Source organism: Aricia agestis, chromosome 6 (genome assembly GCF_905147365.1).
Source record: "Aricia agestis chromosome 6, ilAriAges1.1, whole genome shotgun sequence".
Taxonomy (NCBI): domain Eukaryota; kingdom Metazoa; phylum Arthropoda; class Insecta; order Lepidoptera; family Lycaenidae; genus Aricia; species Aricia agestis.
Window position 1 is genome coordinate 12,928,056 of NC_056411.1, and position 114,578 is coordinate 13,042,633.

The window sequence follows — 114,578 nt, forward strand, 5'->3', positions numbered from 1 at the left end:
GAGCAAAATTAGGCCAAAATTGTGTTTTTTGTATGGGCGCCCCACTTAATTTTTTATTTTATTTTAATATTACTATTAAATATTATAGTACATATTTAACTAAGTACTTTGAGAGAAATTCAAGTACCTATCTGTTGCCATTATTGATATAGAGCAAAAAAGGCCAAAAAAATCACGTTTGTTGTATGGGAGCCCCCCTTAAATATTAATTTTATTTTGTTTTTACAATATATACATAATCTGTGAAAATTTCAACTATCTAGCTATTACCGTTCTTGAGTTACAGCCTGGAGACAGACAGACAGACGGACAGACAACGAAGTCTTAGTAATAGTCCCGTTTTTACCCTTTGGGTACGGAACCCTAAAAAATAATATGAGCAAGGTTGCTGAATAATTAAAGTAACTTTTCTAAATTACCAGACAAATAAGCAACATTGCATAAGTCTGCTGTGTAAATACGTTTACGTGGTAGAGCCATGCTTCGGCACGAATGGGCCGACTCGACCGGAGAAATACCACGAGCTCACAGAAAACCGGCGTGAAACAGCGCTTGCGCTGTGTTTCGCCGAGTGAGTGAGTTTACCGAAGACCCGATTCCCTACCCTTCCCTTCCCCACCCTTCCCTATTCCCTATTCCCTACCTTACCCCTGTAATCCTATTCCCTCTTAAAAGGCCGGCAACGCACCTGCAGCTCTTCTGATGTTGCGTATGTCCATGGGCGACGGAAGTTGCTTTCCATCAGGTGGCCTGTTCGCTCGTTTACCCCCTTATTTCATTAAAAAAACAACAATAAGGGGAATAATAGCGTAGGCATGGCCGTTAGCTTTGTCTTTAAGGAGGTAACAACTCATTGAATTGTAAAGTGGTAGGCGGTGCCGATGCAACTGGAACATTCTTGATCCTTCTGAAGGAAACTACAACAAAGTTCTAAGGACGTGTCATGTGACGTTTAAGAAGGATAGCGTCTTTTATACCTTCGTTAATGCCTTTTGAACACTTAATACAAGTAGATTTACCTGTACTATTATAATTTTCGTCGCTTTGTTAAACGGTAATTAGTATCGTTTATATTACTAACATGTAAAATATGAGGCTCTGTCTTGCTATATATAAATATCAAAAATATTTTAATATAATAAGTAGTTAAAATAATGCTCTCAAGTCACTTGAAATGTTTAAAGTATAGGAAAAATATATAAAGGTGATACCACCGATTTTAAATCAACGAATGGTGTAGGTACGTAATTGACTGATGAATCCCGGAAAAAATATTTTTAATCGTAACTATTGCATTTTGCATGTATTCATGGACTTACCATAAAATCTTTCCACTGATGAGATGAAACGATTTTGCAATCAGTCTAATTAAAATTAAGTCCACGTACAAATTACTCACCGTATACTATAAAAAGCGAATTAGCCGTTTTCCTACTAGGCTCAAATGGATATGTAAAAATTAATCTAAATAAGCGAAACCTGATTGATTTAAATTGTGTAATGAAGCCGCATCGATGAAACATGTACAAATCGCTATGTATATTATGCGGGACTTAATTAATATATTCAGTGGCCACATAAGGGCTACGAAAAAAGGACACGCCCGTGAATCGCCAATAAGGGCACCTGATGGACTGCGGTAATTAGTAACACGATACTGGCCGCTAGTGTCTTCATTCTTATGTATGGGGCTAACAAGCGAGGCTATCCATCTTCTTTGCGAGATATGTGCTAACTAGGCAAAAAATTTCAAGTGTGTTGGTTGGAAAAAGTTTTATTAAGAGGCGAGCAATTATGCAAACAATGTTATTAAGCAGTACATTTGATTACTAATAAAAAAGCAATTATTTATCACACCAGCTCCTAGGGGAAGCTATTACCTCCCTGCAACTGCCTGCACATTTTTGCCACATCGGACAATGTCTGCACTCGACGGGAATACGCAATCATGTCTTCATTCATTTCACTTAATGCGAGCGTACGTATGCCTCGTATGTTCCCCCGGCGGCCCGGCCGCGAAACGGGTTAACCAATTTAGAACTTCATTTGCTACTGGTTTTTTGCCCTCCCGTTTCGAAAGAAACGATCCTGACGTCCAGATTATGAAAAGGAGAATTTTTAAATCGCGTATAATTGGTCAATTCGTCCATTGACGTTTCGCCCGTGCACTTTGCGTAATAAACGAGACAATAATTTATACGATGCGAATGTACGGGGAGCTAATTACGTGGAATTACAGGGCGAGGGTAGTCGGAGGTGCGAAAATTGAGTGTAAAACGGAACGGCTCATCAGCATCTCATTATAGAGCCGTTGTGAGCGACACGCGATGCGCCGGCACCTCGCCGGGCACCGCGCCGCTCTACATCGCCTGATTCTGACCAGCTTGTTATTGTACCGGTTGGCATTTTCGCCAGTGCCTTAAAATTCAAAGAAAAAAATCACACTTGTAGAGCTGCGTATCGCAAGTTTTAAGAGATTTGTGTCCTTCAAACTCTTTTTCAGTTTTTTTTAAATCATTTCTTTTAGTTAGGTATTAATCACAGACATAGATCAAGATAGATAGATAGAAATTTAGTATATAGGGGGTTTCGATCTAGCTAGGAACCATTTTTAGAAAATGTCATTTTATTCGTGTTTTATCGAATACCGAGCAAAGCTCGGTCAAATAGCTAGTATTATTTATTCGAGATATTGACGAAAGGCACAAATAAGTAACTACGGTGAATTTTCAAAATTCTCGACAAACATTTTAAGTCACACCGTAACAATTTTACGAAATTTTGCAACGTAAACACTAAAATTACACTCATAATCGAGCACATAATAGCCAAACGTATAATTTAAAAATAAGATTTACTTCTTTATTCAAATAATAAATTAAGCCTACCCTAGTTATTGCGTCAAGGGGCGAAATGTAAATTTTGTTGGTCTAATTAAAATTTTAGAGCTAGACTTAGCATGTAATATAAACGTATTTCATGCGACACGAAAATGCAAATAGTTCTGCTATTTTTCAGTTTACACCTGAATAATACGTAAGCACAGTTTGGCTGTCTTAAATGCGTACTATTTAGGTATAGCCTCAGCTGGTGTCTAAGCATCTGAGGCTTAAGGATCTGGGTACATAGTCAAAATGTATTCGATAATTTCAACAGTCAAGTCAGATACCAAAAGGTATAAGATTTTGACCTAAGACATCTTTAAGCAACTTCGCGACTGCGAAGCCTCAAATCTCGTCATACATATATGGTGTTTTTAGCATACAACTTTGGTAGAGACACTTTGGAATACAATAATTTGACTAGATAGTAAGTAGTAACTTAGTAAGTATCATGTCTGTTACTGCATCTGCTCAAAAATAATCAAACAGGCAGAATTCTACTGAAGTAATTTTATTTAATGATGTAAAATGTGGCTTTGGAGGTACACCAGCTCTAACCTGATTTCCATAATAAATCGGGTGCCACCCAAACGCATTAAGAATCCCCACATTTAAACCAATATTGATCGAGGTAGCGTCAAACCTTAATTAAGACCGAACCGATTTGTCACTCAATTAAATAAAACGAATATAAAGGTCACGGAACAAAAGGAGGAGAGTGAATAACATTACGCCATTGGTCGTGGGGTGGTCTCGCGCTGTGTGGCGAAGAAATGCAAATGCGCCGCGGTGTCGCTATCTTCATCTGGGGACATGCGAGCCAACACCGCCGCCGATTACACCGTCCTGTAAGGCTGTAACTAGTACTGTTCAGCCAATTAAATGCGCATTCATAGAATTATATTTTGTTGTCTATGTGTATCAGAAAGTAGAAATAATAATGAAAAGAAAAGGTTTCACGATTACTGGTATATGTTTTTGTAAAACTGTATTTTACAGTTTTTGTTCATTTAATAATTCATTGTATAGTATTTTGTTACAAAAGAAAGACCCTAAAGTACATGATTTTTTTGTAACAATATTATGCTTCCAATTGAAATCATATGAAAATCTTTACAATTTTTCATGACAATAAGCGGTACAATTTTTCAGGTTTTCAAGCGTAGTCTCACAATGAGTAATGACTTGCGAACTACGTATCAACAAAATTGTGTGCATACACACACGACCGTGTGACAGTCGGCTATCTCATAGCTGGCTTGGATTTTGCGCGACCATTACAAGTAAATGAAGATATATTTATTCGCTAATGCGTTAAAATAGCGTTTCTACCGCGGGCGCTGTTATCGAATTATTAATTAAACTTGCTTACGATGCAAGTACGATCGCAAAGCTAGATTTCAACAGTTACCGTACGCGTTTGCATTGGAAGTTGGAACTTGGAACACAAATGCAATAGAAATCATCGTTATATCATTTCGAATAGGTAGGTTATTAGACAATAATGACCATAGTAATATTATTATTAATGCATAAGTGTGTGTGTCTATCTGTCGGTTAGCTCGCTTCACGCTTAAACAGCTGAACCTATTTTGATGAAATTTGGTATGCAGATAGTCCCGGGAAAGGGCATAGGATACTTTTTTTCCCGGAAAAAATTACGATCCCCTGCACAAGAAACGACTTTCCGCGCAAACGGAGTTGCGGGCGTCATCTAGTATTTTATAAAATAAATGTAATAGCAAAAGAAATGAGTTTTCCAGTTCGGGAAATATCGTATTTTGGTTTTGAGGTGAAACTAATTAGCTACAAGCTTATTGCTTATTTGATTTTAATTGGTGCTCGATACACATATTTGTATTAGGCGAGTCACGCGAAACTCGCGCTGATACGAAACGAACATTATACACTCAACATATTTCATCAACTGCAGGTAGAAGTCATTGAAAAATCATTAAAAACCAAGGAAAAGAAGGTGAAAAGTGGTATATTAAATACTTGTTGCACTTCAGAAGTGCGTGCGAGTGAAAACGAAACAGCAGCCCCCCTAGCATACGCCAACGAGATATCTCGTGGATATCTCACTCTCGAGCGTAGTGATATTGTTGATATCGATATATATCTCTTTTTCGCTAATATGCATATTGCATACGTCGAGACTCGAGAGATAAACTCGTTCGTTTAAAGTTCGTTAGTACTTATATAAAAAAAGCAGTAAAAAAAAAACAAAATTATCTCTTATTTCACGACAGACGTACGAGAAAAAATGTATGTCATGTTAGGGTCAATAGAGATGAAGAGATAAACCAGTTAACATCGAGAAAATGTGTAGAGTGAAATATCTCGTTGGCGTATGCTAGCACGGCAGGACAGGAATATTCACCGCGCAGTATAAAAGACGCTTAGGATTTACTCCTACGCCGCACTGGTGTCTTACGAGCTTTGGATCAGGTCACGTGCTCTGACGCGAGAATAAAATTTTCTACCTATATACCAAAAAAGTATGCAACGCCGCAAAACAAGTTTTCACTCCAAAATAATAATAATTATAATGAAAAAATGACAAAAAAATTATTTTTTTGTCATTTTATTTTTCATAATTACTGAACAATCGTTAACTAATTACGAAATGTCGAAAAAGTAACCTAAGATCTAAATGAATCATTTTCTTTTCCACGAAGCTTATAAAATTACATAAAAAACGTTTAAATAATATGAGAAAATGAGATTAATATTATGGTTACGCCAGAATACCCTAGCTATACTGACTAAACATCAAAACGCAAAGATTAGCTAAGCTTACAGACCAAACACCAATCATAGGCATAAAAGTCACCCACACGGCGGCGCGGCGCGGGGCGGGCGGGACGCTCACCGCGAGACAAGTGCTGTAATTGAGAGCGACGCTGGGGGGTCCGGAGGTGTCGTCTTATGCTAATCAATTCAGTAGTTTGTTTTTTACCGGCTATCGCCACTGGAATCGGGGCCCGTTTTTATTCGGGTTCCGCAACTTCGGATTGGTCGGAATTTCTGTCGTTCGGACTTTTCGGAAACATTTTTTCCGTTTTTAATTGTTATTGCTTCTGGGTTTCATTGATCCGAGCTGTGTGTGATCAGATTATGATAACTGATATTTTGTTGTGATGACACAATTTTAAAAATTTCGAATGAAAATATCTGTTGACGATACTGATCTATGAATTGATACAGATGTAGAGGCTGAGATTTTAGCCTCTACATCTGTGGAGAGAAATACTATTAAAAAAGGGACTTTCCTAATAGTATTTTAAGAAAAATATTTTGCGATGAGCAGATAACATCACAGTTATTTGCAATTTGCAAAGTCAGTTTTCCAACCATTTGAGACGTATGTTGATAGAATAGGTATAATAAACGACTTGCCCTTCATACAAATACCAAGACTATTTTATCAAATGAAGACCGAAATATAAGTGTAGAGGATAATTTATCATCTTCTACTAACTGACCATGCTACAGAAGTTCACAGAACCCTCTCGCACGGTGTTGTTGTTTTTTAACTGGGCGTATAATTCAGCTCTGTCGCCGGACGATATCTTAATGTGGTCCTACCGATTTTATGCTCACTTTATACTTTATTTACTTTGTCTAATGATGCTTTTGTGACATGCACATTTAAATGATTTATCTTGTTTGTATTTTTTTTTGCTTTCAATTCATACTCAATAGTTAATATAAGTGTGTTAGTCTCTTTTTGTAAGCTCATCATGTTTAGACTATTCAACCGATTCAGATATAATTTTCTTATTCATAGGAAATTTGCACATCGGGAAATATTTTCGGGTAGGTAGTTTTTATTTTCGGACAAAGTATTAATTTATTTTATTATCACTTGAGTACCTACCATGAATAAGGACAGCGATTTTTTGTTTCCATAACATTTTTTTTTAAATAAAGGGCTACTGTAAAACAGAAACTTTAAAAAAGTAGTAACCTACTATCTAATTTTATAAATCTAAAGGTAAGGTAGATGTCATAGAGTGATATATGCGTCTTCCAATTAGTGCCAGCCTTGACATAAAAAGCTTAGACCCTGGCGCAAAAGCTCACAAAATAAGTTTAAGACAGTCGCGAAGAAAAGGTTGCTCATTAAATAATTAAATGCGTATTAAACTTCATAATAATAATTAAAACAGTGATATTATGTCAAAATAAAATGTTTGTGTATTTGGAATATTGCATCTTTGTTGTTATTGAAAAAAAAGATGATTATCGATTAGGATATCAATTCATTTAAGTAACTTAAATCTTGAAATTATTAGGTATATTGAAAATCTGCTATACAATAATAATTGTATTCGTTACAAAAACGTCTATTGTATATTTTTCCTCTAAACTATTCAATTATAAGTTTGAATCACTTTATAATATGATTGTACACAAAATATTTGTGTAATATATTCCTAAACAATCGGTAACACGCGAGGCAAAAACGTAACAGGGGTAACGCCGACACATTCTCAGTTAAACTTAATCACTGCTTAGTTCTTAAACAAATAATTACGGTTGTTATAATGTAACAACGCCTACCGGGGACTAATGGTTTTATTATCGAGATGTGATTTAAATAAACGTAAATATATAACCTCCTCCTTTTTGGAAGTCGGTTAAAAACATATTATTTTCAGAGCAGCTTTTATCCATCGGTTTACAGATGCGTTTAAAGGAGCTCGTAAAAGCATTGAACTTAATTTTCACTATAAAAAGTAGTCTGCGATTAACACTTTTGAATTCATACTACATATTTTGTACGATATTTCGTTCTATTACTTATTTTAGTAAACAGCACTCAAAACTTGCTTGTTATTAGTATCAATTTGATTACGGGAAACTGGCAAAATGATGCACAAAACATTGTAATACTTTCACACAAGTTTATTTAGTTTTTGTCAAATCTCACGGTTTTGACTCCTGGATATCATGCGGGCTCTACACTCGCGGTGCGAAAGCCCGCGAAGGCCGCGAACTGCGGTTGTGGAAGGTTTCGCGGCTCGCGTTCGCGATTCGTATTTCTACGCATCGTGTTCACGGTGAGTAGCATTTGTGAATCGCTGCCGCAAATCGCGCCGCTAGTGTAGAGCCCGCATCAGGAATTTCTCTACTTAGGCTCGATTTACATGTATGTATCCGACGCTGGCCCGGTTTTAGCACTGCGCCCTGGGCGGGATTACTTCGGCGCCCAGGGTGCTAGTACTGCTGAAAAAATTGGCGCTTCTTTTGTTTGCCTTCAGCGCCCCTTTTTTATCTGGCGCCCTGGGCAGTCGCCAAGTGCCCACCCTAACGTCGCTACTGGTCCGACGACGGTCCGCCCGAACGCGCGGTTTGGCGGCCACACCGGCAGATCACAGTTATGTAAATAACAAGCGACCGCGCATTCACTATTAAGATAAATCGTTACACACTAATTTTGCTTCTGACCTCGCGGTGTAGCCTGGAACACGCGCGGACGCGTGTAATTCCAGCCTTAAAAGGTATTTTATGCTTGACGAGAGGTATATCTGCACTAGCTTATTCCCATCGTCGTCGTGTTTTTGTGTATGCTCCCGCGCGGCTGTCGGGTTTCCTTATCCGACTTCCAGTTACATTTTTGTGCTTTCCGGTGCGCGGATTCCATTCCGCATCGTAACTATAGCCCAGTGATACGGCCCTCCCAAGTAGAAAAAGCTGATTTCTGGGTTATCCTTATTAATAGTATATAATATGCTAAAGGTTGTCTGTCTGTCGGTAACCTTTTCACGTTTTAATTCTAATTTTTATGGATATGAAGATACTTAAGTGTCCTGAGAATGGACGCATTGGATGGTTTTAAACCTGGAGAAAGTTCTGCGTAACGAAATTGCGGGCAATGTCTAGTAAGACCCAATGTGCTATATTTAATAGGTTTACGCTGAGTGAGTGACATTTAAATCGGTAGCATTATAGCCTATACTTAGTATGAAAAATAAATAAAAACATAACTTTGCAAGTGACAGGCATATTATAAAATGAATTAACATAAAAACCTCGAAGTCGGATAGATAAAGAAACAGGGACAGAACAATTTTGTTTTCTAATTATACACCGCGATATTTTATAATTACTAAAAGGCATGGCAAGGGGAAATACTGAAAATGTATGATAAATCAAAAGAAAGCAGGAATTAATGTGTAGCGTGGTCACGAAGTGCCGTAATATGTCGTCTTGTAATATTATATTATGCTAATAGGCCCATAACAATTTCGATACGCTCGCTAGCACCGAAACGGCTCTAGGCACGGAGGATGAGGCCCAACCCGTAATGTTAAACACCTAACTATTGGCACTTTGAGAGTTGATACAAAAATTACCATATTGGTATAATATTTACAGGCAAAAATCTAAGGAGGACTGCCAATCGCCAACGATGGGGTAGTTTTCACTACGTTCTGAGTGCTGAGTTTGAGTGGAGTTACTTGTTACCGCGAAGAAGTCGCACTCAACAAGTTTTACATTAGACAAAAAATACACGATGTTTCATCGGTAATAAGAGTCGTTTCTCAATTTAAGGTTACGGTTTTAAAAAACCTATAAACCTTTGTTAGTTTTGATTTTGTTGCAGAAAAAACACTTAATAAATAAAAAATATTAATTTGGTAGGTTACATCTGTATACTCCGTCAAAAGCTGCATATTGCGCGAAACACTAATACATCGCACTCGGTTATTAAAATATCTATAATTATGTATGTGTATTACAAAAGTATATATTAATATTATGTATCGTAAAAACTAATAATATTTTCTGGTAAATGGGATTTTTAAAACATTTACACTAAGTGATTAATAAACCCTAGAAGCAACGTGCTGTAGGTAGAGATAGTAAAGTAGTTTCTGTCGTGAATAAAAAATCTGTACTTAATTCTTATATTTGGAATTAAAAATAACCAGTTAAGTATTAGCTGGCAGTGTTTATCGACAAAAAGATCAAAAAATGTCCACCACTAGGTCGGGTAGATATGCAAAGCAGATGGATATCAGATCGAAACAAGCAAGCGCGGTCACACTCAACCTTTACTGACGAATCGTTGCTTTTAAGCCTTCAAATGTTTTATTGACCGACATGTTTCATTTTAATAAATAGCTGAGTTTTAGTAATAAGTATTTATTACGTATTTATTACGCACAAGAACATTAGAGTAGCAGCAGCAGTATAAGTGGCAGCAATGTAAATGGCCAGCTGGCTGTGCATTTAAAAAAAATATTTTTTTTTAATTCATATTCATCATTAAAGCAATTACAATACGACTGTCCGTTTTTTAAGAAAATAATACACTTTTTTTAAATTCGATTTTGTGGTAATTTTCCGAGCAGTGACTGTAACTGAAATGTGAGATATACCATGGATATACCGAACAAACGGAAAAACATGTTAGAAATTTAAGATGGATTATCTAGTAGCTTGGTTTATTAGTTCCATCAAATATCGACTACTCGTACTCAGAAGATCAACAGAAATCTGAACCCCTTTTCATTAATTTAATTATGTTTTGAAATTTTAAGAGTTTCAATTCAAATTATCTAAATATACAAAATGAAATCTGGCGTAGAGGCGCTACATTCTCTAATAAAATTCTGGATTGTTTCATTAAATCACGATTTCTGAATACACATGTTGTAATGAAATAGATATTCAAGATAGAAACAAAATCTTGTTTAATTAACGAGTAGGGTATCCTATAGATATTATGCTAAAATTAATACTACATAACTGAAATCACCTATGTATGCCAAATCCCAATAAAACACCTTCGCATTTTGATTGGCCATCACAGAAGAAATTTTAATATTTTAATCATTTAGTAAATGATTCATTACTACACAAGATTTGCAACCTAATAATAATGATTTTATGGACTTAATTATTTCTTTCAACTTTATTTCGTACATTATAATATTTAATCGATGTTACAACATATTTTTATTAATTTTACATAATGTCGCGAAACATTCTTAATTATTTTTTGTAATATTATTAATAATTGTATGGTAAAGCTGTTTTTATATCACAAGTGTTTGCAGAAATATCAGGACTTCGCCGTAATAACTAACTATAGGATTTTTTTAATATTTAATTTAATATTTTTTATCTTTAATTATTATTATTTTGTTTACTGCTAGGTGATAGTAATATATAGTCTCCAATTATTAGTTTACTTCATAAATACTTAAAATATTGACGTGCCTACTTAGGTACTCTACCTGACATTGAAATATAGGCATTGGTGAAATATACATTAGCTGCTTAAACAAAGTGGAAATTCGTGTCGTACAAGAATATTTTACAAACAAATATTAGGTCACCCTTCCCTTTGATATGCAAATTAAAAATTAAATATGAAGAAAGAAGAAGTTAATCTAAATTATTTTTAGTAAATATTTTATTCAGTCATTAATTTACGACGAAATTATGTTTTATGCTCGCAATATAATAACGCCAAACGCGTGAAAACTTGAAAACTGGAAACTACCATTACGCTTTCTTTTTTTCGTAGCTTTACTTCAATAAGCGCATAATATAGAGTCTATCTGATGATCATAGTTGACCTACAATATCTTTCTTACCTTTTTTTTTTATGAAATAAGGGGGCAAACGAGCAAACGGGTCACCTGATGGAAAGCAACTTCCGTCGCCCATGGACACTCGCAGCATCAGAAGAGCTGCAAGTGCGTTGCCGGCCTTTTAAGAGGAAATAGGATAATAGGGGAAGGGAAGGGAAGGGAATAGGATAGGGGATTGGGCCTCCGGTAAACTCACTCACTCGGCGAAACACAGCGCAAGCGCTGTTTCACGCCGGTTTTCTGTAAGAACGTGGTATTTCTCCGGTCGAGCCGGCCCATTCGTGCCGAAGCTTGGCTCTCCCACGTATATACAGTTACCTGCACAAATTTTTACAGAAAATGCGATTTCTAGAAAACTACGAGCAGCTCGAACGCTAAGTATATTTTATGAAATAGGACATTATGATAAACAATAATTTTACTGCAAAAATCTCTAGTGATCCTTGATTATTTTAGCGCTATTGTTTTTATTCATATTTCGATGTTCACGGTGATCGGCGCGGCGATACCATTGATTTTTCGTCGCACGCACCGGCTCACTTAATTCCTGATTTAGTACCGCATCATATTTTGATAAGTATTTTTAATTTGAATAAATTATGTTTTAAGCGTGCCCCAGGTGCGTAATGGGCGGTTTTAATCGTGGCCACGGTAGTTTTCCGCCGCGCTCGGAGCGGTAACGTTTCGTGCTGGAAACAGCGATAAAGATGTCACGAGCCTTCAAATTTCGGCCGTCGCGTCGCGCCGATCCTGTGTTGTGATAGCGCTTTAAACATTTGACCTGTTATAATTGAGTTATGGATCTTTCTGGGCACAAGGCCGTTTCTTTGTTTGTTAATTAGGGGCTAGTTTCGAGAAGATCGATCGTAGAAAGGGCAATCGAAACAGAAATCGCTAAAGGTTTAATGAAAATATTATAAAGTTTTCCTTTCGAGATGCACGAAACAATTTAGTTCTTATTTTATATCTTTTAAAAGGTAGCTGTTCTGTCGCAATATAATTAATGAAGTGTTTTTCTTTTCAGAAGCCGCCCGGACAGAATGCCACATACAGGTAAAAAATTCGAGCGTTTAGCATAAATCGGAGCCCACGTAAACGGCGAATCGGACCCACCCACTCCCAAAATAATCACGTCAAGACTTAATTAAGTTAAACGAGGCACATTAAGAACCGCCGAGGCTACCTCACGCATTGAAATCATAAGCGTTTCAAAGAACCCTTATCTCGCGGGACCATTACGAGTAATTAAGAATCGAGACGAATCTCGTATCGAGATAAAATCGGATCCGTATCGGGCCCACCCGGGCAAAACCGACTCGTTCTCTAATTCATTATACATGCTCTGTCTCACATTAGCGGCTAAGGCAGCGCACACTCGGGAACCTCCTGTCTCTCGCTACTCGTCGCCTCTTTCCTCACCTAGCCCTTTAGCCAAGAAGTTCTCCTTATCGCTTCTTTATAGAATCGCCGATCAAAATGAAATTCACATATTAGCGTTCCATAAAATAAATGTTGACATTCGACTCATGTTTCAATTCCTTACACTTTGATCGGCGATTTTATAAACAAGCGATAAAGAAAACGTCGTGGCTCTCGTCGCCTCTTGCCTCTCGTCTCTCGTCGGAGCCTCTCGCCTCACATATCGATTACGAATCCCATAATAGATTAAACTCGTTACTATTGCGGTAATTAATGACGCTTTTTAATATTTATTTCCAGCAGTAACTCCTAATCTGGTTTTATATGGCTTAATTTATTAACATTATCTGCGCGATTATTTTACAGACTGTTAACGGCAAATTCAGAGGGAGTGAAAGATAGTGTGGGCAGTATTTATTATATTTACATCATTTTTTAGGGTTTCGTACCCAAAGGGTAAAAACGGGGACCCCATTACTGAGACTTCAATGTCTGTCCGTCTGTCTGTCTGTCTGTCTCCAGGCTGTTACTCAAGATCCGCTATAGCTAGACTTCTAAAATTTTCACAGAGTGTGTATTTTCTGTTGCCGTTAAAAACAAAATAAAATAAATATTTAAAGATAAGGAATAATAAACATCCCATACAACAAACGTGATTTTTAGGGTTCCGTACCCAAAGGGTAAAAACGGGACCCTATTACTGAGATTTCCATGTCTGTCTGTCTGTCTGTCTGTCTGTCTCCAGGCTGTAACTCAAGAACCGCTATAGCTAGACTTCTGAAATTTTCACAGATTGTGTATTTCTATTGCCGTTATAACAACAAATACTAAAAATAAAATAAATATTTGAGGGGGGCTCCCATACAACAAACGTAATAATGGCAACTGCTTGGCACTTGAGATTTTCACAGGAACCTTAAATTTTATATTTGTACTTTAATAATTAATAATAATATTAAAATAAAATAAATCTGACTCGCACGTTATAAACAATAAATGAATTGTAAATGTTATATCTACACAGCCTTAAAAAAAATTAAGTATCTTTTTGAATGGAACCTTACATTTGGACAAAAGAACAAAATAGTCTAAATAGGTTTTTTTTATCTAGAAAAGATAGAAATTTGTGTGCGTCGTTCCTACAATATGCTAATTGTTTGTGTAGTGATGTTTCCGTATACACTGACCGTATAGATTTATATTCTTATTTTAATGGCGACTAATAAAATATAAAATTTATAATAGTATCATTACACACAGCTGATAAAACAACGACACACTATCACTGATCTCGATTTGAGCTACACATAAATTAACGACAAAAATATAAGAGCATATCTTTATGGTTACGACTTTTACGGAAACTGATATTTATAATATCTTAGTTTTTTACTTTGTTAGTTAGGGTCACGTAATGGAAAGCAACTTCCGTCGCCCATGGACACTCGCAGCATCAGAAGACCTGCAGGTGCGTTGCCGGCCTGTTAAGAGGGAATAGGGTACTAGGGGAGGGTAGGGATGGGAAGGGAAGGGAATAGGGGAGGGTAGGGAAGGGAATAGGGGAGGGTAGGGAAGGGAATAGGGTAGGGTATTGGACACTCGGCGAAACACAGCGCAAGCGCTGTTTCACGCCGGTTTTCTGTGAGAACGTGGTATTTCTCCGGTCGAGCCATCCCATTCGTGCCGACCCATGGCTATCCCACGTCTAATAGTATTCCAACTTCAGTAATATTCGAGTTTCAACTTAGAAATGATGGTAAGTTTTCTAATTTTGCAAAACTATAAAGTTAGATAAGTAGGTACGTAGGAACACATAATATTAAGGTGTACAAACTAAATTCGAAAATGTGTCTGATATCTCTTAACTCTTAAAGCAATTAACCGATTTTGAAAAAAATACGTAGATAGATTTCATACGTGGGAGAGCCATGCTTCGGCACGAATGGGCCGGCTCGACCGGAGAAATACCACATTCTCACCGAAAACCGGCGTGAAACAGCGCTTGCGCTGTGTTTCGCCGAATGAGTGAGTTTACCGGTGGCCCAATCCCCTACCCTATTCCCTTCCCTACCCTCCCCTATTCCCTTCCCTTCCCATCCCTACCCTCCCCTAGTACCCTATTCCCTCTTAACAGGCCGGCAACGCACCTGCAGCTCTTTTGATGCTGCGAGTGTCCATGGGCGACGGAAGTTGCTTTCCATCAGGTGACCCGTTTGCTCGTTTGCCCCCTAATTATCATTAAAAAAAAAGATAGAGTCCCGGGAATAGGGAAATACTTATTACTTGGTTTTCATTATGGAAAATGTACGTCCTCCGCGATTTCTGCACACGGTTGTAAGTAATATCTAGTAATCGAAACAAAAATTTTAAACAATTTAAAAAATCAATTCAGGAGCTGCTAGTATATAATCCGAATATTTACCTGTAATAGTATTCATTAAGATAAGAATAAGTAATTCATGCATAAGTTAATAAGCTTATTTCAATCTTTTTAAGAGACTTTATTGTAAACGCTTAATTTTGCCTATTATAATAATAGTATGTAGTAACAACAAAATGCTCAAAGTTCAACGCTCTATAGTTACATGTTTTTTCATATACATTACTATAAAAATGAGGAAACAAAAATTATATTAAGATCGTTAATCTTTATGTACCTATAGACTCTTGTAGAACTTACAGTACCGACAACAAGATCGACTGTGTATCCTGTAACAAAACTAAGTGATAATATTTCAGGCTGTGTAGTGTGTAAGTATGGGTGGCGTATATAGTATATAGAGTTTGCTGTGAAAGTAGCAGCGCTAATAGAGCACATTTTTTTTCACCTTTGTATAAAAAATTCGCGGGGTGCTTGCATACATACAAATCACATAAAAACTTTGCTCTTTCAACGCAACTTTACTTTCACAGCGAACTCTAAATAAGGGACACGTACGCAACTTAAAATATTATCATTTAATTTTGTTTCACCTTATATAAGACGATCAACATATTATTTTCCCACTGTCTGATTAGACCGACAAGAACAAAACAACACAGTTTGGTGTCTGCATGCCATCTTCCTTACAAAAGACTTCAATGGGGTAAAGGGTAGTCAGTTATAACGACTGTCACATTATTTTCAATCATTTTATTTAAAAAATTAATAATTCAAATAAAATAAACGTATTTAGCACAAATATTGCTGTAAATTTATTTTCGTCCAATAGAAGTTCTGTAAGGGCACCACATTTGTTTTATATTATCGTGTTCTAGGTGTTTAATTGGCTGTTTAATCATATAGGCCTTCGGCTTTGAGAAATTTAAATCTTCCCAACTTGTAGTAGATCGTACCCATGTTACTGTGAAACCAGACTCTAAAATAAAATTAATATCATTATACCCATATAACTATAGGTCTACCAGAATCTGACGGCAAAAAGTGAGAAAATAAATTGACTCTAGCAGTGCCGGGGTAATAGGAAAAAAACATTTTGATAATTTTTTTTTCCTTTAGCGGCTTATTCTGTGTGTGAAACATGCAAATATAAAAAAAATATCCGATGATCAAGGATATTTTTTGAAAATCTGCCGTCAAACTTTGCCATCAGATTCTGGTAGACCTATATAATATAATATTATCATCATCACCATTCACCACTGAACAAATAATGACACTTATACTAGAGGCACTGCAGTTGCACTACTCTTGAGTTGTTTGAGAGTTATTTGGCCTTAAAATGTAGCGATAAAATCTTAAAATCGATCTAAAAACTTACTATCAAATTGTTCCAATAATGTGAATTTCAAGGTTCCCGGTGTGAAAACCTCAAGTTTTTTCACAGCTTCAGAGTACTCCTCACAACGGCATCTATCCATTGTCCCATGTATTATTTTCCTCTATGCATTGTCCCGTGATTGTCCCAGACTAGAATTTTTGCCAAACAAACTAATAAAATACCTACATGACACATTTAAGATATGTCAAACATATGTCAACTTTATAGCTTGATCATAAAGTTAATATACCTAGCGGAATAGAGCAACAATAAAATAATAACAATAAAAAACAAACAAAGCTGTCAAACGAAACCGAAATTCGTTTCATCTGTGTGTAAAAATATGTGTACGTATACACTTACACAAGCATGATTGAACATGATTTCTATGAGATTAAATTGTCAACGTGCGGCACGTGCCGACTGGACGTCAAAAAAAGAGTGCTGCTGTCATGTATCACACGTCTCTTTTTACCACGCAGTGTTACTGATAGTGACATCTCTCTTGCTCAGGCCTTTGTTTCTCTATTCCGTTAGGTATATTAACTTTATGGTTTGATATAGGTATTTAACCTCAAACAAGTTTCAGTAATCAATTATGAACTTTTTTCCTAATTTAATATACAAAAAAATTGTAAAGGATTAACATTATCACAGCGTGAGTCTAGAATCCAGATCAAGATGCTACGCGGAAATTTAAAGCTGAAATGCGGTATGATATTTCTTCACTATAATAATAATTATTATTTATTACAAGTTAAATTACAATATTTTTAGCTACGCCACACAGCTCGTATTGTAATAGGTCACCCTCTTAGAGAAATATAATGGTCACCTGTTATCACTTATGCCCGGTTCCAATATACACAAAACGAATCGTTTTGCTTACGGATGGTAGATTCGAGGACGAGGCGTAACCCGAAAGTGTTTCTATAAAAAACGTTTCGTAAGCAAAGTTACCGTATGCTTGGTACCTGCGGATGGTAGGCGGTAGGGAGGGCTTTTATAACGGACCGTTAGGTTATTGTATGGGCATGGAAGCATGTGGCGTTTCTATAAATTATTTTGTTACGTCCAAGTTTACTAGACGTTAGTTGTTTACATACCGCGCGAAATCAGGCGGTTGAACGTTGTTGTGTTCTTTAATATTGTGAGAAATACTCATTATGTCTCATTCAGACAGTGATCAGACTGATCTTAGTGATCTAGAAATTTAATCAGACTGGAATGGATCTGATTCCGACGAAAATAGTGGTAACAATCATAGGATCATTCAGATTTTTAGCTTAGATTTCGACTGGATAAACCGTGCGTTGAAAGCTTACTTGTTGAAAATATAATATACCCTTACTTAAAAGTGAAGGGAACCTGCAGGTATGTATGTAGTGACTGTTTTAATTTGTTGCTTAAAAATAGAATGATCAAAATTATTTTACTTTTGGTGCCTGGAAAGGAACCTACTTACGATGCACAGTGTGATAAAAACCTCAATTTTGTTCCACCTTGTTTTTCTTTCAAAATATTATAGTTGATAGCTATATAAACATTAGAGTAAAACTCCGAGATCGATATTCTTTGTAATTTTTTTTTAAAGAGAGTCAAAGTTGGCCTTTATCCGGGTCATTTTGCAAAAAAATTTAATTTACAAAAAACTAATCAAGTAACATTATTTTTGTTTATACCAATTGAATAAACACTTAATACTATACTTTTTTCCAAATTTGGTTAACCTACTGTGATCAAGTAGGGATATGTTAATTTATTTATTAATTTTAGATTTCATTATTTTAAGCATTTTAAATTTTAATTTTAAATATTATTTTAAATGTCAAATCAATGATCACAGTATATAATAGGTATTTTGCGTTTTGTTCTCTTCGGCAATAATTGGTAAAACTCAAAGAGAATATAATCACTACGTTTTAGTAAAACTTACCAAGTTTTACCAATTATTGCCGAACTACATTTTCTACTAAAATGTTTTTTTTCTTCATCGTAACAAACCAAATTAAATAAAACGCGGATTATTTAAGTGATTATTAAAGTGATCAAGCCGTTAATAAACATTGGTTACCATAAATTTGCAATGAGTAGGTTTTTAATATCAAAACGAAGTATTACCGTCGGGAGGGCTTCGGTTAGCGCGTTACTAACGACTGTTCGTAGCAGGTAGAAGCTAAAATAACTTTGTGAAACGCCTTTAACGGTTCGTTACCCGTAAGTGTAAAACGTTTGGTAGCTGATGTACAGTGACGATTCGTTAGATATAGGAACCGGGCATTAGTCAAAAAGTTGTATTTTGGATCACCATCTTTAAAGGACCACAGTCCACGCCGCATTTCTTTGTGAGCTGACCCTTTACAACCGCACCCATTTTTAGGGTTCCGCACCCAAAGGGTAAAAACCCTATTACTGAGACTACGATGTCTGTCCGTCTGTCTGTCTGTCTCCAAGCTGTAACTCAAGAACCGCTATACTTAGCTAGACTTCTGAAATTTTCACAGATTATGTATTTCTGGTGCCGCTATAACAACAAATACTAAAAACAAAATAAAATTAATATTTAAGGGGGGCTCCCATACAACAAACGTTATTTTTTATTTTTTGGCTCGTAATCCACAATGGCAACATAATAAAGACACTTAACATTTTCACAAAATCAATTATATGTGTGCTTTAATATTAAATAATAAAATTAAAATAAAATAAATAATTCTGGGGTGCTCCCATCCCATACAAAAACACTATTTTTTTCCCTATTTGCGCTTTATGACGGTACGGAACCTTTGGTGCGCGAGTCCGACTCGCACTTGACCGATTATTTTTAATCGCGAATGGTAACAAAATCCAATACGGCTCCCGTTGGACCGTTGCAATTGACGAAGTTATAAAATCAGTGAGGAGCCATAAAGCGCGCAATAACATGTCCGATATACGACCGATATTGAAAAAAAAATTAAGAAAAAAAATTTACGACCGGCCGATTGTAAAACTGGGAGCATATTAGCGATGCGTCAATCTGCACGCTCGCAATCTGTGTTTAAGCCTTTTCTCGAAAGTTATATCATAAACAGGCGTATACTGATTTAAGTTACAGCTTACCTCCTATTATGATGTTATTTATTTGATACGTTGTATAACCACCGCGATGTAGAAAGCGGACAATAATATGTCTACGGATAAATAGACAAAACGTTTAAGCGTGTATCAAATTATTATCTTATATATTTAAACGAGCAATTCTATTATATATATAATTGGAATCTCGGAATCGGCCCCAACGATTTTCATGAAATTTAGTATATAGGGGGTTTCGGGGGCGATGAATCGATCTAGCTAGGAATCATTTTTAGAAAATGTCATTTTATTCCTGTTTTATCGAATATCGAGCAAAGCTCGGTCAAATAGCTAGTTTTATTTATTTGCCCTATGGTATTTAAGCCGCTGTCAAGAAGTAAAAGGCTAGTTCGTAGAAAGCGCTACGGTTCTAAGAGGTATCAACGCTTCTATTGTTAAAATGTTAATAAAATATTATGTTGTATGATAAAAACATTAAACGTGTCGCAGGCGTCAGCTGGAGTCGGGAAAAAAAATAATGGTAAAATTGTCTGCAATTTTTTTGCAATTTTCAAATCGATACCCGACGCGCTACGTCGTAGCTTTTGTGAACAACATGCGCTTTGAAAATGCGCGCGCATGAAAATCGGTGCACAACGAACAACTTACGATTATGGTAATTAGCTAATAAATTAGCAGGTAGCGAGCCGACGATGATGAAACCAGATAATTATACGCACGCGGGATAATTTATTAATCTCGAGGGATTGGTTTCTCGTCACTCCGCTGAGGTAGAAACGTCAGTAATGGAAACGGAGAAACGCTAAATTCAAAATGAACCCTAAAAGGAAACCCTAGGACTCGAATTGGCGTGTCCGGTCACACGTCATTATGGGCCCAGTAAAAGGCGTCGTAAAGAAGGAAAGTAATTTGCGTACGTTCGAATCGTCGGCGGTTTCATATGACAATAGCCGTGAAATGGCGCAGTGGCTGCGCTTTAAAGAAAGCACCATAAACTTGAATTGCTCCGAACAAATTAAAACGTTAATTTTATGGCATTAAGGTCGTAAATCGCGGTGTTCCGAGATTGTTTTATCGCTTTACAATGAACGCTGTTAACGGTAGCCGTAAACTTGGCCTAATACAGCCTTTTAATTCCTCAATGGCATCTTAAATGTTAATTTACGGAAATTGATTTTGTTCAAAAAGTTTTATTCGGGATTAATTATACTGACTCCAGTTATAAAATACTTTGTATCTGATGTATAATAATTGTATATGCATACCTACTATGTAAACGTAAATGTAGAGACTGAACATTAATACATTTCTCTTAAAAAATCAAGAAATTGACATAGGAAATTGCAAATACTCGGCCAAGTGCGAGTCGGACTCGCGCACGAAGGGTTCCGTACCGTCATAGAGCAAAAATAGGCCAAAAATGTGTTTTTTATGGGAGCCCCCCTTAAATTTTTATTTCATTTAAATATAATTATTTATTAAAGTACACAATACACATACAATTAAGGCTTTTGTAAAAATTTCAAGTTCCTACCTATTGTCATCATTGATACCGAGCAAAAAATGTTTGAAAAATCACGTTTGTTGTATGGGAGCCCCCCTTAAATATTTAATTTATTTTGTTTTTAGTAAGTATCTGTTGTTATAGCGGCAACAGAAAGACATAATCTGTAAAAATTTCAACTCGCTAGCTATTACCATTCTTGAGTTACAGCCTGGAGACAGACGGACAGACATCGAAGTCACAGTAATAGGATCCCGTTTTTACCCTTTGGGTACGGAGCCCTAAAAAGGTAAAGCTTACGAACGTACAGTGTGGCGTGTGCATAATAGCTAGAATTACATTTTTGGAATTAACATTCATATTTTTATTTTTAAAATTTAATAATTACTTTTATGAAGGATTCAAAAATACATCTTCTTGACAAGAAAGCAATAGATCCTCCTTCCCCATACTTTAAGCTATAAAATATAAATTATTACGTTACAAAAGTTTAGAAACACCACCGGAATAAACAAACAAATGTTTACAAAGAGTTAATTGTTAATTTCATCGCTATCTATAATCGGCAATACAAACGTCAGAATTGGGCTCGCAATCAAATAAATATTAGTCGTAAATGAGACAGGTGGATGCAGTCGTTAGTGCGAAATAACTCAATGTCTCCCTTTGTTCCCATTGACATCATAATCTACAAATGAACGTAAATTATGTTTTTTTTTATTTCTTTAATTTCGGCTTCGAATACAACGGAAGAAATCCGAAGAGTACTAATCGACTTTAACCCCACTTCCTGGATATTTGCTTTACGTTCATTCCCCCTCGTATCATATCTGTATCTCATGAAAACTAAGATCACTAGCCTTTACAGAATCGCCGATCAAAACGTATGGATTTGACATGACATTGATCGAATATCGACTTTATTCGTATTTTCGAACTATTCCATGCAATTTTTTAAGGCAATTCTAAAAAGAAGCAATAAATAAAACGTATTGGCTAAAACCACTGTATCCTAACGCGAGTTTTACATTATTTTACTCATTTAAAAAGTGCTCTATGCCACTAACAAAGTTTTAAGATTATAATTTACTAGCTTTTGCCCACGGCTTCGCCCACGTGAAATCCTGATCCATAATTTCAGAAAAAAAACATAACTTTTTATACATAAAATAATGTAGATTATGTCCAAATTATGTCACTCAGATACACAGTGGTTTTCTGTCAGTGTTAAAAATTTTGCAATCGGACCAGTAGTTTCAGAGATTACCTATTTGTTTGTAGGAGACAAAAAAACAAACTTTACCTCTTTATTATATTCGTGTAGATTCAAATTCGTAAGAAATTAAATTCATTCGCAGGCCAGGCGGGCGTGAACCAGCTGGGCGGCGTGTTCGTGAACGGTCGGCCGCTGCCGGACGTGGTGCGCAAGCGCATAGTCGAGCTGGCCATCCTCGGCGTGCGGCCCTGCGACATCTCCCGCCAGCTGCTCGTCTCCCACGGCTGCGTCTCTAAGATCCTCACGCGCTTCTACGAGACCGGCTCCATTAGGCCCGGCTCCATCGGCGGGAGTAAGACCAAGGTGTGTATTTTTTTAATATGAAATAAGGGGGCAAACGAGCAAACGGGTCACCTGATGAAAAGCAACTACCGTCGCCCATGGACACTTGCAATATTATAAGAGGTGCAGGTGCGTTGCCGGCCTTTATATTTCAATGGCAAGATTTCTTATACGGTAGCTGCAGATTAACTAGTCACAATCCTGTTTTAATATTCTGTTTTAATACATATTCTAAGTATAGCTTTAGTTTTTGAGGCCGGAGCCTAATTCAATGAAAACAGACAAACAAACTTTTTCCAGTAGTTTACTTTAAATAAGCTTTTCAAAATTCAAAATGTCGTCACAGAATTTACAAAAAATACTAAATAAACAATAAATAACAGCTAATACCTACGACTATAAAATTATATTGCAGTGTTCTTGATTGAAACAGTTTTAATAAAACCTAGACAGCCAGAAATAATTACTGGCCAGAATTAAAAGTAAACCACCGAATTCCAAATTTAAAATATAAATACGGAATAAAAATTACAGCCTCAAAGAGCCGCGCAATAAAACGAGAGGCGAATCAAATGGGTCGCGACTCGGCAATCAGTGGCAATTATAACCTATAAAGTGACCCAGCCCGGCTTCTTCATATGCCCCGCGATTATTCAAGCCTCATGGTTCCGTACCGTACTGTTTTGATCGTTAAACCGACCTCCATTAACCGATTTTACTCTTAATTTTCACGGTAGAGTTCGGTAAAATGTTGGCAAAGTTGTAGTTGGAATTACCGACTACCATGAATAATTTTAAAATGAAAAGGACTAATGGCGGATTATAATATTACTAATATGCAAAACCACAAAAATTACAAGCTCATACTTAATTACTACATAATAAGCAATAATCATAAATTAGGTATTAAAATTAGGACATAATAATTAACCTGTCGTTACGTATGATAATTCATAATACTTAATACGTAGGTATTATGCACTTCAAGTATGTAAGTACCTACTTATAAAAATAAGGGTACTAATGTTTTTCAGTTTTAAAATGAATGTAATATGAATTAGAGTATTTGCTAAATTTCAAAGAAAGCTCATACCGTCTTCGAAATCATACTTAATACTTACATCATACTCTGACTGTTGGCGGAGCATTTAAGTTAAGTCAAACATTTTTGGTGTTTATATCATGAAGATTGCGGGTGATCCTTAATAATATATCCTGGTAGTGGAAAAAATAAGTTTTTTTAAAATAAAGATTTGTAACGGTTGCCTATTTTCAATAGTCACTGTACATAATGGCTGCGTTCCAGATGACGTTAATTTTGACCAAAACGCTCAAAACGTCCCCTTCTGCCGTTCCCTTTGGCGACCGGGGTCGTTTTGATAGCGGCTATGACGTCACTCATGACGTCATCATTTTCGCTCAAAACGACCCTTGACGAAGATGGGTCAAAGTGGGCGTTCTAGTTTTTTTTTAATTTTAACGTAACTATATCGCGAAAGCCATGTTTGGAAAGTTTTCAGGAGAGAGTAGAGACAAAAAAAACTTTATATTATTTCATTACAAATAATATTTTAATTAAATAAATTAAATAACATCTCATCTCTCCTATACCTGTTGACTTACTCGTACTTGACTAAGCATTAAGCGGTATTGTTACCTAACGTTTATATGTATATTGTGACAATAGTCAATATTCAAAATATGTGGTTTTGTTATTAAAATATGATTCAATGTGAAAACTCAAATATAATAAAAGTTTAACTACATTAAAATATGATTACTTACAAATATAATATTATGTACCTACATATTTTATTAAAATAAATGTAACTATAAACAATAAAATTACTTTTATTTACGACTTGAAGAAAAGGATCGTAATATCCAAGTTCGGTTCAATGTACCTATGTATAAAAAAAATATAGTTCTTTTTTTAAACTTTTCTCAAAACGCACAAAACGATCCTTAATCCGTTCCACTTGGGTTTGTATCACTGACGCTCACAAGCTAGTGGAACGGGAAAAACTACGGTCTTGAGCGTGAGCGTTTCTAACGTCATCTGGAACGCGGGGAATGGCTGCGTTCCAGAAGACGTTAATTTTGACCAAAACGCTCAAAACGTCCCCTTCTGCCGTTCCCTTTGGCGACCGGGGTCGTTTTGATCGCGGCTATGACGTCATTCATGACGTCATCATTTTCGCTCAAAACGACCCTTGACAAAGATGGGTCAAAGATGGGTCAAAGTGGGCGTTCTAGTTTGATTTTTTATTTTAACGTAACTATATCGCGAAAGCCATGTTCGAAAAGTTTTTAGGAGAGAGTAGAGACAAAAAAACTTTATATTTTTTCATTAAGTACAAATAATATTTTAATCGAAATACATATTAAGTATATTAAATAACATTTAATAAAATATTTTGATAGGAAAAGAAATTGTTTTAAATGAAAGGTCAAATGATCTCCTATAAATTGTATTACTAATTTTCATCTCTCCTGTACCTGTTGACTTAGCATTACGCGGTATTGTTACCTAACGTTTATTGTGACAATAGTCAATATTCAAAGTATGTGGTTTTGTTATTAAAATATGATTTAATGTGAAAACTGAAATAAAATAAAAGTTTAACTATATTAAAATATGATTACTTCAGTAAAAAAAATGTAATACTAAAAACAAAACAAAATGTATTTTATTTGTAAAAGAAATGTAACTAAGTATAAACAATTACTTTTATTTACGACTTGAAGAAAAAGATCGTAATATCCAAGTTCTGTTCAATGTAAGTACTTATATGTATAAAAAAAATTATAGTTCTTTTTTTAAACTTTTCTCAAAACGCTCAAAACGATCCATAATCCGTTCCACTAAGGATTTGTATCACTGACGCTCACATGCTAGTGGAATGGGAAAAACTATGGTCTTGAGCGTTAGCGTTTTTAACGTCATCTGGAACGCGGGGGAAGTGGATCCATAGGCAGATGGCAGACCATGTAATTTGGTCGCGCTATGTCAAACCCAACCAGATCACAGCATAAACATTAAATTGATATAGCCCGATCAAATGATTGGTTCGCTATTCTCTGCTATCTGCCTATGGATCAACTTCTTCGATGGTAAAATACCGAAGCAGCGTGACTTGATAGAGTCTTCTACAGGCGTAGCATAGTCACCATAGAAATGCTTTCTTTCAACGGAAGAATAGACAAAGTGACAGTTAGACAAGACAAAGTGACAGACAATGGAAATCCGCCATTTTGTCGATAAAATCTGTGAATATGTCGATTCTTTCCCATGTCTACTGTTGTCTACTGTTGTTAGCTTGCTTGCTAGCCCTGCAGGAAGCTTTTGATTGTGTCTTCACCAGGTGCTGCTGAAACGTAATCGCCTATCAGGCAACAAAGTACGTGAAATGAACATTGTTTTCGGTAAAGTGTAGAGCGTTAACGACGTGGCGAACAATACGCTAATTGGTATTTTGCTGTTCACGACTCGGTTTATGGTTCTCGGAATGGCGGCAGGTTGCGTATTTACCAACTCTACTGTTAGATTCATAATAACTTTTGCTTGTAGTTAGCGGAATCGTCCAAGACACCTCTTATAACCTCCTCAATGAATATTATGAATATACCTTATAAGAAAAAAAAAATTATTTTTATTTTTCAAGGAAATTTTAATAGGGGGAGAAGATCTGGACTCCAGACCTTCTCCCTTTATAAAATTTCCTTGGAAATTTTCTTTAAACATTTTTTTTTGGAGCTAGTCTGTATAATGTATATTTTTGTTCAGAAATATTTATTTTACATAGTAATATGTATGTAGGCACATCGTGTCGTGCGATACCGATGCTTCCAATACAAAATTGAATGAATATTATATCTACAACTTATAGAGGAGTATTTATTTATTACGATACCCATTCACTTGATTATGATTATTTGAAGCAATTGTAAAAAATTAAAAAAATCTGTGAACTACGTGCTACCGCCTCCACGAGCTATAAGGTACCGCCGTATCCGGGTATTGTTACATAAATAAAGAACCACTGTTCGGATCCTTCACGCTGATCGTAACCTTAATCCGAGATATAAAAGATTATCGATTTTTTTATCGAATCACGATTTACATTTAGAGCGTTTCAAGAAAACGTGGGTATCGAGTATTACTCGAACGTTCGACTCACAATATAGATGCGCCCATGTTGATTAGTAGGCAATTAAACCGAGCCATAATAGCACCAATAAATGTATATGAAGTATTTTGTTGTAATCAATTTCTCGATGTCGGCATTCGTTTGTAGAAAAAACAAAATGGCCGTTTTTATTGGCGTACCGAATTCGGTGAGGTCGAACGCTCACTGGACTTCGCCGGTTTACCCGTTTTCGATTTATCGATACATCGATCATCACTAACGATCGGTGTTTAGCCTAATATTTCAAAATCTGCAATATCAATTAGTGGATAGCCTTAGAAGTTAGAAAGTGGATTAAGCCAGAAGGTGATTTACCGATCCATCGACGCATGTACCATCGAGGAAATTGAATCCTAAGCAGTTAACAGACCAACGTCATTAGGTCGGATCATGTCAATTCAATGTTAATTGTGATCTGTCGGATGGGTTTGACACAACGCGACCAAACTACGCAGGTCCCCCATCTGCCTAGGAATCAACTTCTCTGATAGTACAATACTTTAGAACCAATTAAGACCCAATTTCACCAACCTATGTTTGTTAAATCCTAACGAGGCATTACTTAACTGAGCTTAGAAAATTAAACAGACTGTTAAAATACTTATGTCCCGCAGTAAAAATTTAACAGCGGATTAGTAAATGCAATGTTAAGTGAATAACGAGTGAACAACTATCAATTCGTTCATTCTTGTTATAAGGCGACGAAATTGCAATGTACAAGATTAATACGACATGTTTGCTGCAATGTGTCACTTTCTTCCATAGTAGAATAATAGTAGATAATGCGACCAAATTAACACTAGAAAGACCGGAATTCTAAACTTCCTAGAAAGACCAATAGGCAAGGCAAAAGATTTTATTTGTATACATACTATATTTGTAAATATATTACCATTATTTTTACATAAAAAATGTGAAATTTTAGACCATTTATGTAAATAAAAGTATTTATCCCACTTTTGTCCTATGAGTCATTGACAAGTCTATTTCAGTCGAGTTTTTTTTTAAATTTTAAATCAAATTTCAAATACAATACACAAAGAAAACATAATAATAATAAAATTTTTGAAAGAAAAAAAAACTTGCAAGAAAAACCCACTTTCTTTAGAAATCTTATTCAAGCGGTCAATTGACCGCTGCGGTCTTTTTAGGTAGGTTGTTATTTAAAACTTATATTTATTGAGCAATCATAAAAACACGTTATCACAATTTTAACAATCGAAAATTATTAAATGTCACGAGAGGAAAACGAATTTCACGCAACGGTAACAAAAATATCGCAAATTAAAAACGAAAATGCGGTCATTTGACCGCTCCTGTCTTTCTAGTGTTAAAATATCACTGATCGCATACATTTGTTACGCTATAATAGTTCTTCTTAATTTACCAGGTTAATAATTATTATCTGTCAAAGCTGAAAACATGAATCATAATACAAACTTTTATTTACATATTTCGGTTTGCTAATTTTGATACAAGTTGGTATATTTGCAATGTCAAGGAAAATCCGAAGGCTGAATTTTTGGCAAAGTGAAAATAAAATAATTATTCATAACTATGAAAATAATTAATAATAAGGACGTAGCGGAAACATGGCGGAAAGACACAAAAGTCAAAACAGATTCTTTTATTGATATTGCATATTGTCTTTGAAAGTTGTTATTTTGACTCATATAACAGCCTGTTAAATATTTAACGGACCTCCATAGCAGGAATTAAATTTAACACCGTGTTAGGTGATTTAACATGACATTAGGGAAGGGTGGAACGCTCGATAGCTCTAACAGGCCATTAACTGATTTAACAAGCCATTATTTATTTAACATTGCTTGATGAAACTGGGTCTTAATATTAAAATTGTTTCGTAATTTGTACTAACAGAAAAAGCTACATTAACTGTACATAAAAATACGAATCGGACTTTTCTTCAATCCATAAATCCATACTAATATTATAAATGCGAAAGTGTGTCTGTTACCTCTTCACGCCCATATCGCTGAACCGATTTTGCTGAAATTTGGTATGTATGTTGTCAGGGCCCCCGCTACCATATGTGCAATGTGTGCAATGCACACGGGCGCCATCCTCTAGCGGCGCCAAATAGCCATCTTTAGGGGCGCCACAACCAAGGACCCAAAAATTTGCCTGAAAGGGGTACCAAAATCCTTTTTTTTGTCCACCCAGGGGCTACTGGTGCCTGGGTGGACCTGTATGTTGTCCCGGGAGCATAGGATACTTGTCATCCCGGAAAAATGTGCAGTTCTCGTGCGATAAATGAATTGTGGCGCATAGGAGTAGCGGGCGTCATCTAGTATTTTTTATGTTTGATACGTCATACGTGAAGTAAACTTTTATTTAATACTGTATAGTAACGGTTGGTGCTTTATCCTAAAATTCTGCCTATTTTTTATTATATTAGAGTAGTGACTCGTCCTAATTACTGCTATTATCGTAAGAATTTGCTTATACGCTTTACCTCCAGCGTAGCGCTTAATTATGAGTTATGACTCAAGATTAAACGTAAAATTTTGTTATTACCACCAAGCAATATGTTTAATTATAATAATCTTATGTTCCATACACAATTCGGTAAATACGAAACTAATTGCGACGGTGGGAAAGCACGCCACGGTGTTTACGTAACGAACACCGCTATCAACACATGGTATGAATAGCGAAAAATCCCATGCAGACCCTGAAAAATACGCACACGCGATTATACAACTAACTCCCTCGTGTTAAGGTACATTATATCGTGGCGAGCCGCTAGTACGTAGAGATCGAATATGATATGGTTTTTAAACAATTTGTGATAACAGAAGCTTTTATGATGTGTATTGGTCAGGCTTCCATTCGGTATAATTTTTAATGTACCGTGTCCTCGGCATAGCTATCTCACGGATACTCGTTTTTCAGTTACGGACATTATATACACATTGGATTCCTACATTATTTTAACATGCACGTTTTCTAGGAGATTAATATTATACCAAAAAGATCAAAGTCAAAAGTCTTAAGGGAATGGCTACTTTATCCGGGGAAAAGGGGTTCCCGCGGAATTCCTTATTTTCACGAGGAAACCTACGCGGTTACTTTAAGTGCCTGTTTCACCACTTCCTGATAAATGACGAATAAGCTACCAATTAACTTGACAGATTAAGTATGAAGAATCTGTCAAAAAAGTTGTGAATAGCCAATTCGGCACTTTATCAGAAAGTTGTGAAACAGGCCCTTAACCTTTATAATTTATAACTACATATTTTAAAACACTTAAACCATACATTATCCCACCGCACAGCTTAGTTTCGGGCTTATCTCACGACTTTCTATTGCTCCTCGCTGAAGCAACAGAAGACATTCAAACACTCCAACTACCGCGACCATAGATAATACAATATATATAGAGAATCGCGATATTTGGCGGCAACAAAGCTGCAATAATAGTGTAGGTGTTATATTTTGCACGGTCGGATCGCTGCTATCTTCTTTTACGACCAAGCTTTGGCCTTTACGATTGATGGCTACAGTTTATGGTCAAATGGGCGTAATTAGAGCCCGCCGCTTTACGAGGCGGTGCACTATTGACTACTTTCACACTGGATTATATGCAGAATAGCGCCTAAGCTCGTGCACGGAACTTATGATCGTATATTGATCACCTTTATAGCGTTTCGAAGGATTTTTATTAACACTAAGTTGTGTGTTATCCGATCTCAATTTTTATTGCTTCTAATGCGTCTTATATTCTTAATGCACAGGCCAGTTGGGCTAAACACGTGAGAAACGTAATATAATTATTTTAACCTTCAAATAATAAAATAAAATATATGTATATAGATACAACTTAATATAGAACGAGCTCCTCCTTTTTTGACAGTTGGAAGAAAATATTTTTACCTGTGCAGAGCTTAAATCTGTTTATTAATTTACACCATACAACAATGGCTCTGTAACACTACATTGTAACGCGACCATTCACCTAAGGAACCCTGACAAAACCATCATTATTGTTTTAAAACCTTATCGCGTTATTTATTCGCGTGCTATTAAAATGCTATTGACAAAGTTTGCCTAATAGCTCGTAATTTAAAGTAGCGTGCTAAGCCCTTACCACCATTACCTGCCATTACATACCATGTCCCCACTGTCACTGTAAACACATACACAATTTGCATTTATAATTACTTCATTAAAATATAAAAACATTCAGTATGCGTTGAAGGAAGGTTACTTAAGCTTTGAGAAGTCCCAATGTTTGTTCGGAACAACTAAAAATTATTACTTTTTATATAATTTTGATTTATTCGAAGATTTAGACCACCTTGTCCAAATCTAGCCATCGGTCATTTGAAAAGAAATTGAAGTTAAACTAGTGAAAATAAAAGTTGCAGATCAGAGCAAGAGAGTATAATGATCATATTATGATCATGATATAGGCAGATATAGGCCTACGCAGGTTTAGGCGTTCCAATTACTATTTGATATACTAAAGGCAATTTCTTATTTAATAATAAATCTAAATCGACTATAAATAATAGAGATAGCATTTAGGGTCAAATTAAGTATGATTGGACGTATTTGTTCGTGTTGGAAACTCAATTATTGTTGTCGAGCGAGTGACAAATAGGTGCCATTCCCATGAATTTAAACTAACATATTCGTATATTATTGAAAACGGTGATAAGGATCGGTAATGCAATGACATGCCAACGCCACATTACGGCCGACTGTTGGCCAGTCACAGGTGTAATTGCACAACCAACATCTAAACTATCATTCTACGATTTTAATTAATACTTTAGTATCGAGCTTACCGCACCCAGAGATATTTATTAATCTTTAAACTTCAATTTAATGAAGAGTTTGACAGATTATGTATGGGGCCAATGTCAAAATACTCATTTAATCACATGTTATAACTAGCCGTTGCCCGCGATTTCGTCCGTGTCAACATTAGTATTATAATAACAAAGATGGGTAGTCCGCTAACAAATATGAAAAAAGTAAAATATAACCTCCTCCTTTTTGGTAGTCGGTTAAAAAGTAGCCTAAGTTACATATTATTACATCAGCTATCTACCAAAAAAAGTCCCGGCAAAATAGCTCCAGCCGTTTCAGAGATTAGCCGGAACAAACAGGCAGACAGACAGACATACAGACAAAAATTGTAAAAATATTGTTTTGGTGTATGTACCCTACATACATTCATATGCATGTAGTACAAAACGGTTCTTTCAATATTACAAACAGACACTCCAATTTTATTTATATGTATGTATGTATGTATGTATGTATGTATGTATGTATAGATATTATGTAATTAATATTCGTCTGTGCGGCAGTTAGATAAAAATTGAGTGCAAACTGAACAGGCTACAAAGAGTACGAGCGAGTCTACTTTAAGGCGAGGCCAGTTCAAAAAGACTGTGATTTTTAAGCTTCCGTCTGAAGAAATTATGTGGAATTCTCTTACACCAAAATTGACGTAGACTAAAAAAATAACAAAGTAACAAAATAAATGAACATAATATTGAAAAATGGCATGGTAATTCTGTAAAAAAAATCTTGAATATCACCATAAAAATACACTTCAAATTCGAACATCTCTTAATTTTCAATGACAATGATATGATTTTTTTTACAAAAAGGATAAGTAGCTTTTTCATAGTTCTAACAAAATAACCGAAAAGTTTTTTAATAAATGATTCGGTCATTAAAAAAATAAAATAATATGTATATTTTTCTCCTATTTCGCCCTATCAAGAACGCGGCGAGCGTCGTAACCGCCACTGTACAAGGCGCGCTATATGAATGTTATAATATCCTTTACGTCGATATTCGTACTGACAGACATCGATCTGCTAATTTTAGGGACATCCTTGCTTTAAATAAAATAACTAAAAGCTTGGCACTATTGCATAATATGATTGTTTTTAAGCTGTTTAGAACCTGTACTATATAAGTATTTACTTTTAATCAAATTCCATTAAAATTTACACTCTTCTTGGTAGCAATAAGCCGTTAATAAAACATTCATGTGTGAGAGCTCTTAGAGCTTTTTAATAGCATTTAATGTTGGAATATAATATTGTAAAATAATGAATGAATGTACAATTATTTATGTTAAGCGTCAAAGAACATTCATTAGGTGTACTAATAGCGAAATAATGACGATGATTGCTAGAATTAATTATAAATTATATGCGTGCCTATATTACAACAGTAAATACAGTTCCTGTATATTGTATGTATATACAATAACATAGCAAGAACCATTAGTTGGAAATACTAATAAGTAAGTATTGTAAGCTACCGAAATATAAAGTATAACATATCTCTTGCTTCAGAAAAACAAAAAAAAACTCCCAAAATTATTTAAACTCTTGGGCACTTATATACATTATCGAGGGGTTAAGAGGGGTTAAGAGGGGTTAAAAGTAATAATTAGAACAAAGCGCGGGCCGATGTGACCCGCACACCTGTCAGCTATCGCTGCTGTCATCTACGTAATCCGATTGACCCGCTACATTCAAATAAAGAACATTTAAATCATATTTAAATAATGACTAATGAGGAAGTTGTTGTTTTTTTTTTTGTTTGCTACGAAGCGCTACGACGGCTCTACGACGCGGCGTATTAATTCAATCATGTAGGTACCATCGAGTAACGGCCGTTCCCAATATTCAATCTATCTCTGGTTTGACATACAACCGATCGCAGCTAACATTGAATTGACATAAAATATATGTCTCTAATGTCTAATGTGAGCTATTTCTATCTCTATACTCCACTCGGGCTAACTTGTCGCTAGCGTTCATTGACTCCCTGTCAAAAACTTGTCATTTTCCATATAAAACCACGATTGACAATATCTGACACTTCATTGTCAATCGCGGTTTATATGGAAAATGACAAGTTTTTGACAGGGTGTCAATGACCGCTAGCGACAAGTTAGCCCGAGTGGAGTATAGTAGGACCATAGACTTAATATATACTGTCGTACACGGTCCACCATAGTAGGACAAAACCAGAGATAGATCAAATATTGGAAACGGCCGTTAATTGATTCATAGGCAGTTGACAGACCAACGTCATTTGGTCGGATCATGTCAATTCAATGTTAATTGTAATTTGACGGTTGTGTTTGACATAACTCGACCAAATTACGTAGGTCCGCCTTCTGCCTAGGAACCAATTTCTCTGATAGTACTTTCTCCTTTATAGTGTTTTGTCCCTTTTCACTTTGCAAAAAACACATTTTTCATCGAATAGGTACATTTTTTTTGTTGGAGTAACCTGGTGTCCTGAAATATTAAACAGCATTTTATAACATACCTAATTTTAAAAGTTTTTAAAATTTGTATATAAAACCTAGCTGTCCCGGTGAACTTCGTGTCACTTTAGAACCTTCCCTGGACTTCTACGAATATTTTAAGATTAAAATTAGCCCAATCCGTTCAGCCGTTTTCGAGTTTTAGCGTTACTTACACAATTGAAAATGCATTTTTATAAATGTATATAGATGAGAAGCCTAAAAACATATAACAAAATCATTTAGAGCGAAAGTTTTAAAATCGTGCTTTGATAATGTAACATTGAAAAACGCAATTTCGCCATAATTTATCTTTAGCAGTTTAGCGTAAAATCCAGCGCGGCCTACATTTATGAGTACTAACTCAAGCCGGATTTGCGGAGATACTACGTTTATATCTGTAGATTATATTGTCAATATTATTACCCGCCTCTTAATGCCGCAAAGCCGGGTAAAGCCGCGTCATAAAACATATTGGTCGTTTGACACTTTATATTGTTCGCGGTATATCTCACTAGCAGTAAAGCCCCGTGCTGCTAGAATTATCTCCTGTAATGAATGCGACGCTAAATTGAAAACAACGGTTATTGATTTTGTAATATTACTAATCCTACTTACTGCCTATTGCCTAACTTGCCTAGAGCCTGCCTTATATTTTTTAAACTTACAAGGTTCTAATTGTAAGATAGCTATTTCAAATAGTTAAAAGACTTAGGTACTAAAAATATATCCGCATACTCAATGACACCCGCAGCGCCGTTGCGGCCAGATTCGTTTATGGCTCGGAAACCGTTCATTTTTTCGGGATACATAATTATAAAGTCTCATATGCGCAACTAACAAGATATTTTCTATGTAACCTTTCCCGGGACTCAAAGTATCTCCATAAAAAATGTCAATAAAATCGGTTTAGCAGTTTGAACGTGAAGAGGCGACAGATAGATAGACACACTTTAAATATTATTAGTATGTTTTTTTTGTCCAATAAACAGAAATAAACCAAAGGATGTTATAGATGGTGAAACAAATAAGTTTAGTATAATTAGGCTCGGCAAGCTGCACCCTGACCGTGAACAGTAATTGCGCTCCCTCATTACCGCGCCCGCGCTACATCTTACCAATTTGTCGCGTTTTCAGCACAAAAAAACGTCAACTAGACGAGAATGCACCTGCAACATCGCATTAAGGAGAAACATCTCTTCCTCCCTCGAATTAATATCGAATCAATCCGCCATTAAAGCAACGGGTCTCACGCCCCGGCAAATTATCTTTCACCCCATCAGGTGGAAAGTCTAATAGAAATCGGTAATAAGAAACGCTAATCGTGCACGCGCTTGAGGACAGTTAGCGGCGCCATTCTGTGCTAGTTGCGTAGCGGAATACCTGCTAGTGATGGGACACGGTCACCACTTATACAGAATATTTTTGAGAATTTTTAAACACTATCTAAACTTTGAGCTCAAGCGTTTTTGTATGGAACAGCGCAGCCATTTTCTTTCAACTAAGAAGGTTGACTGTATACTTAAAAAGTTGCTTATTTTCATAAGTATAACGTTGACTACCTACTAAACGTTGGGAAAGCGTTTGAAAAATTAGCCTGCATAAATTGTGGTAGTTGCTAGCAAAAGTAGCAGCTACCAATAATAATTGAAGAATTTTATATTTAAGGATCAAATGTGACTAATTTAAGTTGATAACAATTTAAAAAAACTCAATTAAAATTTGGTCTTCAATATTTAACATGTTTTATAAATTCAATGTTTAATTATTAAAATAATCTAATTCTGAATATACAAATTGCGAAAAATGTCAAGAAAACAGGTGCAGAACATAAAGGCATTCAAGATTGCGAATACGCTGGCGGCTAGATTTCGAAAACTATAAAGTTAACGTGGTTTGTGCCATATAAAACTGCGACCTCTCGTGTCACAACTCCGTTTAACCTTTATCGCCACGAAATTATAAAATGAATAGCGGACATATCGAACTATTAAAATACCGTACATAGTGAGGCGAGTCTCTAAAGCGCGTCTTAAATGCGGGTGCTATTGCGTGTCGCGCAAAAACCGATATTGGATGTGTCAAGCGATGATGGATGCGCGCGCGCAAAAAGCGTCGCGCAACGGAACGGCCGTCACGCGGACGCGGGAATGCACTACCATCGTTTACCGTACAACGCGGACGGATTAAAAAAACAATCGTCGGGAACTCTAAATTATTGTTAAGTCCTTGATAAGAGGTACTACATACTCAGCTATGTTTTGAGAGACACGCGTAGTTTTACAGATTTCACTTATTATATGCTGGTGTTAGGGTAATTTTTCACTGACGGTTTAAAATATATTAAGTATAATGATTATTATATAGGTTACGTAAAAAATCAAAATCTAAAGTCCTGATTTAAGCATGTATTTTTTTTTTATGAAATAAGGGGGCAAACGAGCAAACGGGTCACCTGATAGAAAGCAACTTCCGTCGCCCATGGACACTCGCAGCATCAGAAGAGCTGCAGGTGCGTTGATAGCCTTTTAAGGGGTAATAGGGGAGGGTAGGGAAGGGAATAGGGGAGGGTACGGAAGGAAATAGGGGAGGGTAGGGAAAGGAAAAGGGTAGGGATTTGGCCTCCGGTAAACTCACTCACTCGGCGAAACACAGCGGAAGCGCTGTTTCACGCCGGTTTTCTGTGAGGACGTGGTATTTCTCCGGTCGAGCCGGCCCATTCGTGCCGAAGCATGGCTCTCCCACGTCAACAAAATGCGTATGCTTAATGTATCTATAGATAGCATAAAGCTCATACTCCTTAAATCATATTATACTCATAATACGAGTATTAGGTATGGTTTATACATATAAGCTTTCAACATATAAGAGTTCTATCTTTTTTATAATATCTAGACTAATTATCACACCTACGCGTGTCACATAATATTATGTATGATAGGTACTCTACTTTTATAAAGTACTAATAACATTCGTATTAACATAATTAAATATATTATGTGTGCTATGTTTAACATACTCCACATAAATCACAAACTTAACACGTTCATATCTGATGGATACTAAAACGTACGTATTTTTATGTTTATAGTATATATATGTTGAAGTGATAACTAGATGGAATCGTTGTTGTCGAGATAGCAGGCTGATACAAAGCCATAAACAGATTATAAACCCAACTTTTATACCCTCGATTAATATTTCTGGGGATACTCGAACTTAAGACATTTAAAGAATGAGGCTTCTGACTCGTGGAGATTTTTGTACCTAAATTGAATCATGTACAACTCTAAAAATGGAGATAATTATTAATTTCAGCCAAGATTATATGAGCTACTTTACGTAACGTTTAAAACATTTACCCCTTTTTCCGTATTAATAAAGTATCTGCCCACCAAAATAGACCTAACAGGTGAGATTAAAAGATAGTGCGTAATTTGGTTGTAGTCGATAAAACCACTTCAGATGACTAATGAGCAAAGCCGGGGGCTAAGCGAGTAATTATGTCCGTCATGTGCCGGCTCGCACGCTCTTCATTTTTATTGAGTTTTCAGGATTCGAATATTGTTCATAAAAAGTTTGGTTGACGTCATCAAATGTTTTTGAACATTTTATGTATCTGTATCAATTACTAGCTAAAAGCCGAGCTTTGTGAGGGCTCGCGTCGTCACACCTTGACTGACTTATTATGATTTATGACACATCCACATATAAAATACCTTGACTGACTGATAATAACATATCTATATTCTACTTATTTCTTCAAACCCCATAAGAGCACCGGTGATCGCGACAACAATAGAATACAATAGCATTTCCTGGAAACTGTGATCGAAGTAATAATATAAATAAAAATTATGTTAAAGTAGAAATCAATAGGCGTGATGGTTTTTCCGTAAAGTGTAGTAGGTATAGTATAATATATATTTTTGTATAGTCTGTCAAAAAAAATAATAAATTAAAAAGTGGCAATTTCTTCACTTTTTTGACTGACTGAAAAAAATTACAGGTTGTGGGATATACTAGGGCTCGCTTCGCTCGCCCTGATTATCTATAATATTATAATACTAGATGACGCCCGCAACTCCGTTGCGCCAAAATTCGTTTATCGCGCGGAAACCGTACATTTTTACGGGATAAAATGTATCCTATGTCCTTTCCCGGGACTTAAAGTATCTCCATATCAAATTTCAGCAAAATCGGTTCAGACGTTTGGGTGTGAAGAGGTAACAGACCGACAGACAGACGGACAGACAGACAGACAGACACGCTTTCGCATTTATAATATTAGTATGGATCTGTTTTTTAAGTTTTGTCACTTTCTTGGCTCCAATTCTTAGCAAATTTAAAAATCGCAGAGCTTTTAGCGGCAATTGAATCTAAATCGAACACAACTCGAATAAAAAATGTATTAAAGTAAGTAATATCAGCTGTTCTTTATAAAAATGTGACCACATTTTATGCAATAAATTATAATATTTTTATTTGATCCTTTCTGTGCGTTTATATTATAGTACATTAATTTATGTTTTTGTATTTCCGCTTAAAAAGCATGTGAGAAAAAGATCTAATTTAACCGCTGAAAATTGTGAGATAAGAGTATGCAGTAAACAAATTAAGTTATGTATCCAGTATCACATACGCTGGCAGTTATTTATTACTGTTTTAATTGCCCTATAAAATTAGATAAACGTTAAATTATTATCATTATCAACTTTTTATAAAGCGTAAAATAACTATTCCAAGTTACATTTTATATCTAAGTTAAAACTACCTGCATAATACAGATAATATGAAATATTTCGTCATTCGTGAAACAGATTATATTGTTTGCTTTTTAACAATAAAATAAATTAATCTACTTATGCCTTCCAATAATTTCAATTTTTTGAAGATTTAGCAGAATATAAATTATAGTGAACTGCGGGGCTAAAATGGTTACATTTGCATTTCCTCTCAATCAATTCAGCAAATTAATTGTCAAAACTGTCAAACTGACAAATGTACAAAAATACAGAAATGAATTGCAAGCAGAGTTGCATTTTGCGATTTTAGAAAAATGAATAATATTATGATTCATATCATGATTCTTCAAAGCGACCATTTTAGCCCCGCTGGTCTTTTCTACCAACCTTAAATGAATCAAAACCTACCCTAAATATAAAAATAAAATATTATCTTGCCCACTTACAAAAGATAACTTTTTTACAAAATTAACGTAGCACATCTGCCTTTCTTTAATTTCTGCGTTAATAGATTTAACAGTAGTGCCAGAAATATTTTGACATGCAATCCGAACGCATCACAATAATTATAGTAGAGCATCGCACCCTTCGATCAAAAGTCGGTAAAATCTATAGGATATCGATTGACCGTCTAATGGTGTAATTATAGGTGTTGGACCAAAATTAGCACCCCGGGATCAATGCGCTTCCCCGGGAACCCGAAATGACTACTATTTACACATTATGTTTGACAGGCTACTTAGGGACCCCCTAATTATTTCTAAGGGCGCGCAGAGAAGTTAAACACCCAATGATTTTTCAAACATCTGTTTCTTCTCTTATGTTTTTTTTTTTTGTAATAGTGTACGATGTTTGGATTAAACAATGATTTTAAGTGAATTAAACTTTAACATTAATCATATTTATAGCCTGTATTATCAATGCGAAATGTGCCTTATATCTAACAGCCTTCCACGTTTATCCCACTTATATAATTTTGATGAGTACCAGTGGCGAAGAGTCTGAATTAATATTTCTGAAATAGTTTGAATTAATACTTCAAATTCAAATTCTTAATCGCCTACAAATTTATAGAGGCAATGCAACGTGCAGGCCATCTCCGATAGAAGCCGATAAATTAGCGGGTTATTTCTTCATACAACGATATTTCATAGTAAGCATCTGTCCTTTTCATTCCTGTGAACTGATCGTCATGTTCTGTCTCGTTCTACTACGCGCCAATATACTCGGAAATAAGCCGATACTCGGCGAGTTATTACGGAGAAAGGTTAATTAGCAACGCACAAGTGCGAGTGAGAAAGATGAACTTCATGAAGTAAAATTGTTATGAGTCAAATGGCGGATGAGTGTTTGTGTTTACAAACTTGTTTGTTTTGTGTTTAAATGTCGAATGTTATTTGTTTTGGCCTTAAAAGAGTGCAGTGTCGCGAATTTAAATTAATTTGTATTGTGATTTGTTAATTGTGACTCGTACAGCTGAGACTGTTGTCTGACAGATTATTTGCTGTCGAAGGAAACTTCGTTTTCCAAACTTAGTTTTGAATAGTGATGGGTAATTTTCCGAAAAATTTCAATGCTCGGAAATTTTTCAATTTAATTTTCTGAAAAATTGAAAAATTGGAAAAATGATGGAAAAATATTTTTTAATTTAAATTATTAGTTTAAATGAATTAGTAAATAGTAAAAATGAAATGAATTAACAAAATTTTTTTTTTGATTGAAATTCAAAGGATTGAATGAAGGATTGAATGTTTGAAATTCAAAGGATTGAATGACGTTGTTTAAAAAAAACAATATCTTTTTTTAGGCGCTCCTTTATTTTTTATTTTTTACGAAAATGGTAAGGACCACTCAAAGCTGTCACAAATTTGATTTTCTACAACTTTAGTCCTTATAATTTTCATTGTAAAATCAGTATTTACGGAAATAACTGCAAAAAACAAGTCAAAGTATAATTTTGCCTGTATCTCAATAATTAAAATCAAAAGCGCAAATAATTGAAGAAACAAAGTTGTAGATATATGATAGATTATTAAATTTCCTACAAATTTGATCCTTATGATTTTTTCTACGCCAATGGTAATAATATGTACCGGGAGTCCGGGACCCAAGCGACTGGATAAAACTGTATATTTCTGATCGTGGATTAGACCCTATAATAATAATAAATAATAATTATTGTTATTATTTAAAAACTGGCTAAGTGCGAGTCGGACTCGCTCACGAAGGGTTCCGTACCATTATAAAGCAATGATAGGCAAAAATGTGTGCTTTTTGTATGGGAGCTAACAAAATCCCCCTAAATATAAAAGGCCTGTAAAATCGTGTTTGTTAAATAGAAGCCCCATCAAAATGTATTGAATTTATTTTGTTTTTAGTATTTGTTAGGAAACATTTGGGAACGGGAAATGAAATACATAATATATTATACAAACTCCAACTATCTATCACTGTTCTTGAGATACAGCCTGGGCACCTTTTCAGGGTTCCGTACCCAAAGGGTAAAAACAGGACCCTATTACTAAGACTTTGATGTCTGTCTATCCGTCTGTCTGTCTCCAGGCTGTATCTCAAGAACGGAACAGACGTGAGGGAGCCATGCTGTTTTATTTTCTATTCTTGGTTGACATTTCAATTTGGAAAAATATTTGAAAAATATTTGAAAAATTGGAAAAATATATTGGAAATTTTTCATTTTTCTTTTCTTTTCTTTCGGAAATTTTTCCATTACCCATCTGTAGTTTTGAATGACCGTATGTGCCGTCACGCATACAACTTAACTCAGAAGGCACTTTTCAAAGGCATCATTATCAAACTTAAACTCAAACATTGTTGAACATCAGTGCTGAGCGTTTTGGTAAGTAGATTTTTTACTCCGGCTTCCCTTCCGAAAATATTCACCCTTCGCCCTTCGCCACTGATGAGTACGAAGATACCTTGACCCGCTGTAAAGGACATAGAGTTTCTGCATAAATAAAGTTGGTGGCTGATGCCACCAACTACCTAGTTAGTATTTTAAGTATTTAGTATTTAAATATGAGTTACTTAAAAATTAAAATTATATCTGTTAATTAAACATTCAATAGACAAAACGCGAAATGTTTAGATATACCTAATTTACAGTTTGACAGAAAAGCAACAAAGACATGGTTAAGTAGATACTAGATATCCAGGACTACTCGCCTTTAACTCCTTAACCGTTAGCTTAATTTACTCGATCCGTCGTCTCGAATTTCGTCAACACTACAATTCACTTCCTTGTTTCAGCAAGTGGCAACACCGACGGTGGTGAAGAAGATCCTGCGTCTGAAGCAGGAGAACCCCGGCATGTTTGCGTGGGAGATCCGCGAGCGGCTGCTGAGCGCGCGCGTCTGCGAGCCCCACTCCATCCCCTCCGTGTCCTCCGTCAACCGGATACTGCGGAACAGCGGCCTGGCCTGGAGCGACGACGAGCCTCGTGGTGGACAGGGTGAGCACTTCATTGAGGAGACCGAGTCATGCTATCCCGGATAGGTTATCCACAATTTATGTGACAGATACTCCATACTGTCAGATAAATTGGATAGCCTATACGGCACTTATCAGGAAGTGGTGAAACAGCCCCTTATAATCGGAAATTAAAGTAATCACAAAATTAGGATTGCAAAAACTTCATTCATCCTACATATACCTCGAGTAGACCTCGAATCTAGTATTTTATACTTACCAACATTAATTTGGCTTCGATGTTGTTTTTACGCTCTGCCAACGTCAAACGCGTTGATAGTCTTAGGGGGGCAGTTTCACCACTTCCTTGCCAGATAGGCTATTCACAACTTAACTTGACAGATAGAGTATGGAGTATCTGTCAGATAAGTTGTGGTACTTATCAATAAGTGGTGAAAAGGCTAATTTAAAAAATAATTAGTTCGATATTGTTTAGCTGATTTAATAGAAACTGGACTGGATCAAAAAGTATTACTGTTGGATTATACAGCAAAATCGGGGTTAGAAATACGTCAATAAATTCACAATTTGTCTTACAGAATCGTACCCCCAACAAGAAATGCCGAACATGGCGGACTACATGCCGCTGAAGTCTCTTCCGTCTCCGATGCCGCAGCAGCCCTACTTCGCGCACACCTCCGTCCGCGTCCCGCCGCCCACGGAACCCGCCCAGCTCTACGACCGCCGGCTCGCCACCTCCTGGCTCCTGGCCAATCAGGTGCAGGCCCAGGGCCTCCTAAAGCCCTACCCGATCTCCCCCTGGCAGCGAGTCATGATGCCCTACCCGGATTCCAAAAACTTCTCCCCCTACGCCCTCACCCTCCACAACGATCTGCTGAACAGAATCAATCCCGATGACGTGAAATCGGAGACCTCCGAGCACGTGTCGGTGGACGCCAGCGACGACAGCACCGACAGGCCCGAGGAGGAGCAGGAGTCCAAAGTGAAGGAGAAGAAAAAGAACCCGTACTCCATCGAGGAGCTGCTAAAGAAACCCGACAAAATGGTGAACGTCAACCCGATAGGCTTCTCGAACTTCCTCCGGCAGCCCAGCGGGAGTATGATCGAGATCCAGGAGAGGAGCGAGAGGAGTTCTCCGGCCAGCTACTGCTCGCAGAGTGGCGCCTCCAACGACGGCTTCACAGACTCCGTGACGTCCGAGATTAAAGCCGGCAACTAACTAGTCAATGTTAAGTTAACATATTAGAAGATAATAGTACAAACATGAATGAAACACCTAGTTATCTACTTTGTTCTACTATGCATGTCATAAAGGATGAACCTCCGTAAAGCCTATTTTTTTTTCTTTTAATTTACTTACATAAGTTAACTTAGCAGGTACTTTAGACTCAAAAATGTTTAGCTAAGTTTTTATATATATATAAAACTTAAAGGTGACTGACTGATGGACATAGTGATCTATCAACGCACAGCCCAAACCACTGGACGGATCGGGCTGAAATTTGGCATGCAGGTAGATGTTATGACGTAGGCATTCGCTAAGAAAGGATTTTGATAAATTCCTACCCCAAGGGGTTCAAATAGGGGATGAAAGTTTGTATATAATAATACTTCTTAACGCGAGCGAAGCCGCGGGCAAAAGCTCGTTTATAATATAACTGTACATAACTTGTATAAATAGTTTCATCGTGATTCTGTGATATTTGATAGAAGCGTAAGTACATGGCGTAGTTGATTTAAATAAGATATTTATTTTTAGATAGTTGTAGAATAAAATAAGATTTATAAACTTAGCAGTTACCTAATTGTCTCATATTACTAATTTGTTTCAAGACACTTTTATTTACCTACCTAAATATGTACAGAGTGTAAAAAAACAAAGTGATAATATTTTAGGTTGTGTATGCGTCCCCTATATTGAGTACAATGTGAATTTCCACATATACAATAAATAGCAGCACTGAAAAAGCAATATTTTGTGATTTGCATCGGCAAGTACCCCAGCGTTATGAATTTTTCTATATAAAAGTTGTCATAAACACCCTAAAAAGCAATTATTATCACTTAGGTTAGGTTGCACCAGAGGCGTGGTTAAAGTAAAAGTTAAATGGTTATAGTTAAGGCAAACTTAACTTTAAACTTAACTTTGACCGGAGAAATTGACAGATGACAGCTGGTCCAACAAGGTTATAAATGAACGTGGGCGGGGGCGATGCTGGTAAAGGAGAACTGTCAAAAATTGCGTTTTTGTATGATGCCAGCGTTAGTTCCTTTTTTCGCCACATGCATTTAAAACCTTGTCGAGCTCTATGGTTATAGTTAAATATGGCGTCTCGATGGCGTCTATTTTTAACTTTAACCAAAGATTAGACATTTTGCATTTTAGTTAAAGTTACAGTTATAGTTAAAATTAGTTGGTGCAACCCAACCTTAGTTTTGTTACATCTGTATACACGCTTCGGGCGTTTCTAGTGTTACTAGTTGTTACGTACCTATTTGCTTCAATTTCTAACACTTTGCAATAGATGTGACACATTCTGAATTCCAGATGTCATATTATCCATTTGTGAATAATGCCCATCGCGTGAGGAACCCAATCCACATGGCAACAGCCAGTAACTTATAAAGCCCTTGGTGAGGTAGAAAGATTAATTCGAAAATGGAGTTAAGTCTAGGTATTTTTATGAGTATCTGAGTACTAATACAAAAATATTTTATTTGTAATATAATTATTATAATATGTACCTAGAGCGTAGTCTGTAAACAGGTTTAAATACATTTCTAAATAGATAAGCATTATAAATTGTGTAATAGGTAAATTATACTAAAAGCAAAAGTTTGAAAATCTAGTTAATTTTCTTTAGTTGAAACCTAGAAAGAAACTAGAACTAGACTTGATGTATAAAATATAACATAATTAATTTATTCGGCAGTAAAGTTGTGGCTACTCCATGCCTATTTTTTTACTATTATAAAGGACACCTTTATTCTACTGTGACTACGGCCACTTCTTAGCAGCCATCAGTGATAAATGATAATAGAAGACGGGAGTGGATGAACCAGACTACTAACATTATATAACGTACCTAACTCATAGGGACAATTTTTGCCCTAAGTAGTTAATTCTAACTTGTAACTTATCTAATTCATCATCTTCATACCTATATTATACTTACCTACATAAAATCCTTATTTTGTTGATTTCATTTTCCCTGTCCTAAAGTCTCCATTTAGGTAGGTATGCGATTTTTTAAACTGTTACTTACCCTCTTACTTACTTCATCCACTAACGTTTTCAATAGCGACTAAGTGCAATCAGGGGGGTATGCTTAGTGCTTAGGTACTTTTACCTATGTATAAATAGCCCCTCTGCATATCTACATGTAATAAAAGTTTTATTATAAAAATATACTTTTAACAATATCTTAGTAGATACCTAAACTCTTCGAAAGATTGTAAATATGTACCTACTTATATTACCTATACCTTTTAAGATACATAATGTGGTTATTAAAAAACACAAAATATAGTCGCATAGAGCACAATAAACCAAATAATTGAATTACCGTGTTTTATTTACGACTATAGGTACAGAATTTACCTAACAAAACTAATTAGTGATAATAATTAACTGAGGTAATTCTTGGGTTAAGACATAAGATGTACGGTATCCAAAAAGCAGTACAAGCTTACTAAACATTTGTACGTAACCCGATTTTGGAGAAAAATGCATTTGAAATATAAAAAAAAATTGAGTTACAACTTACAGCCCTGTCCACGTGATCGCATGATAATGTTCTTTTCTAAGTTATTGTTTTGGATTAATCGTAAAATAAAGTAATAGTTGTATTATGTATTTAATCATTTCAAAATAATTATTTTCAGTACAAAATGATGTAAAATCTATTACTTTTACATTATTTTAAATGTGAAATAAAATATGTAAATGTGTTACACTTTTAAAATTCTAACGTAATATTAATGCATATCTAATATCCTAAGATCCGACTGTAAAATCCTGCATAAATCGTTTTTTTCGATCAAATATATTTTAAAATAATCTTTAGAACGTAGGTATAGAATGGATTAATGTTGGGTTGCCTTGTTAAAAGTAGCCGCAAGTACCTCTAATTGAGTAAAATGAAAGCCCGTAATACAAACTTGCGTGTATTCAATGGAAAAATAAGAACTAAGAAGGAAAGACATTGAGGTATGACAGGACACTACGCATAAAAATAAAAACGCCTGTTAAATAAAAATTGCAATCTTGCGGTTACTCGACGTCCTCAAAATCTCCCAGGCATAATAATTGTAGGCCTGAACATTTGTCTTAAACAAAAGTGATGGCAACCCCAGTTTGCGGCTATCGTGCAACTGGCAACCATGGATATTCATGCACAAAATGCATAAAACTTTAATTTTGTATCAAAATTTAAAAAAAAATCGATGTTTCAATTTTGATGATGAACTATGTCTGTTTACGGGCTGGCAACCCTAGGTTGCGGCCGACTTAGAGCTGGCAACCATTTATACCTTATTTTGTCTCGTCATTTTCTTTCAAATGATGTAAAATTTACTGAAAAAAATTCAAACAAATTTTGCATTTATCTCATGAACATTAAACTTAATTAGAGGTACTTGCGGCTACTTTTGATAAGGCAACCCAACATTAATCCATTCTATACGTTCTAAAGATTATTTTAAAATAAATTTGATCGAAAATAACGATTCCTGCAGGATTTTACGGTCGGATCCAATAGGTACTATAACACGCTTCTCTTTCAAAAATAAAATATCTTTAGTTCTGATCCCTAACTCCCAGCGGCTTCGATATCAAGGTCATTGCGCTCGCGCTAGTATTCTAGGGTTGACAAAATTTTTTACGATGCGATATTTAAATAAAAATGTATGGAAGAAAAAAATGTCTTTCAGCGCTGCTACTTTCACAGTGAACTCTTTGTAAGGGACACATACACACCCTAAAGTATTATCACTTAGTTTTGTTACACCTAAATTCAAATTATCCCATCACCCATGTCATTTCCCGGGACTCAAGTTCTCTCCATACCAAACAGCAAAATCAGGTCAGTGCGGAGGCTTGGGAGTGAAGAGGGAACTAACAGACATTGACCGGGAGATGGTGACACAAAATTCTTGGTCATTTGTACCAGTATGGCGGTTCTTCAGGAGTCTAATTACGTAAAGGCAAAAAGGAAAATGATGGTCACAGCGCTCGCACTGGCGGCCCTAACGCGTAGGCGTTAATCGAACGCGTCGGATAAATAACGAGTGTCGAACGATTTGTTCCACAAAAATGCTTGTATAAAGTCTGTCAAGAAAGTGAAGTGTCATCCCTTTCAAATCAATCTAAAGAGAATGCCGTGAATGGGCCCTTCAATGGGCCCTTCATGAAAAAAACCGGCCAAGTGCGAGATGGACTCGCCCATGAAGGGTTCCGCAGCAGCAATAAGGTTTATTTTTATGAAATGGTTTTTGATTTATTTTCATATTTCAGTTGATTCGAACCAATTTTCGTTGGTAGTTGTTATAGTAATGTACATCATATATATTTTTTAGACTTATCATGCCCCTACTTTAGAAGTTAGAGAGGGGGGGGGGACAAGTTGTTAATGCGGATGCGGATTTATAGAGGTTCACATCCGCGGATGCGGATGTTTCGGTTCCTACATAAATCTAGTTTATAAAATGAAAAAGTATTATTTTAATTTTTATTAATCCTTCGATCGCGGATTCTTGGAAATCTATTGTTCTCGCGGCCACAGTTGAAACGTTAATGTGTTACAAAATATAATAGTACAGGTACAGTACAGGGTAGTTCTACCCTGTTTTTTATTAATATCAAGCTAATTTTTCGTGAGTAGCTTCATTTTGAAACGCATATTTTTGAATAGAGCAATCTATATTTTAGGACCATCAAATCGAAATAATAAATCATATTTATATCTATTAGCTACCACTTTCGCTGAGGAAATTGTTGTTCGTTTTATCAAAATAAAGCTGTTTACGAAAAATTACCTTGATACTAATAATAAAAATTGTTCTAGGGAACCTGTACTATAATAATACTTTTTTATTAAAGAGATAATAATTTTAAATGAAAATTATATTAATTCCCCTTACCACTTTTTTGTAAGTAAGTACACGAATTTTTTATAAGAAAGTTATAAATAGGAGCATAAAGCATTATACTTAAATTATTAGATAGTAAAAATGCCGCTTTTTATTAAGTATGAAGCACAAACAAACACGTAGTGATTAATTTACATACGACAGTTGATGCACCACAATAAACGCGTCAGATCCTGTCACCGTTTTTAGGGTTTCGTAATCAACAGGAATTTTTATAATTTTGTAATTTAGAAGACAAGACTTATTTTATTACTTATTGATTATGTTTATTTTTATGAAGAATTTTTAAAATAGGTTTTGATGATTATTGCGCACATGTTGCCTCCCCCGGGAGTGTATTTATTTTTTGTAAAATGTCTACAAAGTTCAGATACTGTTATATTTGTTTGTTTTAGACATTAATTTTCGAAATTTTTTTATTAACCGAAAATAATACCTAAGATTGCCATTATTGGTTCCGCCACCAGAGCCATTGTGCTCCCTGCTTTATGGCGAAACACTAGAATCACGACATTTTCCTTCGGTTTTCCTTCCTGGCGCTATAACTCCAGAAGGCACGAACCGATTTCCACGGTTTTGCATTCGTTGGAAAGATCTCGGGCTCCGTGAGGTCTATATAAAAAAATCAGAAAAACCTTCAAGAGAAAAGCAGGAAAATAGGGAAAATAATTTTATGGCAAAACAACGTTTGCCGGGACAGCTAGTATTATTATAAATGCGAAAGTGTGTTTGTTTTGTTTGTTTGATTGTCCTTCCTTCACGGCCTAGCGAAGCAACCAATCGACTTCAATTTTTACGTAGACTTATTTGAAAGGATGATGATTGTTACTACAATAGGCTACTTTTGGTCTTGGAAAAACGTCAGGTTTATCACTCTGACATTGGCAACTCACTGAGGCCGCCATAAAAAAAGAAGAAGAAGAAGAACGTCAGGTTTCCAAAGGAGGTTTACAAAATAACAAAGTTGTCCCTGTCTGTGGCACAATACGCATCCTTTGTGTCAAGTTGCCAAAATAGAAGAAAAAAAAATAACAAAAAAAACATCAGGCGGAAACTCGCAAAGGGCGGACGCGGTATTTTTTCGGAAAATTTTAAAATTATTTTTATATCTATTATTAGTTAATTAAATAGTGTAGTTTTAGTTTTAATTTTCTCAGTTTTTGTATATATTAATTTTATTTGGTAAGTTTTTATTAATATATCGTAGTTCATAAGAATATTATGGAGGAGCCCGACCCGGGGGGACCTGGTCCCCCCGTTGGTCATTATGTTACTATATCGAACGATTCGAGCATGGACACCGACACCTCATGCTCTGTAAATACCAGAAAACGTCCAGCGATTCCTAGGAAGCGTTGCAAAAAGTGCCAGAAAAAAATAAAAAAAGACCCGAAAAAGGCCAAGCCTGATATCAATTGCATGTGTCTTAGCGATACCGAAAACCACAATATTCCTAAGCAAGACATTATCCTTGAAACTCAACCAAATGTGAATACAACTCAAAAATCCCAGGGCTTAGATTCACGGGTCGGTAGGATGCTGTATAAAGATACAGACTCCTCTCCGTATATTGTCCATATACAAAAGGTACCAAAGTCACCTAATGAAAACATAAACTTTCACCCTATAGTGTTTGGCCATTACTTGAAAACAAATAACATTAAAAATATTGTAGATGGTAGTATTAAGAAAATAGCCAGAAACCGATTATCTGTGTCCTTTTCTTACTCGGCGCACTGCTCCTCATGAAGGTTGTAGTGCACCAGACTTGTCAATATGTTCACCAAATCTATCATCTGTTTTTCATTGGAATGTGTTACAGTCAAGTCTTGGAAGTGATCACTTTCCTATAATTCTGTCATTTCCAGGTAAAGATAAAAGTAAATCGAATCAGTCTGAATCAATAAAGTATCATATTAACAATAATTCTAACTGGGATAAATTTCAAACTTCACTCAGGAATCAGTTATCTTTTCTTCCTGAAATATCATCAGAAAATGAGTCACTATGTGCTGAGGCTTTGACTGCAGCATTTATAAAAGCTGCTGATGAATCATTTCCAAAAAAAAAAACACTTCACGTCATCATACACCATCTCCACCTTGGTGGGATCAAGAATGCACAGTTGCCATTAAGAATAGGAAAGAGATTGAAAAACAATATAATACAAATCCAAACATAGCCAACTATCAGCTATATCTTGATTGCGTTAAGGATACTAAGAAATTATTCAGGAAAAAGAAGTTACTTAGTTGGAGAAATTTTTGCTTATCATTAAATCCAGGTATTCATCCTACTATAGTATGGAAAAACATAAGACGGTATAGATCTGCATTCACTACCCCATCTCACCCTATATCTGACTCTTTAGCTTCTGAGTTTCTAGATAATTTAGCTCCTCCCACTATTTCTACTGAATCTCCTCCTCCTTTACAAAATGTAAATTTTGAAGACCTAAATTCGCTTTTTACTATAGAAGAGTTAAAAGGGGTAGTACAAAACTTAAAAGATTCTTCTCCCGGATTAGATGGCATTCCATATTCTTTCTTTCAACATGCTGATGAGGAAATTTTACAATACTACCTCACTACTACCTCAAGTTAATAAATCAAATTTTAATAACTGGTAATTTACCCACTTCATGGAGAAAACAAAAAGTTATTCCAGTACCCAAACCCAACAAACCCCCATCTTTGGCTACATCATATCGCCCCATTGTTCTATCCTCTGTTTTATTAAAGATTGCGGAACATTTAGCTAAAAACAGACTAGAATGGTTTGTAGAAAAACATAACCTCCTTTCGAATACACAGTTTGGATTCCGCAAAGGTAGAGGTACCATAGATAATATTGCCATATTAACCACAGATATACGCACAGCATTCACAGAAAATAAATCTGTTGTTGCATCTTTTTTGGATATAAATTCTGCATATGATAATATTATTATAAGTATCCTTAAGGAAAAGCTAATTCAATTTGGTTTGCCTTTAATTTTAGTAAATTTCATTATTAATATGTTAATAGAAAGAATAATAATTTTAAATAACTCTTTGGAAACTAGAACTGTTCGAAAAGGCATTCCTCAGGGGTCAGTCTTAAGTCCACTACTTTACGATATATATACACATCCGACTTAGAAAATTGTCTAGATTTAAGTATCATAAAATTACTTCAATATGCAGATGACAAGGCTATTTATGTAATCAATAGTTCGATAAATATTGCATGTAGAGATCTTATTAGCGCTTTGAAACAGTTAAAATCTTGGATGGACAAGCATGGCTTAGACTTGTCCATCAATAAAAGTTCCGTCGTCTTATTTACCCGTATGCGTATGCCTCCTCCTATTACTATTATTTATGATGGAGTGCCAATTCCCGTTAAAGACAAAGTCAAATTTTTAGGGCTATATTTGGATGGAAAATTAAATGGCAACGCACACATCGATTACATCTGTTCCAAATGTGAGCGGCTTCTAAATATGTTAAGGTGTTTATCTGGTGTCTGGTGGGGATCACATCCATTTACTATGAAATTAATTTATAATGCAATAATTAGAAGTGTCCTAGATTATGGCACTTTTCTTTTGGAGCCGTGTAGCGTAACTGGTTTACAAAAAATGGACAAAATACAAGCGAAAGCCTTGCGTATAATCTGCGGAGCTATGAGATCATCTCCAATAAACGCACTTCAGTTGGAATGTTGCGAACCTCCTTTTCAACTCCGTCGACAATATCTGGCGGATAAATATTTTGTTCGTTGTTATCAATTTAAAAATCATCCCTTAATTCCAAAACTTAGAACTTTATTTCAACTGTGTCATAGTAATAATAAATACTGGCATCATAAATCTCATCCCTTACTTCTTACTAGTTATCGTAAATTCTTAGTAATTGACGCCCCCACTTTTCATTCTCAAACTTTTCCATTATTTGATTCAGTATATGAAGCTCTAACGCTTGTGCCAGATATTAGACTTGACATTGGCATTCAAAAAACAGATACATATTTTGCTAACAATATATTTAAGTACATCACGAATAACAATTGGCAGGGTTACCACCACATATATACAGATGCATCTAAGGATACTACAGATAGTTGTGTTGGAGTTGGTGTCTACCATTTACAATATAATATTGTACAAAAAGTAAAGTTTCCGCCTGAAACATCTGTTTTTACAGGAGAGTGTTACGGCCTTTTTAAGACTGTTGAGTATATTTTACTTGGCAGGCTTAAAGAGACACTAATATTTACAGATTCTTTAAGCTCTCTACAATCTCTGATTAAATTTCCTTTTAAATCAAAAAATTGTTATCCAATTATTGTCCAAGTTAAAAACCTTCTATATCAATGTAAACTTCAAGGCTTTTCAATAACATTTATATGGATACCGAGCCATTGCGGAATTGTTGGCAATGAAATTGCCGACAAATTGGCAAAAGAGGCTGTTTTCAGTGGTGATTTGTTCCCTTTTAATAATTATGCGCATGATTTGGCTGCTCTGGCACGGAGTTCCCTATTGAAATCTTGGAATAAGTCATGGGCCTTGAGTAGCCAAACAAAAGCTATACAGTATCGTAAAATTCAACCAGAGATCCCTACTAAGCCCTGGTTTTCTAAAATATTCCTCTCTAAAAATATAACAACATCAATTATTCGGATGAGACTGGGTCATATGTGCATTCCAACGCATCTTAGGAGAATTGGCGTTAAAGATGATGATTTATGTGACTGTGGAGAAGTAGGTGACTTAAACCACATTATCCTATCGTGTTCCCTCCATGATCATTACCAACTGTATAATAAACTATCTTTATTCCCTATTCCATTTCCTACTTCTGTAAATATACTACTTGCTTCCAATGATAAATATGTATATAATTGTATATCTAATTACTTAACATTAAATAATATTAATATTTAGAATAAGTTATATGTCATTTAGTTTACTGTAGAATTTAATTATTTACCACACTGTTTTAATTAACTTTCTTCCAAATTCCGTTTCCTTTTATTCCTTCCGCCGTTCCTTACCTTTTTACCCTGTCTGTGGCACAATACGCATCCTTTGTGTCAAGTTGCCAAAATAGAAGAAAAAAAAAAAAAAACATCACTCCTTTGCAGTTGTATGGCGACCATTTCGAACTGTCGGAAAAGTATGACAAGGTGATTTTCGTGAATGTCTACTCGACGATGATAAGCTATGCAAAAATTTGCCTGGTACAAATGGTTAAATTGTTTTATTTAAATTATGGAGGGTAGATGGAGGAGAACTATCTTATAATATACTAGCTGTTGCCCGCGACTTCGTCCGCGTGGACTTCAGTTTATAGAGCGCGATGTCAACAAAATTGGTGTCAAAAGCTTTTATAAAAAAACCCTGGTACCCCTTAAATCAATACAGCTCTGCAGTGTGCACACAATAAGTATTTCATTTTTTTATATTAAACTTTATATTTTATGCCAAATTTTAAAGCTTATTTAGCCCTCCAATTACACAACTTTACCCATAAACTATTTATCATTGATAGATTTAAGGTTACGTCACTGCACAGATAAAGTACTGAGTTATTTAATACCGTAGAATAGATATAACAATCGAAAAAATCGAAACTTAAATGTAAGATGATACCACGTCTTATAGAAAGACTTTTGAGCAAGCGTCAGCGCGATGTAGAAGACGCACGGCGCCATCTATTATGAATTGTTGGAACTAACTTAATTTGAACAAATTTACGCATTTCCACCCCCTTACAACCCTTTTTTCCCGTAAAAAAGTAGCCTATGTCCTTTCTCAGGCTTTAGACTATCTGTATACAAAATTTCATTACAATCGGTTCGGAAGTTTTGGCGTTTGGCGTGAAAGCGAGACTGACAGACAGACAGACAGACAGACAGACAGAGATACTTTTGGCGTTTGGCGTGAAAGCGAGACTGACAGACAGACAGACAGACAGAGATACTTTCGCATTTATAATATGAGTATACATAGATTATATGCACACTGCACAGCTGTTTTTGGGTATTTTGATTAATTAAGGGCCGCGCTACACCGGAATGGCAGCGGCGAGGCGAGCACTTTCAGCGCTGTCATTCCGGTGTAACAGGGGTACCACTTACCAGGGTTTTAAAAAGTTTTTAAATTTGACACAAATTTTGTTGACACCGCGCGCTATAAACTAAAGCCCACGCAGACGAAGTCGCGGGCAACAGCTACTTATGAATAAAAACAATATTATATAGTAAAGTAGTATGATTAGTTCTGTTACAATAATAAAGTAAAAAATAAAACGCCATCTGTTTTATATATTAGAATTAAAATGTTGATTGCATTGATATATTTTCTGGATGGAATATAGGCCAACACGGTACACTCGAACTCCTTTATTTTAGAGCGGCTTCTGTTGTCAACTTGTCACATATTATATTAGAAATGCAGTAGGAGTTCTATAAGATAAGATAGATTGATTATTATTATACCAAGTGATTATATTATTAAACATAATATTCTAACGTATTAAAAACTGTAAACAAAAACATACTAACTAATAAGTATGATTAGTTCTATGTTACAATAAAGTAAAAAATAAAACGCCATCTATTGAATCGTATTAGAACTAAAATGTTCATTACATCGATATATTTCTGGATTTTTTATAATATTATACATAAAATATATTTAAGATTTTTGAAATTTTATTTTAATACACATCCAAGACCCAGGAACATTGAAAACTTTTTGTTCCGCCTGCGGGACTCGAACCCAGGACCCCCGGGATGAGCGCTGGCCACGCGCAATGCGAATTCATTTTCATCGATATTTTCATGGAAATAAGATATTTTCCCACATCAAAATGTAGCCTATGTCCTTTCTCAGACTCTAGAATAACTGTGTACAAAATTTCATTGCAATCGGTTCAGTAGTTTTGGCGTGAAAGCGAGACAGACAGACAGAGATACTTTCGCATTTATAATATTAGTATGGATTATGGGGGATATTTGAAAAAGTGTCCAGCTGTACGCAGTAAATAACAGTTGAATAATCCTCCAAGAGTGGCGGCTAGCTGCAGCAAAGGGTATGGAATGAATGTAGCCGTTGGTGACAAAATATAAATTGAAGTATATTAAAATATAACCTAAAATAGCTGAAATAAAAGCTGCTCAATGATTTAAAATTTACGCTGTTGCTACTGTAGCGCCACCCTAATTTAACGCATTTCAGCGGACACTTTTTACATACAGAGATAGTTCTCCTCCATCTACACTCCATAATTTAAATTAATGTATTCGCGTTGGTATTGCGGGCGAGTGTAAGCCACACCCGAGAAGTATGGCATTACGCTACGGCCTATTTTTTTTTTTCGACTATCTGAAAATACAAACATTTGTGTGTAACAAATTTACCGGAGGCCCAATCCCCTATCCCTTCCCTACCCTCCCCTATTCTCTTCCCTTCCCATCCCTACCCTCCTCCCCTATTTTGTTCCTATTACCCTATTTCCTCTTAAAAGGTCGGTAACGCACCTGCAGCTCGCCTGATGCTGCGAGTGTCCATGGGCGACGGAAGTTGCTTTCCATCAGGTGACCCGTTTGCTCGTTATATATATATATATATATATCCAACGCGTTCGATTTACGCCCACGTGTTTAGGCCGCCAGTGCAAGCGCTATGACCATCATTTTCCTTTTTGCCTTTACGTAATTAGACTTGTATCACCATCTCCCGGTCTAACAGACGGATGGTCCGAGTGACCCACTGGCCACTACTTTCACGAGGTCTAAAGAGTAGAGAGTGACAAATCAAAAAATTAAATTTTCTGGGTATTAATTATGAACAAGGCTTTTCACAATTTGCATACCGCACATGTGATTTTGTATTTGCATAATAACTACGAATGAAATAGACGTTAGGTTTACTATGGCCGCTAATTATAAAGCGTTGAAAGTTGTGTAGTTGCAGCAATTTACTGTAAAATACGAGTAAAAGACTCATGCAGTATTTAATCCTCACTCCATGGAACTTTAGTTGCCCTGTTGTTGCTATTCTATACATACTCGTATTATAAAATAAAGTCGCTTTTTCCCTCATGTCCCTTTGTTCCCTTTAATCTTTAAAACTACGCAACGGATTTTGATGATTTTTTCAGTGTTAGATAGCCCATTTATCGAGGAAGGTATATTTATATAGGTAATAGGCTATATTTTATCACGCTAAGCAAACGCTAAGACTAATAGAAGCGAAGAAATAGAGAAAAATGTGGCAGAAACGGGGAAAATTATTTGGAAGGGCTAACTTGAACGCGCTAATCTCAGGAACTACTGGTCCGATTTAAAAAAATATTTCATTGTGAGATAGCCTATTTATTGAGGAAGATATATTTTATCACGCTAAGACTAATAGGAGAATGTGGAAAAAACGGGGGAAAATGGAAATTATTTGAAAAGGCTTATGTCGCGGACTACTGTTGAACTACTGGAGCAATTTTTATGTTATTTGGCACATATAATAAGTAGACCACGTGAAGGATCATATAGCCTATCGATTCTAATCATTTTTTCAGTGGCTATAGATTTTATACCCGTGCGACGCCGGGGCGGGTCGCTAGTGTAACATAAAACATTCGTTATTATTATAAACTGGTAGGAGTTGTAGGCCAGATTTGTGGTGGGTTTCACCGTTCCGGGCAGTGGAACACCATGAAGTTTAGTGGGTACATGCACCGATCAAAGAGAATATAATCACTACGTTTTACGTTGGCACCGATGTCCTCAGGGCTCAGTGATTCGGGAATGTGCAAACCATTTCGGCCGTACAAAAAAAATGGAGAACATTTTTTTTTTTTGACTTTTGGCAAAATGTGTTGTAAAAAAAATTAACCATAGTCAATATTGGCTGCGTTCCAGTAGACGTTAATTTTGACCAAAACGCTCAAAACCATAAAGTTAATATACCTAGCGGAATAGAGCAACAATCTCGAGCTAACGTAACCGAAATTGGTTTCATCTTCATATACACTTACACAAGCATGATTGAACATGATTTCTATGAGATTAAATTGTCAACTGGACTGGACGTCAAAAAAAGAGTGCTGCTGTGATGTATCACACGTCTCTTTTTACCACGCAGTGTTACTGATAGTGACATCTCTCTTGCTCAGGCCTTTGTTTTTCTATTCCGCTAGGTATATTAACTTTATCCTCAAAACGTCCCCTTTTGCCGTTCCATTTGACAACCGCGGTCGTTTTGATCGCAGCTATGATGTCACTCATGACGTCATCATTTTCGCTCAAAACGACCCTCAACGAAGATGGGTCAAAGCAAAGTGGGCGTTCTAGCTTTTTTTTTAATTAAAAAAAAATCTTTTTATTCAAAATGGGTATCATGATACACTTTTTGAAAGTCGAACGAAGAAACTACGTTGCCTACCACCGGTTCGGGAACTACCCCGCCGAGAAGAACCGGCGTAAGAAACTCGCACGGGGCCATCTTTTACTAAAAAAATGGAAAATTACAATGTTATGGCTTACAGCTTTGTAACAAAAATAAAAGAAAAGTAACCTGCAAGGAGCCACCCTATTCCCAAGGTGTGCTGTCCTCGATGAAATCATTGACTTTATAATAGGTACGCTTTAGCACAAAAACGTTCTTTAACTGCTTTTTTAAATTTGTCTAAAGTAACTAACGCAACTGTTCTATATCGCGAAATCCATATTCGGAAAGTTTAAAGGAGAGAGTAGAGACAAAAAAAACTTCATATTATGAGCATTACAGTATTCCAAGGCTTTAAATGAATGTGTCAATGGGCGCTGCTGATAAAGGAGAACTGTAAAAATTACGTTTTTGTATGATAGAAGCGTTAGTTCCTTTTCTCGCCACGTTCATAAGCAGCCTTGTCGAACTGTACGCATGAGATTGTTACATAATACTGTATATACTTTATGTGACAATAACCAATATGCAAAGTATAATATGGTTTTGTCATTGAAATATGATTTAATGTGAAAACTGAAATTTAATAAAAGTTTAACTATATTAAAATATTATGATTACTTAAGTAAAAAAATATAATACTAAAAACGAAACAAATATAATATTATTATGTATTTTATTTGTAAAATAAATGTAACTATAAACAATTACCTACTTCAAGAAAAGGATCGTAATATCCAAGTTCTGTTCAATGTAAGAATGTAAAAAAATATATTATATTTATGTCCTTTTTTTAAACTTTTCTCAAAATTCTCCATAATCCGTTCCACTTGGGTTTGTATCACTGACGCTTACATGCTAGTGCCTAGTGGAACGGGAAAGACCTTGGGAAAGACTACGGTCTTTCCCGTTCCACTAGGCACGCGGGGATTGTGTCAAGTGTCAACCATAGACAAATAGAACATGAATGTCAAATTGCTTAAAACCAAAAGTCAAAACACGTCAAAAATATTTTTCCGATGTGTTTTTATCATAAACCTATGATGCTAGTTTTTATCGATAACTTTGTAATTTATTATATTTTCGGAAACTTTTGATTACTGAATAAAATTAAATATTGTTTTACCATCGATTTCGCAGAGGTTGTTCTAAGATTACGCTAAAATGGATACGGATAATTTAACGAAACAGGTAAAGATGTTACACCTTTATTATTAACCTTTTAAGCTCTAAAAACATCTAGTAATTGTTCATTTAGTAATCAACTATAAATAAATCATTTGTTAACTATTTATTGATCCTAAGATTGAAGAAGTTGAGGCATTGAGCTCAATCTACGGTGAAGACTGGACAACAGAATGTGCGGCATCCAAGTCATATAACATTAAAATTAAAGAGAACGACAAAGAAGTAATATTGTATGTTACCATGACTTCCGAGTATCCATCTCAGGGACCTCCGAAGTATGAGTTATCTGCTCCATGGATGGACAGAAAGGCTAAAGAAAATCTTCATCATTGCTTGGATGAAGTCTATCTGTAAGTATGTACTTTTGAATTACTTATATATTAGATTCATGCCACAGGGAATGTACAAAAAATATTCAATGATATAAAACAAAAATATGGGCATAGCTTCTTAGTGCTTCAACTCCCAAGTGGTCGAATTTGACCATGAAAGCAGTAGATTTCCAGGAATTCATGACCGAGGGATTAGGCTACTTGAATGAAAAGCCATTACACATACTTTTTTGTTTGCAAGAAGTCTGTATGTATATACAGTGTATTTCTTATTTGGTCTTAGATTTATTATTGTTTTTATAATCATTTTGTTGACATTAATTTAAACAATTAGCTTATGGCCTTGATGTCCACTTAAACCTAAGTATAAAAAAATGTTCTTATACCTATTATAGTCCTTTATCATTACAGAGAGAATGTGGGCGAAACAGTAATATTTCAATGGGTTGAGAAAATAAGAGAAATCCTACAGTTGATAGTTCCACAGACAGAGAAAGAAGAGAAGGATACCAAATGTATTGAAGAAACTATTGACTTGTCCCAGGTGATTGTAGTTTGCTTTAAGGATTATTATACAGATTGTTTTGACTCATATTTATTGTTCATGTGTAATCTATTAACTTCTCGAATACCGGGATGTCAAATTCTATTGAGCTATGAAACCCGAGTCCTATGGCGCCATTTAAATTTTTCTTAAAAAAAATTTCACATTTTACAAAACTGCGCCAATCAGCGACCAATAGCTAATAATTTGATCTACAAAAGAAATTAAATCATATACATACACATTAAAATAAGTTAAAAAACTGCATGAGGTCGAGTGCAGTTAGTTGGCCCAATATCGAGCTGGTGGTACACAGAGGTATTTTTACGGGTGGCTCGATATGGTGTCGGTGAGGTTCAAGAGTTTAATAAACTTCTAATGTAATTTTCATATTTGATATACTTGTGCTGTATTTAGCATCTCTGCCAGCCATTACTCATTTTTCATGATATCCATTTATTTTAATGATCTTATATTATAAACAGAAAATTATTAACTGATTACAGCTCGATATAAAATGTCCAGATATAACCCATGGGGAAGTGATATTTGATCGAAAAAGCTCTTTCCAAGGTCACGCGGCGGAAGTGCATAGTGTTGACGATGTAAAGTAAGTATAAAGTCACTTGTTTATCATTTCATGTATTTATTATCATTTATTGCAAAAAAGCCAGTTTAAAATTAGTGAAAATGTATTTTATTATAAAACTATTCAGAAAAAAAGCATAATCTCTGCTCTTATAAGGAATTTATTTTTCAGTGCTGTCCTTTTTAAATTAAAACAAAACAAGAAAATACTGAACGCCACACATAATATGTACGCATACAGAATAGAAAGGCAGACAAATAAAGGTCCGTCTATATTACAAGACTGTGATGATGATGGGGAGAGTCATGCAGGGAGCAGAATGTTGCACCTACTACAGATACTTGATCAGAAGAACACACTCGTAGTAGTGTCTAGATGGTAAGATATTCAATAAATAGCTTTTATTTATGTATACTTTTCATAGAGGCTTAAAACACTTCATGCTATCCTATACAGGGAAAAACGTTATACAGGCAAGAAATGAGTACAACTTTAACTAGAGTAAGATGTACACGTAAACCTGAATTATTTTCTGTAAACCATTGTTTTCTTCATACAGAATAATAAGAAAGTGAACCATCCGTTTTATAATATAAATGCAAAATTATGTTGGTCTTATAGTCTATGATAATATGCTTCTTTGCTTCACGCTAAAGCAATTTGACAATGATGGTTTGTAATTCCCAGGAAAGAACATAGGATAATTTTCGTAACGGAAAATGTATGGGTACCACACAATAAACTAATTTATTCGTAAACGAGGTCCTGTGCTAGTTCTAATAATTATTTTAATTCAATTCATTTTATTTTACTCAGGTATGGAGGGATACAGCTAGGCCCAGATCGATTTAGACACATCAACAATGCTACACGACAAGTTATACAGCAGGCAGGACTTCTAAAGAAATGACGAAAATCAAAAAGAGATAGCCAATAAAGATCCTAGACACAAAATACTTTATAGTCTGTGTGTAAATATTATTATGTAAGTATAAGTATATAATTTATATAATAAATAATAATACTGTAGGAATTATATTTAAATTACTCATTAGTCATTATAATATTATAATGTTTGGTGAAGACTGAAGTCAATCATGGATCTTGTGAGCTGTTATGAGCATAAAGCCTCCCGCAGACAGGCGCGATAATATCGCTAGCGATATTGCAATAATGCGTCCCGATTCCTTCCCGCACACAGCTGCGATTTTATCGTCCAATATTTCTTACGAGAGAGCGCCGCGCCGCGCCACGACCAGTGTTGCCAACTCTTCATAAAATTTCCTCCTAAAGCAAATTTCAAAACCCATTAAAATTTAAAGAAAACTCCCCAAAAATATATATGTTTATCATTTGGGGTACGTTCCACAAGGTTATCAATGACGTCATTATTTTTGCCTAAATCCACCCCTTAAAAATGACCCGTTTTAAAAGGTGGGTCGAAGTGGACTTTTTTTACATATTATGCAAAATTTGAATTTGAACAATATTAATTATGAAACTTTATTTTCTCTAATTATTATAATAAAATATGATAAAAATTATAATAAAAGTACTAAAAACGAAAGAAATATATATTTAAGCTGCAAAAATTTTACTCCCAAAAATATCCCCAAAAAAATTTAGCCCCTAAAAACACACAATATTTATTTTTTCCCACTAAATTAAAAAAATAATCGTACATCTGGCAACACTGCGTTATTGCGATATACTTCCATTGCGGCGTTATTATCGCAGCAGTGTGTAACTACATGTCTACATGACCATCCTCATACAAAACAGATATCGCGCGTTATTGTCGACCGATAATATTGCGGCTGTCTGCGGGAGGCTTTATAAATTATATGTTAAACATAGCGGTGTATCTGGCATCCGCTTATAAACTTTTAAGCAGAAAAATTACAGCATATAAAAAGAAAACGTTATTTTGATGAGAGAGTTTGCTAGGTATAAAAAAGGATATGAGTACCACTGGTTTAGATGATTTTTAGGGTTCCGCAACCAAAGGGTAAAAACGGGACCCTATTACTAAAACTTCAATGTCTGTCCGTCTGTCTGTCTCCAGGTTGTATCTCAAGAACCGCTATAGCTAGACTTCTGAAATTTTCACAGATTGTATGTATGCTGCTATAACAACAAATACTAAAAATAAAATCAATTTTTAAGAATTTTTTCACTCTTCCTTTGTGAAAATATCATTAACTTGATATTTTCACAAAGGTCTTAATGATACGTCTACTTATCTATATATTAATACGTGAGCCAAAAACTTTGTATCCCTTTTGACGAAAAATGGGGAAACGTAGGTGAATGAAATTTTGCACAGTTATAGTTTATATGTTGAAGGAGTGCATCGAGCTAATATTATTTTGAAATTATGCTTTTATCATACATTTTTTTAACAAATAAAACATTACACACACTAAAACACACACACAAGGGAAAATGACAGATTTTTGAGTGGCAAGCCTATAAATACGAATTGTACTCTTTTATTTATGGTTGAAGTCTGTTGACACTTGACAACAAGGTGACAAATTGAAAATGGATTATAGTTTTTTTTTTTTATTGAATCTTAGTTACTATTAGACAATGCTCACATGGCCAGTCTGAGATCAGCTGAGTGATGAGTCCCAGAGACAAGAGTTGAAAAAAATATGATAGTCAATATTTTTTTACAAAATAGTAATAGTATAATAATAGGTAGTAGTCCTAATGTCGTTGAAACTAAGGTAGAATTTCGACCATTGGGCGATCTCTAGTCTTAATTATTATACTATTATAACTAATAATAATATTAAAATAAAATAAAAATAAAAGAATTAAGGGGGGCTCCCATACAAAAACACAATTTATGGCCTATTTTTTGCTCTATAACGGTACGGAACCCTTCGTGCGCGAGTCCGACTCGCACTTGGCCAATTATTAAATTTCTATTGAGACATTTATTTTTGTGCCTAAACTAGTAGAATGTTTGATGAATTCACCAAACTTTATACACAAATTATTAAAATATATAAAATCAACTTGTAAGAATGATGTAAATAAAATATGTGTACTAATATTTTGTATCTATTAGGTCCTTATATATGAAATTGGCGTGTTGTATGAAAGGAATATAAAGTCGATTTATTTTTTGTAAGTATAATATATTTAATAAAAGTATATGCATATAGTAGTAGTAATATGTGTTGATAGAGGCCTATGTCCAGCAGTGGACGGCCATAGGCTGATATGATGATGATGATGATGATGATGATGATGTGCATATAAAATAATATTCATTTTTGCCATCTTAAGGGCAATAGATATCTGACGTTATAACCGTTTGGCCAGATTTTAGAAAGCTGTAGTGCAACACCGGCACTAGTCCACCTAATTGTTGTTGCCGCTGTTCATGAGGTTTCGTGAACGAAGCGCGGACGGCCGCTCCCACACCACCCCGCCGCGTCGCCGCCTAACCATCAAATTATGAGCCCGTCCAAATGAACAACTTTTTCTGTGAGAACAATGCTGGGAACTTAAAAAAACCGTCTTCATATCCATACAAATTGCCGATCCGGGCATCCGTATGGGTATGAAGACGGCATTTTTTCTTCGAGTTTCCAGCATTGTTCTCATAGAAAAAGTTGTTCATTTTGACAGGCTCATTTGATGGTTTCAAGGATAACGGTGTTTACAGTAACACACTGTATAAAGAATTTGGAATTCTTAACCAAAGAGGAGATAATATATTTGAGATTAAAATGGCCTATACAACAAAACGCCAATTTCATATGTAAGGACCTAATATTATGTAATAATAAATAATAAGTAATAACTATACTTACTTTATAGCCCACTTGCGCAAATCTCGGTTAAAATTAACCCTGAATTAAAAATCACATTTCTTTTAATTGTTATTTAACTGAAGATTAACTTTTACCAACTTTTACCCTATTGTGTCAATTTGCAATTCAATTAAAAATAACATTGAATATTTTAAGAACAAACGAAGCTTTGTGTTGCATCATACACATCATTTTCAGTCATAGCATCTCAAATGTTTATCGATGTTTCAATTTTGTCAATTTTATTTAAAGTTTGGTACTTATAATAATTATACTGCTATAAAGTGATTAGAATAATAATTATATTGCAATAAATTTGTAATTAGAATAATAATTATTAATTATACTGCTATTACTTTGTTAAAGTTAAAATAAAAAATAATAATAAATCATTTTAGTTGTTTCTGTAAAGCAGCCGTACTGTAAAATACTGTAACTAACCATAACAAAGGTTGATAAAATATGATAAGTCACTAGTCAGTGCTCAGTATATTGTACAGTAGTAAACAATATCTATTTTACACATAGTGAATTTTGAGTCTGTATTCATTTGCTTACAAACTAAAAAATATAAAAGCCAAAATAGTTGTACTACATAAAATACTTTTTAATGAAAATATAATAATATAAATTATAATAATATTATGTCACGATTTATTCTGTTTTCGATTTCGAGCATTGTTTTCTGTTGTCTTGACAGTGATACACTTCTTGTCTAGAAACTTTAGCAGCTCCTGAAAAAAGGGAAAATGTTGGTTAATTTATATAAATATTATGTAATAACTAATAAGTTATTTGGGATTTCTTAGGTTTTTTCATTTCGCTCCGCCGCACTGTATATAATATAACTAAATTCAGTTTGCATCGAGACAGTCGCGTAGCTGTCACTACCTTTGTGTAACTAATAATAATCTGTGGCTGTGTGCCCTAGCTCCTAGCATACGGGTCGCTCATTTAGTCGCGAATACAAAAGCGATCGCTAGCGCTATCATAATATTAATACGTGAACGAAAAACTTTGTAACCCTTTTTACGAAAAATGGGGAAACGTAGGTGCATGAAATTTACAGTTATAGTTTATATGGTGAAGGAGTGCATCGAACTAATATTATTTTGAAATTATGCTTTTATCATACATTTTTTTAACAAATAAGACATTACACACACTACAACACACACATGAGAAATGACAGATTTTTGAGTGACAAGCCTATACATACGAATTATACTCTTTTATTTATGGTTGAAGTCTGTTGACAACAAGTTGACAAAATTGAAAATGGATTATAGTTTTTTTATTGAATCTAAGATACTATTAGAAAATGCTTACACGGCCAGTCTGAGATCAGCTAAGTCCCAGAGACAAGAGTTGAAAAAAAATGATAGTCAATATTTTTTACAAAATATAGGTAGTAGTCCTAATGTCGTTGAAACTAAGGTCGAATTTCGACCATTGGGCGATCTCTAGTTATTATAATTATATATATTATATTACTTGTCTGACTGTATTCTCAAGGTTTAGATCTCAAAAAATCTATTATTTTTATAAATTACCTTTGGGTTGTACCTGTAACCGCTTGCAATGAGGTCCTTGTGTATGATGTCGATGTTAACAGGTTCATATCGTAATATAGCAGTCCTCAACAAATGTCTGCATGATACATAATTTTGAAACGCTATATGTAATGGGACCCTGCATGAGTGTACCTTAAAGGATAATTAATTAAGTATGTTATTATAAAGGTTTAAACTAAAAAATTACGCATAATAGCAATACAGAATGTAAATTAAAAGTGTTGCTTTTATTTATATGTAGGTAGTTGCTCATTATTATAACATGTTGATCCTCGAAACATGTTTGAGCTCCAATTCACATCAGTAGCCCTAGGATGGCCACAGTAGAAATACAAAAGTATAGATAAACTGTGGAGATAAAGTGAAGGTGCCGTTCCGATCTTAACGGCGGCTAACCACGACCGCCAAAAAATTCAATATATTATAATGCCACTTTATAATATAGACTATAGTCCTTAGTCCTAAAAATTCAAATAAAATACTACTGTATGACAATAGAGTAGACTGTCATAAATATGTGTGTAAAGATCGGAACGACACCTTCAGCTTATCTCCACAGTTTATTTATACTTTCGTATTTCTACTGTGGCAATGTTAGGGAGTGTCAAAGAATAACTTGCCACCTATATAATATATAAAACTCAAAGGTGACTGACTGACATGGTGATCTATCAACGCACAGCCACCACTGGACGAATCTATATAAATCTATATGGGGAAACTCGTAACGCTCGGGCCCTTGTCCATACAAAAGTGAAAAAAAATTTTCGTCTTTCAGCGCTGCTACTATCACAGTGAACTTTCTACCAGGAACACGTACACACCCTAAAGTATTATCACTTATTTTTGTACACACTGTATAAAACTCAAAGGAGACTGACTGACATGGTGATCTATCAACGCACAGCCAAAACCACTGGACGAATCGGGCTTAAATTTGGCATGTAGGTAGATGTTATGACGTAGGCATCCGCTAAGAAAGGATTTTGATCAATTCTACCCCCAAGGGGTCAAAATAGGGGATGAAAGTTTGTGTACTTGCTAACGCAAACGAAGCCGCGGGCAAAAGCTCGTTGAATAATAACATTGAAAGCTAAATCTTTAGATGGGAGCTTTCACAAGAAGCCGCGGCGGCAGCGTTTTACCGCAGAGCCATAGAAAAAGGAGGGGAAGTAAGTTATCTTCATACAAAGGCACCGCGCGCGGCTTGTATGTGTGCGCCATAGTATCAATGCGTCGCCACGTACGGCACACAACAAAATCTCGGCGGTACCAGCCTTATAAAACTGACCGAGACTTTATTGTGTGCCGTGTGGCGACGCATTGATACTATGGCGCACACATACAAGCCGCGCGCGGTGCCTTTGTATGAAGATAACTTACTTCCCCTCCTTTTACTATGGCAGAGTCAGGGACATACAAAACCGCTCGTCGCGCGTCGCTACCACCGCGGTACACAGACTTGCCACCGACGCGCCGCCACGGTGACGTTTTTAAAGGATCCATACAAATCAAAGGGGGGCTGTGCCGCTGTGGCCTGAAGAGCATGCACAAAGTAGCATGCAGTATTTCATATTATGTAAAAAATGTGTACTACTGTTCTTTTATTTCATTATTCTCAAACCTTTGCTTTCTCTCGTGTTTGAAAGACCCAATCATCAGGACAACATTCAATATTCTTTATATCAGGATTCACTTTTGTTTCCATGTACAAGTTGTTCTCTTTATCTGCATCTCTTTCTTCTGTTTCTTTGGAAATTTGCACTTTAGTGTTATCAGAAATTTGTTCAGCCTCTTGATCATCAAGTTTGAACTTTTTTGATGTAGATGGCATATCATCTGTTGCACAGTCTTCAACAACTGGATGTGTTTGATTATAGATGTATTTTAGGAGCTGTATTGCTGTAAAATATAAATATACATTATTACATAAATGTTTCCTCAGATAATTTTATTCATTTACGTAATAGTTTCTTCAGCGCTTATTATGGTATACTTCAAATCTATGACGCCTGCAGACCCCTACCACAATACTTGTAGTCAAATTCTCTTGAATTTGAGAGGCCTAAAGGTACAATTCATATTGTCGCCAGCGGCCGACGACAGTCGTAGGTCGCGCGCGGCTTACGACTGTCGCGATGCATGGAATTGTACCTTAAGGGTTAATTCAGAACGCAACGCGACGCGTTGATGCATTTCTAAAGTACTGAATTGACAGATTTGCATGTCGTCTCACGCAATTGAAATCTGTCAAATCCATACTTTAGAAATGCATCTCCACGTCGCGTTGCGGTCTGAATTGGCCCTTAGGCACTTTTCAGAAGACGGGGCGGGGCGGGCCGGTCAATTTCGCTGCGTACTCCCGTCGATGTCTGCGGCTGCCCGCGCCGCGTACACAAAGCACACGCTGTCTGCGTTACTGGCTACTGCATGTAAACTGGTTTGTGTAATCCGCCGCGGGCAGCCGCGATCATGCGCCTACAGTGCCCGCCGGGCACCTGAGGCGCGGTCTTTTTGCCCGCCGTGTGCGTTGGTAATATAGGATTCCCTTTGTGCTATCGTTCGCGGCGAAATTGACCGGCCCGTTAATTCCCCATCATCTGCAAATCGCCTTAGGGGGGTATTACATTATCATATATATTGGATTATTTCTATGATCATATATAGCATCCAATATATATGATCATTTGATCATATCTGCATATTACATTATCATATTTCATTGATCCTATTTTACGTCATATGTGGTTTCAATAGCCAATGGAGAGCGCTAACGCTGACAGGTATTGACGTCAGGGTTACTAGATCTCAGAGAATTATTGTCATTTTTAATATGGCTTGTTTTTTGTTATTTCAGCAAGATTATCCAAGTATATAATTAAAAAAATAGTTACATTACATTATTTGAAACATATTAACGAACAAGAAATTAAAAACTCTTTTTTATATTAAATAACTGGCAACACCTATTTCTATGACCATATTGGATCCAATCTCTCAGCAAATGTCAAAAATCTATGATCAAGGAAGAAATGAATCATATGTCTATATTACATTATCCAATATCATTGACTCAATGATCTCGGATCCAATATATATGATAATCTAATATCCCCCTTAGAGCCAGTCGACACGGCGCGTAGCATCGACGCAGCGCTGCCGTTGCGTTATTTTACATACTTATTGGTTATTTACCAAGATGTTCACGCTGAGTCGTCGCAACGCACACATGACGGACAGCAGCCCCCGCGACGAAGCGGGAGGGGGTGTGACGTTAAGACTGCTTTGTAATAACGCTGTGATGACGCAATGCCCGTGTGACTGGCTATGCGTCAAACGGCAGCGCTGCGACGACGCAACGCGCCGTGTCTACTGGCTCTAATGCAATAAAATAACTCTTCTTACTAATAAAAAGATTGAGACTGTTTAACCCATCAATCCCGCATAACAGTTTAAAATCTATTGCGTCTGCGATACCCACGATAGAGGTGTTAAAAGATTTTAATAATTATAACATTGTTTTTGACGACCTCTGTCATGGCTTAGTGGTGAGCGCGTTGGTAGCTCAAGCCGGGGGTCGCGGGTTCGAATCCCGCCAACGGAACAAAAAGTTTTCAAAGTTCCTGGGTCATGGATGTGTATTAAATATATGTATAGTATAAAAGTATTAAATATATTTCCGTTGTCTGGTACCTGTAACACAAGTCCATCAGGTACTTACCACGGGGCCAGACTGACGTGGTGTGAAGCGTCCATAGATATTATTATTATATTATATTATTATATATTTTTACTTATTTAAATGACATAACCCAACCAACTGTCATAGGTCTTTATAGTATATGTATAATACATTCATGGGCGTACCCAGGCTCTGAGCCAGGGGGGGGCAAATTACCCAGGTTCTGGTGCCAGGGGGGGGGGGCAAATTACCCAGGTTCTAGGCCAGGGGGGGGGGGGGGGGGCAAATCAGATTTTTCATAAGCTAGGTGTTTATAAAGAATAAAAAAATAATAATTTTTAGTTGTAAAAATATTGTACTTATTGCAAACAAATGGCAAAAATTCGTTTTCTTAATTTTTATAGATAAAAGTACGAGATAATATTATACTTAGTAGGGACGTCAACATGATCCAGGGGGGAGCAGCCGCCCCCCCCCCCCCCTGCCTCCCCCCCTCGGTACGCCCATGAATACATTGTTTTTACTTATTTAAATGACATAACACAACCAACTGACATAGGTCTTACAACTGCTTATGAATCAATTTCCTGTATGTTATAACTTACCTCTTTTCCTTTTGAATGGCTTGATGCCATATTTTTCTAACTCCTTATTTCTCGCAGGTGTTGACATTGACTCGTAATCCAGCATGGGTGTTACATTTTGAGTCTTAATTATGTATTGATCATTTCCAGGAGTCCCAAAGGATTTGTTAGTTACATCTGATATTTTTATAGGGCTTAGTTCTGTATGGTTCGTTTCTTTAACAATTTCTTTCATCTTGCTTATTTTTTTTACTTGTACACTAGGTAAAAAACTACTATCTCTTCTGTTGAAGCAAATACTCATGTTTGCTTCATTTGCAGATTTATAAGTAGTAGTGTCGTTTTCATTATTTTCTTCTATAGTTTGTGGCGGCTCTATAATATTATTACTTACAGTATGATACTCTTCAGTGCTGTTTAATATATTGTCATTACTTAATATTGCTGATTGATCACTGACTTGCTCAACCAATTTAATACTATCATTACTATCATCTAATAGTGAATCTTCTTTATTTCGTATATCTGACGAAACAGTCATCATATTATCATACAATTCATCATAATCTATAGATATATTGTTTTGTTTGCCTAGACTTTCAATACTATGCGTTTTGTTAGGAGATTGGGGACTTTGCGTCAAATCAATTTTATCTTCGCTCATACATAGTAATTCTGGACGTTGGGTGTGATCAATGTTATCTTCACTAATTATTGTCTCGTCAATATTTGACATGCTGCTTATGTCGTTATTGTCTTTACTAATATTTTTATTAGGTGAACCAGTAATCCCATTGACTTCAAAAACAATTGAATCACTACATACTTTATGATGTTCCTTGTTGACCAAATTAACATTACTTGTGGTGAACATACTTGTGTTATTTTGGTTTTTATTTTTGTCATATATTACATCTGATGATATAATATTTTCGTGCGACTTATCGTTGAAAATGTTGGTATTTGCATCATTGTCATACAAAATAATTGTAGCATCTAATGACTCCTCTTTGCTACCAGATATATTCACAACAGGTAAGTCTTCATTAGAATTTGATGACTGTGTTAAATCTACAGAAATTGGCACATTATTTTGGATGGTTTCAGAACTCAGTATTGTGTTATCTGATCCTTGTGTAAGATCTATATTTTCGATACCCTCAACATCAACAGAATTTGACGGAGAGAAAGCCAAAGGTGATTGCAAATTTTTGTTTACTTTCACAGCTTGATCTTCTTTTGATAAATGCTGCTTCACTACTTCTTCCAGAGATTTTAAGTGTATCTTATTTCCATAATTGTCAATGACGTTATAATCCAATTCAGAAGCAACACAATCAGTAACCTCCATGAAATCATTTATTTCTCTGAGTGTTTCTGAAGATGAAGCTTTTGAATTGATACTCATTTCAAACACTTTGTTTTTACTCTCCGCTTGTGTAACAAAAACAACAGGTCTTATTTCTTTACTGTTTGTATCTTCTAATATTTTTGAACTCTCAACAGTCAAAAACTTTGTATCCATATGAATTGTTCTTTGAATATTATTTGTATTACCAACACATTCTGTTAAATCCATAAATGATGATTTGTTGGATCTAGAACTGCATTTTACTTCAGAACATTGTGTTTGATCTTCATCAAATTGTATTGTGGGAGTATAATCATCTTCATCAAACAAATCAGGGGAATTACTCCTATTTTCCTGTGCTATGCAGGTATGTTTTTCATTGAATTTACTATTAATTATACCACATGTTTCTGCATTCATTTCATTTTCTATACTCAAATTCATATCTTTATCAGTTTTTTCAATATTGATAGTCCGATCTTCATCACAAATCATCATACTTTTACTTTTGATGATTTCCTGAACTTCTTGTAATGGATGACTAAGAATACAGTCTAGTTCTTCCTGAGAAAATAAGACTTCATCAAATTTGAACCTATTAACCTCGACAACGGGGCTGAGTGGTCTGCCTGGTATTTCTGACCAATCTCGCAATAAACTCGTTCTATGTGTTGTTTTTTCTATTAAGTTGGGCACATAAAATTCGTCAACTGTTCTTATTTTGCTATAAAGTATATTGGTTGTCTTGTGATAAACTTCTTTACCGCTTTGATCATATTCAACGAGACCTGATACGGGTGGTGTAGGATTTCTTTGCAGTATTTGTAAATATTTGTTATTTATGACTTCTTTTTTTATACATTCTGATGTATTGAGTAATTTTGAATTTTTGTTTGTCACTCTTCTTCTAGTCTTTTGCACAGCAGTATTTGGCACTTTGAACCCATATTCTTGCAAAGTTGATTTAATTTTTCTTGATCTTTCTTTGGCAGTTAGTGGTTTTATATCATTACTGACCTCATCCTGCTGTGGTCCAAAATCTTGAAGTGATTTAGACAAAGCTATGGCAATCTGCAATTGTTCCGAGTCTACATCTAAACCTGAATTCTTACACGCTTGATCAAAATCTTTAGTGTATGTTAAAAGCTCATTTTTTCTTGACTTTACTAAAGCTCTTATATCTTTTTGACCTTTGAGCTTTCTATCTTTTTTTATAGTACATTTGGATGGCTTTTTCTTTTTAGATCCAGCGTTAATTATCTTTTTCTCTTGAAAGTCACCAAGACTTTCATCCATACCAGATTTTGATGTAAAATACTTGCTTATGATTTTACTACTCAATCTCTCACTGGCAAAAAAAAAACAAAAATTCAATACATAAATATTTAATTATAGGCATCTACTATTATTGTACTAAAATAACATGGTAAAAGTAAATTTTTACCCACCTACCCAGAATCATTAATGTCTAAACTCATGTTTTGTAAGTACTACTTTTCTGGATTGTCAAGTCTTTCAGATTTTTCAAAAAGTTCTCTTATTTTATTTCCAGTTCTATTTGGTAAGCCACTTGCTATCAATTGTTTACGTTCAACTTCTTCAATGGGGTCTTCATATAGGCAGTCTAGCGCTTTTCTAAAGTTTGCAGTGTAACTTGAATATCTGTGAAAACATAACCTTCGTGAAGTGTCGTAGGTACTTTTGATACGCACAATTACACCAACTTTCTTTAATCAACTTACTGGAAAAATACGCCACAAAGAATAGCATAACCGACTACACCGAGAGCAACAATATCTCTTGCCCTTCCTGCTGGAGTTCCTCGTAATTGCCTAGGTTTCCATTTGGAATTGTTTACACCGATGGCCATTTTTCTTTTTTGGCAAGTCGTGCACAGTGCACATACACAGCAATTAAAGCACAGTAGACAAGAATTGTCAACTGTCAAGGTACGTTATGTCAATGTCACTTTTTTACCATGGCCAGCATTGAGGTATTATTAGATAATTCGAGAGATGCTGAAGGTCTTAATGTACACTACAGACGTCTGGCCAAAATCGCAGCAGAAAATATCGTTTTTGATACAATTTCGATATTGGATATTTGATATCGATATAACGTAACAAAATATATCGCCCAAAAATATCGATATATCAAATTGAAAATATCGATATATCGATATTTATTCGACAAGCCTAATCTGTCATAAAATAATCTGATATTTCTGAAAGTCAACTCACCGAGGCGGCCATTTTTAAAAGAAGAAGAAGAAGTGCAAAGAAAAACACTTGTTTTAGATTTATCTTGTTACGAATAACAAATAAAGTTTCTGATATTTACTAGTGTTTTGTTATAATTTTATAACAGTCAGAAACATGAATTTAGCTTTAAGACAAGTTTTAAAGAGGCAATCGTTTAGGTTAAGTGATAAAATTTCATACAAATATTTACAAGCTCCAGTAACCTCATCATGTCCTCTAAACACTGTGGTTTACTCCCGAAATTACTGCGACAATCGTTCAGATCAACGCCGATTACCACAATTAATGGAATTCCCACCTGTTGTTTGGCCTTCGGTTTTAAAGTTTATTAAAAACTGGATGTATGTGAATTTTATTATTCGACCGTATTTTGAACAAGAATTTAGCCTAAATAGTTTCATTGAAGCATCCAAACATGCCGTTGAGGTTTGTTTTAGCTGTTGTATATGACTTATTGATATAACTGCATTTCATTTAATAATATTGTTATGTGTAGGTTGTTTCAGAAAGCCTACAAAATAGTGACTTCAAAAAATTAGATGGGCTAGTCGACGGTGAGGCTTTGGCGGCTCTAAAGACAGCAGTTTCAAAACTGTCAGTTTCTCAGAGGCAGCTACTAGCTGTGAATAAGGAAGATATATTTTACGCTTTTCCTTACCAAGTAAGAATCATTTTAGTATTTCTAACATAAAAAATAAGTTTGTTAATTTGTTGTCATATGCATTATCGACCCAACTATTAATCAATATTTAATAATTTTACAGGTTGGAGTTATTTTTGATGATGCTGATAAAAGATGGGTGGAAATAACAATGTGTTATCATGTAATGAAGGGACTCAAACAGATGAAAGAATCTGATGATTTACCACCTATTTCATTAGGGTAAGTTTTAATTGAAACTGCCTTAAATTCATAATATCTATACTAGAGGTTCCCAAACTCCCACATTGGGAAAGGCTGATTATGTACTCCTTATTTTGATTTGTCTTGAAAACATATTAAAGTAATTATTAAAAATATATTGTACAAATCTCTTTTGTAGTGTGCAGCCAGAATTTCAAGACAAAATATTTATCCTCAACTATAGATTTATAAGGGAATTTACTAAAGGTGTTGAAGATAGCTGGTGGATTAATATAGTCAATCATTTCCAACCTCAATCTGTTACAAATAGACTTTAACACCTAGAAACAAGACACACATTAAGGATAAAAATGTATTTATGGAATAAAAAACTGTTGCTGATGTTATGTATTTATTACAAAAATATTTAAACCTTAGCTTATTTACAAAAATATATAAAACAAAATAAGTATCAGAAATGTATTTAACTAATTAATTATTACTATTCTTCATAATAAATAGTGCAGTTTTGATCAATGTCTGCTAACTTTTCCTTTATTTTCTGTATTAAAGCAGTTTCATCTCCTGAAAATATTAGAAAATGTAAAGAAATTTTATTTTATTTAAGTTGATGTGAAACTGTTAGTGAAAGAGGGGAAGGTGCTAATTTTGTAGTCACTCGAGCGTCAGGGAGACCTAGTAGGTTTTTCACATTAGCTAAAACTGATACAAAAATATGTTTTTTATTTTAGCAGTGGGTTCAGAAACTGCAGCCATTTTAAAGTTTTGAAAAAGAAAATATATCAAGAAAATTGCTTATTTAGGTTAATTATTTTTATTTTAGACAACAAGGACTAATTCATTTAGTTTAGTGCAAAATAAAATATCTGTGAAGCTTAGTTAGGAAAATATGAAGCTTTATTTTTTTATATTTTAAAATGTCCCTACAGGCTTACCTAACCTTTGAATTGTCAGTGCTAAGATATGGAAGCTTTTTTGGGGTATTATACTAAACATCCCCTAACTTAATCTGACAGATCCGATGACATTTTAATATTAAAAAAAAATAACTCACCATGTGAGAAATCTGATTTCTATACCATGATAACTAGATACATGTCGGAAGCCTATATAAGCTTAATCTGACACGCTCAAGCTTATCCCGAAATCCCCTCTTCCCCTCCCCAACATGGTAAGTGACTGTATAATTAGGACCTAAAATAATTTTACTCTAGGTCCTAATTTTAGAGTTCGTCAAGTCAATGGCAACATGAACAAAGCGAAATAGCTTTTTTTTTTTCTTTATTTATTGAAAGGGATTTTTGTACAAAAAAGAGGATGTCAATTGATGGGATTTTGCTAAACATTATGCTAAATATGTATGTATAACAAAACTTCAAAATAGATTTATAATGTGAAAAGAAAATATCAACAATATAAAAATTACCTTGTACTGGATCATATAAAGATCTTTTAAAAACACCACATTGAACTTTTATAGGCTTTTGTTTCCTCAATGATTTCTCCACATCTGTAAGGAACAGTAAGAATACACTATCTAAAAATATAGTTTCAAAATATTGGAGGTAGGTATATATTTAACAAGGTTTACTGTGTAATTTATCATGTTAGGACTCAAAGCATTTTTGGAAATACTACAGTATTTTACTCACCTAAATGTACCTTATCAAACAAAACATTAATGTGTAAATTCTCACTTAGTCTTGTGCACAAAGCATCAACATATTGGCTAGCGCAGGGTGAAATTTTTTCTGTGTCACCTGGTTTTAGCTCATATGTTAAATTATTGTCGATAGTAGTTGAACATTCAATTTCCAAGACCTCATATGCAGCTTCCGATGATTGAGTTGAGTATCCAATAATTAAATTTTTATAGATGCTGTACTCTTCTATGCATGATAGTGAAGCATAAATTGTTTGATTTTTATTTCTGAAATCATATAATAGTTTAGCAATGATGTAGATGTTTTGCAACTATAGTGAAAATGGTGGCAAAAAATATGTCTACTTGTCCAAATATAGTCTGCACATATCCATAATTAGTATGCACAAGTCCGGTTCACACTTGGCTACCTCCCTGAGTATCCAATTTTCCGTGACAACATGTTCAAATTCAATATCCTCAGCAGGGCAGTCTATTCCAAGAATGCATTTGGTATTGCACAACTCACAGCCGTGTCCAGCATAGAATATAAAACCTGAAATAAATTAAACATTAACTGTAAGTTGGATTTACTTCACTAAATTTATTAAAAAGCAGTTGGCAATTTCAACTTTGAAATACTTACAATATGAGTCCTTGGGTATTAAACTAATTATGTTTTTCAGCACACCTTTTAGGCTACAACTTGTGACATTTTTAATAACAATGGGTATAAATCCAAGAACCTTTAGTTTTGATGCTAAAGAATCACAATCTATGGATGGTGTGGCTAACTTTGATAAATGTTCATATTTGTCATTGGCAATTAATATAGCCACTTTAGATTGAGGTTTATAATATGTGAAGATTGCTTTATTGTTCAATGTGGTGGTAAGGAACTTTTTGTACTGAGAAACTGAGTAGCCTTTTTTATCAAGTTGTTTTATTAGGAATTCACCAGGTTTCTTTACGTCATTAAAATTTAAACTGAAATAAAAATATTAAATTAATTAGGTATTATATTTGCACAATGTACAAGTTACCTACTAGATGATGCCCGCAACTCCGTTGCGCTAAGTTGTTTATCGCGTGGAAACTGTACACTTTCGGGATAAATATTATACTATATCCTTTCTATATCTTTTCCCTTACTATATCCTTTCCCGGGACTCAAAGTATCTCCCTGCCAAATTTCAACTAAATCGGTCCAGTGGTTTGAGCGTGTGAAGAGGTAACAGTCCAGACAGACAGACACACTTTCGCATTTACAATATCACCATATCGCCGCCCTAGTGCTTGAGTGGCCAATCGACCAATTTTATCAAAATAGACTTTTTATTTCAAACTATTAGTAATGCTGATTACCCACTTTACAATATAAATATTTTTTATTTTCCTTGCATATAACTTGCTTTTTTAGCAAAAATAAAATATCTCATCTCCCATATAAAAACTGTTTTAAGTGCTTGAGTAGACTAACTCCATATTTTGCTCAAATGACCAATCACGGTCAAGCATTTTGAAGGTCACGCGCACGTCACGCGACGCCATTTTGCTTGTTTATTACGTATTATTTGCTTACTAAGACAAATTTAAAATATTTAAGTCTATAACAACGAAAAAATGGATTTTAAATTAATCGAAGTTGATTTGGAAAGGTACGTTGCCAGTTTCATGATATATTCTTTTGTTTCAATTTTGTTTTAGTGTTCGAAGTTACTTGAGGGTAAATACAGGTGATTATTAGTAAGTACTCAATAAATAATTTATTACCTTGTCACATGCAAGCCATGATCCGTTCATACTATTTTAATCCTTCAAGCCCCATACGAGCACCGGTGATCGTGACAACAATAGAATATAATAGCTTTTCCAAGAATCCCCGATCGAAGGACTAAGCCCACTTAAAAAAAGTAGGTTCTCAGATTGACCTCTATGTATGTGTGTATGTATGTATGATGTATGTTGGTCCGCAATTATCGCTCGTTTGGCTGAACCGATTCTGATGCGGTTTTCAGAACAATATTTGTCACATTTAGGGTCAATTTAAACTAGCACAGAATCGAAACGAATTACCAAAACTGAACATAGCGAATTCAACCTTAACTCCAAAGCGTTAACGCACACATTACTTCTGAGAATTTAAAAAGGCGCGCGCATTCGCGCAAATTCGCGCGAATGCGCCCGACAAACGCTGATTTGCCTCGCAGAAGTAATGTGTGCATTATGCTCTAAAGTTAAGGTTGAAAATGCTATGTTCAGTTTTGGTAATTCGCGTCGATGCGCTTTGATTCTGCGCCAATATAAATTGACCCTAATCATAATCATAATATCTTTATTTGCTCGAAATGTGGTTAGTAAAAAGATGACAAAAGTAAGTACAGTTTCAGCACAATTCGCTTATAAATTGTTAGCATGCAAATATTAATTTCTCATAATTTTTAAATAATAAAACAGTAATAAATATAAACAATATTATGACAAAAATAACATTAGTAACAATAATAAAATAATTAAGTAAAATGACATAAAAAGGAAATCTAATTTAAATGTGATCAGAATCGGTTCAGCCAAACGAGCGATAATTGCGGACAAACAAACATCATAGTATACATACACACATACACGGACATATACATTTTTTAATAATTTTATTAAAAAGATAAACATACTGTATAGCGAACATGGTGGTATTTTGGATAAACAAGCACTAAACTGGCACGTTATTTTAGAGAACTATATCCATGTTGTTGTGCTCAATCTCCATATGCATAATTATGTTGGAAGAATTTTGGCCAATCTCCAATAATTAAATGAAATATAATGAGTGCTATAGTTATTATTTTCAATTACTATTTCTATACATATAAAGAAATACTACATTTTTTTAAATCAGCAAAAGTTTAATAAACTTCTAATATCCATAAGTAATTTAAAAAAAACGTCTCCTGTAAAATTTGCTCACTGGTCGATTGGCCATTCAAGCACTAGGGCGGCGATATATTATACCGGCTCATAGAACTATGGTCTATGAGCCGAACAAAAGAAGCTAATGTGATGAGATCTATACAGTACATGCCAAATTTGGTATAAATCAGTTCTGTAGCTTTTGTGTAAAAAATAATAAAATCTATGGATGCTTCACACCATGTCAGTCTGGCCCCGTGGTAAGTACCTGAAGGACTTGTGTTGCGGGTTTCAGACAACTGAAATATAATACTTTTATAGTATACATATATATTTAAGATTTTAACATACTGTGGCGGTACCCACAATTCGCCTAACATTCCTGCATCGCGCTATCGAAGTTTCGGAGAACGGCAAGATATATGCAACGTCTGAAATGACGTCAGCTGGCTTCGGCCTGACCGAGCATGCTATCTCGCTCGGTCGGAAGATCTTCCTTTTCGGCCGCCACTAACAACGTTAAATTGGTGACCACCGACAAGAACACGCATCCTTCTGGACATCAATCATCATCAACACTCCCCGCCCCTCCGCACCACGTCAGCAGACATCAAGCATAACCGGGTCGCCTCGACCATAAGCCGCGTTGGAGGTCCGCGCCGGTCGAACCCGCGTCTGGCTTGAACGGGGCAGCCATAGGCTACAACGACCGGTCAGCAAGCAGAGCACGGGGTCCCTCTCCTGGTCATTACTCATTGCACGCGTAGCTTCGGCCCACACCTGACAACACAAGCGCATCGAAGAATACCACAGGTCTTCGGGGGGGAGTGATGTGGCGGTACCCACAATTCGCCTAACATTCCTGCATCGCGCTATCGAAGTTTCGGAGAACGGCAAGATATATGCAACGTCTGAAATGACGTCAGTGGGCTTCGGCCTGACCGAGCATGCTATCTCGCTCGGTCGGAAGATCTTCCTTTTCGGCCGCCACTAACAACGTTAAAATACACAAATTTAATACACATCCATGACCCAGGAACATAGAAAACTTTTTGTTCTGTCGGCGGGATTCGTACCCGCGATCTCCGGCGTGAGCCGCCACTCACTCAACCATTGAGCCACAGTCGACAGGGGTCGTCAAAAGGAACAACACATTTACCGCTTTTAAATCATTATCACTAAATCGTTGCTTTATTTTGTAAAGCTATTTTTTATTCGTTTTTAAACTAAAATATTTGCGGTTTACTTACGGTAAATTTGCCAATCTAGCAATTACTTCACACTGCTCGACATTTAATGCTAAGCCTTGTTTATAGTCTGGATATGGTAAGTTCTGTAGCAATGACATTTTTACTTTCAGAGTACCTACTTATAAAGTGTTAAATTGAGTAGAGGTTATAATTTGTTAACCATTTTTTAAAGATTTCATATAATAATTACAAACAAAAACATTACTAAAATCTGCAGCCGGCGAGGTTCTTCTTCTTTTTAAATTATGGCTCCTTTGTGAATCGCCAATGTCAGAGTGTGTTGGAGTAGACTCTGCTATAAAAGATGGCGTTATGAACAAACAAGGCCCAAGGGTACGGTGAATAAAATAGACGTCATTTTTCCTATAATATATACCTACTGGTCACCAGACACGTCTAGTTTAATTTTGTGCATACTGCATACTGAATTGACTGATTAAATTAAGTACTTATTTTACAAAAGGTAACGTTATCAAATAACATATATTTACCGTTATAAATCCTATTTAACGTTATAACATTTACCGGTATTAATTCCAATTTTTACCGTTATTTCTAGTATCGGGTAAATTTTCATACCGTTATCTATGCCCTTGAAGCAATAACGTTATGAAAAAATACCGGTATTTGAAGCCCCACATAGATATTTTTACACTAGTTGCGCTGGATCAAATGTTTGCCACTATTAAAAAGAATCCATTATGGTAGTTATATTTTTTTAATGTCATAATGTTTTCTTAGAAAATATTTGTATTGATTGATATTTCTGCAAATTGTGTTAGAAAATTTAATTGGCAAAACATCAAAGCTGTTTAAATTATCATAAAAGCTATTTCATTATTTGAATAAAATTGGAAATAATATATTTTATTTTCATAGACATCTGTACTGGCAACATAAATAGTTAGTTCGTTAGCTGTGGTTAGTTTACTAGCCGTGTTCGTTTCATTTTTTCGCAGTTTGGCAGCTGACTGTCAACTTCATAATTGAGTGTCATGTTCAATAAAATCCTAACAATTGTTCTGAGAGAAATTGTTAGGTTAGCTATGCTGATAGTTCCATTCTTTCGAATTAATTATTAATAAAGAGTATCGCCACCCTACCCAGCTAAAAATTCCAATTTCCTGCTATAGAGAATAGTAGAATTTTAAATTTCCTGCCAGTGACGTCGTCGCCACTTCAGCGCCTTTTGCCCCTACTTCGCAGGTACTAAAGAATTTGAGGGGAACTTTATTCTATGAAGTTCCGCTGTACATATATACATTATACTAGTAATCTGTGGTCAGTACACAGTTGAAATCGCTAGAGGAAGGTCGTCTCGTTCTCGTACAAGATTTTTTTAAAGAGAAAAGCAGCCTGGACATCATTAATACCAATCACATAAAACCGGCGTGAAACACAGCGCAAGCGCTGTTTCACGCCGGTTTTCTGTGAGAACGTGGTATTTCTCCGGTCGAGCCGGCCCATTCATGCCGAAGCATGGCTCTCCCACGTTAAAACATAAAAGCTAAAAAACATATTCTGCTATATATTTGCAGGTGAATGCTGAGCACAGATTAAATACGTGATCGCATAATCTGTGGAAGCCACGCCACGCCAAGCCAGTATCGCGTGGATTTTAAGAATTTTTAAAATCTCTGTGTTATTATTAAATATCATGATTCTGCGATTCGACCTAGTACACCATCAATATTATCACGGAATCGGAAAACGGATGTGATAATATTGATGCGTCTGAACCTGATGTACCCCAATGGCCTTAAAAACGCGATACGGTAAAGGCTTTCTAGGCTTCCCCCACACAGGTGCGTTATTATAGGTCGATAATATCGCATGCGTTATTGCGATATCTGTTTTTGGTACATTTTGTATTAGGATGGTCATGTATAGTCTGTCAAGAAAGTGAAGACAGGCGGGAAAAATTTCTAAACGTATTAAATATTATGATTCTGCGATTCGGCCTATTACATCATCAATATTATCATGGAATTGTGATAATATTGATGCGTGTAATATGCCCCAATGGCCTTGAAAACGCGATACTAATAAGGGCTCCCCCCCACACAGGCGCGTTATTATCGGGCGATATCTGTTTTCTTTGTATTAAGGATGGTCATGTAATATTGTATAGTTTGTCGAGAAAGTGAAGACAGGCGGGAAAACTTTCTAAACGTAATCACGCTCAAAAGGTGGTTTTTTTCTTTGTATTTTCACAGATACTGCTTATTACATTTTAAATATTGTCACCTTGTACATTTTTATCTCGAGTTAATAAAGTTCTCATATTTTTTATCTCATTTAAAAAATTTCGCGCGCGTCTTTACTTTCTTGACAGGCTATAGTTACACACTGCTGCGTTAATAACGCCGCAACAGATATCGCAATAACCCACGCGATATTATTGACTGATAAATGATAATAATGCGCCTGTGTGGTGGCTTAATTGTGTATGGGACGCGTCTGATGAAGCTCGGACGCATCACGACTCTCGACTTGTGCCATATTAAAAAAAAACATTTATACCGTTAGTTGGCACTACTGCTAAAATGTCATTGTCATAAAAAATTATACATATTGTCATGTGTTGTCATTGTGTTGTCAAGGCTCAAAGCGCCATACAAAGCAGGGTTGCCAGATTAGGGGCTTTTTTCGCAAAAATTTTGACTCTAGGCGATAATTTGGGGAAACAGTATCTTTGGGGAAATGTTTGGGGAAAATAAATACACTATGGGGATTTTTTGGGGTTAGCACTTCTAAAAAACTGAACAAACAATTGAAACGAACGTCCTTTTCATTCGATTAACATCCTGGCAAATATGCAAGAATTCAGAGCCATTTAAAAAAAATGTCTAGCTAGTCTATGACTGATTCTGTCTTGTCTGTCTCTGGCTGGGTTTGTTGTTTGTTTTGGTTTGTTTGGTGGAGTGCGTAAAAGGCCTGACAGACGTACGAACTTAAATTACGTGGGTTTTAAGTTCGCGAACTTAGCCGGCTCGCGTCGGTGACACACGAGAATCTCTCACACTGGGTGACTATGCCCCCAGGCTCGCGGCTCTTTGCTGACACATAGGCGATTAAGATAAGATAAGAAATGTCAAAAAATGTCTCTTTGGTCGAGCGAGTGACCCTGTGTTGTGTATCTGTTCAACTGTCGAGTGATCGAAACTACTAAATCGAATAAAAGTAGTTTCAATTTTTTATTTGTTTTTTTTTTCTTTAACAAAGCGATAGGGGATTTTTTTTCAAAACGTATCATTTTGGGGATATATAAAAATCTGTTTGGGTGAAATCGTAAAATTACATCTGGCAACCCTGATACAAGTTACAAACTAGTAATCTGTGGTTACAAACTTTAATTTATAATTATTTCAATAAACAAACCATTAATTTAATTTTTAAGATTATTATGATATTCTGCAAATAAATTATTAATTTAGGAGTCGTTTTGAAATATGTTATATAACACGCAAACTAAATTAGCGTGATATGAGGCTTGTAGCTTTTGTTATTAATATTCTAACCTAAGAAGGAAGAAGGCGGTTAAACATTTTGTTTAATTTCCGATAAATAGAAGCAGCCGAAAATGGATGACCAAGCGTGCCCAAGGTGTAAAACTACCAAATACCGGAACCCATCTCTCAAATTAATGGTAAACGTCTGTGGCCATGCCTTATGCGAAAACTGTGTTGACTTACTGTTTCTGAAAGGTAAATTCATATTGCTTTGTACGTTTTTAAATTATGAATAAGTTACAGAATACGTTTATAAACTAACGTAACTATACGTATTAATTATTGGCGTATCGTAATTCGTAACTCCAATAATATTATAATTAATATGTTTTTGTTATTTATATTATAGGTTCTGGCTCTTGTCCTGAATGTAATGTTCCCTTGCGCCGAAGTAACTTCCGAGTCCAGCTGTTCGAAGACTCTATGGTCGAGAAGGAAATGGATATAAGAAAGCGTGTATTAAAAGATTTTAATAAGAAAGAAGAAGATTTTCCCACATTAAGAGCTTATAATGATTATTTAGAAGAAATAGAAAAGATAATTTACAATTTAGTGAACAATATAGATGTAGTGGAAACCAATAAACGCATAGAACAGTATAAAAAGGATAATAAAGAACTCATCATGAAAAATAAAGCAAAAATTGGTATGTATAGAACTCTATTTTAATAAATAATACTAAAGTTTAATAAATAATACCAAAATTATATTTATATCTTATTACAGGACGAGAAGAGATAGAATTAGAAGAAATACTCTTGATAGAAAAGCAAATGGAGGATGTTCGGAGAGCAGAAATATTGCGTTTAGAAGAGGAAGCTAAAAAACAGAAAATAAGAGATAAGGAAGCTTTGATTGATGAATTGATGTTTGCTGAGGGGGATGCTAAGGATATTCTCAACACATTTGCACAGACTGTTCAGAGCAAACAGGAGGAAATCGTGCCTGTGTTACCTAAGGTTTGTTCTTGTAATTCACATGCGATTGGTTTTTCTTAGCAACTGCTCCACATATCATGTCCATATTATGACATATTTAGATTGGTGTTTGGAGTCTTTACATATAATTATAATATTATATTTTCCAAGTGAAATACAATGATTTTAACTGTACTACTTACTGCCTAAATATAAATATAAAATATATGTCACATTAAAAATTAGAAAATTTCTTATCCGTTTACTAAAACCAAAAAATTTTTTTTTACTATAATTGTACACAAAAATATTTGTTTCTTTGCTCCGAAACTGAAAAAAATATATACATACATACCTTTAAGAGGGTGGAACATCTCAGAGGAACTGTACATAGTTACTAAACTATGTACAGTTCCTGTGAGATGTCCCACTCCCACTCACAAAGTCAAGCTCAAGGTTTCTTGCACTATGTGGCTTAACCCATCAACTCCCAAGCCGCACCCGGGTGCCACATAGCAAATGAATGTCTATTCCCACGATCAAGGTATTACAGTAAGACTTGTTGTAATTTCAGGTTACACATTTCTCCACTGGTGTGAAGTTCACAAGAGGTGCCGGACAGCAACCGATGCTGGTGATTGAGGAGGGGCCTCTGTACAGATATGAAGCTCCGGAAGTGCCCGACAGATGCGGCCCTGATCCGCCCAGTGTACCTGAGATTATTAAAAATGGGTATCTGCAGCATGTTAGGTCAGTATAATATCTATTACTAGCGACCCGCCCCGGCTTCACACGGGTATAAAATCTATATATTTTATACCCGTGTGAAGCCGGGCCTATGTCACTCACTAAAGAAATGATTAAAATCAATTCAGTAGTTTTTAATTATATTCATTACTACCCGTAGCCTGCATTGGTTGGTACCGCTGAAAAAGCGACATCCTGCAATTTTAGTATCTGTAATATCTTCGAAAATATTAATTTAAATTGTATGCTGTAATGGGCCATATAGATCTATATTTAATCAATAATGTATTTAAAGTATTTAATTGAATAAGGATTATTGCTGTATTGGTTAAAATCGCTTCGAAAATTAGCCATTATTTAAAGTTAATTTTAAATGACAAAAAAAAAATATTGTGGGATATCCATAAGAGATAGACATATACCATCGCAGACTTTTCTGTAGACCTTTTCATAGTGTACAATACTTAGTACATTATTTTGATAAATCTCGTAGGGTTCAGCCTGCGTTTGCAATGTAAGTGGAGAAAAATGTAATTATTTACGACATCACATTAGAAACCCCAAAAATAACAGTATTTCTCTTCGATCACTAATATACAAGATACACAGTCCCATACAAAACCTCTCGAAAATCTGTCGCCGAGTAAAAGTGTTTAAAAAAGTATACATTTATCTAAAATCAACCTTAATCATAGTTATTAAAGATATTTTTATAAAACAATGTACAATGTGTGTTTACAAAGCAATAAATTTTTACGAACGACGCACGCTTCAAACTAAATTCAACCATCGTCCATATGTCTTAAAGTTTAAATTATTACAATTCCAAAAAAGCACTTCAATAATTTTACGGCCGCACTTCGCCGCTGGAACAGGGTGAAGTGAAGTATGAGTGGAGTCAAACTGTTCAACATTTTTTGTTGATTGTAATAATTTTAATAGTCCATTTTTTAATTTTTCCAAAGTTTAATGTATAAAGTGTGGAGTAATTATTTTTACTTGTAATATTATGTTGTTCTAATATGTTTAATTTTATAGTTAACTAAAATATACGTGTATACATTGAATATAAATGCTTAGAACATACAACGCTCGCTAAAGTCGGCTTGAAAAATTGTTAGCATCTTTGCCGTGCTATAACTGATATCCAATCTCCACATCTAACTGGATCTCGAGGAAACCTAAAAAAAATATATTCCTCAATAAAATAAATAATAATTAATAGCGACTCCACCAAATGGAACAGAAACACAGTGTATAACCCGAACATTTCAAGTGGGCATGATAAACTACGATAAGTACCTTTAGTATAAGTATTCGCAATTGAGATGGTTTATACCTCGTGTTGATTTACTTACAACTTAATTTTAAAACTGTTTTTTGTTGATTTCTTAACGAAATACCAATATTTATAATACAATTGTATGAAATATATTTTATATTTCATATATAATATATAATTAATACTTACCGGAAATATGAAATTCCATCCTTTTTTTGCGTTTTAAACGTATGATTTTTAAAATTGTTGAACGAGCACTGGTGCATGTTTCCCAGCGGAGCGTTCGAGCACTACTAAATCGAAAGTCCACCAGAGTGTTGCGTTTGGTGCTCTTTCAGTGAGGTCGTTTTTTGCCGCGGACTGTGTATCTTGTATATTAGTGATCGAAGGTATTTCTCCACTATTTAATGAATAATGAATGTTACTATACTTATAAACCTTCCTCTGTGATCACTCTATCTATTAAAGAAAACCATATGGAATCGGTTGCGTAGTTTTAAAGGAAAAAAAGCGACTTTGTTTTATAATATGTAGTGATTACAACTTAATAATTCATCAAGCCCAATAGAAATTCTATTGTACTTCTCGTTTTTCCACGATCGAAGGGTTAATATTTATTTACTTATAATTTTTTTATCTGCAAAAAATAATCAATACCATAAAAAAGGATTGTAAGGAATTCAGCAAATAGGTGTTTGGCCTAGCCACTTCCAGACAACATACTTAAATCTTAGGAGCTAAAAGCTTTTACATAGTAGTTTGCATATAATATGTGTTCTGCTTAGCATCCTAAAAACCACCAACCCAACTGTTTAGTTGGCATAGTGTGTGCGCTAACAGTTCAACCCGACCAAACTATCGGCCGATAGGAAGTCTGCAGTCTGCAGGGGCTCTAATGCTGCAAAGTTCTTATTAGTTTTATATGGACAGTATGTAAACAATTGTTAGAATTTTAATTCTTTCTTTCAGGTCAGAGACAGAAACGGAAAAGGCCGGTGGGTACTCCTCCACCCTGCCGTGTCTCCGGGCGTTGCAGGACGCTCTGTCCGGCCTCTACCACGCCAGCTGACAGACCGACAACACCACTGTTGAGACTGTTATTGTACTTGATTAAATGTTGTTTTCGTTGTATATAATGCTACTTTATTATAATGTCAAATATTTGTGTGGTTTTCTTTTGGTTCTCAATTATTGTTATATTTTATATATGAGCCGATAATGCGGCAGCAGAGTCACACGCAACATACAATGTATAGAAACATGTCATATAAGTTTATGGAAAGAATATCATAATAATCTTTTGCCCATAATGCGTCGCGGCTCGTGTTAGGCTGGTATAAATAGTCAGTAGGTACTTAAGATGCGACCCGGTCTCAAGACGCGGTTCGGCTCTGTGATTGGTCCAAATTTTGACAGCCGACCAATCACAGAGCCTGAACCGTGTCTTGAGACCGAGATGCATCTTGAGTACTGACTATTTATACCAGCCTAAATGTGCATAATTACGTCTTTGCAGTCTGTCACAGAAGCTAAGACGTGTTCCAAATGTATGTTGCATATTATGAAATTGCGTCGAACGTCGCTTTTCATATCATGAAACTGGTAAAATTGATCGAAATTAGGTAACACGTTAAGATTAAATAAATAGATCTTTTGATTAGTGCATGTATGCGTGTATGTGTGAGTGAGTAATATGTATGTGGTGTGTATATCCTAGCATCCACATGGGCGTAGCCAGCCTTGGGCTCAGGGTGGGGCATCAGTCGACCTACCCCAGAGGTTTTTTTTTACTTGAACCGTTTCAGCTCTGCTCCTATGCCAATTTGTGAATCTGTTTCCGGTACAGAAAATAAACAATTACACACAAATTAATTTACTTTAATTAACAAATTACTAAAAAGTAATACTAATTCTACGGTAATACGGCTCGCCTTCAAAAGACCGCTGCGATGCGCGCGTAAATCGTGCGTGCTTTTTTATTTTGATTGTAGTTTTTTTTTTGTTTAGTTAGGCACCTTATAGGTCAGAGCCGGTGGGGCAAGCGCCCCAGCTTGCCCCAGTGTGGCTACGCCCATGAGCATCTAGAAGTTACAGTAGCAATAATAAAACTTAAGTCACTACTACAAACTATTATTCAGAACAATAATAATGCAAACAAAATTTTGCTACGAATAAATTGTCTAAATGTCTTTAATACGGACCTTACAGAAATATTATGAAAAGTCTGGAAAACCAGCAATTACTATAGGTTTTTATTACAAATGAAGTTAAATAGATTTTCTAAAGTGACCCTACTTCGCACTATCAATTTGTAAACGAGAAGTTATTCAGGCCACGTATTCGCCCGAAAATAGAGCATTTTAATTTATGTCTAAGCTTATTTAGTTAATACTGTTAAACATAAAAAATTAAAATAGGCAAAGCTCTAATTCTACATGTAACGCAGTTTACGTTGTTATTAATTCAAACACTTATGTGATTTAGGCGATTATTTGGGCTCCTCTCGGCTCTCTCCAACTGCGTATATTGAATAGGTATCAGTGACGGATTAACCCTCAATCAAATTAAGCAATTGCCTAGGGCATCACGTCTGAGGGGGCACCAGAAGAAAGACAAAAACATCTGTTCTTAGAGAATCACGTCTCACTCTCACGTCTGACCAACTGAAGGTGCCCCAGAAGAAGGACAAAAAACATTTGTCCTTAAGGCATCACGTCTCACGTCTCCTAAAACCTGTAAACTGTTTTAGGTGGTAAAAGTCTAAAGACCGATACTAGTTTACATACGGATAGGAGGGGGGGGGGTACACAGGCATGAATTGCTTAGGGCATCAAGTAGTCTTACTCCGTCACTGATAGGTATACGTAGTACGTACTTACCTAATTATATTATGTTCCTAAACGTAAGCGAATCTCTATCCTTTACATTAAATATATTTATTAATATTATCCATATTGTACTTTCTCAATAAAGGTTTTTTCTAAAGCAAAAGCTTTTTTCGAGTTTTTTTTGTGCATCGTTAATCTCTTTAAGGTGTAGCAAACCTAAGTGATAAATGATAATACTTTAGGGTGTGTATGTGTTCCTTATATAGAGTTCGCTGTGAGAGTAGCAGCGCTGAAAGAGCAAAAACTTTTTTGTGATTTGTAAGGACAAGCGTCCGCGCGTCATGAATTTTTCCATACAAAGACTAAAAAAAAGTTACTCTTTCAGCGCTGCTACTTTCACAGCAAATTCTATAATATAGGGGACACATACACAGTACGCACCCTAAAGTATAATATAATCAGTAATCACTTAGTTTTGCTACACCCAACTTTTTGCAATTGCAGTCTATACCTATCTACATTAAGCTATCTAGTTACGTAAATACTTTTTTGTGCCAGGAAATAATCGATATCAAGGATATAATAGTATAGGTACAGTACCTTGTAGGTACTGTATTACTATTTCGAAGAGAAGTGTAGATTTATTTAACAATATAACTACACACCTAATTATATTATTCTGTTTTAAGTACCTAGGTACTTTTAGCCAGCATCGTAGCTACTGGCTCGCCCCAACGGCCTTTATACGAAAGTAAACGCAAACTCTATAGTGTAATTTTACCTTGAATTATTATTATTCAAAATGGAGTTTATAGTTTGAGGGTGTAGTTGTAATATTGCGAGCTCTCGGCAAACCCTGACGCAGCGGTAGCGGATACAATTAGCATGTGAAAACACGACGTCCGCCGCCGCGGGCGCCGTCTAATTGGCCCTGTGTAAACTTACCCTGTTATCAGCCCGCTCCGGGCGAAATACACCCCCAGAGTGGAGTCGGCTTTTCTATTCAATTTTCGTTGTGAGTATAAACTTAAAGTCTTAGGTATAAGTTTTATAAATTATTTAAAGTAATACCAGTAATCAGATATATTACTCAGCGCAGGCTTTCGTATTATTATGCTGGATAGATAGGATGTTCTCACTGATGAGAATCAACTAGAACAACTAAGAGTTTTACGAAGAAAATCAAGTAAATTGAGCTTTTTTGATGAGTGAGGACGTGTAATAAATGGCGATAGCCAATAGTAGTTTTATAATATTTTTCATTCGAGTACCTATATTTTATTTTATATAGAGTCTTAATACTAGTTCTGTTAATGTTTGTAGTGAAGTAAATATATCGTGCTACCGGCCCCTACCCACTCACTAGTAGTTAACCTCCATGACCTCATTGCCCTAGTAGCACACTCCGTTTGGCCAACGATTGCCAACGGTTGGTAAACTGTCGGGGAATGGTGTGAGAAAATCCCAACAAAGGGCCAACAAAAAGCCAATCGTAAATTCCTACACTAAAATTCCGAACGAAGAGCCAACAATGGCCCAACATTGATTTTACGTTCTGCTGCCAACAGTGAAATCTCTGCCAACGAAGGCCCTTTAAGTGTTTTTGGTTGTGTAGCCTACAACACATATGTACAAATACCCAACATAGGCCCAACATATATTTTGTTTTATTTTCCCAACAGTGATTGGTGACAACCTGCCAACGAAGGCCCTACTGTGGCTTTTGGTTGTGTAGCCTACAACACATATGTACAAATACCCAACATAGACAAATACATAACATCAACATTACAATCTCTTGCTTACTTTCTGCTGTATCAGTTTGTTCATTTGTCTCCTGTCTGGCTAAAAAGGAATTATGCTAGGGTCATTTTCGTTGACCAGTTGCAAATAAGAGATAATATTTTGTTTATGCCTGTCCTATCTTCAGTGCCTTTATATCTCTAGGCGTCAGAGGAAATTATTCTTTTGGCCACTATTTGTTTAGTATGTCTACTTGGTTTAATTGTAGTTTATGACTTCGAAGTTTTTATACTTAGGCATAATAATTCAAATAAATTACTGTAACCATTATATTTTTTAATTTTTTTAAATACATTTGTTTAAGTGTAAGGCCAAGTTGTATTGTCAATCGACTATTTATTTCATTCGTAATGAAGCATTTTGTCAATTTAATTACTTTCTCTTTAATTGTATGTAGGACTAACGTATTAATGCTTATAATGTGGGGCCAACTTTATTTTCAGAACCATAGCCTCACTGCAGATTAAAGGTTGGGTTACAATACAGAGCACAATAGCGGACCACAGCATTTTGTATGGGATGACAGCAATGTCCGGTATTGTGATCCAACCCTACGTGGGACTAGCCAGTAGGCCCAACGTAGAACCATATCTAGTAGGCCCTACGTGGGGCTATCCAGTAAGCCCAACGTAAAACCATATCCAGTAGGCCCAACGTTGATATACCAATGTTGGCCCTACATAACAGTACATTTATTAGGCCCTATGTTTAGTAGACAAATGTTGGCCTCACACGAAATAATTTGCAGTTGGCTCTGCAAGATGCTATATTCAGTCGGCCTACGTCAAAAAACAATGTTGGCCTTACACGAATTAACTCTTAGTAGGCCCTACGCTAACCTAACAATGTTGGTCCTACACAAGTAAGCATGAAATATACCAACCGTAGGCCTTTTGACGGCCTTTATGTTGGCCCATTGTTGGCCAGCATCGTTGGCTGCTTTGCAATCAGGTGTGCCAAATCTAACTGTTGGCCAACCATGCGGCAGGCCCAACAAACTACCTTCATAAAATGCTACGTAGGCCCAACAAAAGATGATGACAAAAGACAATGATGGGCCAACCATTAGGCCATCGTTGGCTGCCATCCTTAGCTGCTTTGCAATCAGGTGTGCCAAATCTAACTGTTGGCCAACCGAGCCAATAACCGAGGTCCAACCATGGACCAATGTAAATGTGCTATTAGGGTGAAGTCTAGATGTCCATCTAGTACCTACCTACACTCCTACATTGGCCTGGATATCGCATAGTTACCTACGTATCTGTTCGATTTCGATATATTGAGTCAGGAATCAATAATTAAATTGAATAACATTAACATAAAATTGGTATTTCACAAGTAATTCTTTAAAAGAAAAGTCCTTTTCCATATTATGCTACCCTTTACAAATCCGCCCGCCTAGCGCTAATATTGACTTCTTATTACCGCACGGTAACCGTACCGATTGCGGCTCCCGTATCTCGACGAGTTTCACGGTCCTCCTATTAAAATAAACCTCACATCAACAGTATCCTGTAAACCCCATCGTGTGCAACGCTGTGCATTGCTCGTCGTGCTAAAGGACGCTGTTTTGTGAGAGAACAAAGCGCGTAATGTAGAGCTCCTGAACAAAAATCGTCTTCTTTCAGTATGTGATTTCAAACGCAGTACGTAGATATTGCATATCGTTGTAACGATAGAGATACCGTCCACCTATTGTAATATTGTGTAGAGTTTAGTTCTAATGCCTGCACTTTTAGGAGACAGTATAATGGCTCCGACTTTGGATTAACTTAATTTTATTCTGATTTTGCAATACGTGAAAACTGAATTTAAAGGATGAAATGTAAAGTGTAAATAATTGGCTCTTCCCTTCGGAAGGGGGAACAAGACGTCCCGTATAAGGGACCTAAAACAAAAATATAAAAAAATGTGTCCAGACGAAATGACATTATAATAATTGTATTATTAACTGTTAACTATTTTGCCTATTAATGGTAATATTCAAACTAGACTCGTAAAGTACTTGTTATAAAGTTTTCATTAAAATGAAGGAGGTAGAGCTTTTTATTTTAGTACTTATTTTCATAGTAGGTAACTAAGTAAGTATTTGGTAGTAATCTGTGGTTTTACCTCAATTTAAACATACATACGTCATGTAATTAAAACTTTAGTTGGATTTTTTTTATCGGACGTTACAAATCATTGTTAAAGTGAAAAATGATAAAACGATCAGATAGAGAATATTATTATATCGCCGATTAGATTAACATTGTTATTAAAGAAAATACCTCATTTATATTTCATACGTAATAAGTACAAACTATGATGACTGACCTATGTAGATACTACTAAATGCTATCTGCTCTATTATACATAATAATAAACAATGTTATTATATAGAGAATGAGCTGTAGCTTGTACCTAGAGTTTTTTTTTTTTCTGTGATACCTGATAAGTTATGAGTTATGACTTAATTATGAGTTACTTACATAATATTATGAGTAACACCATTATTAATTACTTATATTTTTAACTTCGATTAAGATGAATTCAAAGTTAGAACATATTCTGTATCCTCAGCTTTTTTTTATGAAGTAAGGGGGCAAACGAGCACCTGATGGAAAGCAACTTCCGTCGCCCATGGATACTCGCAGCATCAGAAGAGCTGCAGGTGCGTTGCCGGCCTTTTAAGAGGGAATATGGGAATAGGGGAGGGTAGGGAAGGGAATAGGGGAGGGTAGGGAAAGGAATAGGGGAGGGTAGAGAAGGGAATAGGGTAGGGGATTGTGCCAGGTGCTTCCGGTAAACTCACTCACTCGGCGAAACACAGAGCTTAAATTATTTTTAACAATTAACAGGGAAGATGGAAGAGAAGTATCTAGTAAAATATTAAATCTAGGTACATATCAAAATTACTGCCCAACATTTAAAAATATTTTTATTGATTAGCAAATTCTGAAGAACTAAAATTAATAAAATATTTGTTAAAATATGTTCAATGATTCATATACGCAAAGTCACTTACTATTACTATTTTATTTTTAATTACTATTTTAATATAATGAACATTGCAAATGAATGAAAATATGTTTAGTTTGTAGACTGTAGTCGTCAAAATAAGCTGACCCATTAAAATTTATCTATTATTGTTAGTAGGTACGAGAAAAACACGTACGCTGATAAAATGCATACACTATGTAAGTATTAACATAATATTATAGATACTATGTTAAAGATATATTGACTTCCTTATAACTCGAATGTAATTTGGATGAATAACAATTATAAGCTGGAAAATGCAACAGCAAAATTAAGATAGGACGATAAATTGATAAGTGTAATTAAAAGATCCCGAGATAATTCGTTAATATAAATGATAGACCGGTCTAAATTGCGTTATGAGTTAGGTAATACGGTAAAATGAGGTTAGCGTTGCTGCTGCTCCCTCTGGTAGCTTCTGTGGTGGCAGATCTGGTGGAGGAACCGGAGCTGCCCCTCGCCGAGCCGTGTGATGAGGAGAAATGCCAGCTGCCCAGCTGCAGGTGCTCATCTGTGAGCATTCCTGGAGGGCTGCAGGCTAGAGACACTCCACAGGTTAGTATAGTTCCGAGACGATTCAAGTGGAAAGATAGAATCTTCACAAAGTTTTTGAATTACAATGTACCATCGAAGAAATTGATTGATAGGCATTTTGACAGACCTATGTCATTTGGTCGGATCATGTCAATTCAATGGTAGTCGTGATCTGTCGACTGGGTTTGACATAATGCGATTAAATTACGTTGGTCCGCCACCTGCCTATGAATCAACGTCTCTGATAGTACCAATCTACTGTATCTTCTTTCAGTTCGTCCTCCTAACCTTCGACAATGCGGTCGACACAATCAACACGGCGACATACAGAAATCTGTTGTACTGGCGCACCAACAGCAACCAGTGCAAGGCCGGAGCGACCTTCTTCATCAACCACGAGTACTCCGACTACACCCTCATCAACGAGCTGTACAACCAGGGCTACGAGATCGGCCTCAAGTCCATCTCCCACCAGACGCCACAGGATTACTGGAGGGACGCTGACTACGAGACGCTGATGGCGGAATTCGCCGATCAGAAAAAAATGATGGCGCACTTCGCTAATATTCCGGAGTCTGCTATCACTGGTTAGTTGCGAATATGTTTTTCCATTTTTTTATAGAATTAATTCTCGTTTGTTTAAAAAATCCTGTCTTTTAAACGTAACATCAAGATACTTAAAAGTAGCTTAGTTACTAATGTAATACATATTTCAGGAATGCGCAGCCCCTTCCTCCAAATGGCTGGCAACGAGACGTACAAGGTGTTGGCGTCCGCCGGCCTCACGTACGACTCCTCGTGGTCCACCATCGCGTACACCGACCCCGGTCTGTGGCCCTACACCCTGGACTACGAGTCCATCCAGGACTGCGTGACCGCGCCCTGCCCCACCGCGTCGGTGCCCGGAGCCTGGGTAGTCCCCATGATCGCGTGGTTTGACTTACTAAATATCCCCTGTGCTATGGCCAGCTCCTGCTTTGCTCCGTGAGTAATCAACTCTATACGTTATTTAAATAGTGGGTAAACATATCTGAAGAATAGTCAACCACAGTGAATGACGAAATAAGGACTTACCACCAGCATGAGGTTCTTCTGTATGACCCTATTCCTAACTGTCTTCAATAATCAATAATAATAATAATATCTTTATTTAGACCCAAAAATAGAAGTTACATAAGAAGCCTCTGACCCCTGCACTAGTGTTAACTGTATTGCAGAGGCCAGCGTCCTCACCCATGTAGTACTATCTTATTAGTATACATATATTCAATAATTAAACTACAAAAGAAACTTAAAAAGTAGGTAATTACCTAATCTTAACATAGACTGTAAGTATACAATTCAACAATAAAGAAAATAATTATATCAATAATTATAGCTTACTTTAACCATAGAATATATATTAGTTGTACCAACTTTAACTTAGATAGCGATGGTTGGGGGTCACAAAAGTTTGATACGAAGCTATCCAACACCTGCCAGGATAACCAAAAACCCACAGCATCCGTAGGTGTAGTCTATGTTGTAGCGGGGAATAGCCAAGAACCCAAATACCAAGTAGCAAGTGGCGTACTTCAGCATTTATTTCACTCATTCCAGACCAGATTACGAGGACGAAGAGGCGTGGTTCAAGTTCATGGTGACGAACTTCGAGAGGCACTACCTCAGCAACCGCGCGCCCTTCGGCCTCTTCTTCAACGAGTGGTTCATCCGCGCCTACCCCCCCGTGCAGAGAGCCTTTGTCCGCTTCCTGGATCTCATTAACGAGTTGAACGATACGTTTATGGTAAGTGATCTTTGGCCGAAGCAAAGAGGTGTTCAGATTAGAGAAGTGCCGACTTGTCGGTAAAGTCGACTATCCGGCCACTTTCGTAGTCGGCGAATAGTCGGCAAAAAGCGCCGACTATCCGGCTTTTTACTTTTTTTTCATTCTTCTTTTAATCTATACTACTATTATAAATGCGAAAGTATCTCTGTCTGTCTGTCTGTCTGTCTGTCTGTCTGTCTGTCTCGCTTTCACGCCAAAACTACCAAATCGATTGTAATGAAATTTTGTATACAGATCAGGGCTCGGAAACCGGTTGCAGAACAAAACCGGTTTTGGTCATTGACCCCAAACCGAAATCGATTTCGGTTAAAGGTTGCACTTTACCGGTAAAAACCGGTAAACGCAGAATACCAGTTTTTCTTTAATTTCGGTTTTGGTATTGAAAATTAACCGGTAATTTGCCGCGCGCGACGTTGTTACCCCGTGCGCAAGCGAAAAGTAAGATTTTGCATCAAGCTATACCATGGTTGAGATGGTGCTGACAGCTTATAGATACAAGTTTGGAGGTTTCAGCGTTGTTTTAAGAACGGAAAGTATATGTTAATGTACATATATATATTCATCAGAATTCAGTAATTGAATGGACATTCAAAATTACTATGTAGTATGTATGTGTGCTGTAGGATGAATATTATGATTTATGCCTGTTATCGGCAACCATATCGTTTCAGACAATTTTGATTTTTACAAAATGATTTTACAGATTTTAATAGGTAATTAGTTTTCTATTAGGTATTTAACAACTATCAGTTAAAAAATTTTGTGTTTATTTTTTATTTTACTCGACTTAAAAAGTGTATTTGTTTTATAGTATAAGTCAGCGGCAGGCAACAGGCGGACCGCGGTTCGTTTGCGGACCGCGAAAGGTCGAATTTCGAACCGCGAAATATTGTAAATATTAATTAAAAAAATTTAAAAACTTACGGTGTATTCCGAACATTTTAAAGAATTTGCTCCCGTTGGAACTTAAAGTTAATTTTTCAACAAATTAGACAAATGTTAAGTAACGAAATTTTTTTGAACTTCCGTCCTCATTGTACTTACATAAAAAAAAATGTTTAAATAATTTTCGTAAAAATTTTTCACTTCGTGGAGCCCTTAAATATCCTACTTCCTACTAATATTATACAGGCGAAAGTTTGTTTGGATGTATGGATGTTTGTTACTCTTTCACGCAAAAAGTACTGAACAGATTTTAATGAAACTTTACAATAATATAGCTTATACATCAGAATAATACATAGGCTACAATTTTAACCGACTTTCAAAATGGGGGAGGTGTTATGTTCAATGATTACTCCACCGAATTTTCAAAAATTTTCTTTTGGTATATATGGTATCATCTCAATTTGGTATTATATTCACAAAAATGGTGATCTGATGAAGGATCCATAAGTAATCGAAGGAGCTCCTCAAAATTTATAGGAAAACATGTTATGACTTCGGTTTCGTGAGAAGTATTCTAAGCATATGCTACCAACAAGTAAGATTTTGCACCGAGGTATACCTGGTATACCGTGGTTCGGAAGGTGCTGAGAGAACTCCTGATTCTTTATACAGGATGTAACAAAAATAAGTGATAATACTTTAGGATGTGTACGTGTTCCTTGTAGAGAGTTCACTGTGAAAGTGGCAGCCCTGAAAGACCAACTTTTTTTTCACTTTTGTATGGGGAAACTCGTGACGCTCGGGCCCTTGCCCATACAAAAGTAAAAAAATTTTTTCGTCTTTCAGCGCTGCTACTTTCACAGTGAAGTCTCTACAAGGAACACGTACACACCCTAAAGTATTATCACTTATTTTTGTTACACACTGTAGATACAAGTTTGGGAGTTTCGGCGTTGTTTTAAGAACGGAAAGCATATGCTACTATGCAAATTACATTCATCATCACTACCACATTATACCATGCATCGTTCCATGATTATGAGCCTATTATGACCCTGTTATTGATACTTTTCATAGTCTTTTAGATCGAGACTCGAATTTGTCAAGCGATAATAAAAAAAAATCTATACTTTAATATTATAAACCTGAAGAGTATGTTTGCTTGAACGCGCTAATCTCAGGAACTACAGGTCCGATTTAAAAACTTATTTCAGTGTTAGACTGCTCATTTATCGAAAAAGCCTATATATTATAACGCTAACCTAATACGACCGAAGAAACTCAGGAAAATGTGGGAAAAACGGGGGAAATATTAGAAAGGGTTTATCTCACGAACTACTGGGGCAATTTTTATGGCAATATTTACGTGAAGGGAGTATAATATAGCTATTTTTTATGGGTACGGTGGGTACGGTGGGTACGGTGGGTACGGTAAATGTACGGTTTCAGTAAATCGCGGGCAAAGCCGCGCGGAACATCTAGTATATTATATAAACATACTTAACAAGATCACGCCATAAAAGTTAAAAAAAAAAAAAAACAAAGTATAATAATTTTTTAACTTGAACAAAAAAAATATAAATCCAAGTAATATTGTCAAAAAAAATTTGGTTTCATTTATCATCACATAATTGTTTTTATATCAATGAAAGACACATGTATGAACTAAAAAAAAATTCCACCATTTGTTTATAAAAAATGTACTTATTGTTTCGATGCTTTTAAAATTTTTTTCTCTTGACTTTATGCTCTTGCAAATATTATGATTTTTAGAAACAAAATTTTTTCTTAATAACAATATTTAATTGTTTATAATCGTTTTTTTTTTATATTTCTATTGTTAAAATGAATATTGATAGTGAAATAGGCTGGAGGCTGAAAAGACTTTTTGCGAGCCTAGCCGAACTTCAAAACTATGCACCGTTTTGTGACGGGAATGAATCGGTAGACAAGATATTTTAAGAGCCCAGAGATGCCTAAAATAATCCCTGACCTGATCCTGGATGGTGATGATGATGATGATGAGGGGGTGATGACCAGAAGTGCGTAACAAATCATACAAATGAGGAAAATATGTTTGTCAGTATTAGCTGTTTAGCTCAGGACCTACTGTATCCTTCGGTATTTCAAAAAAAAAATCTGGTCATCAAATTGAATACTTAATTGAATTTTTTATCTCGATCACAACCAGAGATTTCGAGACAGAGCAGTAGTTGATTGATTTTTTAGTTGCATAAAGGCAAATGAAGGTTATTTCTTACTAGATGACGCCCGCAACTCCGTTGCGCCAAAACTCATTTATCGCGACGGAACCGTACATTTTTTCGGGATAAAAATCCTATGTCCTTTCCCGGGACTCAAAGTATCTCCATGCCAAATTTCAGCAAAATCGGTCCAGCGGTTTGAGCGTGAAGAGGCATACAGACAGACACACTTTCGCATTTATAATATTAGTATGGATTGAGATTAATTATCATAAAGCATTCTAGCAATTCGCGTAATTAATACTTCGTTTTATTCATTTCTTCAACTTAATTTTCATTTTTAATTTGGGGTCAGTAGACACCCCATGCGACTACTTGTGTGAGTTTTTTGATGCGCCTAATTAAGGGTTAAACAATAGAAATATAAAAAAAACGATTATAAACAATTAAATATTGTTATTAAGAAAAAAAGTTAATTCTAAAAATCATAATATTTTCTAGAGCATAAAGTTAAGAAAAATTAAAAAAAAAAGTATTAACAAATGGACTATTTCGATAATAGTCCATTTGTTAATACTTTTTTTGTAACAAATGGCGAAAATTTTTTTTTTAGTTAATACATGTCTTTCATTAATATAAAACATTTATGTGATGATAAATGAAACAAATGTTTTTTTGACAATATTACTTGGATTTCTATTTTTTCGTATACTTAAGTTATAAAATTATTATTTAAACAAAGTATTGATTTTTTTAAAACTTTAATGGCGTGATCTGTACCTATGTGTATAAAAAGGGCTCCACGAACTGAAAAAATTTTACGAAAATTATTTAAACATTTTTTTTAATGTACAATGAGGACGGAAGTTCGAGAAAATTTCGTTAGTTAACATATTTTGTCCAATTTGTTGGAAAATTAACTTTAAGTTAAATTTCCAACGGGAGCGAATTCTTTTAAGTGTTCGGAATACACCATACGTTTTTTTCAGATTTTTAAATTAATATTTAATACCTTAAAAAATATACAGTGTGACGTGCTCGGTTTTGAAGCCGCGCGTGCTACCTAAAAATGCCGCTGTTAGGCCTATTACGGCCATTAAATTACGGCGTACGACGGGCACACGGCGCGGGCGTACGCTTTTCGCAGTAAATTAGTAACTAATCCATGGTAATCTACTCGACACAACTGTACACGCTCGAGATAAAAACTATACTAGCAGCGCTAATTGAGGTGGGCGCACTCGCGGATTCGTGGCCCGCGGCGGTCTTTCGACGCGTGCGCCCGCGCCCGTATCCGCCCGTTTAGCGTTGGCCCTCAGGGCCGGGACACAAAAACACGATACGATGTCGTATCGTGTTTTTGTGTCCCGGCCCTTAGATCTCTGTATGTCAAATTTAACATTTCTTTTTAAATAAAAAATTAAAATAAAATAATAAAACATTCTAAAATTAAAAAAAGATAGGTGAAAATAATTGCGAAATTATCCTATCAACTCCCAAGCGGCCCAAGCGGGCCGGGATAAGTGATAAAAATAGATTTCCAAGAAGCGCGATCGAAGAATTAACCGGTTAATTTGGGTTTTCAAAATCGTTTGTGTGTTAGTAACCGGTAACCTTTACTATTTGGGTTACGTAAAAACCGTTCGCTTGTTTAACCGGTAAATAAAAGAACTATATATTTACCGGTTTTTAACCGAAATAAACCGGTATTTTCAAACCGGTTCCGAGCCCTGATACAAATAGTATAAAGCCTGAGAAAGGACATACTGCTACTTTTTTACTGGAAAAAGGGGTTGTAAGGGGGTAAAAATGCGTAAATTTGTTCAAAATAAGTTAGTTCCAAAAATTCATAATAGATGGCGCCGTGCGTCTCCTACACCGCGGTGACGCTTGCCCAGACTTATTTCTATAAGAGGTGGTATCATCCTACATTTGAGTTTCGATTTTTCCGATTGTTATTACTTTTTTACGTTATTATTTATTAAATAACTCAGTACTTTATCTATGCAGTGACGTAACCTTAAAAGTTAAACCTAACAATGATATAAATAGTTTATACTTTATGGGTAAAGTTGTGTAATTATGGGCCTAAATAAGCTTTAAAATTTGGCATAAAATATAAAGTTTAATTTAAAAAAATTAAATATTATGTACACACTTGCACAGCTGTTTTGATTTAAGGGGTAAGTACCAGAGTTACTACAGCTAGTTTTAGCTATTTATAATGTGTTCATATCACACTTAATCAAACATCAAAGTATTATATTATATTACACATTTTAAATTTAAATTAAGTGTTTCTGAAATGACTTGCTAGTAAAGAAATATTTTTAACAACAAATGAAGTATGTATTATTAAATCAAGATTACATGTATATGAAATATTTCCTGAAAACCATCATCTGTATCATGAAAACATATTTGTTTTCATGATACAGATGATGGTTTTCAGGAAATATTTCTGATAATATAAAGATGTGCCGACTAGTCGGTAAAGCCGACTATCCGGCCACTTTTGTAGTCGGCGAATAGTCGGCAAAAAGCGCCGACTAATCGGCTTTTTACTTTTTTGCTATTATTGAAATTACATTAAAGAAAAACTTTGATTATGTTTTATAATGTGTTCTGAATATCGCACTCAATTAGTGTTAAGTACACATTTTAAAATTAAATGAAGTCCTTCTGAAATTACTTGCTAGTAAAGAAATTATTTTTGTAAATATAATTTTAACAACAAATTATGTATGTATTATTAAATAGAGATTTCATGTACATAAAATATTTAATGAAAACCATCAACTGTACCATAACAAAATAATGTAACGTACGCGAAGTAAATATAACACGATTCGACACGTTTGCATGCGGCGTGCCGCGTGTGCAACTTACGCTACTAATACTACTACTTGCGCGAAACAACAGTAAGAAAGCGTTACGGAAACATCCGAAAACATGATTTTCCATTGCAGCCGTGAGCCGACTAATCGGCTAGTCGGCTAGTCGGCCAAAGTCATGATCGGCACATCTCTACAAAAAAAGTAACGTAAGCGAAGTAAACATATCCCGATCCGACACCTTTGCAGACAGCGTGCCGCGTGTTACGGAAACTTCCGAAACCACGATCGGTTTAGCCGACCAGTCGACCGATTAGTCGGCTTCTTTGCAGCCGACTAATCGGCTAGTCGGCCATAGTCATGATCGGCACATACCTAGTTCAGTGATGCGTTTTTGGTCACTCAATTAAGTTTTATTTTGCTCACTTATTAAAAATTAGGTATATTTACAATAGTCAATACAATGGATATAGACCGACAAAAAAAGCATATCATTCTGGAAGTGCATTTGACTAAACTGATATGACTGGCCCAAAGTCCAAACTTAATGGAAACTTTGAATATAATATCAAATATAAACTATAGAACTCGTTCGAAAATTTAAATGCACTCACATTACAGGTTAGTGCCAAAGATGTCCTCGAATGGGTAAGAGATCCCATCCCCATCGACGAATACAGGAAGAAGCCGTGTAAGACTGTGCAGGAGGCCGCCTGCCGCTCTACCCTCTGCGGACCGCTCAGTGCCAGCCACACGGAGGTATGTATAGATAGAATAACCATAACTGAATAATTAATACCCGTTTTTATGTTTTCAAAGAATTCAACGATCTTAAAATCATAGTGGTTTGTAGTGTAAGGTTTTTATCAAATTCGTTTCTTTTAAACGACCTAACCAGTGGCGTAACAATAGGGTAGCAACTGGCAGGGCTGACGGGCCACGGTCACGGGCCCAAGCCAAGAGGGCCCCGGCCCAAGAGGCTGCGAGCTCAGGAATATATTTTTTAATTGTATTTGTTTTATTATTATCGTGGCGATTTTTAGTAACAAGACCCAGTCAAAAGAATTGGCCCCGGGCCCTTGATAGAGTTACGCTACTGTCTCAATACTTATTTACCCAAATCTAATTTTATATGAAATTCATATACTCTTATATTTTCAGCTGGTCTACTACATGTCGCAGTGCAACCAGTGTCCCAGCGTGTACCCGTGGGTTGGGAACCCGTACGGACTATAATAACATAAAAAATACTTATAAGTTCATAAAAAAATCATTAATTTATTTAAATGTTCTCGTGTGTTTACTCGTTTGTGAAAAAAGAAAACAATATTTCACAATTTTTTACTGATTTTTATTCATTCATTCCTCAATCAGAATAATCAACAGCAATTAAATAAAGATTTTTAGGGTTCCGTAGACAAATGGCATAAAACGAAACACTAATAGATTCGTCATGTCTCTCAGTCTGTCTGTCTGTCCATAAGTCACAGCCACTTTTCCACGAAGCCATAAGACCTTTAATTACTATTGAAACTTTGTAAGCAGGTGTATTCGGTGAACCGCATTAAGATAGTACACAAAAATAAAAATATCGCATCTTCCCTATTATTAGCATGTGGGGCCGATACCTGTCTCCCCCATTGTATGCAATCAGCAATGAGTCTTTTGTTCGGCGCAACCCGATCCAACATGGCCTCCAGTAAACGTCATCCGAGCAAGATGGCGCTGACGGTTATTGTTTAAACTTCGCTCCGTCTATGGCAAATCATTCTACGGGTATATTGATCCTTTGTTAACTGTTTTAGGGGCCCAATTATAAGAGAATCGGTTAGAAAAATGATCATCACGTTGGCTATATGCACGATATCGGCTCGTAGTTAAATGTTGAGACAAGCAAAAAATGTAACATAAACAGGGATTTACGATCGTTATAAATTATAGGCGTAGCGGCGGGGAACAGATTAATAAGCAGTTAAACTGTACAATTTAGTCAGGAGAGTTTAGACAAACTTTATAAACGCGAGGCCACGAAATCGGCCGCGAGCGATAGCGTTGACGATGCACGGTTTGTGCAAGAGCCCGATATGGGAAGCCATAACTGCAAGTAATATGATTTAAGGTCATTTTGTAAATCATGATTATTCTTTATTTTCGTAGACTGTGCGACAGGGCCGACAGGCTACAGCATGCGTAGCGCCTACGCAGTTGCGTAGCTGCGTAGCAAACATTGTGTGATGCGCCCTAAACATTTAAATTTTTAGGACATAATATTGCGTCACTCTGTGTACGCAAAATCATTCGTCATTATCTACGCAAAAGTTGTGAATACATTACTTTTGCGTAGATAATAATGAATGAATGGATATTGGCATAGTGCGCTTGCGTTAGGTAATAAATAGGGATCTCTATCCCCGAGTCCCGACTACTGAAACAAATATTAAAGGTGATTGTACCACTTTGTACGAAACCTAGCGGTTTGTTTTAGAAACCTGACAAGACGCTACTACAGCACGTTTAGTATGAGCACAATAAAAACTGTTTCTTTAAGCGATAAAATAGACAAAATGACAGACCCACCAAGGAAATCTGTATTTTTGTTCCTAATAATTCACTGTTTCTATTTTCACATTTATATTATAGACGAGCTAAGCCAGTAAATAAATAGCCACTGCGTAAAACGATCGCAGTCGCAGTCTCCGACGGAGCTTGTTGCCGCACCGCCAAGACGGATGGTCTGGGCCGGCGCGCGGAGTGATCTGAAAACACCTCGATGATTGAGACCTGAGATAATCCAGTATTACAATAAATAAATAAAGGAGTAGGGATGTGTAAGTATAGTCAGTTAATTTTTTACCTTTACATAATAATAATATTTTTAAAGACGTGAAAACTTCTTTAACAGCATTGTGTACTTAGGGAATTGGGACAGTGAAAGATTTAAACTTCCTTCACGACACCTGAGTTCTACGGGTAGATATACGGAGGGAGAGTAGACCGCCGGGTGTTACCAAGACAAGGTATAATTTTCTAGTTCTCTTAAGTTTTATTAACTTTATACCTATATTACAGGTTCCTATTTTTTCATTTGATTACTATCCAGCTCATTTTTCGTGTTCCACGATAGTAATATAATTATAATTAAAACTTATATTATGACACATGGTTTTAACTAGCATGTCAATATACTTTTTCATTCAATAAAACTGCTGAATAATGAGCACTGAAAATCGTCTCTACCAGAACTGCAATGTTACTGTACAAAAAATTCGACATCAACGGTTGGAAACCAATATAAGCTTCGGTATAATTTAGTAAAAAGGTTTAAGTTAGCATATCAACATACTTTTTAATTCAATAAAAGTGTGAAATAGCAGATCAAGGCAAAAAATAAGTACTGTATCTATAAATTATGCAACTTTACGAAAAATATCGATATCGATACTGATGATACAATGAGATCACATCACTATGTGGTGTAAACGCAGTGCAAGCATTCTAGAAGTTTTTACGGCAGATGAACAGATGATGTTCTAGGGCACCGGGAACTATTTAAAAACTATTAAACTCAAAATACTCCAAACACAACAAAGTATTTCTAGAGCTAGATTATCTAAGAACTCTTGCACAAAATTTTGTTTTTTTAAGAATTTTCAGTTTTGCTCGTAGGCCGTAGCATACTTTTGATAGGTACCTTTTATTTTTAGTCGACTTTAAAAAAAAAGGAGGTTATGTTATGTTCGTCTGGTTAAGTACAACTAGCGACCCGCCCCTGGCGTCGCACGGGTATAAAATATATAGCCACTGAAAAAATGATTAAAATCTATAGCCTATGATCCTTCACGTGGTCTACTTCTTATCTGTGCCAAATAACATAAGAATTGCTCCAGTAGTTCGCGAGATAAGCCCTTTCAAATAATTTCCCCCATTTTTTCCACATTCTGCTATTAGTTTTAGCGTGATAAAATATAGCCTATATCCTTCCTCAATAAGTGGGCTGTCTCTAACACTGAAATAATTTTTCAAATCGGACCAGTAGTTCCTGAGATAAGCGCGTTCAAGTTAGCCCTCTTAAATAATTTTCCCCGTTTTTTCCATTCCTTCCTCGATAAGTGAGTTATCTAACACTGAAATAATTATCAACATCCGTTGCGTAGTTTTAAAGAAAGGGACATGAAGGAAAAAAGCGACTTTGTTATATAATATGTATATATTAGTGAATAATTACCAATTTTGTGTTAAACTTAAATTTTGTGATGTAGGTATTTTTTTTAATTTTCGTAGAGTCAACAAAACAGTGAAGACTATAGCAGAAAATAGAAATGGAGCTTACGGCTGCACTGGGAGATATTTAATAATTACATAATTTCTATTTAATGAAGGGTTTGACAGTAATGTATGGAGTTTATGTCAAAACCTTCATTAAATTGATGGTAAAAACTACAAATAATTATTAAATCGTTGTATGCGACCGTTAGAGTTCTGCTAAACAAACAATATCGAAGCATTTAATAAGGTTATGTAATAGTAAAATATAAGTTCATAACTCATCATATAAGATTGGATCATATAAGATTGGATCGAACGATATCAATAATAAGGGACCATCCATAAAGTGCGTCACACGATTTTCATGATTTTTAGACCCCACACTCTCCCATTGTCACAAGAGACCCCCTCCCTAGTGTGACGTCAAAAATTTTCAATTTTACATGTAAAAATTAATACTACCTCAATATAAATTTCGCTATTCAATTTATTAAATTTAATCCATGACACACTTAGTCGACCCCCTCCTCCCCCTTTAAATGTGACATATTTTATGGATGGCCCCTAAGAAAATGAATGATAAATATCTGTGACAATAAATCCGTTTTTATATTGTTTACGGAGGCGCGCTGGCTGCGTCGCCTCATTACTAAACTATAAATTAGCTTCGACTTAATTTATTACTGTATTGTCATTTTCTGCGATACTTTCTTTGCTGCATCTAACTAATATAATATATTGAACATAACCAATAATTGGTTGGGACGTTCTTCTGAGAGTAAAGAAAATTATTGTCTTTACTCTCAGATGAACGTCCCAATTTGATGAAATTTCTTTGCAATTTGTATTTCTTTGTCCAGTTAATAAATTATGTTACGCTCTGGAATGAGTTTATATGGAATTATATATGATGTATTATAAAATATAATATATTAAATGATATAAAATTTCATATTAAAAAATAATAACATAAAAAACGTTAAAGAAAACCAGCTTTCATTAAATCACTTCTTTATTAGAGAAAAGTTTCTTACGTTTTCTTTATCTACTTACTTACAGTTACATACATACCGAAAACATATTAGGTAATGAGTCTACAAGATTATTGGAAATAAAAAACTAATATTGAAATTGTCATCCAATCAACGTCGATGGTAAACAGAGGTATAAAGACGTTCTATGAATAAAATAAAAATTCCATGAGATAGTATCGCCAACGAGCTGAGCTCGGAATATGCCGACTTATTATACCTATTCCTAATAACAGAATCGCATTAGGCGCCCATAGGCTTGAGTAACATTAGAAATGGCCAGAGCGGCAGGCGTATGTAAGTATCTTGCGACAGCGATCCAACAGATTTTTAACAGCATAAGTATATTGCAGAATATCTGCTGATTTAAATAAAAGTTCGTATACCAATTTTATTTAAGTTAATTTCAGCTGTTGATTGGTCAAGGCTTCACCGACTCTGAGAAAAACAATAGCTGAGAAAAGTTACTTAATATTTAAATTGTCCATGTTTTATGTTACTAAATATTTACGACGCAGATTATCTTCATTATATCATTAATTTAAGGTAAGCGTGTGTGGTCTTTATTAGTTTTTATATAAATCAGAAATTAATTATACAGTGTTCAATGAATGTTTAAAAATATGCACCTAATGTTTCGATGCCAAACTAGTCAAATCATTTAAATTTTCATTAACTATAATTTTATGTTAGTTAAGATTTGATTATCAAATTAATTCATATAAAAGTATAATATTCTTGTTGGCTTAGGTTGGGTTAACTAAGTTAAGAATGTGATGATATATTTCCTAGGAAATGATAAATTTCACGTTAATACACTCAACACTACGTAATACAAGTCCCATTACAGCTAGCAATAGTAAACGGAAATGGACAATAATGCAAATAAACATTTAAATATCCATAAAACGGCCTTTGAAAAACTAACACTGTCGCACGAACGGGTTAAGTGCGTCCAGTTGAAAAGAATCCCACCTACATTGATGTTTTAGTTGATATTTAAGTGAAAAGCGCATGCGCTCGTTAAACGGTACTGACAGCTCCATAAAATACCGACTTCATAACCGTCCACCTCAACTTATTCCTCACTTGATCACTGTACGCTGCACCTACATTGTAATTATAATTATTAAACGCCAGCGATATTATGTGCATGAAGATACACACTGCATCAATATTTTTTTCTTTAAAGTCCTTTTTTTAGGGTTCCGTAGTCAACATGGAACCCTTATAGTTTCGGTCTGTCCGTCCGTCTGTCCGTCTGTCCGTGCGTCTGTCTGTCTATCCGCGGTTTTGCTCAGAGGCTACAGGAATTACAAAGCTGTAATTTGGCATGAATGCACATATTAATGCTGCCGACAAAATGGTACATGAAATCTTAAAAAAATATTTTTCTTTATGGTACCTTCTCTACACATCAAGCGGGGATAATTTTTTTTTCGCGTCCACCCCATCGTGTGGGGTGTCGTTGGATAGGTTTTAAAAAAAAATTATGAGTATTCATAGATCATTTTCCGATTTAGGGATCCGTTTTTGAAATATTAAGTTTTTAAGTGGAAAATATCGTTAGAGTCCTGCAGTCCCCCCCCCCCCCCCCCCCCCCCTCCTTCTACCAGCTAAAATTATAGTATTTTCAAAAACTAACGGTACTATGGAACCCTTAGATATTGTGCGTGGACTGACACGCACTGGGCCGGTTTTTTGTTTACTATTATTTATTGAATATAAAAGAAATCCACTGATATGAGTAAAAAGTATCTAGATTTTACATACAAGTATATACTAACGATAATGTTTTTAAAATTTTACGTGAAGAATGAAGTAAGAATGAATTACACTTAGACTGCCTTCACATTAAGTCGCGAGTAGTGCGGCAGCCACGCGACTGCTATACTAAAACGAGCCGCGCGGGTCTCAAATTATTATTATTATTATTATTAAATTGTGAGTTTGTATGTTTGTTACTTATTCAAGTCTAAACGGTTGGAGCGATTTTAATGAAATTTGGTGTGAAGTTAGTTGATACCCTGGATTAACCTAATATTATAGCCTTGTACTAAATAACAATAACATTGTCACTGAACAGCGGCTCTACCGGAACATCACGTTCTACAAGAAATTCGACATCAACGTTTGGAAACCAATATCCAGCTTCGGTATAATTTAATAAAACAGTCATTTAAGTCATAAAATGATATAATTAAATATTAGATGCTCATAGATAAGGTAAAGTACGAGCGAGCCATGATAACGACTCACCAACCAGTTTGCTCAGCGCGGCAATTAAAAGCAAATGCCTGTTAGATAAACGTACACGCCTAATTTATTAACAACTACTTTCAACTCGTGAAGGAACTGCTCAATAAATAAATTGAAATGTATTGGTTATGATGAATTAAAATTGAAAAATATGATGTAAAAAATAATATTATTATTTTATATGTTTTACCTAAGTATATTTATCAACATTCGATTTGGAGATTATTATTATACCTAGTGAAAAAATTTATGTAGGTAATATTTTACTATCGAAATCCAATTAATTCCTCTGGCGTTAAACGCCTATGAAACACTGGCATCAAATCGCATGTGACAATAAAAAGTATTAACAGTTAACTTAACTTATTTAACAAATGGTTAGGTTAGCCATCATAGATATAGTCCAGGGATTCCCAAACTGTGCGCCGTGGAAAGGCAAGAGGGGCGCCGTGAGCCGATCCTCCAGCATTATCCGAATGCACAAATATAAAATAAAATTATGATATTAATGATATGCAAAGCAGGCAGATGATTAAATGTTTGTTTATTATTAAATTTCCTTAACCTAAATATAATCATTAATCATTTAAGGTGTTTATTTATGTATATTTTTGTAATAGCTAGGTAGAGTAGGGCGCCGTGACAAAATATTGAGACGTATAACTGCGCCGCAGGTTGAAAAAGATTGGGAACCTCTGAGATACACGAACAGTCCTGATTTAACAAATAACTTAGAAACGAAAAATTTAAAATAAGTACATAAGATATCAAAATGCTGCCGCGTCTGCGCAGTTCCTAACGCTTTCTATCAATGTCTTTAAGTCATTTATAGGTTATTCATTTGTTTCTCGCAACTTGCAATATCCTTTGTTATTTCTTGGCTTAGCTGGTGTCTAGTCCACGTATACCAAACTGTGTATCAGTGTAAACAAAGTGTATAAAATACGAATGTACCAATATAGTATGTGATACTTTTCATCTCGGAAAAAATATGTTTTACTATTAGAATTTAGACAACTGTTTAGTGGCAGATGCATATACAGGGTGTAACAAAAATAAGTGATAATAATTTAGGGTGTATACGTGTTCCTTGTAGAGAGTTTACTGTAGTAGTAGCAGCACTGAAAGACCAAAATTTTTTTTCACTTTTGTATGGGCAAGCGCTCCAGCGTCACGAGTTTCTCCATACAAAAGTGAAAAAAATTTTTGGTGTTTCAGCGCTGCTATTTTCACAGTGAACTTTCTACAAGAAACACATACACACCCTAAATTATTATCACTTATTTTTGTTACACCTTGTATTGTAAATAAATAGAATTAAAACATATTACTTATTTAAATCAAATAGTAGTTGGCCGGCGAAAAGCATTGAATTTTAACAGTTCATAGTTACTTTGCGTTTTACTGATGCAATGTTCATTTGATACTCAAACATGTAATATCTGAGATCGTCTCAATTCCGCAGACCACACTTAAACGTTTTAAGGACAATTTTAAATTGTTTTGCACATTATTTCATTAGAGTCATCATTTGAGTGGGCGCCACAAGTATTAACTGTTCTACTTAAAATGTTATAGATATACGTATTCCACCTACACTGTATGCGGTTTCATACTTAAAAGGGGATTAAAAAATAAAAAAAATAAAAATAGATCTTCCTTTTTGTAAATTAGAGTATATAAGATTTATGGGCCGGGCCAAAAGTCATAACTCATAAGTACTCATAACACTGCGTTGCTGCGTCGCGCGTCGTATCGCAAGAGCAACATGGCAAGAAATGCGATGCGATATGCCGCAGCCCTGGCCCGCATACGCAAAATTTTCATCGGACGACATTGTACGAATTTTTTAACTTTTAACAATAATTTAAGGTAGAGTCAATTTATTTTCTCACTTTTTGCCATCAGATTCTGGTAGACCAATTATAGTTTTTTTTTTTTATGAAATAAGGGGGCAAATGAGCAAACGGGTCACCTGATGGAAAGCAACTTCCGTCGCCCATGGACACTCGCAGCATCAGAAGAGCTGCAGGTGCGTTGCCGGCCTTTTAAGAGGGAATAGGGTAATAGGGGAGGGTAAAGATGGGAAGGGAAGGGAATAGGGGAGGGTAGGGAAGGGAATAGGGTAGGGGATTGGGCCTCCGGTAAACTCACTCACTCGGCGAAACACAGCGCAAGCGCTGTTTCACGCCGGTTTTCTGTGAGAACGTGGTATTTCTCCGGCCGAGCCGGCCCATTAGTGCCGAAGCATGGCTCTCCCACGTATAAAACTGTGTAACACTTAGTGTCATAATGTCGTTGAAACTTTAAGGTCGAATTTCGACCATTGGGTGATCTCTAGTGTCTTTAGTATCTATGGATTCATGTCTTTTGCGATGCACTATATCAATTAATATTATAATGATTTTGAAAAATTAATGAAATTGAGAAAAACATTTTGCCTGATGGCCCAGCTTTTGTTTAAAAATAATATAAAATTAAAAGTTTGTTAAGTTTTCTTTACATTGTTTCAGAGCTTTAAGCTGCGGTTACGCACTAATAGGGCTTTTCCACGATAAACCTTTAAATCCATACCTACCTAATATTACACGTCATGTGAAAAAGTGACTGTTTGTCTGTTACCTCCTTATTTAACAAAACCCGGCCAAGTGCGTGTCGGCCGTCGGGCCACGCGCAATATATTAGTACCGCCGCCGTAGTAACGCTAGTTTTATTTTTATTTTTGTATGGTCAATGAATGTACAATTATAATGTGTTTTACACTACTAACAACATCATCTCAGTAACGTTCAAAGGAATTTGAAGGAAAAGTTTCTTTATACATCGCCGAATATGTTATGTATTTTTTTTAGTTGATCGACTATAACTCAATAACTTATAAAGTATTCTTAGCCGTGATAGTTTTCCTTTTAAATTCAGCATATCCTATCCTACTTACGTGATTTTTTTCACATTTCCAGAAGCAACCGTTTAGCTGGTAGAAGGGGGGGGGGTTGGAGTCTGTGAATTGACCTGGGAATCGTTTTGCTGATCGAGTCTTTTATGGGTAGGCTTTTTGCAGCCGTAACCCTTATGATATAACTATGACCGCTAGTAATAATATGTGGTCTCATAGGTAACTAAAAAGGGTAAAATTATTATTTTATAATAAAAAATTAAAACCAACTTCCAAGGTAAAAACAAAAGTAATATTCTTAAAAATAATCTAAAAATAATCCAATAATTACTATTCCTTATTATAGTGCCGTCTTCAGACTTCGCCTAAACCTCAACTATAATATCTGTACTCAATCTTCATGCTTTTGAGACTTCAAAAGCATGAAGATTGAGTACAGATATTATAGTGTGTACCGACTGGTACCAGCGTACCTTAGCGTAAGTTCTATGTCAAGGATCTCAGAACTTTTCCGGGCTGGTAGCGACTTCAAAAGCATGAAGATTGAGTACAGATATTATAGTTGAGGCTTAGGCGAAGTCTGAAGACGGCACTATAATAAGGAATAGTAATTATTGGATTATTTTTAAGAATATTACTTTTGTTTTTACCTTGGAAGTCGGTTTTAATTTTTTATTAAAAAATAATAATACAACCATCATTAGCTATACTCTATAGCAGGGGTCGGCAAGTTATTTTAGGTGAGGTCCCTGAGATACTGTGGGAAAATTTTAACGAGGTCCAGAAAAAACACACTTGTCTTATGTAGCTTAAAAATAAATATTTTTAATTAATAAAGGTATAGTATACCTAATATCTATGTATTCATTGATACTTGGTATAAAATACATTACAATATTTCGCGGTCCGAGATTCGAATTTCGAGTTTCGCGTTCCGCCTGTTGCCTACCGCTGCTCTCAAAGAAGAGCTTAGGTTATAACTTATAATATATGTGTGACTTGTATACCGGCCTTTCAAAAATCCCTCGACAT

General features: G+C 35.5%; 7 protein-coding genes across 8 annotated transcripts; 5 read left to right on the forward strand and 2 right to left on the reverse strand.

Moving 5' to 3' along the window:
- Positions 1-20,839: 20,839 nt before the first annotated feature.
- Positions 20,840-43,763, forward strand: LOC121728205 (paired box pox-neuro protein-like). The gene is made up of 4 exons (XM_042116340.1): positions 20,840-20,861; positions 22,618-22,838; positions 42,332-42,533; positions 43,090-43,763. Exons 1-4 carry the CDS (start codon positions 20,840-20,842, stop codon positions 43,728-43,730), a joined length of 1,086 nt encoding a protein of 361 aa, XP_041972274.1. The 3' UTR covers positions 43,731-43,763.
- A 15,419-nt stretch (positions 43,764-59,182) lies between these two features.
- Positions 59,183-61,666, forward strand: LOC121727773 (protein IMPACT-B-like). The gene is made up of 6 exons (XM_042115765.1): positions 59,183-59,288; positions 59,403-59,635; positions 60,029-60,161; positions 60,668-60,771; positions 60,922-61,128; positions 61,567-61,666. Exons 1-6 carry the CDS (start codon positions 59,262-59,264, stop codon positions 61,658-61,660), a joined length of 798 nt encoding a protein of 265 aa, XP_041971699.1. The 5' UTR covers positions 59,183-59,261; the 3' UTR covers positions 61,661-61,666.
- Positions 61,667-65,179: 3,513 nt separating this feature from the next.
- LOC121727585 (structure-specific endonuclease subunit SLX4) lies at positions 65,180-73,385 on the reverse strand. Of its 2 annotated transcripts, none has more exons than XM_042115492.1 (5): positions 73,224-73,385; positions 70,442-73,119; positions 67,779-68,056; positions 66,134-66,286; positions 65,180-65,314 (listed from the first exon to the last, which is right to left on the reverse strand). In XM_042115492.1, the coding sequence occupies exons 1-5, from the start codon at positions 73,247-73,249 to the stop codon at positions 65,228-65,230; spliced, it is 3,222 nt and encodes a 1,073-aa protein (XP_041971426.1). In that variant the 5' UTR covers positions 73,250-73,385; the 3' UTR covers positions 65,180-65,227. The 2 variants fall into 2 exon arrangements, with proteins under 2 accessions (XP_041971426.1, XP_041971427.1); XM_042115493.1 differs by having other exon boundaries at positions 73,220-73,370.
- A 671-nt stretch (positions 73,386-74,056) lies between these two features.
- LOC121727589 lies at positions 74,057-75,279 on the forward strand. Its single transcript, XM_042115498.1, has 4 exons — positions 74,057-74,458; positions 74,529-74,693; positions 74,797-74,915; positions 75,076-75,279. The coding sequence occupies exons 1-4, from the start codon at positions 74,147-74,149 to the stop codon at positions 75,212-75,214; spliced, it is 735 nt and encodes a 244-aa protein (XP_041971432.1). The 5' UTR covers positions 74,057-74,146; the 3' UTR covers positions 75,215-75,279.
- A 76-nt stretch (positions 75,280-75,355) lies between these two features.
- Positions 75,356-80,996, reverse strand: LOC121727587. Its single transcript, XM_042115496.1, has 6 exons — positions 80,697-80,996; positions 77,186-77,526; positions 76,906-77,095; positions 76,550-76,827; positions 76,324-76,407; positions 75,356-75,461 (listed from the first exon to the last, which is right to left on the reverse strand). Exons 1-6 carry the CDS (start codon positions 80,792-80,794, stop codon positions 75,379-75,381), a joined length of 1,074 nt encoding a protein of 357 aa, XP_041971430.1. The 5' UTR covers positions 80,795-80,996; the 3' UTR covers positions 75,356-75,378.
- A 3,100-nt stretch (positions 80,997-84,096) lies between these two features.
- On the forward strand, positions 84,097-88,317 carry LOC121727588 (CDK-activating kinase assembly factor MAT1). The gene is made up of 5 exons (XM_042115497.1): positions 84,097-84,403; positions 84,558-84,854; positions 84,935-85,167; positions 85,700-85,875; positions 88,124-88,317. Exons 1-5 carry the CDS (start codon positions 84,280-84,282, stop codon positions 88,221-88,223), a joined length of 930 nt encoding a protein of 309 aa, XP_041971431.1. The 5' UTR covers positions 84,097-84,279; the 3' UTR covers positions 88,224-88,317.
- Positions 88,318-95,079: 6,762 nt separating this feature from the next.
- LOC121727586 (chitin deacetylase 8-like) lies at positions 95,080-104,330 on the forward strand. The gene is made up of 6 exons (XM_042115494.1): positions 95,080-95,361; positions 95,615-95,927; positions 96,057-96,324; positions 96,940-97,126; positions 103,716-103,853; positions 104,256-104,330. The coding sequence occupies exons 1-6, from the start codon at positions 95,188-95,190 to the stop codon at positions 104,328-104,330; spliced, it is 1,155 nt and encodes a 384-aa protein (XP_041971428.1). The 5' UTR covers positions 95,080-95,187.
- The last annotated feature ends 10,248 nt before the right edge of the window (positions 104,331-114,578 follow it).

Excerpts from the sequence above, each read along its gene's own strand:
- LOC121728205 (XM_042116340.1), top strand. The coding sequence starts at position 20,840 with ATGAACGCTGTTAACGGTAGCC. Across the intron at positions 20,862-22,617 it reads GAACGCTGTTAACGGTAGCC|GCCAGGCGGGCGTGAACCAG; the intron begins GTAAACTTGGCC and ends ATTCATTCGCAG. Across the intron at positions 22,839-42,331 it reads TCGGCGGGAGTAAGACCAAG|CAAGTGGCAACACCGACGGT; the intron begins GTGTGTATTTTT and ends TCCTTGTTTCAG.
- LOC121727587 (XM_042115496.1), bottom strand. The coding sequence starts at position 80,794 with ATGTCATTGCTACAGAACTTACCATATCCAGACTATAAACAAGGCTTA. Across the intron at positions 76,408-76,549 it reads GTTTGATAAGGTACATTTAG|ATGTGGAGAAATCATTGAGG; the intron begins GTGAGTAAAATA and ends TGTTCCTTACAG. Across the intron at positions 75,462-76,323 it reads TTTATATGATCCAGTACAAG|GAGATGAAACTGCTTTAATA; the intron begins GTAATTTTTATA and ends TAATATTTTCAG.
- LOC121727588 (XM_042115497.1), top strand. The coding sequence starts at position 84,280 with ATGGATGACCAAGCGTGCCCAAGGTGTAAAACTACCAAATACCGGAAC. Across the intron at positions 84,404-84,557 it reads TGACTTACTGTTTCTGAAAG|GTTCTGGCTCTTGTCCTGAA; the intron begins GTAAATTCATAT and ends TTTATATTATAG. Across the intron at positions 85,168-85,699 it reads TCGTGCCTGTGTTACCTAAG|GTTACACATTTCTCCACTGG; the intron begins GTTTGTTCTTGT and ends TTGTAATTTCAG.
- LOC121727773 (XM_042115765.1), top strand. The coding sequence starts at position 59,262 with ATGGATACGGATAATTTAACGAAACAG. Across the intron at positions 60,162-60,667 it reads AAACTATTGACTTGTCCCAG|CTCGATATAAAATGTCCAGA; the intron begins GTGATTGTAGTT and ends AACTGATTACAG. Across the intron at positions 60,772-60,921 it reads CATAGTGTTGACGATGTAAA|TGCTGTCCTTTTTAAATTAA; the intron begins GTAAGTATAAAG and ends TTTATTTTTCAG.
- LOC121727585 (XM_042115492.1), bottom strand. The coding sequence starts at position 73,249 with ATGAGTTTAGACATTAATGATTCTGG. Across the intron at positions 68,057-70,441 it reads GCCATTCAAAAGGAAAAGAG|CAATACAGCTCCTAAAATAC; the intron begins GTAAGTTATAAC and ends TATATTTTACAG. Across the intron at positions 66,287-67,778 it reads AAACACGAGAGAAAGCAAAG|GTACACTCATGCAGGGTCCC; the intron begins GTTTGAGAATAA and ends TTATCCTTTAAG.
- LOC121727586 (XM_042115494.1), top strand. The coding sequence starts at position 95,188 with ATGAGGTTAGCGTTGCTGCTGCTCCCTCTGGTAGCTTCTGTGGTGGCA. Across the intron at positions 95,928-96,056 it reads TCCGGAGTCTGCTATCACTG|GAATGCGCAGCCCCTTCCTC; the intron begins GTTAGTTGCGAA and ends TACATATTTCAG. Across the intron at positions 97,127-103,715 it reads AGTTGAACGATACGTTTATG|GTTAGTGCCAAAGATGTCCT; the intron begins GTAAGTGATCTT and ends CTCACATTACAG.
- LOC121727589 (XM_042115498.1), top strand. The coding sequence starts at position 74,147 with ATGAATTTAGCTTTAAGACAAGTTTTAAAGAGGCAATCGTTTAGGTTA. Across the intron at positions 74,459-74,528 it reads CATCCAAACATGCCGTTGAG|GTTGTTTCAGAAAGCCTACA; the intron begins GTTTGTTTTAGC and ends TGTTATGTGTAG. Across the intron at positions 74,916-75,075 it reads TTACCACCTATTTCATTAGG|TGTGCAGCCAGAATTTCAAG; the intron begins GTAAGTTTTAAT and ends TCTCTTTTGTAG.